Source organism: Dipodomys spectabilis, unplaced genomic scaffold (genome assembly GCF_019054845.1).
Source record: "Dipodomys spectabilis isolate Male_0828 unplaced genomic scaffold, ASM1905484v1 ptg000073l, whole genome shotgun sequence".
Lineage (NCBI taxonomy): Eukaryota > Metazoa > Chordata > Mammalia > Rodentia > Heteromyidae > Dipodomys > Dipodomys spectabilis.
In genome coordinates this window covers 1,408,024-1,552,202 of record NW_024870750.1, presented here as the reverse complement: position 1 = coordinate 1,552,202, position 144,179 = coordinate 1,408,024, and the positions used below count along the sequence as shown (strand labels likewise).

The 144,179-nt window shown below is 38.7% G+C and overlaps 1 protein-coding gene across 10 annotated transcripts; it reads right to left on the bottom strand.

The window, feature by feature from the left end:
- Positions 1-48,502: 48,502 nt before the first annotated feature.
- Positions 48,503-143,434, bottom strand: Ktn1 (kinectin 1). 10 transcript variants are annotated; one of them, XM_042682474.1, is made up of 44 exons: positions 143,309-143,434; positions 127,136-127,685; positions 122,926-123,063; positions 120,602-120,772; positions 119,241-119,371; positions 115,754-115,870; positions 113,763-113,903; positions 109,680-109,786; positions 107,864-107,996; positions 105,961-106,048; positions 102,609-102,775; positions 101,974-102,042; positions 100,192-100,229; positions 99,374-99,464; positions 98,976-99,044; positions 98,333-98,370; positions 98,096-98,177; positions 97,415-97,483; positions 88,384-88,418; positions 87,576-87,666; positions 86,885-86,953; positions 86,113-86,150; positions 85,320-85,410; positions 85,057-85,125; positions 83,933-83,970; positions 82,333-82,423; positions 82,190-82,258; positions 81,683-81,720; positions 79,660-79,750; positions 74,584-74,652; positions 73,666-73,703; positions 71,365-71,455; positions 69,341-69,427; positions 66,092-66,181; positions 61,315-61,395; positions 60,749-60,838; positions 60,534-60,626; positions 58,686-58,757; positions 58,157-58,240; positions 57,911-57,994; positions 54,490-54,573; positions 52,030-52,122; positions 50,682-50,806; positions 48,503-48,985 (listed from the first exon to the last, which is right to left on the bottom strand). In XM_042682474.1, the coding sequence occupies exons 2-43, from the start codon at positions 127,656-127,658 to the stop codon at positions 50,702-50,704; spliced, it is 4,053 nt and encodes a 1,350-aa protein (XP_042538408.1). In that variant the 5' UTR covers positions 127,659-127,685; positions 143,309-143,434; the 3' UTR covers positions 48,503-48,985; positions 50,682-50,701. The 10 variants fall into 10 exon arrangements, with proteins under 10 accessions (XP_042538408.1, XP_042538407.1, XP_042538409.1 ...); XM_042682473.1 differs by having other exon boundaries at positions 127,136-127,688; positions 143,310-143,434; XM_042682475.1 differs by having other exon boundaries at positions 50,689-50,806; positions 127,136-127,688; positions 143,310-143,434.
- Positions 143,435-144,179: the final 745 nt, after the last annotated feature.

Here is a 144,179-nt window from a genome sequence, read left to right as displayed (position 1 = left end):
TGCCTATATCAGAAAGAATGACATTGTCCCATTTGTTAGGAAATGGAAAGACTTGGAAAAAATTATATTAAGTGAAGTAAGCCAGGCCCAAAGAAACATAGGTCCCATGGTTTCCTTTATTTGCAATAACTAGTATATGTCTGAGACAAGCAGAAAAGGTCAGATAAGATGACGTTAAGTGAAATGAACCCCAAGATAAGGACACAAGTGTTTTTTTTTTCTTTCTTGCTATTGTTTCTAGCGTATTTATAAGGTACCACATGATTTTTTTGTTGCTTTGTATGTCCCTCCCTCACAGTATAACCCCTGTTTCACTGTATTTGATGTTGGTATAATTTGGAGAGGGGAACGGAAAAAAACAAATTGTTTAAATAGGGATACAGGTTGACCCATTGCAACAATGAGATGTACAAGACGCTGTGTTGAAAAACAAACTTTACAATTTAGGTGGGGTGGGGAGTGGGGGGGAGTGTAGTTGTGGAGATGGGAGGGAAGGGATGGTAGGGGAAAAACAAAGGAGGAGGCAACAATGTTTGATAAAAAAATGTACTCATTACCTTGCTCATATGATTGTAACCCCTCTGTACAGTATATTTTCACAAGAAAAAACTTATTTAAAGAAGTAAAAGGGGGCTCAGGACATTAGGGGAGGAAATTTTACCCTGTGCAAAAGAGATTTTCTTGGGTAAACTAGGGTCAAGACAGAACATGAGTTGTTCACTCAGTCATGGTACCTACCTTGGTTCAAGGAATGATGTCAGATGATAGAAGAAGTTCACAAGGAAAGCTTCTACAAGCAGAGAATGAAAAGAAAATCTCTACATGTCTTAGCAAGTGTGTGCAATAAATCCAAAGCGTAAACCACCACTTGAAGTCCAATGGGTGAGCAGATGTAGCCTGGGGAAAGAGAAGCATGGCCTTGGGGAAGCTGCCTGCCAGTGTACATGCAAACAGAGGGGCAAAGACAGCACCAAAGACAGCATCAGCACAGGATGACAGACACATACAGGTTCAGGATCTACACAAAGTTTTAGCAAATAATGCAAGGATTGCAAGGATAAACCCAGTTGCTTCGTTTTACTTGATTAGGTAAAAGGAACACTACAGTAGGCTTGCATTCCCAGAATTTCACAAAGCACTCAAGGATAGAAAATGCTAACTACAGAGGGTAATTATCTGTTACAGAATGTGGTTAATGATTATGTTCAGAAGATGTCAACCTTCCTGCTCAGGAAAAGATTACAAGGGCTTCAAAGGGTTCCCTCCAAACCAAATGACTCTAATGTGGTCTGAGGAGCCTGCTCTTAATGCAAATACTTGTTGTCATAGTAACAGGCTAGCACACACACACACACACACACACTTCCTTCTCCAGCATCACACAAAAGTCCCCTGTTCCTGCTTGATCCACTTTTAGTTCAAGATAGGCTTTACATGTAACTAAATATGGCGAATGTATGATCTCAACTACCAATGCTTGGTGAGGACCTGAAGCTCCAAATGTGAATCTAATCATAGAAAAAATTGTAAACAGAAGAAACTGTGGAGCCCCTGAAGAGTCCTTACTTTCCCCAATACACATGTACACGCATGTGTGTATGCACACACGTACACGTGCATGCATGTGCGCGCGCATGCACACACACACACACACACACACACCCCAAACTCCCACTTTCTGAAACTCAATAGTTACTGCCTAGGTTAAACCATACCAGGTTGGCTTCTTTGCTTATTGTTTCAATTTCATTCAAAATAAAGAGCAAAAAAGGGATAGCATTTTAAATATGTTTGAATGTTTGAGAGAGAAATATTCATCCAGGGTGAGTGATGAGTTATGGAGGAAGGGTGTCAAATAATAAAAAAATAGGAATTTTATTTACTTTAATGCCTACTTACCTCCTGGAGGAAGAGCCAGCTGGGAAATCAGTTTGTGAGTTAGTTAATTGGAAGGCCTTTGTTTGTTGGGTCTCCCTGGCCCACTGCCTCCCAAGCAGACCACTTGCAAGGAATATGAGATGAAAACTGTGGATTTTTTTCCTTTTGAAACTACACATGTAAAATTAAAATCAAAACAACTTTGAGCTGGGCCCCAGTGGCTCATGCCTATAATCCTACCAACCCAGGAGGTTGAGATCTGAGAATCACAACTTGAAGCCAGCCCAGGCAAGAATATCAGTGAGTCTCCTATCTCCAATTAATCATGAAAAATACAGGAAGTAGAGCTATGGCTTAAGTGATAGAGCCCCAGCCTTGAGAAGAAGAAGAAGAAAGCTCAGGGATAGTGCCCAGGCCCTAAGTTCAAACACCAGAACTGGCACACTCACACGCACTCATACACACACACACACACACACACACACATACACACACTTTGAGTTTATCTGTATTGTTTTTCTGCCTTTTAACCCTCCAATTGATCATTTTTTCCTCTATTTCACCTAGGTCTCTGCTGCTTTTCTATCTTTATACTTAGTACTTAGCTCAGCTTGTAGCAGGTGCTTAGTAATTGTTTTTGTTAAAAATTCCTCACTCCTCATTTTGGCACACAAGTTAACTGGAAGCAGCACCCCAGTCTGCATTTTGTATCTGTCTTTGCTCTGAGCTGTTCCCTCTACAGTCACCATGCAGTCACCTTAGAATCCAAGAAAGGCAGGACTGACCAAGAGCATCCCAGAACAAGAGTCAAAGCTACCCACTAGGCAACAATGGCTTTCTTATCCTGACTGGACCACAATTGCTAACATCCTCTAATCACCAGACCAAACCTGCACCCAGAACTATAATAATTATGCATATCTGTTACCCACTACCCTGATTCTTATTCTATTTAAACCTACAGCCCACATCAGTCCCTGGAAGATGGAATCAGATGCCTGCTTTGTCTCTTCTTGTAGGGTGCCTACTCCATGTAATAAATGTTCTTTCTTCCCTTCACTACTATTTGTCTCTTTAGTGTATTGTGGAAATTAGCAGGACGTGACATGTTGGAATCTTTAAAGTTAGGCCTCTGGCCTAGAACTCTTTGACAAGATTTCTTTGGGATTTTTGGTCATTCCTAACAGAACCTTCAAGAAACCTCTTTGAACTAGGAAGGAAACCATAAGCCTCAACCAACAGTGGAGAAGACACAAACTTTTGTTTGCATCCTCATAGGAAGTTTACGAGGCACCCTGAAGTTCAGCACTCCAACAATGTGATCTCATCTCTTCTTTGCTGATTAAGTAAGGGTAAAGGTCTATGTTGATTTGACAGAGCTTATTTTGCCCCAGAACATTGGACAGAAACTCATTCTTATTGCCCTTCTTCAACTTGCTCTGTATCAAGGCCCTTAGCTGATGTAAGGAGAACTACTTCTCAGGAAGAGCAGGAATATTTTGCCCACTGATGTGTAAGTGTACCTGTATAATGGGTCAAGATAGTGCTCTGACTTTTTTTTAATTGGTCGCCAACATTTTGTGCCAATGAGTCTAAATTTCAAGTTTTTCTTTAAAACTATGAAGACTTATCAACAATATTATCCATGGCCCCAAATGAAGAGATATTTTATTTAATATCTTTTAATATTTTATGATATTTCAAATTTATATAATATCCTAAAAATTAATCGTTTATGAGACCTTCATTCTCTATTTTTCCCTAGTTCTCAGTCCCTACTGACTTCCCACTCTGCCACTTAACTAACGTTAACTGCCCAGCATCTTTCTTTACAACTACTTTATTCTAGCATGGGATGAACCTTCACACCCAGTTGAAGCCAATCTACCAAATCCAATCCACATTTTTCCATGCTGTAAAATGTGAGTTCTAATTATCATACTGCCGTCCCTTCTCCCACTGGCCCTCAGCAAAGGTACACATTTCACAAGGACCTCCATTAAGAAGAATCAGTGTAAGCCTGGTGCTAGTGGCTCACGCCTGTAATCCTAGCTACTCAGGAGGCTGAGATCTGAGGATCACCATTCAAAGCCAGCCCAAGCAGGAAAGTCCAGGGAGACCCTTATCTCCAATTAACCACCAGAAAACCAGAAGTGGTGCTATAGCTCAAGTGGTAGAGAGCTTGCCTTGAGCTGAAGAGCTCAGGGACAGTACCAAGGCCCAGAGTTCAAGAGGAAGAGTCAGTGTAAAAAGACCTCTTTGAGGCTCTGAGCTGAAAATCCATGTCTCTGAAGGGGAGACAAGACCCAGAGCCGATCACCTTGCCAGCCCTCCCCAATTCTTTTCTCTCTGGGCTTATGGAAGGGCACCCAGCCTTCAGAACTCTAAGAAATTGGATAAATGTTTAAAGAGCAAGGAGAGGAGAGGGCTCCTTCCTGGGATCTTCCAACAACCCAGTAGTCCACAAAGAAATGTACTGATGTGCTAGTACACTCTCATGTGCAGAAGACCAAGAGCAGGCAAGACAGTTTCTTACTACAAGTACTTAATACTTACTGTGTAACATGGCCCAGGCGCCATGACAAGCACCCTGAGATTCATTTCATTTTCTCCTAGAGCAGCTTACACATGGCCATCGATTCTTTGCCACTATGGCTCCAGCATCTAAGCTGGCCCTGTGACTTGCTGGGAATGATGCCGTGTAGTCAGACCCGAGACTCACATGCACTTGGAATATTTTCCCTTGGAAGCTGGCCACCCTGCTAGGCTGTGAAACAGCAAGCCATATGGAGAGGCCACGCAGACAAAGACTGAGGCACTCTGGTGACAGCCCCAGATGAGCGGCTGTCCAACAGCCAGGACCAACTGGCAACCATATGATAGTGACAAAGACAGCCATCTTGGATGTAGCCCAGTCCAGCCTGCAAATGATTGCAACCCCAGATGACATCATTAGAGCAAAAGACCCACCCAGCTGTAGCTAATTTAAACCACTGCACTTGAGGTGATTTGTCACATAGCAATATGTAATCAGAACAACTGCTTATGAGAACACAGTGGGATGCATGCTTTCATGATCTCTACTTTTCAGGTGAGGAAACTGAGGCACAGAGAAGCTGGTATTTTTTATTCATTCATACATCAACTGCTCTAGGCCCCATTCTACCAATTTCATATGGAAATGAATCCTGTTTGCTTCACAGACTCAATGCAAAAATGTGTTGGTACAAGGCTGATACCCAGTAAGCACTTAATAAGTAGGGTTTTTTTTTTAATAAATAAAAGAGATCTTATGCACAGCAATAGATTTCTTGGCTGCAGAAAGATTTTTTTTATTCAGATTTGTGAAGCCCACCTCCCTCTACTGCCTCTCCTTAACTCTGAAACACAAAAGAGCTGGAAAAAAAGACAGGTGTCATTAGAGCAATGAGAGGCCATCCCTGCTTTGTGACTTGGGTCAAAGCACTTAAACTCTCTGGGCTTCAGCTGCTACCCTTGTAAAATGGAACACCTTAGACTTGAGCATCTATATCCTTCCAGAATGGAGCCCCAGTGGTTCTGGGCTTCACAGGGTACTGTGACCTAGTAATTCATTTCAATGGGAGTAGATCTTCAGTGCTGGTTTTTAGAAACATCAAAAAGAAGTGGAAGACCAGAAAGTTCTGGCAAAAATATGCCCTCTTTGGGAGGTTATAATTTTTCCTGCCACAACAGTGGGAGAGCCACAGTGTGAGGGCAGTGAGGAGAAAGCACAGCCAGTCTTCCACTGTGTGAAAAGCCCTGGAACTCTGACTGCTGGGGGTGGGACACCGGGGTTGAAGCAGCTTTAGGAGGGGGAGGGACAGGGCTTAGAGAATAGGAAATAGTGGACTTGGCGCCCTGGGTTCACATTTGCTGAGCAGGTAGTCTACTATCTGAATGACTGCCCTACCTCTTTTTGCTACCATTATGTTTCTAATACCATCTTGCTTTTTGCCTGGGGCAGGCCTGAGCCACAATTCTCCCATTTATGATTCCTGAATTACTAAGATGACAGGAACAAACCATAAAGATGACTAGAGGGGCTGGGAAGGTGGCTCAGTGGTAGAGAGCTTGCCTTGCATGCCTGAGGCCCTGGGTTCAATTCCTCAGCACCACATAAGCAAAACGAAAAAAGCCGGAAGTGGCACTGTGGCTCAAGTGGTAGAGCGCTAGCCTTGAGCTGAAGAGCTGAGGGACAGTGCCCAGGCCCAGAGTTCAGGCCCCATGACCGGACCCAAAAAATAAAAATAAAAAAAAAGATGACTGGAAAGAACAAACAAACATAACCTGCTTTTTCTTGGTGAGGGAGGAGTGGAGGGCAGAAAGGGGCCACTCACAGGCCTTGGGTTAACCTTGAACCAGATCTTCCCATCTCAGCCTCCTGCATAGCTAGGATTACAGACATGAACCACTGCACCTCTTTCCTCTGCCATTCCATTTTGCCTCCTTCAATGGATCTGCCTTGATGGACATCAGAAGGTGGTAGGTGCTCTACACAGCATTCCCCCAGGCAACAATGAATGGGAAAGTCTACCCACAGGCCATCTGATGAAAGAAAGCTTTTCCCAGAGGGCCTTGTGTCTTAGTGGCAGTTGTACCATTGCAATTCTGTACCTCATCCAAATCCCAACAACAAGAATCCAGCCACAGGATTGTATTAGGCAGCAAGCACCAGCAAGCACCACCCCACATTCAGATAGAGAGAAGAACACGAAAGGAGAAGAGCCAATTGGAGAGTGGGGAGGGGGTACACTACAACAATGTTGACCATAGTTTCAGGGTACACAGAAGGGACTGAATAAATGCTATTTTTACTGTGGGGCACTCTAGTTTCTACCATACACCTATTTCTCTGGTTTAAGGCCACATTTCATCAATAGGAAAATTGTCTAGGGATATAAGTAGTCTCATAAAGGGAAAGGACATGGCGGGAGATACTGGGAGAAGAGAAGAAAGAAGGGGGGAAAATGTTCAGAAGCAGAAACAAAGGCCTAGAGGAACTAGAAGCAGACTTCACAGACTTCGCAGCTTTGCCTGGGGCCTGCTCCTTGAGGGGGTTTAAAAAATGGACTTTACACTTTCCCTGTTCCTCAGGAAATTCAAATTCCTACTTGTACCAAGAGACTTTTAAGCAAAGAGCAAGTCCTATTGCAGTCTCATCTAGTCACAGAGGGGTTTTGTTGTCTCATCTGCCCCAAAGCAGTCTTTCCGGATGATCGGAGTGAATACAACCCATCCAGACTTGCTGGGTTCCGTCACAAATGCAAATCCCAACCGTGGCTGACTATTTTCCCCTTGTGCTTGATTTAATCTTGAGTTGTTTTGTTCAATGTGGCTGCAAGAGTAATAGCTGTACTATGCATATACACCTTCTAGCCAAGTGCCTTCTAGATTCATGTAATTACAGTCTGTGAGGCTCACCCACAATGAAATTACCTAACAGCACATTTCTCACATGTTTCTGTGAAGTGATGCATGGTGCTGTGTGGCCTGGCCACCCAATGCGCTGTGAAACCTTTCTATAGCTGCACAGAGGGGACCTGGCCAGAGGGGTCTCACTGGCCAGAGAAGTAGCAGGTGGTTTCCCAGACCGCAGGCAGAAGCAGCCCAGGGGCTTCCTGAGCTTCATCTCCTGGCAGCTGAGGTAAAACGGAACTGAGGTGAAAGGAGCTGCATCATCCAGCTGATGAGGAACATCTGGAGCTATTGTTTTTTAAGTGAAGCTGCTGTTGCCCATTTCCTCAATGGACTTGCAGTTTCAGAAGCTCCAGGGAGCTCCTGCCCTTATATGACTAAGATTACAGTTACTTCTGAAAGGGGGTAAACAGCAACAGATCTGCAGTTACGTCTGCAAGGAGAGCTTGATAACTATTTTTTAAAACTGAATGCAGGCAGAAAGAAAGAGAGAAAGAAAGAGAGAGAGAGAGAGAAAGAGAGGAAGGAAGGAAGGAAGGAAGGAAGGAAGGAAGGAAGGAAGGAAGGAAGGAAGGAAGGAAGGAAGGAAGGAAGGAAGGAAGGAAGGAAGGAAGGAAGGAAGGAAGGGAGGGAGGGAGGGAGGGAGGAAGGGAGGGAGGAAGGGAGGAAGGGAAGAAGAAAATAAGAAAGTAAGGAAGGTTACCTGCAGGTGGAAAGAAGGCCTGTTGGACACAATCTGTCTCAAAGCTAAGTAAAAGAATCCTGACAGTCAGACACTAACTACTTTGCGAAGATGTGGTCCAGATTCTGGAGAGGGCCTGGCACGGAGGCTGCTGTGCTGACAGTTCTCCGTGGCCCTAGCCAAGCAATATCACAGGATTGCTAGGGAATTCATTGAGATAACATCAATCGTGGAGTTCCAGCTAAAGAAATAGCATCCTGACTGCAGCTAGCATCTTAGCACCTTCGCCTGACCCCAGTGTGCGGCACCTGCCCATGACCATCATAAAGCTAAGCAAACTCTCAGCAGAGGAGAACTGGGTTTGGATGGACAGACACCTGAGATTCACACCCAGTGCAGGGCTGGATGTGTCCTCATCTCATTGCAGCACTGTTGGCATTTTGGACTGGGTGTGTCTAGCAATCAGAAGAACCTTCCAATATCAGAAGGAGAAGAAGAGGAAGAAAGAAGAAGCAGAAGCAGAAGAAGAAGAAGAAGAACCATTAAAGAATGTTACATACAGTTTACAAGCACTGCATTCCCAGGGAAGAAAAAAAACAGAAAATAATCTAAATTTGTGCTTATTTATAAGTCCATTCTATGTTCTTTCTGCTTGATAATGTATAGGAGAGACGGGGGAAGGAGGTTAAACTGCGGACATGGGCCAGATGTTCTCAGGGACCCCTGGCCCCTGGTCAGAAGCCCCTAGGAGCAGCAGCAGACTCCTCACAATAGCATTCTTTTCAAAGCTACTTATCACTCCTACTCTGGGCATTGTTCCAGTTCACGGCCTGCATCTGCAGGGGGCACTTTAAAAAGACAAGAACTTCAACAGATAAATAAGTGAAATAATGAAAGGAGCCTTTCCTTTTCCTGTCACCCTCAGCTGACCTGCGTGAGCCTGGCTTGCTCAGAGCCTAAACTCTGCCCAGCTACACCCAATTTCCAGCATGCCTCCTCCCCTGCACCCACCTCCCCCACCCCCCCCCCCCCCCCCCCCCCGGCCTGGGCCATTCTTAAAAAAAAAATAAGTAGCAGGCCTGTGTGATGTGGTCCTAGCCACTTCTGGCACCTCAGGTGCCTTCTTTAAGAACGCATGGTTGCTATAGGGGATGGGGAAGAGGACCCCACTGAAACCCTTTTGTGCCCTAGTGCCTCAAAACATGCAAGATTGACTCTTCCCTGGTTCAGAGACCTAACATGCCCCATCAAGAATGGGGAGAAGCAACATAGAGATTCCCCAAGACCTCCTCGCCAATGTCCCTTCTTGTCACCATAGATTTGGAGGGAGCTGCTATCATCCCAGTCTCATCAAGGAGCAGAGACTAAAGCCACCTGGATCATTTGCCATGTTGGGGGCTCTCTGCCCAGCTGCACAGTGGAATCACCTGAAAAGCTGACACCAGGTGCCCTATATCACTAAACTAAATGGGAATCCTGGCAGCCATGCCAGACACCTGATTTGCATAATCCCACCCACCGCTCAAAGGTGACTTTTCAGTGGACACTTGCAATCCAGACTTACTGCCTTACATAAGGATTAGAGGAGGGAGGTGTAGACAGATGATGCATTGAGCCAGACAGGATCCTTATCCAGCTAGCACCTTCAGAGAGCTCCGCTATGCTGCAGGGGCCTCCCCCACTCCCGTGCTGATAGCCAGGTCAAGAGAGGCTAGGCAATCTTAATGTGCACTAAATACAGTGCTTTGGGAAGAGACGTTCTGCATGCCATATGATAGATTCCAGTATAATGTTTTCTGTATCATCTGACCTGCTGGGCACCTTTACTTCTGTCCACCAGTGGGTCTCAGACAGGGACAATTGTCTCCCTCCCCTCAATGTCTTTGTTGGAGAAGCATCTTTGGACCTCACCACCTGTAGGGGAGGGTGGGGGGCACTAGCTGTCATAGGTCGTGGCCAGGGATGTTGCTTTACATCCTATAATGCACAGGATTGCCCATGTCACAAACAACTATCCAGGCTCCAAATGTCAGTAAGGTTGCAGGTAAGACACCCTGCTGCAGGAAGCAACAGTCACCACCAGATTGACAGGAAGCCTTGGCTACAGACCCCTTCCAGGTCAGAAACCTGTCCCTGATCTACATAGTGCAGACTCAGAATCCTGGAACAGGAAGAGTCTACTTGCTGGAGTCTAGTTAGGTTTTTATGATTGTTAGAATAAGGCTAAACAGTATTTACCAACAGCACATTACAATGCCTTGCTAGCTTGACTTTTCATCTAGGTAGTACTTCATGGTTAATTACTAAAAATAAAATAAAATAAAAAGTGGTATCATTACACTTACTCAGCTTTTTCTAGCTCATGGCTGGCACTCTACCACTTGAGCCACACATCCTCTTCTGACTTTTTGATAATTAACTGGAGACAAGAGTCTCTTGGATTTATCTGCTCAGGCTAACGTTGAGCCACGATCCTCAGATTTTAACCTCCTGAATTGCTAGGATTATAGGCAAAAGCCGCTGTGGTTTGGCTTCTTAGGGCATCTTCTTATCCATTGGTTTAAGGAATATTTGTTAAGTACCAAGTACATTTGGAGAGCAATGCCAAATTTCCCTGCCTACATATTTACCTGCCCTGGGTTAGACTTGTGTTTAAGTCCAAAATAAAATCAGAACCCAGAAATCACTCCCTGCTGGGTTATGGTGAGTTTATTGCTTTCTGGATCATTAAGTAACTTGGCAACCTGGGATGAGATCTGCAAAGAACCAAAGGAGGCCCATCCAAGATAAACTCCCTCCAGGCAGGCTGCGTGGGGACCCAAGGGCAGGTGCTCAGTGTTCCTCTCAGGCTGCCCTCAGTTGCCCTCTCTCCTTGGGCCTGGCTCCTGCTCCCAGTTCCCTCCCACCTGGCCCCTTTACAAGCAGCCAATTCTGGACACCCAGCCAGGCAGCCTCCCTCGCCTCCTCTCCAAGTCGCCACCCTGTTATTGACAAGAAGTACTCTATTGTTAACTTGTTATAGAAATTAAAATTGCTCAGGGGGGAGAAATTGGGAACATTCTGTACTTTAAGATCACAAAAGATTCAAAAGTCATTCTCCCTACTGGAGATTTCATTTATACTGGGCAGAAACAACAACAAAATAAAAACCTGTTGGATGGATGGTATAATCCAAGGTAAGGCTGCAGAGACAAGGAGGAAATGGAAAGAAGCCATACCTGGTCTTCACATGGAAAACACTGAGATTCCAGATGCTGAGACTGCTCAGCCTACAGGAAGCTGTAGGACAAATGAGAAAAGGGCCCTCCCTGCTGCCCATCTCTGGAGATGGGCAGGGTGGGAGGACCACTCCTCTGCATCCCCAGGAACCCAGCTCCCCAGGCCTCTGCCCACAATACTCTTACATTGTCTATCAGATTTCAAATGGACTCACCTGTGTCAGCCTTTCTAAAAGTAACCAAAGCCAAGAAGTTGTAAAGAAACAGTTCCATAAGTTTGATGATCTGATGCTAAAGCCCATGCCTGTCTACCTTCCAACTAGACCAAAACCTGCACCCTAGCCTTTACAACCTGCTACTTCTGTGGCTACAAACAAAACCGAACACAATCCAAAACTAGATGTCCCTTTGCCTTGTTTTACTAACCTTTAACTGGATGAGTTTCTTCTTGCCTCCTGGCTATAAAGTCACAGATGCTGCCCCAGTGGACAGTGTGAGTTCTTTCCTCTACCACAATATGAATCTAGGCCCCAGTCATGTCTTCCCTGTGTGCTTTGTTTCTGGTAACAAAGAAGAAAAATTCAGCTGTGCTATACCAAGAGACAGTATAGTCATTGTGTGTATGACATCCTGAGTCGGACTGCCTGGCTCAAATCTGAATCTACCACTCATCACTGTGTGAGCCATACAACCCTTCTGCCTTGGGTTCCTCTTTTATCAGGTGGGGGTAACAGCAGTATCCACACTGGGGGATTATATTAGGAACAAATGAGTTAAGATTCACAAAACCATCCAAATGATGTCTATTGCTTAGTGACTTTTCAATATTAGCCATTCATAGTTTATTACATGTTTGTGTCACCTACAGTTATGTATACCCAAATGGATTCCAAATGGATTCTACCTCCTGCCCCCCAAAATATAAGGTTATTAGAGTTATAATACAGACAACTGCTGGAACAGAAGAAAAATCAGTTTCACCTGAGAACTGAATTCTGCACATACTTATTCATAGACACTGCAAGATATATCATAACAAGATATATGGTAAAATATATTGTGTGGAATACAAATTGCACAACCTAGTGACAGCATTTGCATGGACGCAGGGATGAATTTTGACACTGCCAATGGTGCATGCTATCAGTTGAAAAAATGTGAGGTTTCTATTTAAATAAACCCTTATACAACTTTGCACAGATTATTTTCATGCATCTCTCTGGCCTGTGACATCCAGTTCCACTCAACAAGGTACACAAATTCTGTTTTTAATCCATCATGTAAAGAAAATGACATCCACATTGGATTCCTCATCTAGGACCAAAGCCAGCTCAGGAAAGCTGAGCACTCAGCAGGTGCTACCCATGGGCTGACATCTCCTGCATCTGACCTCTGTCATCTTGGTCCCTAAGCAGAGGGACCCCACACTAGAAGAGCCTCAGTGGACACAGAATTGCTGATAGGGATAGGTCTTCATCTTCTTGGTTCCAAGGTATTTTCCCAAGTTTGGGTAGCCCTAGTCCTATTCTAAATCCATGCTATTCTGGACTGAAGTCTCAGGGTTATCATACCAGCACAGACCACATATGTTCCCTTGTCTGGTGGATGCAGAGCCCAGAGAGCTCCAGAGGCACCAAAGCAAGGCCTAAAATGGAGTGGCACTGAAGGTGAAATGGTGCATTGAACTTCAACAGGCCTCTTCGTAAAGATAGTTATCAAACATAGCAGAGATCCAACAAAATCCCATGCCCTGGCCTCCTGTAAATGTGAAGTGTGTGTGAAGTGTGCATACACACACACACACACATGCATTCATGCACGGGTATGAATGTGAGGTCAGGGTGACTGACAGCAACATGAAACAGAGTCAGAGCTCCCATCTGCTAAAATGTACTCATCATTTTCCTCTAGTACTTGAGGATGAACATCCATTTACTTGTGAAAAAGATCTCCTAAGGAAGGACACCAAACAAGGCTCTTGGAACCCTCTGCCATTCTTTCACTGAGTTATTGCCTTTCCCTCATTCCCCATGTCTTTGCTACTCAAAATGTGGCCTATATGCCAGGAATATCTTTACCATCAAGAAGCTAGACAGAAATACATGGATCTGCCCAGACCTATGGAATCAGCTAACATTAATGCACAAGACGTCCAGATGGATCGTATATATGTATATATATATATATATATATATATATGAATGTTGGAAAAGTACTAGTGGCTTCTGTAACATTCAAGGGAATGTTTACTAGACAGAATGTCTGAATGTTAGGAGAAATAACCTCTCAAGAGGTCAGTGTCTAGTTTCTGTCATAGATAGATACAGGTCACTAGAGGAGGGAGCTTTAGTCACATGGGACCCAAAAGAACATCTATCTTCTAGAGAAAAAAAGGGCAGTATGTGGATACTGTGTAAGAGGTCTGCCAGGCAAACTGGAAAGTGTCTCTACCCAAATGTCTTCTTAGCCAGAATTCAACCACAAAACCACAGCTGGTTGTAGCACCTGGTCTGGAAGTAGCCCCTGACTGGGGATGGGGGTGGGGTGGGGTGGAGGATCTCAAGACACCAGCAACATGGATGTGTGCTCTCTCTCAGGCTATGATAGCCACCTGTGGCTGGAACTGCCCACATGAAAGCTTCCTTTCTATATAGAGGCACTAGAATTTTTCCAGGGACAGATGGGATTGAACTTTACCGTCACTCCTTGCCATATAAATGTGGCATGCTCTAAGCCTTCTTTCTCCATAGTATATTGTGGGAAATAATGATATCTGTATTGCAGAGCTCTTGGGGAGATTGAACAAAGATAATATATGCATAGTGCCCAATGAACATTATTATAGTGACTATTATCAATTAAAAAAATAAGGTATCAGAAGTGGGACTGTGGCTCAAGTGGTAGAGCACTAGCCTTGAGATGCTATTGCTCAGGGACAGCACTCAGTCCCTGAGTTCAAGCCCCAGGACTGGCACAAAAAAATAAGCAAATAAATAAAAATAAGGCTAAGCAATTAATCAGGAATATAATCAGATTCTTGCATTATGGCTAAAGCCCAAACTCTGCTACCTTGCTGCTTTAAAATTAAGCTGCCCAGATCCCTTAGGCTACTAGACGATTCAGGTGACCTTCAGAGGACATGAACAGCAGACAGCTGTGTCTCTAGACCCTATTACAGACTAGTTGGGAAAAAGGACTATTGCTGAAGCTTCCATTTGGGAGAAGGAAAAAGAATTTTTCATCTCAAAAGAGAGTTTGAGAAGTGGAAAGAGTTGGAAAACAGAGAAGTAAGCCAGACCCAAAGAAGCATAGTTTGCATGGTTTCCCTCATTTGTAATAATTAGAATGTGCCTATAAATCTACAAGCAAACCCAATGGATAGTAAAGACAAAAAATTACACTTGGGCATGATAATTTAGACATAGGCATAGATAATTTAGGAGAGGATCACAAGAGGTTCAATACCTATGTGCATATGATCATATAAAATGATGCTTATTGAAATGATCTCCATGAAATGGAAACAGGTTTTTTATTGTACTGTTTGCAGTTCGTTTTTTCTTCTTCTTTTTTCCTTTGTCACTGCTTTTGATTTCTCTACCCTTTGTCCTGTATGTACGTTTATATGATTTGGGGAGAGGGAGGGAAACCACAGAAACAGTGGGACAAAGGGTGAGCTAATTCAGCAGTGATACTCACTAGACACTATGTTGGAAATGAACCAACTTGGGGTAGGGAGCCAGGAGGGGAAAAACTGGGAGAAAACAAGGGAAGGGGTGATACTGTTCAAAAAGAAATGTACTTAGCCAGGCACTGGTAGCATACCTGTAATCCTAGCTACTCAAGAGAATGAGAGCTGATGATTTCAGTTCAAAGCCAGCCTGAGCAGAAAAGTCCATGATACTCTTATCTCCAATAAACTACTCAGAAAAAGCCAGAGGTGGTGCTATGATTCAAGTGGTAGAGTGCTAGCCTTAAGCACAAAGAGGTTCAGGGATAGCACTCAGGTCTTGAGTTCAAGCCCCAGGACCAAAAAAAAAAAAAAAAAGTATTCATTACCTGACTTATGTAACTGTAACCCTTCTGTACATCACCTTTACAATAAAAATGTTTTTAAGTTTGAAAACCATCACATGGTTTACTTAATGTTTTGGCTTCATCATTTAATGCCTAAAAATATTGTAATATTTTATAACAAAACAAGTCCAAATACAAGATTGGTATTATTAGCTTGCCAAGATGGTTGGCAATTTCCAGTTCATAAAGATAATGCTGACCCTCTACCCAATGTCTGGAACCCATCTTTAAAGTAAGAAACCTCTTTCATCATATATAAAAGTGAAGTTGTTAGGCAGTGGTAGCTCATACCTGTAATCCCAGCTACTCAGGAGGCTGAGCTCTAAGGATGGTGGTTCAAAGCCAACCTGGGAAGGAAAGTCCATGAGACTCTTACTTCCAACTAACCATCAAAAAACTGGAAGTAGAGCTGTGGCTCAAAGTGGTAGAGCACTAACCTTGAGCAAAAGAAATTCAGTGAAAGTCCCCAGGCTCTCAGTTCAAGTCACAGGACTGGCACAAAAAAAAAAAGTAAAAGTAAAGTAATAATACATTCCTTACAGGACTATTACATATTTAGTTGAAATCATATTGCTTGACCTATAGTAGATACTTAATAAATATTTCCTTACGGAACTACAATCTGATACCTAGCTCTTACTGATGTTACCACAATCTCATTTAAGTCTTCTGTGCATGTATGTGTGTGTGCGCGCGCGCACGCACGCACGTGTGTGTGTGTGTGTGTGTGTGTGTGTGTATGTGATATTTTAGATTAGAACTTAAGGCCTCACACTTTCTAGATAAGTACTCTACCACTTGAACCACATCCTTAGTCTTTTTACTTTAATTGCTTTTCAGATAGGGTCTCATACTTTTTCCCTCCTATCTCTGCCTTCTGAATACCTTGGATTATAGATATATAGATATAGATATATCTCACCATGCCTAGGCTTGATTATTGAAAGAAGGTCCTGCTACGTTTTTTATTTTGTTTTTGTTCTTTTCTTTGGCCTAGATTGGCCTCTCAAGTTAGCTGAGATTATAGGTATGTACCACCATATATATGATTATATAAAATAAGTCTAATATATAAAGTCTAATATATAAAAATATACAAATTTTTCTTCCAGCCAAATCCCCCTAAGTTCCTCCAACAAGCCAAGACTCTATTATCTCCAAAGCATAAGGTCTGGGGCAATCTAGTGGGTGCCAAGGAATTGCAGCACCAGCCATATGTCTGTGGCCCCCGAGAACCTCAAATTTGGTCATATGAAATCTGGATAAAATTAACATCGATTAATGCCTTCTTGTTTATGTAAGATTCCCATCCGGTCCCTCCTCCTAGTATTCACAGCAAATACTATCTTGTTTGAAAGCACTTGTTTCCGGATTAACATATCCTTCACAGTTGAAATCCAGTTCTGAACCTTTGAAGTGACATCTATTGTGGTCTTAGGAAAGGTTCGGTGGAGGTGAGAAGTGACAGCCCAGGGAGATAAGTCAAATGCAGCTCAGATTTAATTTAAGACTAAACTATCACCAGGTCAGCAAGGCTCAGTCATCAGCCAGCTCTGGCAGCGTGGGATTTCTCATGGAAACCCAAGCAGGCTGTTGAATGGGGACATCTTCCTCACCTGCTAGGAGGAGCTGCCAGCTTCTGTTCTTTCTTCAAACTTGACATCTTAAGTGGCCGGTAAGAGGAGAGTCATGTTAACAAAAACATTTCAGAACTAATCATACTCAGAGAGCATTGCTTAGAAAGGATGCTACTTGTATAGTGTGTTACACAACACATCTTTTTGCTTTGTCTCCTCAGGCACCGAGTGCACTGCCTGTCCAACACAATAGTTATGAGCCTCATGTGGCCACTGAGTCCTTGAAATCTGACTACTTCAAATTGAGATACAAGTATAAAATAAGACACAGGACGTCCAGCGTTTCATGCAAAAAGTTATAAAACATTATGAATCTTTTCCCTAGCATGTGCAGGGCCCTGGGTGTCAGCCCAGCACCACACACTAAAAGAGGTCTGATAATTTTTTAGGTTGAAAGGATATTTTTGATGCACTGACTTAAATGAAGTTTTATTCGAAGCAGTTTTATTGTGGCTTTTCTTGTTTTTTTTTTTAGTGTGGCGGTTCAAAAATTTTAAATTTTATGTAAGACCTAAGTACATTTGATCATGTAAAATAATATTTATCAAAATGAACTCCAGGAAATGGAAATGAGGCTTTTTTCCCTTTGTTGTTGTTTTTGTTTTCTTATCATTCTGTCTTGTGTGTTCCTTCAGCTGTCTTTGTGAGGGTAAGGAGTTGCACAGAAATGGAGGACAAGGGGTGGACACGAGCATCAGTGGTACTTACTAGACACTAAGTTAAAAATGAAAATATACAACTTGTGGATGGGGATGGGAGGGAAAAACGGAGAGAGTGAGGGAAGGGGTGGCATTGTCCATAAAGAAACGTGCTCTTTACCTGACATATATAACTGTAATCCCTCTGTACATCACCTTTATAAGAACAATAAAAATCCATGGAAAAAATAACATAAGTTCTATGTGATGCACAATGATGGATCCCATTGCACGCCTAGTGGACAGAAGCAGACTGAAGGCAAAGGAAAGAACTGGAAGTCCCACATTGATTTGGGGCAAAGCAACCTTATCATCAAGGCTGCTGCTAGCTTTCCTCTTTCCTTATTGGTTAGAGTAGAGCAGTGTTCCTCAGACTCCAGAAAACTGAAGTTCTAAGGACTGAATTGTGTCCACATCAAATCCCTATGTTGAATTCCTAATTGTGATTCACATATGGCTGTCTTAGAGATAGAGCCTTTGAGAGATGATGAAGGTTAAATGAGGAATTTAGGACAGAGTTCTGATACAATAAAACCAAAGTCCTTGGGAAAGGTAGAACTGGTCCTGTGGCATGCTCTAATCCCACACACCCAAGAGGCTAAGACAAGAGGATCAAGAATTTGAAGCCAACCTGAGCTACATAGTAAATTTAAGGCCAGACTAGGCTATACAAGAAGACTCTGTCTAAAAAAGAAGAAAAAGGAGGAGGAGGAGCTTATAAAAGAGGAGGAGGAAGAGGAGGATAAGGAGGAGGATCAAAGCAAAGAGGAGGACGAAGAGGAGCAGAGGGAGGGAAAGGAGCATTGAAGAGGAGGAGGAAGACACACAGGAACTCCCATTCTTCAATATGTAAGGACACAGCAAGGAAGTTCTTACCATCAACCCATTTTTGACATTAGCAAGCTAGGAGAGGTCTCACTAGGTCCCTTGATCCTGGGCTTCTAGTTCCCATTACCATGAGAAAATAAATGTTGCTTAAAACTGTCTATGGTTTTTTTTGCTATAGCAGCTCAAGAATTCTGGGACAATAAGCATCACATGGGGAGTTTGTTAAACACATAGCTGCATGGATCTACATCCTGAGAGAGGTTAATTCTATAGATCTGGGATTGGCAGGTAGCTTGCTCACTTAAAGCAAGCATTCTAGGCATGTTATATCCATGGACTATATTTTCAGATATCCTGTGCTCAAGGAAATGTAATTATCTGGATTCCTTTTGGCAATGTCATAGCCTAAGCTAGGAGCCATGAAGTGAATGAATTCTACCAGCCCAGCCGTGGTAGCCAAAATGGGTTGACCATGAGAGCCCCTTTGCCTGGCAAAGAATTATAGCATACAGATAGATGTTCTCTGAGCTAGAGCAAGCTCATGTCCTAATAAACCTGAAGTTGAAACTATCCTAAATCAAAACTGCATTTAAGCCAGGTACTGGTGACTCATGCCTTTAATACTAGCTAGTCAGGAAGATGAGACCTGGAGGATCAAAGTTCAAAGCTAGCCAAACAGAAAAGTCTGAAACTCCTCCTCCAATGAATCAACAAAATGTCAGCATGAAGGTGTGGCTTCAGTGGTAGAGCATCAACCAAGCAAGCAAGCCAAGCAATTAAAAGACCTAAAATCAACCCCCACCACTGAAAAAAGGAAGGAAGGAAAGAAGGAAGGAATGAAGGAGTGGGGAAGAGAGGGAGGGAGGGAGGAGGGAGAGTATTGAAAATACTTAATCATAGCTCTGAGCCACATAGTACACTGTGGTATCCAGTTTGCTGTCATGATCAGGGACTGACTAAGGTCTGTTCCCCACGGCCACTGCCCAGCACTGCCACTAAATATGGCATCGTGTATCTCTAGCCTGTAAAGAGATCAGAATTCAATTCAGAGTATCATTTCTACTGAATGTATATTACTATTTTTTATGGTCCTGGGGCTTGAATTCAGAGCCTAGGCACTGTCTCCTAGCCTCTTTGTGCTCAACACCAGTACTCTACTACTTGAGCCACAGAGCCTCTTCTAGCCCTTTCTAAGTAGTTTATTGGACAGAAGAGTCTCACAGATTTTCTTGCCCCAGCTGGCTTCAAACCACAATCCTTAGATCTCAACATCCTAAGTAGCTAGGATTACAGGCATGAGCCACCGCACCCAGGTATGTATTACTTTTGTACAAACAAAAATTCCTAAATCAACCATGTGCAGCCATGGCTGCCTTACTCCTATAATCCTAGATCTCAGGAGACTGAGATCTAAGGATTTCGGTTCAAAACCAGCCTAGAGAAATAAATCAAAGAGTCTAATTTCCATTTAACCAGCAAAATGCTGGAAGGGGAGGTATGGTTCAAGTGGTAGAGCAACAACTTTGAGCAGAAAAAGTTAAACAAGAATGGAAAGGCCTGAGTTCAAGCCCCTGAACCAGCACACACAAACACATAAAACATCCTAAATCAAACCATCATAAATTGGGGGACTTCTTGATAAATGATATGCTCCCAGCTGTAAGTCACATGCCAAATGTTGGAGAAGTTTATTTTTTACATAGAAGTAAAGAATTTTTGCTGTTTTCTTTCTAATGATCTCAATGTATCATCCTTACTGTAGAGACTCTCACTGAACAACAAATTACCCTTGTGTTAGCCCCTCCCATCCTCCCTCTCTACCCTCAGCAAAAGCCTATTTATTCTCAAGATTCAGCTCATAAATCTCTGCACAGCTCTTCCCCCACCCCAAGTCCCATAGGTGGGTAGAACTGATCACTGTGCCCCGCCCCCCTTTCAAAGCACCTCACACTAAGCTACTACTGTTGACTTATCATAATGAATTGCAAACATTTGTTTAACCAGTCAACTCCTAAAGCATCTGGACAGGCCTTGCTTTATTTATCTGCTTCACCTGTGACTTGCAACCATTCCTGGCTACCTAATAGTATGGGTGTTTTTTTCGTTTTGTTTTTTTTTCCTGTTTGCAAAATGAGCAAACCAATGAACAAAAGTGCAATTAATCAACACGTTAAAGCAAAATCATCACCTTTCTCGGAGGAAGCAGTCACCATAAGAAATAACTCCCACAAAAGAGTACAACACACACACACACACACACACACGCACACACACAGAGCCATGAAAAGACAACCTGACTTGTATGCTTGGCTGTATGGAAAACAGATCAAATTCACACCCAAGCTGTGGCTGAATGCCAAGCTAACAGCCTAAACAACCCACAGCATAAAGAGCGGAGGAGGATTTTTCTTCTTTTCCTGCTCTTTTTTTTTTTTTAATTGGTCCATTGTCTTCAGGTCAGGATCCTCCTGGCAAAGTTATAATGGCTGATTGTGAGAGGTCTCAGTGCATCTTTGTGGGGGCAAGACAAAGATGGATGGGGAACAGGAGACCTTTTAAGTGTGTTACAATGTGTTATCTATATCCAGGTGTGCAATGCAGGAGATGACTCACCTAGCCTGAGCGCCAGGAATTTTGTGGCTATAAATCTTAACTTATGGAAGCCTGGCCTGGCTTGGAGTGTTCAGGAGCAAGGGTCCTGCTTGTGTGAAGGCCAAGCTACTGCATTTTCTTAGGACACAATCCACCCTGTTCCTGCATGCATTCTCGTGGTTTCTGTTTGAGCCTCTTCCATGGGTATGTGGTAACAGGCCACCCTGGCTGTAAAATTTCACTGTGTGTGTGGGGGGGGCTTCTTTCCATGTGGTGGGGCCCAGGGAGATGAAATAAATACATCCCCTGCTTCCCTGTCCTCACAAAGGCTTTCCCTCTCTGCAGGAACCTGAAAGTTGCACGTAATCCGTTTATCTTCTCAAGCCCACTTAAAAGGATTGGCTCTGTGATACACTGGAAAGCAAAATACGAGTCTAAGAATTGCCTTGCTGTGTTTTTTTTTTCTTTCAGGTGATTAGTAAGTAATATGAACAAATAGGGAAGCTCCTTTATTGTTCCCCTAAGAGGAAGTTTGCCAGATCTAGCAAGGAACAATAAAGGATGCCCATTAGGTTTTGATTTCAGCCGAACAATGAATCATTGGAGGCATGCAAATATGTTCCACACATTGCAGGCACCCTGCATTTTATCTAGCAACCCTACCTCAGAGGGGACAAAAACGGGATTTGGATAACTTATAGGGAGAATTTCTCTGTGTCGTTTTGGAAATGTTTTCTATTAGCCAGTGGTATTTATTAATAAAACCACAACTCTGATACTTGAGCTGAGTTGTCCTCTAGATCCCTTGTGATTGTTGCTTCAAGGTTGCATTCCAGAAACTGTCTGTGCCAGGTCCTGGGTCAAATCAAAATCCTGGAGACAATCCTGGTCTGTGACATTTGGAGCTAATCATGTGGCAGGGTGACCCTTCACCTCTTTTACCACAGCTTCGCTTCTTAGAATGCCCTGGCTGGTCCCCTGGGACTGGGTTTTGCACAATGTTGACGTCATATCAGAGAGATCTTCTGCGGTTAAAAAAAGAAAAATAGAATACTGGCTAGATGCTGGTGGCTCATGTCTGTAATCAGCTACTTGAGAGGCTGAGATGTAGAGGATTGTAGTTCAAAGCCAGCCCAGGCCGAAAAGTCTGTGAGATTCTGTCTCCAAAATAGCTAGCAAAATGGGCTGGAGGTATGGTTCAGATGGGAGAGCACCAGCAGTGAACAAGAAAATTGAGAGTGAGAGGCCCTGAGTTCAAACTCCTGCTCAAACATAATAAAAATAATAATAATAGTGTACTGAGTTAAAGGTTAAGATTTTACTCTGATTTCTTTAATATTTAATGTACTGACAATAATTGGGATCTCCAAACAGTATCTTAACCCAGAACTGTCTTCCATGGAGTCATTCTGGGACAAATGTTCTATGGACACGCTTTGGGAAATGCTGCCTGAGGTGATGCCAAAATCATTTCTTGTGGCCTTTCTTTACGTAGTCTGTAGGAATTGTGTCAGTACTCATCTTCTTTCCCTCCTCGGCCAAAAATCTCCTTCATCCTAGAACATCCAGTCCAATGCCCTCCTCTTCAGTGAGGCTTTCTCTTCCCACTTCTTTCTTTTCCTGCCCTCAACATTCATACACGGTAGAGAAGCAGGTAGACATGCACTTAGCACCGAGCACTAAGCCTCGTCCAGGCACGAAGTACATCAGTAAATCTACTTTGGATTTGTTTTGCTGGAACTGGGAAGTTGAACTTGGGGCCTGTGCTGGCTAGGCAGGTGCTCTGCCACTTGAGTCATCCTTCCAGCCCAATTCACTCATTTTTTAAATGAATGTGTAAGTTAGCACACACTTACTCTCTGATCTTCCCATTGTACTGGTTTTGTTATGACATGATTATTTCTTCAGTATCTACCTCCTATTTATACTACAACTATATTGAAGGAAGCAAAGAAATATTACTAATTTTTTCATTCCTAAAAGATCAGCACAGTCTGCTACATGATTTGCTTTTTTTATATAAACAATCATTAGTAGATCTGAATGTGGTAGCTTCCCAACAGTGGGAGGCAGAAGTAAGAGGATTGCAAGCTGAGGCCAGCCCAAACAGAGTTAGCAAATCCTTATCTCACAAACTCCAAATGAAAAGACTGGGTTCTGGCTCAAGAAGTAGAGTACTTGCCAAGTAGAAGGCCCTCAGTTCTGTCTCCAGTTCCATCTTCAGGAGAAAAAAAAAATCAATAGTTGTGGTTACATTGTCCTCCATACTAGGAATTCCCATGACTGATTTTTTTTGTCTTTATAACAATCTGATAAACAACAGGAGGGCCTGTGGATTGCTTTGCCCAACCTCTCAGGAAGAAAAGCTGAAAGTTGTGGCTCCCAGGTGTTTGGAGTCTGGGCTTGGCAGATAAGTTGAATTTCACCAGTCAGAAGTAGTTGCATAAGTTTGGGAAGGCAGAGGCCACTTCTTGTTCCTTTTGGCAAGCACAAAGTGGGAGGTGAGATTTTCCTGCAGTGGGACTGTGGTCCTCCAGTTGCTGGGCATTTGAAGCAGAAGCGTGTGTGGCGACTCAACATTCCAGCTATGTGTCCTTGAGCTCTGTAGTTCCCTAGAGCCCAGCTTCAGAGGCAAAGTTCTGCCCTGGCAGGTCAGTTCTGGGAGAGGGACTCATTCCAGGAGTCCACATTCCTCTTTGGTCCTCTAGGCCTTCCACCAACTGTGCGGCGACACCAATCTCTGCATTTGCTTCTTGCACTGAATCTGGCTGAAATGGGAATTACTGTGAATTCCTACCACCATCCTCATTCTCCTGAAAACAAAGGGATAGAGAGACGAGTTCCTTTCCCCGTCCTCCCCCCCCCCCCCCCCACGGTCTCAATATAGTAAGATTTAAATCCAAAAACCAAACCCTTTTTGACGAACTGGACGGGATAGAGTTGGCACTAGGACTCAGCAAAATATCTGGTTTCATCAGCTAATTGAGACTAGTAAAATTTATAGCTGGTTACACAAATCATAGCATGTCCACATAGTACAACACTATACAGACATTAAAGATAATGTATGAAATGATCATGAAAAAATAAGATATATAGCGCTATGTTAACAAATCTGAGAGCCTGGATTGGAGTGAAAAAGTTTCTAGGGAAATATTAGTCAAAACTCAAACAAGTGATAGAGGGAGGGAAACGATCAATACATTGACCAGAAAATATTTTTTAAGTTGGAGATTTTAAAAAAATGATCTGCATGGATCCATGGTTGAATTCTTAAAATATTTCAAGGAACTGAGCATTCCTATGCTCTGGAGCATAGGGAAAGATGATCAACACTCAGAGTATTTACACTCTTGAAAGATAGTTAAGGACTTGAAAGAGCTTTTGAGGAAGTGCATTGCAAGTACTTGCCTTTTTCATATTAGAAATGACATTTTAAAATATGGGTCTGATAACCTTAAATAGCAGGCTAGGAGGTGGCAGAGTACATGGTATTCTCGTTCAGAATATTTGTTGCCTCGCTGACCAGGTTCTTCTGCAGGGATCCTCCATTGGAAGGCCATTCTCTTTGCCACCCACTGTGTCTGCCCCCCTGACTTCATCGTGACCAGTCAAAGTGTTCTGGATTACTTCTATATAGAAGCTTTAAGCCCCTCTGGGTGGTTCCTGCCTCTGTCTTCTCATCTCCCACAAGACCCACAATGTCCCAAGAAGAAGTCTGCTTGTGTTCAGAAACGCAGAGAACACAGCTCAGCATGGCAGTCCCTCCAAGAAGTGTATGTTACAAAGCATAATTCCCTGTGATGTTGTGGTTGTCACCTCTGCATCATTTCACCTATACTGATGTATGTATGCAGGTATGGGGAAGGGGAGGGGATACCTGTAAAAATAAATCACATCGCATCGAAGGAAATATAGTCATCATTACTGCCATGCACTAAAGGATGTAAGGGAAGGAGAATTCTATGCCTGTGTGCTCAGTTTTTCCAGCAAATATTTCATTAGATGAAGAAGCACAGTGGAGGCAGGCCCTGTGCTATTCAGGCGTGAAGAAGCTGTGGTCTCAGCATGGCAGGAGAAGACCTAGCTTCGAAACATGGTTCTGTTGCTCACAACTATTTGGGCTTGGAGATGTTTCTCTGTAAAATGGAATGGTATTCCTACCTCAGATTTAAATGAGATGATTATGTAGACAACAGATAGACCCTCACAGTGTCATGTTCCTCCTCCTCCTGTCTTCATCTCTCAGCTCCTGTGAAGAGTCTTGGCTTACCTCGAGATAATGAGTTCCTTGGTTCACTTTTCTGAAATTTAGCCTTTCTAAAGCTAGAAGGTTGTGTGCACACATGCATAGATACTCAACGGATACTCACTGAACGTTATTATCATCCCTATTTTACAAACATGATAAGCAGTTGTCCAAGGCCTTGTATCAGCACAAAGATATCTACCCCCAAGCCCTGGGAATTGAACTCAGAGTCTTCCACTTGCTAGATAGGCATTCTACCAATTGAACCGTTTCTATTGGTTATTTTCAAGGTAAAGTTTTCCTTCATCCTGAGCCAGCCCAGGATGTGATCTTCCCACTCATTCTGCCTGCTGTCTGGGGAGCTAACAGGAGCATGTGCATCCCACAGTAGCTGGGACTACAGGTAAGAGCCACTGTGCTCAACCATTGGTTAAGATGGAATCTCTTCAGCATCTTTTTTCCCATGGGCTGTTCTAGTACTAAAGGCTTCAGCCACTGTGCCTGGCTTTACCTCATTCTTTTAGTGGTTGATAATAATCAGTAGTACTGATAAATTACAGTTTACTTAACCATTCCCTTTTTGGACAGACATTTTCAAGTTGCATGTATGTATGTGTTAACCATCACAGACATCCTTACCCAGGCATCTTTATATACTACAAACTCTAACTGTATTTGTAAAATGAAGTCTTAGAATTGGATTGCTCAGTCAAAAGGGTCATTTAAATTCTGATAGGTGCTATGATATTTGCCATCCAGACAGTCTGATTTATGCTCCTGACCTTGGGGGTGTGAACATACACTTTCTCCAGAATTTTCTCTGCACCACACCTCCTCAAACTCCATCAGCTTGTACCTCTGGATCATTGTTTACCAAACTAAGTTCCCAAGAATAGTCCCCCTGGGCTATTTTGGCAAGGCTGCTCAGCAGACAGCATGCCTTTGTCGTCCCTAGTGGAGAAATGACTTCTTTCTCTGCTTTTACACACAGTGTGTGTGAGGAGTCTAGCTGGAAGTGGGCTTTGTTCTCAGAACTATACAGAATAATTCATCTCTCTCAAAGGTAACTTGTATATTGATCCAGGAATATTGCAGGAGTGTAGTTTTTTCATTGATTACTTGATAATGGGTCATTTCATTTTTATCTGCTCTGACTTCTCTAACTCAGATGGAGGGGGAAAAAAAAGGTAACCCTGAGCACATAACTCATCTCAGTGAAAAGCATTTTGCCTGCCAATTCACATTAGCTCAAAGAATGACCCTACCAACCTCTGAGTCATTCAGAACAATGTGTTCCAGACATGGCCCTTCCAACCGGCCTTGTTCTTGTTTAATATTAGGGGAAAAGACTAAAGGAGCATGCAGTTTGAAACAAATTGCATCTCATATATTTTTTGTTGTTTTGGAATGAGGCAAAAGGAAAACTAAAATGTCTTTCAATGGAGTGAGCCCACATTGAGGATAGCTCTTATAACCTCTCCCATTGTGTGTAGTTAGCCAGTTTACAACTACAGTCATTGAATTAATAATGATCATCTGGGATTCGCAAAGGCCTAATACTCAAGGCTCCATTCTGGGGCTGCTAGCTTGATATTTAAATATTTATTGATGGTAATTGGGTGACAGATAGGAAGGGGCTCAGTCAGAATAAATTCAATTTGTTTGCACAGGTGCAAACCACATCCTAGACAAGATTCCTTCTCAGGCCACAGAGTTAAGGTACCAAGAGAAAGCAAAGAAGCCTTTGAAGATATGCAAAATCTAAGGAATGGGGTCTTCCCTTAATCATCATTTTTTTGTTTTTCTGTGTCTTGCTTTTGTTTACTAGTTTTTATCAAATTGTCAATGAAAAAAAGGTTGGAAATCTGACATTTTTCTAGATTCTGGATTTTCCTTTCGACTTCAAAAAAATATTTGAGAGCTACTGTGTACCAAGCATTTGTTCTGTCTGTAGATCATGAAGATCCAGGGTCCAAGATCTGTCAGGTTATGTATGCTGCAGTAACAAAGATCTCCAAAGCCTTTGTGACTGAAAACCACAGTTATATTCCATGTCACAGGCTCATCGCAGGCTGTAGGCCACTCTGGCCATTGTCATCCACTGAAGATGACAGCGATGAGTTAGCTGTCACCATTCCAGAGGGGAAGGGAGTGCCAGGGAAAAGCTGCATTACCAATGAAGTATGTTAGCCTGGAAGCAAACAGCACAGCTGCCAGCCACCAAGGCTGTAGACACATGTGGCTTGCGACACCTCTGCCTCTCACCGGCTATGTGAACTTGAACATGTCGCTAAAACGTTTCTTTTTCTTTTCCTTTTTTTTCCTTTATTTTTTTTTTGTCCATTGTGGGCCTTGAACTTAGGATTTGGACACTTTCTCTGAGCTTTTTTGCTCAAGGCTACCGCTCTACCACTTCGAGCCCCAGCACCACTTCTGATTTTTCTGGTGGTTAATTGGAGATCAGAGTGTCATGGACTTTTCCTGCCTTTCAAATCATGATTCTCAGATCTTAGCCTCCTGAGTAGCTAGGATTACAGGCATGAACCACTGACACCTGGCATCATTAAAACTCTGAATGGCTGGCATCATTAAAACTCTGAAAAAAGGGCTGGGAAGATGGTTCAGTGGTAGAGCGCTTGCCTTGCATGCATGAGGCCCTGGGTTCGATTCCTCAGTACCACATAAGCAGAAAAAAATAAAAAACCGGAAGTGGTGCTGTGGCTCAAGTGGTAGAGTGCTAGCCTTGAGCTGAAGAGCTGAGGGAGAGTGCTCAGGCCCAGAGTTCAGGCCCCACAACCGGACCCCAAAAAAAAACTCTGAAAAAAAGTGGGAATAATGGTACTTTCCTCATCAAATTCCCTGAAGAATAAAGAGAGAATCATACAGACCCCAACACAGTTGGACTTTTGTCCATGTCTCTTGCCTACGGTTTTCTATATAGCAAGTGCAGCATCAGAATCCAGACCAGGTTATGCTGAACCCCATTGGCCCTTACACATAGCCATTATTTTGAAATCTTATTTAGCAGGGAAAAAAAGAATGGAAGCAGATGCAACTGAGCAATAGTTTGAAAGAATGAGCTATGGACTACAGATTCCATCACACATGCTGTTCCTCTCTTGTCCATAACTGAACTAAACATCTTCCTCATATCACATAACTGAGCATGTAAGAGAAAGACCAAAGACTATAGTTTCAGAGATCATTTCTGTAGCTCATTATTAGAAAGACCCAAAGAAGGGGCAGATTCGAACACTGGGATTATGTTCTGATAATTATGGAATGGATGCAGGGCAAAGTCACCATCACCAACTGAAACTAATAGTCAACAAACACTCCTTTCACTGTTTCTACATTGTCAGTGCTCAAACATAAGTTGTGACGCCAGATTCTGCATCAAGAAAGACACTTTGGATTAGAGTTTTCTGGAAATGCCCAGGAAACTCACAGCTTGAGCAATGGGCTCTAGCAAGGCCTCGCAGGTGCTATTGCACAATTAAGGGACCAAGAAATTGAGAGAAGTTTTAGTGCTTATTATTTTAATATACACCTAAAGGAAATCTTTAAATCCCATATCTATGGGCATTCAATTAACCTACAAAAAGAACAAAGACAAGCCACGTGTGTGAAGGAGAAAAGAGAATCAAGTTAGGGAGAAAGCAGAATTCTGATACCTGGTAATGTTGTCCTGTTATCGTGATGGTAGAGATTTATCTTGCCTTCTCCATAGGGATGATCTGGCCTAACTATTAAAAGGTTCATGCAGACTGAAGGAGAGCTGGGAGACAGGCTATGAAGAAGCAGTGTCTGCATCCAGACACCTGTGGGAACTATCAACCCACAGTCCTGATGAGCTACAAAGACAGAGAAACTAGACCCTAGGCTGAGTGGTCTATAGTCAAGTCGATGCCATTCCTGACAACACAGAAGTCAGACAACCTGGCACCAAAGATATGACCAAGACAACGCTGAGAACACATCTCTGTTTACAAGTCTGATCTCCAAAGAACCCATTAGCAAAAGTCTTTGACTCCAAGTAGCTTAGTCTGTTTTTACCTTGGTTGACCCTACAACACATACAGCCACTTGAACATCTGGAAATAGATGGCCTTTGCTTTTCTTATGTGTTTCCATTAAGCATGAGGTTGGTACTCAGGATGGAGAAGCAGGAAGCACATCTCAAAAGAACCCACACTCCAGAATCTAAAGGGATTCTGTTGATTCTAAAAGCCTCTGAAGGGAAATTCTATAAGACTCACAATCTTTCCTGCGTCCTGGAGACCAGACAGGGCAAAGCCATCGCATAAACCAGACAGAGGTACCAATAGAGGGAGAAAGAGACCTATTGCTTGGGCAACTGGGTCTAGAACTTGCAGCTTGCTTCTGGCTTCTTGGACAGAGCATCCCTTCCACATAGAAATTAATGTTCTGACTTTGGATATCCTAGAACATTTCTTTGCCTTCCATTTAGCCAAGAGGGCTGCTTCTCATCAGACCTGCTGCTGTCTACTGGTGAGCTTCTTTGGGACTTGCCTGGGTGACCTCTGCTTCTGAAACCATTGTCACAAGATACCATATACCAAAAAGGGGGCTTGGGTGGAGACCACTCAGGCGGAGTTTAAGTGTCTTTTTCTCTTAGCAGTGCCTCAGGGAGACATTCCATTTTCAATTCAAGGGACCCAAGTCCTGCCATGTTTTTTCGTGCCTTGGAGTTGTCTACTGGAGGATTTTAAGGTAGATTTGCACTGTTGAGTTACTTGGTTTGACATTCAGAAAGCTTCCACCTTTCCCCTCCAATCTGACCCAGACTAAGGTCATGGGTTAACCCTCTATTTTCTAAATAAAGCCACCTTTATCATGTAGCTATGACCAAGGAAGGTCCTCAGGGTTAAGCTTGGGCTGCAAGCTCAGCAGACTTGCTACTGATGGCTTTGCTCTGGTGTTTTCTCTGTGGCAGCTACAGAACAATGGAAGAGATATTTTCTAACCTCTAGAGATTTAGATGGGGTTTTAGAGATTTTTGATCTCACAAAGTCTTAGATGATCTCACTGATGCACAAAAGCCAATAGGAATCTAAAGGAATCTGAAGCTTGGGCTTCCAGTGTCTCTGTAGTTGTTCAGGGAGACTTCTCGATAGCCAGGGGCCATCAGATGACCAAGTAACCCGCTAAGGATGTCCCATTGTCATCAGAATCCACATGTCCCATTCTCAACATTTCTTTAATTCAGGGGAGGAAAAGTTCCAGTTCTATTTCTCTGTTTGTTGACAAGATTCTCAGCTGTTGGGAATGCATCTGTGAAGAGTTCCACAGGAATTTGGCAGTCATATCAGAGCAAAGGAACTCATCCAGAGTGATTAAAGTGGAAAGTTATGGCCATAATTTTCTAATACCACCAATACACAACAGGGATTTGCAGTCTCAAGGGAGTGAGTCACTATATAGCTTATTAGGCTCAGCCAGAGGAATGTGGGTAAGCTCAGTACAGGAACATGGGCACACCTCCCAGTGCACAGATGAAAATAGGATGGGCCAAAGAGGGAGGCCTGGCTAAGTAATAAGAAAATCAAAGATGGCAGCCAGTGACATGGCCCTCTGGTACTAGATTCCTCACTTTCCTTGGGAATAATAGTGGTGGTGAGGCCAATGAACTGAGCTCACACTCACAATGTCATCATCTCTGGGCTGCTTCTTGTACAAGCAATGGCATCTTCCTTTCAAACTGAATGGTATGGGACAGTAACCTAGAGGAAAAGCTCAGAAGCAGCTTTCATTTAAATGCTGAAGTCCATGTTTGATAATGACCAGTCTGGATGTCTTGAAAACATGCCCTATGGCAAGGACTTTGGGGACAGGGCAGTGAAAGAAAGAGTTAAAGCAAGTAGGGCAGTAAAGGATGGGGAGCAAAGCAGTTTGATCCTTTATTGTGCTTTCTGTTGCTTCCCAGTAAATTCTAATAAAGCAGAAAGAGTGGCTGGATAATCAGGGCAAAGGCCTTCCCATAGAGGTTCTGCATTCCTCACCATGGCTTTAAGCAGTCTCATGTGCAGGCCCCTAAGACCTCAATCACATCACCATGTGACACATGTGGATACCATATCATGGCCCATGCCCCTAGAACATACACGAACAGTAGACTGACTGACTGGACTCCAGCATCCAGTCAGAGGGGCTAAACAGTGCATGGAGAGCTGGTGCAGATTGTATGAAGCCTCTGATTGGGTCTGAGGATTGAGATGGCCCATATGTTATCCAATAATCTTAAGAATCACGTAGCTCTCTCCTAGAGATGCTTTAATAACCCTTGCACAATGCACCCCAGGCAATACTCTCTCTTGTAACCCCTGTCTAGCAGGGGCTCTGCTTACCCTTTTCTTCAATAAACCTTTGCCAACTTACCTCTTCCTCTATGTCAATGGACTTATTCTTCAACACCAAAGAAACCAAAGAACTGACCTAAGTGCTTTTCAGTTTCACTGAGCAGATGCAGCTATTTCTCAGCGGGTAGAACTGCCTGAATACACAAGTCCTCTCTGGCCAGGGTAAGGAGAGAAAAAAAAAAATGTTTACCACAGACGGTCCATCAAAGAAAAGAATGGAGAGAAATTTACTTTCTCAGCTCCGGTCAATTTCTGAGTAGCATCAAATGGAATCATTGCCCCTGGGAAAGCCAGCCTCCACGTCCTGTGACACAATGCTCATTTAAAGTGCCAGGAAGAGGCAGAGACCTTCCGCATCGGGCTCAGGCATCAGCCCCACCTCAGAGCCCTGCCACAGACAATCATCACTGCTGACATAGAGCAAGCCCTGGGTCTCAGAGGCAGACGAGGCCAGGAGAATAAGGGCACCTGAGATACAGCAAATAATATGACCTGATCCTTGGTTGAAGGAAATCATTTCCCCTGGCTCCTACTTTCCAACATTTGTGTCATCAATTCTGAACCCATCACTGAAATTGGAGAGAAAAAAAAATGGAAGGTTATGAAGCCTGACGTGGAGCTGTCTGCCTCTCTACATGATTCTCCGAAACAGAAAAACTTTTCACACTCTCAGCTCCACATTATGGGAGCTGGGAATGTGGCTCAGCTGTAGAGCCATAGCCTAGCATGCAGAAGGTCCTGGGTTCAATCCCCAGCCTCACAAAAACAACATACATCTATTATGGAGCACGTGAAATCAAATGTGGGTCATTGAGGGACTTTCACTCGATCCATTTTTGATTGATGATAACCCAAGCAGAGTTATTCATCCTGTTTCCATATATTAAGACAATATAGCATTAGATTGTTTCAGACTGGGCTCTGGAGAAAGCACATGTAGTACACTACCTCTTGGTCCTGTTGTTTGCAAACCAGGCATAAATTAGTATCTCTTTCCTTGCTATAATGTGGATCTGCCATGGCCCACCTCCCATGTGTGAATAGCTTCGATGCCAGCCTGTGTAACTCTTGGGTCATGGTGGAACCCTTGGGTAAAGGGGCAGATGGAATGGAGTTCACTTGTTGGAGACATGTCCTTGAAGAGGATATTAAGACCTGGCACTTCCCTTTCTCTCTCTTTACTTCCTGGCCATAATAACATGAGCAGCTTCTCCACCATGAAATTCTATCATGATGTACTATGCTAGCACGGGCCAAAAGTAACAGAACCAAATAACTAAATGACCATCATTTGGGTTCCCCATTCCTGAGCCAGTTCTGGAGAGAGAGGGTTGGAGATGACTTCCACAATCCTTACTCCTTTTTCCAAATAGTGCATTCTGTCTTCTGCAACAAGGACTCTCCTGGGTAATAGACAAGTTATATTTGAGATTTAAACCTCAAAGCCACAGGGCACAAGCTGAATCGGGTTCTCTTGAGGCTCCCAAAGCTCCTCTCTCTTAAGTAACCTTCTTGTGTCCTCTAAGGTCATTCTCCTTGGTGATACTAAAGGGCCCCTCAGGTAAGGGTAGAGACTCTCCAGAGCAGATGGTGGCCTGGCCTCCCAGTGTAGCCTTTTGTGCTGTAAAGAGAGAGTGTGCACAGCGCCAGGGCTAAGGGCGAGGGTAGAGGAGAGAGAAAGCTTGTAGCTGCAACCATGTCATCTCTGGATGCTTCCTGCTGGGACTACCAGGTGCAGGCTGAGGTAGAGTCCTGAGGTCTACACATAGGGAGAACTTAGCACAGCACTCTTTGTCTGCATCAGGAAAACCAGGTGAAATGAAAGGGCCTGTCCCTCAGTCCTGAAAAACCATGCAAGTGGAAACAAAACAAGCCAAGACCATCTGCTATGGGTAGCAGCAGACCATGGCCAGCCATTTATTTAGCAGCCAGCTACAGCCAACAAAACAGGGAGGCTGTGTAACCTCCATAGCCTATCAGACTGTCAAGTTGAATACTCATTCTATTTGGATCAATTTGATCTCTGAAGTTGAGTCCCATTCTGTGGCAGGGTAGTGAGCTTCTTGTCAAACTTAACCAAATATTCATACACATATTTTCCCCCATCTCCATTGAGGGACTCTCTCAGACTTGCCCTGGCCTTCTAGGAGCACAGAACCTTTGAGTATTTTCTGTGAGGTAAGATGAGGGCCAAGATACCATGATGCTGCTCCAGAACCCTCTGGCTGTTCTACCATCACCCATGACTCTGTCTCTTTGGGGCTGGGCTGATTCCAAGGAGCCTGAAGGAGCCAATGGCTTCCGTGGGCCAAAAAGCATAAGTCTGTCTGCTCAAGAGTCACCCTGCTCAAGACCTATCAGGGGTTTCTATCATCCCCTGGACCTGAGGCTGAGTTCTTCTAGTATAGTTTTCCCTAAAGCGTTCATGATGTCCAATTCAATTTATTTCTTCTCCCAGATCAAAAAGCTAGACCAAAAATACGTCTTCAAAGTCAGTTAATAGGTTTGTATTTGACAGGAAAGATAGCACTTATAATCAATCATTCTTTCCAATTCTATCATTTAGGGAATCAACCTTAAGCCCCTTCAGGAAAACTGATAGTTAGAACTCAAATCATCATCATCATAATTTAAAGATCACAGCAACTTTTCTTCTCTGGGCAAGGCTTTACTGCACATAAGTTGCTATGCCATCCATGTAACTATTAGGGCTCCTCCTTAGATCCAGGTTGCTGCCTGCGTAGAGAGCTAAAAAGAGCAAAGAAAGGAAATTCTGGGCTTTTCGAATCAGTAACTTTCAGAATGTAAAGGAAGTTAAAAATAATAACTTAACCCCAATTTGTGCTATACCAGCACTTGTCCAAAAACAACAGAAGTGGCTCCTGCCAAAAGCTGTGGCTCTCCCACAACTGTCCCAAAGGGAAACACCAACTCTACACAGCCCTCCTAACTGCCAGTTGTTGATTTTCCCACCTGTTTTCATGAGTCCACTCTAACAAAAAGAAAACTGAAAAATAAGTAGACAATCAGTGACTAAAGATGGCTGTAGTACTTACCAACCCAACTTTTAGAACAATACAGTGTTTTCAGACACACATGCATAAATAATGAATACTACTTCTCTGTCATTTAAATTTTTCTTTTATTAATAATTTTTTAACATTGGTATAGTATTATTACAGCTCACATACAAATTTTCCCAACAGTCTTAATAATGTCCTTTGGAGGTGGATTTCATCCTAAAACCTAAGATCCAATCCAGGGTCTCTCCCTGTATTTAGATTGTATTTAGTCTTGCTCATCTCTTAATCTGGAGTAACTCTCAGACTTGATATTGACTGTTTAGAGATTTCAGGACAGTTGTTTATAAGAATATTTCCAGATACCATCCTTTTTCCTTTTTTTTTTTTTTTTGGTACCTTCCTTCCTTAATGTCCTCCTTTTTTCCTTCCTTCCTTCCTTCATTTCTTTCTTTCTATCCCTTCCTTAATTTCTTTCTCTGCCTCTCTCTCTTTCATGGTATGGGGGTTTGAACTCAGGGCTTTACACTTGCTAGGCAGGTGCTCTACCACATTAGTCATGCCCCAGCTCTTTTTGCTTTAGTTATTTTTCAAATAAAGTCTGTGTTTTTGTATGGATTGAGCTTCTAATTATAAACCTTCTACCTCCAGCTCCACATGATTTGGGTTCCCAGGTGCACACCACCACACCATCTCATTGACTGAGATGGGGGTCACAGTAACTTTTGCCTTGCCTAGCTTGAACAGAGATGCTCCCCACATCTGTCTCCCAAGTAGCTGGGATTACAGGCATGAGGTCATATTTTTTGGCTAGGGCAGAACTTCTATGCAGGGGATGTGTTACCATGTGTCACACCAGGGGCCTGGATGTTGATTTGTCCATTGCTCACAGTAAGTTTGATCACTTAGATAAGGTGGTATCTACCTTTGTAATTCATGTGAAATCTTTGAGATGACACTTGGAGACTGAATGTACTCTTCCCAAACAACCTTTACCTAATGACTTCAGCATCTACTGAAAATTATTCTTTCTTGAATTATTATTATGGTGGTTGAAAATGGTACTTTTTAATTCTATCATTCCTTCAAATTTATTAATCAGCATTCTTCTACAAAGAAGGCCCTTCCTTACGTCCCTTACTCTTTTATTTGGTATAAATACAAATTGATCCGATCTCCTTAAATGCCTATTACCTATAACTGTTGTGATTAATTTTGATGCTCAGGTCATCCCAAGTTTGATGAAGGAAAACCCCTTTAAGTAAGGCCTATGTCCTCCTGACACAATATTTTGGGATTTAGAATTAAGGAAAGAGATTGAAGGAAGATCAGAGAAAGAAGAACCATAGGACTGGGCTAGAGAAAGATGGTTATGGTGACAAATGTTTAGTGTTTTTTTTTTCAGACTAAACCAAGGTCTCATCTTCAGCAGACCCCCCCAAGGGGGGGGGGGGTCTAGACACATTGAGAAGCCTTGGGGACAGGCCTGACAATAGTCTAATGGATGGAAAGTGCCCTGGAGAGAACTCAAGGTCCTCCCCTCCCCCACCCTGCTGCTATGCCTGGACAATAGTCCTTTTGCAGAGAGCTGTGGAAATGTAGAATACATCTCAAGGGAAGGTAGAATCAAGCACTGCTAATAGGCCCCTTGTCACTAAGAAGAGCTGATGTTCTAAAGACTTAAGTGTAGGACTTTTGTATGAGCCCACCTCCACCTGGCCAGAGGGTAAGAGAGGCAACCAAGAGGCAGGTGCACTCTGTGTTCATGGAGGCTCCAAAAACACTGGGCCAGCTCCATCATGGGTAGCATAGAGGCAAGAGAACCAGTCTTCTCTTTGGCCACAGTGATTGTTGTAGGCTCTGTTGGATGGTTGTCTGTGTCTACCAAGACTCAAATGCTAATGTTCTAACCTCCAATGTGATGCAGTAGGATGTGTGGATTTGGAGAAGTGACTATAATGGGCATGAAAGTTAAAGACTCATGGGATTTGTGCCCTTTGGGGAGGGACCCAGAGAGCTCTCTCAGTGCCCTTTCTCCATATAAAGAGAAGTGGCAGAAGCCTGGCACAAGTGGCTCACACCTGTACCCCTAGCTTCTCAGGAGGATGAGATCTGAGGATTGTGGTTCAAAACCAGCCCAGCCAGGAAAGTCTGTGAGAGTCTTATCTCCAATTAACCAACCCAAAATTGAAAGTAGAGCTGTGGCTCAAGTGGTAGAGTGCTAGCTTTAAGCAAAGAGATAGTGCCCAGGCTCTGAATTCAAGTCCCAGTAATAGCACAAAAGAGGAAAAGAGAGGGAAGGTTGAGATATCTCTATCACAGGACAGTATATGTTGCTGCCACCTGTAATCCAGGACCCAACCTGGAGGACTTCTGTCCTCCAGAACTGTGAGAAATGTATTTCTATTATTATAAGCCACTGGGTCTTCAGGAGTCTATCATAGCTTCCTATCAGACTAAGAGAGAGTTCAGGTACCTCTGGTTTCCAGTAAAGCCACAGGAAAGTCCACTTTGGCTGGAGAAGGGTGGTCAGCGCTGGTGCTTAGTAGCCAGCCACCACAGTGAAGTTTCATCTGCATGACAGTTTTAGGACTGACCTCCAGGAAGACTTGAAGAGAGGGACAAAAGGGACCATGTGGCTAAATGCAGAAACAACTGAGGAAAGAGCTGGATTATTTTGGGCTAACCTGTCCTTTAGCTGGGTGTTAAACAGGGCAGTGTGATTACCCCTGACATGAAAGCCCATAGGACTCTGCTAGGCCTCAGGGCCTAGCCATGGACAGTTGGTATCCCAGGGCTGAAACACCTGACCCAACATTCTTTCCACCTGAAAGGAAGGAAATGAAGGCAGACATGGAATTTTAGAAGATTAGAAAGAGAATAAATCACCACAGGAAGAAAAATGATATAGAAATAGCCACAGAACCAACCTGCATTCAATAGTCAAACAGCCCATCTCTGCCCCCAATGACATAAGAAGAACTTCCCAGGTACACAGGCAGTAAGTATAACTGCCCTGTGGGCACAGGCCCTGCCACTGCTCATCTACAAAACCAGAACTGATCATGAGTAGAAGGTCACACAGGGACCAAAGGCAAGAATAAAGGCGAAAGAGAATGAAGGCAACACCTTGGTTATGTTGTCATTCATGGGTCAATATTCACTGTCGCATATTTGTGATAGACCAGAGAAAGCTTTGTGGGAACACTTCAACAAAAACACAAGTTGAGCCTTTGCTTGAGATGGCAGCCAGTCCCTCACACGGACCTTTGGTTATCCACTTTAATTCCCAAAGCATCATTTTTTAAAGAAAAACATACTTCCCTCCAAGAGCACCTCCAAGGTGCTCCTATGCATTGTCTGTTGCCTCCCCCTACTGACAGGATGGTGGAAATCACCGAAGGATACATGAATAAAGTTGGAAAACTCAAATGACTGCACTTTCCCACAGGGTACCTTGGGGCAACCGGACCACTCTGGGAACCAGGCGGGATGGATTCTACCACCAAATCTTCTCTCTGACATTGTTCTAGAGCCACAATGTCGCAGGAAGGAAACAACCCAGCAGAATCAGAAGCCAGATCTGCATTTGTAGCCTGGTGCTATAATGCACCCTTTGTGATTTCCAGCCATGGGCTTCAACTCCAAGCCTCTGTTACCATCCATGTAAAATGAGGCTGATTCTGCACCACACCATGTGAGTCTTGTAATAGTGAGCACGGTGCTGATGGAGGTAAAAACTCTTCAGGGGCAGGGTTTTACTACTGCTGTTGCTGCTGCGGATGATGAAATGATATTGCTGGGATTGGTGTATCTCTCAATTGCTTAGAATTCTATTTACTGTTTCTGAACCAGTCAGGAGACAATTCTTCCTTGTATCTAACTGGGAAGGAAAACTACTTAAATCTTCTTTCTCTTGGTCAGCTTTCTAGTTAGTTTTCCCTTCTTGATCTGGCATCTGACTTATCTTTTGGCAGTTCATTTCTGCAGCAGAAAATCCAGGTTGTAGCCACAGGATACAACTTACACTTGCTTTTACCAACTTTAGCTTTTATGCTTCACCATGTGATGAGCCCTCAGATCTTGTCAGAAAGGCAGCCTGTTCCAGGGCACACAGAGAGCAGAGCACCAAAGAAGAGTGCCGTCAAACCAGGCTGTACTCAAGGAAATTCCCCCAGCACAGGAGTGATGAGACATGACAAAGGGCAGAAGACCAGGCTAATTATTACTGAATAAGCTTTGGCGCATAACACCTTAAGCAGCACACACACACACACACACACACACACACAGGTTCAAAGTAATTATAGGTTTACATGATCTGCTTGGGGATGCTGGGAAATCATTTCTAAACTCAGCTCCAAAAATAGTGTCAGCACCTGGATTTAGCATATGTCAAGCTTTTCCTTAAGCAAACATCTTTGACACACCAGGAGTCACCCAGAAAGCCCTTGGAGCAGGTGCTGGTTTATCTCTGTTTCCTGGCAGAGTTGAGAGTCTGCCACATCCCTTTGGGCTCTTATGCGATACGGAAGGACAAATCAGGAACCACGAAAGCTTGTCTGTCCTGATAGTTCCCTTTCTACTATGGAGAAAATGCCACCCTCACCCTCAGCAAGTGGCAAAAGCATAGATCCAACTTTTTTTTTTAATGCCTTAAGAAGGTCCTTTTTCCAAATTTCACCCTCTGAGATGTAAGCCAGCAGCCACAGAAGCAAGTCTGCCCCACCACACCCAGCTCTGTGGTGAGGTTAGAGAACTCATACTCCAGCCTATGAAGGGCAAGCAGCCAACTCCATCTACATACCAGCCTGCATTGTGAGCCCAGGCCAAGGACGAATAGAACTGGAGGAATCCCAGGACCTGTCTGCCAACCCAATCCAGGGATTTGGAGTCAGGGACTTGGGTTCCTACGCCTACTTTGCCATGGTTAGTACCATGCTTGCACCACTGCATTGCTCTCCTCTGTTCAATCCCACTGAAGGGTTCTCTGAATGTATACTGAACACACCTTTACATGCCTCCAAGAATTGTACAGAGGGGGATGAAGGAACAGGACCAAGAAGTAATAGGCCTGGCTCAGGAGATGAACATTCACTGAACACCTGTTAAGTGCCAGGCATTGTGCTGGATGTTTGACCTGTGTTAACTGTTTAGCCCTTATGGTGCCCCATGAGAAAGAATCCTGGCTAGACAGATGCAAAGGTCAGGACTCTGAAGGGTTAGGTCATTTTCCCATGGCCACACAAGCTTGAGGGGCAGAATAAGGATTTGGAACCAAGGCCTAGACATGTAGAGGTGCTCTGATTACAGTGCTGATACTGAGAGACAGCAAATGGTACTACTAGTGAAAATTGATCCCCAAAAAGAAAAAAAAAACACACTCAGATAGGGACAAATTTGGCTAATGCAGATTTTCGTAGGCAAGCTGGTCAGTCTGGACTCTCAAATCTTAATTACAATCAACAGTTTGGGAACCACTCCTTCAGAAATTTGAAGTTGTTCTTTAACTCAGTGGAGCCAGCCAAAGAACCAGATGAGAACGACTCCATCCTCCCCAGCAAACAGAACTGAGACCGGCTGTAGGGTCACACTGGCAGTGAGTAGCTGTACAAACTTGGGCAAGTAAATGAACCTCTTTGAGCCTGATTTTTTTTTAAATTTTTACAATGGGGAAGAGAGATTTATTTAATGTGAAGATTAAATGAGTTACTATAAAGCACCCAGCAAGTAGCTGGAAACAGCCATCAGTTCATTAATGCTTGTTATTACTATTAATCACAATTATATGTAATGAGGTCATCTTGAGCAAGGTGGGGTCAGGTAGTAATTTCCAAACTCTCCTTAGTAGGATTAAAGAATAACTTGAATGTCTTCCCATTGTTTGGCTTTGCATTTTATTTGGGTTCTCTTCTATGTGACACGACACACACATCCCCTCTTGCTTAACGCCCTTGTGTTGGGCATCCACAGCATCCAGGCTGGTCAGCAGACAACTGATCAAGGGACATTCACAAGGCCTGTGATGAAAGTCTGGCACTAGTACCCCTGTGGCCTACACAAGTTCACCAGAGACCAGTCACCTTGACTTGTCCTTTCTCTGAATACATATAAATAATATAAAAAGCAAGAAATATTTGTTTCAAGTCCATGTAATTTTAAAAATATGGTCTCCATTCACTGCATTTGAAAGGAGGATATTTTCTTGCTTTACTTCAAATTGCTGTCATGTACACATAAGGTAGTGCAGTGTATTTATTAGGAATCAGCAGAGAGCATCAATGGCATTATATGAATATATGTAAATATACATGTATCAAGTGTATTTTTTTTTTGAGAGGTCTTGCTCTGTAGCCTAGGCTGGCTTTGAATTCATGATATCCTGCATCAGCTTCTTAGTGCTTAGATTACAGGTATGAACCAGTAACCTTGCAAATGGTCCCTGGTTGCAGTATTTGAAAGTTGTCTCTGCTCTGGTATGTCACCTACTGGTCCTGAAGCATTCTTCACTGCCTCAAGACTAATGACCTACTATCTGGAATCTTCTGTCATTTTTGTTGTTGAGCTTCATTAATTCTTATAGAAATCCATTAGGGACAGAGACTGCTACAGTGCCCCCAGAATACAAGTCTTCACATTTAAAATGAGCATCCCAGCTGGGTGCAGGTGGCTCATGCCTAGCAACTCAGGAGGCTTAGATCTAAGGGTTGCAGTTCAAAGCCAGCCTGGGTAGAAAAGTACATGAGATTCTATCTCCAATAAACTATTCAGAAAAAGCTGGAAGTGGCTGTGTGGCTCAAGTTGTAGAGTGCTAGCCTTGATCACAAAGAAGCTCAGGGTCAGAGCCCAGGCCCCAAGTCAAGCTCCAGGGTCAGAGCACAGGCCCCAAGTCAAGCTCCAGGACTGGGGCGGGGGGGGGGGGGGGGGGGGCGGGGAGAACATCCCAACTGTTCTCTTCTTACCCCAAGTTCCCTGGAAAATGTTTAAAATACTAATCAAAAAAGTATTTACCGGTGACATAAATCCTCAGTGAAGTCAGGATCTCTAATCTCACTTCCAGTCCCATTTTAAAGGAAATCTTTCCAGTGACAAACAGCACCTAGCTAGCCAGCTGGCTCTCCCACCTCCTTCCTCCTGGAATCCTTTCTGCTCATTCTCTCCCTTCTCTTTCAATATCCCTGATCTCATCCATCCTGCCCCAATACTAGGGGAAGGCGATTTAAACTGGTAACCCCACCTTGAACTGTGTGCCAGGCTCTGTTAGGAGCAGTTACATGCACTGAGTTTCTAAGTCACACTAAGCCCCTGAGATGTGTCACTACCATTACCTTTGCTTCCCAGGAAGAATGAGTCACTACCATGTTCCAATCTTCCCAAGACCACGAATTGGTAGTGCCCCAACTCATAACACATTAAGTACCTGATAGCTATTTTGAACCCTTTTTCCTCTTCCTTCACCACTCCCTTCTGCCTCCCAACTGTTGAGTCCCTTCAGACAGTCCTGCTGTATGGCTCAGGCTATCACCTCATGCTAGAGTTAGCCTCTTGCTGGCCCCACTACCATCAACATCTTGCCATCCTCTCCAGGGGCCATTCACTTACTATGCAGTGTAACTAAGCAGCTACTACATGCCAGGATAGGGTTGTCCTTGATCGCCAGGAGTTCACAGAATTGGGCATGTCAGACAGGTAAACCAGCGTAATAAATCCTTGGTGACAATGGGCTAGAAAACATGTCAGATGGAAACTTGGAGTAAAGATTAGCTTCTTTCTAGCATGATATAATGGGACTATTCCTTGACTGCAAGTAACTCTAGTTTAAGCAAAATCAGTGGAGTTCATTTCATAGACTCACAACTATGAAGATGGGAGGTTGCAGGGGTGTACAGCTTCAATGGCTGCAAGGTCTCTTCTGTAATTATTTTGGCCCATCTTTCATAGTCACAAGATGGCTGCTTCAGCTCCAGCTACTGTGGCCCACTTCCATCTTAAGATAATCCTGCTTGTAATTCTACCTACAACCTTATTTCTTCCTATCCACATAACAATCAGAGACGAGGACATGGGCATCTTTGGGACATCTTGGAGCCTGCTCCACTAGAAGCAGGAAAACATCCATGAGGCTGATATGGCTAGGCCCCGAAGATCACCAGGGTGCCTATGAGACTCCAGAGAACCTTCCCCAGAGCACAGCTAAAATTCCCCAAGGGTAAGTGTCACTATGCCCCACATGCGCAGTTGGCATCTGCTCCACAGGAGCAAGAAAATGGGTGGGAACAACAAAGAAAAGTTGCTCCCCTGCCATGTCCCTCCATCCATTTTAGTGACACAGCTTAAGCCTGCGCCAGTGTGGAGGGGATGTGTTTAAAGGGCCCAGCTCTTATTTTAGAGCAAAAAAGACAAAAAAACAGTAACAACAAAAAAAGAGAGACATAGGTTTGGAGCTAACCAGCAATAAAACTGACACAGAGGAGCCATCAATTTGTAGTGTTGACTAAGGACAATGGTGTATGAGGCTAGTGAACTTACTGGCCATTTCCAGAAAACTCTGTAGTTACTATGGAGCTGAGGATGTAGATGGTGTCCAGCTGGTGTGGGGCAGAGATTTGGAACGATGAGGGAGCTCATCTTGGTTGTCTTCCTTTTCTCACTTATCAGTCCCATGTCCTGTTGTCCCATCTTAAAACAGTGCTATGTACATGTTTATGTATTAATTAAAACGTATCTACATATACATGTGTGAATATGTACTACAAGATCAAATGATTTGACCAGATATGTAGTTACTTGGAGGAAGGCAATTATATACTCTTCTTCATGACCATTTTTATTTTTCACTCTTTTCTCCCCACTTCTGTTGGTAAATTAATCAAATCTAATTTAGTATTATATTTTATTCCTTTTTTTTTTGTCTTTTTAGCTATGTTTCTTGGTTTTATTTTCAGGTAGTGGTCTGGAAGGGGTAAGGAATCTGGCCAATCATCTGATAAACAACAAAACAGATGTATGCTTTCCACCAGCTGCTGGAGGCTGCCTGCCTGTACTGATAATTGTGTATGACCCTTGATGTTGTATCTAAATGGCCCTTGGCAGAAAAAAGGTTCTCACCTCCTCAAGAGTTTACAATATGCCTCCTTGACCTATCAGTCTATTTGTAGTACCCTATGTCATAAATAATTGCACTCACCCCTTTCATATTTATGCACAGAATTCTCAGTATCTTCCTACTCATTTTCACCCTGTCATTAACTTTCAGCTAGAGGGAATGACCTTTTAAGATTGCTTGTAGTGCAGGTGTGTGGGTGATACTCTTTCTCAACTCACATTCGCTTGAAAATGGTAAATATATGGCCTTTTATAGTTCCTTTACATTTTAGTGGGAACTTAGGAAGGAGGAAAAAACATATCCCAATAGTATTGAATATGCTTTTTTAAATTTCAGGTTGAAAGCTTGGCTTTCAGGGACTGAGTTTCCTCCTGGCCTCCAGCAAGGGCTCCGTAACTTTGGAAAAGATGTTTTGGAAATTGTCAGCTGGCCCAAAGCTTGCAGATCATGACTGCAGACAGTTCTTATCCCCACAGGCTGACTACATTTTATTAACAAATAATGTAAGCTTATGTCCCAGACACTTGTTTACCTGAGTACTTTGACAGCAGCCATATTAGGTAGGGAGAAACTTTATTGGCTTGGTGGACCTGCTGAAAAGATGATACAGGGCAAAGACAGAACACAGGAGCTAGCCTAGACACCTCAACAAATGCTATTAGTAATGCAGCAACAAAAACAAAGGTCTCAGAGAATATCAATGGGAAGATGGCTCAGCTCTAGACCTAGATGAATTGGCAGGAGGGAGCTAGAGCATGAGCCACAGAATGACTTCCAAAAGGCATGATGATGGGCAATGCAAGGAGTCAGTGCCCTTCCTTCCTCCCCCTCCCAATCAGTGTCAAATGATTACCCCAGAATCCTTCAGATCTGTGTCTTAACTGTGGGAGTAGTTCTGTTTAATGGATGATTTGTGAGCTGATGGTCACCTTCTAATATTTAACTATGTTTGATATTTTAGAATTATGCACAAGTCTTGCACACAAATATATCAGCTTTATTTGTAATAGTCAAAAACTGCAAACAACTCAGATATTAATCCACAGTTGAGTGCATAAGCCAATTGTAGTATACAGTATGCATATAATGCAATATATAGTTAAAATAAGTTACTACCAAATGTTCAACTTAGGCACTTTGCTTTATAAAGACTCCAAAAAATGTGTTCAAAGAGTACCTTGGAGATAACTTTCAAAAACCTTGCATTTAATACATTTAGCATGGTACCTGAAGGAGCACTCCATATTTATAATTATGACCACCATTATTTCTGCCATAATGAATAAAATGTTCCCAAATAATTATGTTCTATAGGCCATTTGGTGAAAAGTTGAATGATACATTCTAAGTTTGTATTCTAAGTCCTGCTTGAGTTCTAAGCTGTTCTGAGAGTTGCCAGCAGAGCAGTGATAGAGCCAGTTGTCTAACAAGGTTACTTGTAATATTAAAACCAGGTGTTCATCACATAAAAGCAAGTTTTGTATTCTCTATGAAGGGTAGGTTTAATAAACAAGACACTAGTTTATTCAGAACAAAAAGTTATCAAGATCAGTTTTGCTTCCTCTAAGATATGCTTAGCTGTTCTACAGAAGACCATGTATATATATTGTACCTTAACATTAAGGCCAAGACGTAAGAACCTTTTCTCTGGACTTTATAGTCCTCACACAATGTATACACAATGTACTACATAACTGGTATCAAAAGTGAGGAAGCCAGGCACTGGTGGCTCATACCTGTAATCCTAGCTACTCAGGAAGCTGAGATCTAAGGATCATGGTTCAAAGCCAGCCCAGGCAGGAAAGTCCATGAGACTCATCTTCAATAACCCACTCAGAAAATTGGAAGTGGTGCTGTGGCTCAAGTGGTAGAATGCTAGCCTTGAGCTGAAGAGCTCAGGGATAGTGCCCAGGCCCAGAGTTCAAGCCCCATGACCAACAAAAAAGAAAAAGAAAAAAGTGAGGAAAACTTTTGCTTGTCTCATCTTATTCCAATTAATTTTTCTTCAGTGACATAAAAATTATAACACTAATCAAATGGAAAAGCACATTAATGCATATTTAGACTGATGGGGGATAGGGATGGTAATAAAGAAATTCACCAAAGAGGAAAAAAGCTTGAAATTAACTTTTTGTCTTTGCTTTTGCTAGTACTGGGGCTTGAACTCAGAGCCTTATACTTTTGCTTACTAGCTTTTCCACTCAAGGCTGCCATTCTTACCACAGGACCTCCACTTCTGGCATTTCACTGGTAATTGGATATAGGAGTCTCTGGATTTGTCTGTCTGGACTAGCTTCAAACCTCAGTTCTCAGCTTCCTGGGCAGCTATGATTATAGGCATGAGTTACCAGCACCCAGCTTAACTTGCAAGAGGAAATATCAAGAAGATCACTGACTGACACATTTTCTAGGCTTATTTTGGTAGAATTCAACACTGTAGTAAGCTGAGCACATGCCACAATTTCACTTTCCCCAGAACTTCCTGCTACTTCAGAGGGAAAAGCTCTGTGTGTAGGGCTGGGATGTTTAGGGAGGGTCCCAAACCAACAGGACACTAAACTGTGATCCTAAAGTTCCTTAAATGTTGTGGCTTTCTTTTTAATTAATCATACAGTGGTCAAAGAATTGCACAATTACACAATTCTTCTGTGATCAGATCTAAAATGAGAGAGAGGAGCAAGAAGAGGTTATGATCAAGGGCAGAACTTGTCTCAGGTGGCAGACATGAACTCTTACACAGGGAGAAGACAAAGAATGGAGAAATCCATCTAGCTTACAGTTCAGATGGCTTGCTACAAGCAGCAAGCTAAGGCTGACACAGCCTAAATCTACAAGCCAGTGCATAACTTGACTACAAACATCCTTCAGGTTATCGATGCATACTTTAAAAACAGTATTTAGTATGCACTGCAAGGAGAAAAGGTTAGGAGGTACCACTTAGGTTGGGAAGCAATCAAGTAGAAAGCTGTGTTACAGACAAAATTAAGCAAAATTACAAGAACCAGGGAGATAATATTGTCAGCAAAGATCTCACCAAAAAATGACATTAAGGTAGATGGCAAAATGGTGAAGGAGCAGGCCCAAACTGACATTTAAAAGAGACAGTGCTACAGTCATGTGGGAGAAGCATGACTGCTCTGTTCAAGAAACACTTTAAAAAGAATGTTCTTTGGGCTGGGAAGGTGGCTCAGTGGTAGAGCGCTTGCCTTGCATGCTCGAGGCCCTGGGTTCGATTCCTCAGCACCACATAAGCAAAAAGTAAAAAGCCGGAAGTGGCGCTGTGGCTCAAGTGGTAGAGTGCTAGCCTTGAGCTGAAGAGCTGAGGGACAGCGCCCAGGCCCAGAGTTCAGGCCCCACGACCGGACCAAAAAAAAAAAAAAAAGGAACGTTCTTTTATGGGGGCATGGGTGGGTTGCTGGAGTTTGAAATTAAGGTTTCGTAGTTTACAAGGCAGGCACCCGACCACTTGAGTCCCACCCTTCTTGTTTTGTTTTGACTGCTGTTTGCATAGGGTGTCTCAGTTTTTGCCCAGGCTGTCCTGGGCCACAATCCTCGTACCACCATCCCTTGAAGTTAGGATGACAAACAAGCACAGCAACTTACTGACTGAGATGGGGCCTTGCAACATTTTGCCCTGGCTGGTTCTGAACACTGATCCTCCTGATACTGGCCTCCCAAGGAGCCGCTGTGCTAGGCTCAAAAAGGTAGCTATTAATACTCCATGGTGTAACTGTCAATGGAATTGACACCTAAAGAGAGCAAGGCTTTCAAAACATTTTTTAACCTTTCTGCCCCAATCATTGGTGTTACTATAGATTTTTTTTTTTTTTTGTCAGTCATGAGGCTTGAACTCTGGGCCTGAGTGCTGTCCCTCAGCTCTTCAGCTCAAGGCTAGTGCTCTACCACTTGAGCTAGTGTGCCACTTCCAGTTTTCTGGTGGTTTACTGGAGAGAAGAGTTTCAGAGTTTCCTGCCCAGGCTGGCTTTGAACCGCGATCCTCAGATCTCAGCCTCCTGAGTAGCTAGGATTACAGGCATAAACCACCAGAGCCCCGGCTTACTAGACAAGCATTCTACCACTTGAGCTACATCTTTAGTTGTTTTTGTTTTTGGTTTATTTCAGATAGCCATGGGCTGGCTAGTATTCCAACCTATTAGTCTGGTGGTACCTGGCAACACAAAGGTACCCCACTACACACAGCTTATTGACTGAGATAGGGTTAGTCTAACTTTCTGCCTGAGCTGGCCTCAAACCATAATTATCCTAAATCCATCTCCTGAATTGCTGATTATAGGTATGTGCCAATACTGACTACCCAGCTATTTTTTAAGTTTTTTTTTTAAATAAAAAGGTAGCATATAAACTATTTAATGCAGTATCTGAAAAGAGGAATCTCAAAAATTAATTTTATTATTTTAAAAATCATTAGTAATAGTAAAAATAAAATAGAGCTCCTCTCTCAGAAGTGGAGTGGTAAGTCAGCCCCTAAGTTCCTGCCTTATCCTTTCTGTAATCCACAGCACACTGGGGCAAAACTTAGAAGACAATTAGAGAAGACCCAAAGCTCCAATCAGCAAGGTTTATGTAAGCAACAAGACCTCCTTACCTTGTTCAACGGTTGCAACTAATAATTGTGTTCAGTTGTGCTGATCTGTAGTGCTAATGAAATCTGTTAAACTTCAATGAAAATTAGAAGTCAAGTTTGAATAATAAGTGTCCCTTTATTTGTTGACTGCCATTACAAAAACTGATTTCATTAGCAACAAAAGTGTTTTCCTTGATGTCGGAGGCAGTTACTACCCAAAGTATTAAGTAAAACAGTGTACAATATCAGTATTAAAATGTTAAATTTTATGTTGTTTTGACCACTTTGATCTTCTCAACAATTTCATTGAGTAAAATAATGTAAAGTTTACATGTTTATTTTTCTTTAGGAATGTAAAGGTCTAATTATTCAAACAGTTTTATTATAAAACTAAACTCTGAAGGTGTCTACAGAGTTGACTTTTTTTTAGGTTTTTTTTTCCTCTTTAAATCAGTAGTCTAACAAGGATTAGAAAAGACAAAACCTGTTCAGTGTTTCTGACAAAGTAGAAAGGGTGAAAACATAAATAAGGCTTTAATTTGGCAAAATATAATACAATGCCTTCAGTTATCCTTGAACAGTTTTCAAATAACTTCACTCTGTAAGAAAAAAAATCATAAAATTATTTTTAAAATAAAGCAAGAAAGGCAATCAGAATACTCCATTTGATCTGGCATGACACTTTCAATGAGGCTTAAAACAATTCATACTTTGTTCATCAAAACAAGAACATACCTGCAGGATTCAAAAAGAGGTTTTAGATATATATTTTAACATGTGAAGCCAGGCACCAGGTAGCTCATACCTGTAATCCTAGCTCTACTCAGGAAACTGAGATCTGAGGTGTAGCTTAAAGCCAGCTTTGGCAGGAAAGTCTGTGAGAATCTAATCTCCAATAAAACTACTCAGAAAAAGCTAGAAATAGCACTGAAGCTCAAGTAGTAGAGCACTAGCCTATCCATGAACACAAAGCAAGGACTTTTGCTTTAGGGACAGCTCTCAGACCCTGAGTTCAAGCCTCAAGATGAGAGAGAGAGAGAGAGAGAGAGAGAGAGAGAGAGGAGAGAGAGAGAGGAGAGAGAGAGAGAGAGAGAGAGAGAGAGAGAGCAATTAAAAAAAAACTTTCAGTGCTAAGGAAAAAGATTATCTGAAATACTTAGTCTAAGTCTATATTTGAACATTGTACCATTGGTAGTATGATATAATTCATTCAGAGACCATAAAACCCAGACAACAACAATAAAAATCTGCATTTACCACCTACAATACAGCAAGTCTCTTTATTTATTTTTTTTTGGGGGGGGGGGGGGATTTGCTAGGCAGGTTCTCTACATCTGAGTGATGCCAGCAACATTTAAATTTTTTTAGCTTAAAATGCTAATAAAGCTAGGCTTTTCAAGGTAACATAGACAATCCAAGTTTATAATATACTTTAGTTAATAATGGATTTATTTATCCTCATTTAAAACATTCATTTCAACATCGAAGAATGGAATTCTTAGTCAGGCTCATTCTCGTTAAGAGGCTGAGATCTTAGGATTCTAGTTCAAACTACCCCAGTTAGACAAATCCAGCAAAAAGCTGAAAGAGGAAGGGTGACTCAAGTGGCAGGGTGAAGGCCATGAGCAGCAAAGTCAAGCCAGAGAGTGAGGAATGCTTAGATTATGAAAAACAGAGTTTCCAGTCTTACACCTATGATTCTAGCACTGAGGAGGCTAAGGTAAGATCACCAGCCTGAGCTGCATAGCAGCACCTAGTCTCAAAACCAGACAGAACCACAACAAAATACAGCTTTCTTTAAAGAAATATTAATATTCCCTTGCCTTAGAGATGTAATAAATGCTGTGCATTCTTTATCATACTTTAAAAAACTGTAGTAACTTCATTTTCAGTTCTGCAATCCTGTATCAGTTAAAAATGATATGGTCACTTTATTTATTACCAAGTCCTAAAGAGAGGGCAAGGAGGAAATACCATACAAACACATGCACTGACCTAAGATCAGAATAAAATGACAAAATAATTGTCAGCATAGTAATAATGGACAAACCAAGTAGCCAAATCATAAGAAGGCATGATTTTAAAAAAGTCAAAACAGGCAGAGAAAAGCTTTCCACTTCCACATTAGAAGACCTTCAAATTATAGGCAAGATAGAAAAGTAAAAGCTGTCATCTCAAAGTTCTAAGAATAAAGAATGAGAGATTCCTACACCGTGCCTGTGTACATTACAGGCACATCCTTCCTCCTTCCCTAAGTCAATTAGCCATAAATAGCAATATTCCAGTTGTTCTTACCCAAGACCTGGTAAGTGTTGTTATTCCTCCTTTATGAGCTGTTGGTTTACTTTCTGAAGCAACTGCCGTAACTGTGTTAGAGTTTGATTAAGACTTAAAAACATTGTTTCCTTCTCAGAAGACTCCTGAAAAAAAAAAGGATTAAAACTTAAAACTTTTCTTTAAATACCTCCAAAGAAAAGAAAAAAAGAGTATGCAACCAAAAAACAGGAAATACTTTTGTTTCAAATACAAATATGAAAAATCTGAAATATGACATAACAGAAAAAAACTACACAAAAATGTTTGCTAAATATTGATAAAAAGTAACTAGCACCAAAGAAAATGTACATTGCAGGAAATGCCACTTGGCTACAAAGGAAAAACTAGATTTTATGAATATCAGAAATAAATGGAAACAACATGCATAAACAGTAAGAAGTCACAGTTATCATATATTGAGCTCTATCCTCTATTTAAGGTATTTTAGATATTCACTCATTTTATTTCTTCCAACAACCCTATAAAATATGTCCTATTAGTAGTGCCTTTTATAGATGAGGCAACTAAATTTGGTGACTGAAGGATTTGCTACAAGTCACATGTGACTAAGACAGGGACAACATTTAAACGTTCACCGCCAACAATACTAACACACATTTCATTTGAGTGTTTCACACTATTTCTACTGTAGAGCCAGATGAAAGATGCCTATCAGTGCCATTTCAGCAATTATAAATAACATGGCCTTTCTATACATCTTTTGAGTACTGAGGAACTGTATATGGCCTACACTCTTAAGCATTATACCATAATACCTCTCCAGAAATATCTTAAAATTAACATAGAGGGGGCTGGGAAGGTGGCTCAGTGGTAGAGCGCTTGTCTTGCATGCCTGAGGCCCTGAGTTCGATTCCTCAGCACCACATAAGCAAAAAGAAAAAAGCCGGAAGTGGCGCTGTGGCTCAAGTGGTAGAGCACTAGCCTTGAGCTGAAGAGCTGAGGGACAGCGCCCAGGCCCAGAGTTCAGGCCCCACGACCGGACCCAAAAAAAAAAAAAAAGTTAACACAGAATCTCACAAATTCCATCTAAAAACAGACATAATAAAAATAGTGCACTTAAGACACCGGCTATTTTGAAAAGATGACTTTCAATTAGGGGGCTGGGTGGAATAGCACACAGTGCTTGCCTGACATGTTTTAGACCTGGTTTCCATTCCTAACTGCGAAAAAAGCAAATAACCACAACAAAAAGTGTCACGTAACTGATGGAAGCATATTTTTCTAGTCAGACTCTTTCACTGCTTATTCTTCAAGGAGTTTTACAAGGTAATTAGCACAAATATTTGGAGGTAAAGAAAACACGTACCGAATCTGGGGGAACATCACTATTATTAATAACAGTAGTGTCTCCAGCAGCTTTTTCTATTTTTGACTGGATAAGATCTAGAGACTGTTGAGCCTATAAGAAAAGCAACACAACCACTAATAAGTAAATACATACAGAATGAGTGATTTTGTTATATATTTTGTAAGAAATTAAAGCTCCTCCAAACTTACAATGTGAAATTTTACAAGCAAAATGAAAATACATATACTTTACCACCAGATTTTAAGAAAACATGTTCATTGTTCCACAAGTTGAAACATAAAGCTGGGTGTCATTCACCAGTAAATCCCAGTACTCAAGAGAGCAGAAACAGCATAGGCAATCTGAGGCAGCCAGGACTACATAATGAGTTCAAATCTAGTATGGCATCCCCATGCTACACCAACCACCCCCTTTCTAAGAAAACACAAAACTGTGTTTGTACAGCTCATAACTAAGAGTGGTTATGCATTTTAATTTCAAAACATTGCTTAAAAAGAAATGCAAAAAAAAAGAAATATGAATATTTTAGAGACATCATATGCAACAACAAATCCTAAAATAGCCTATGCATTTGCTGATTTAAAATCTAAATCCTGCCGGGTGCCAGTGGCTCACACCTGTAATCCTAGCTACTCAGGAGGCTGAGATCTGAGGATCGAAGTTCAAAGCCAGCCCAGGCAGGAAAGTCCTTGAGACTCTTATCTCCTATAAATCTCTAATAACACGTATGATTTTACTTCATCTGTCTACGTCCTGTGGACGTCCTGTGGATTAGCTTCATATTCAGAGTGGCCTGAAATGGACAAAAGTAATCTTGGCTACTCAGAGACTGAGATTTGTAGATTGTGGTTCCAAGCCAGCCCTGACAGGAAACTCCATCAAACCACTAGAAAACTGGGAGGGGCGCTGTGGCTCAAGCGGTAAAGTGCTTGCCTTGAGCTGAAGAGCTGAGGGACAGCACCCATGCCCAGAGTTCAAGCCCCACACGACCAACCCAAAAAAAAAAAAAAATCTAAATCCCTCTGTGCTTAAGTGCTCTGAGAAAACTGCTGAAATTTTTATCCATGGCCTCTAAACATACATGTTTTATACTTGTTGCTTTATTAAGTATTTTGTTCATTTGGTCAATACATATTTATTTTCATATCCAACTGACAACTGCACAGTAGTGATATTGCAGAAGCAGGTGACTGATGCCTACCTTACATAACATGACCTATCTATACCCTTCAGCATCTGTTTATTACCTTAAAGTACTTTCATAGTACCTTCATAGTTTCTATTTTAAGCCAGAGGTAAAAAATTAGAATGATATATCAAATGTCTAAGTTAAAATTCTCAGTATATCAGATATCAAAGTTGGTGCTCTAAAACAAATACTTTAAGTTCATGCATCTGTTTTTTGGGTGGTGGAAGGCAGTACCCAGGTTTTGAGGCATGCCCACAGTCCTTCTTTGGTTTTAGCTATTTTTCACACTCAGTCTCAGGTTTTGTTCCTAGGGCCAGGCTCCTGTCATACCCTTATTCTGCCTATTGAGCTGGTATCACAGGTGGTTCTCCCACACTCAGCACCATTAACCTGCACTTAAGTAATGTGAAGCTGTTTGGGAACCCTACGCTTTTGTATATGACAATCACAAAATATGAACAAATAGAATAGAAATTTTTCTCATATTTTAAAGGATACTTTAAAAAATCAAATACTTTAATTAGCTAGAATAATAAATACTTAAAATGTTTTACACTATCCAGTTTTATAGAAGTACAAGAAAACAGGTATTCTCAGACCATGCTAGGAATGACTAATGGATAGTGAGGATTCGTTTATAACTTTCAAGTGTTAAGATGTACATATCTCAAGGCCACGTAATTATTTTAATGAGATTTCATAAACACAAAAGAACTACAAAAAAACCTATTAACCTAATGCAAAGAGGAAATATAATCCTAAAAACAATCCACTAGTATATATTTTAAAAATACATTTGTATAAAAAAGGAAAAAACTTATCAAAACACCAGAAATTTATACTTCAGTTTTACCTGTAAGTATCAATATAGAACATACTTTGTAAATGATTCCATAGTTGAATTCCAATTTTTAAAAATATGAATATATTCAAATTTAAATAACTCTAATTAAATTAAAAAAATTTATACATTTTACACAATAACTGCATAAATGTGATGAAAGGAAGTAAATTAAGAATGGAGAAATAAGTCAAAATGTAACTCCTAAAAAGTTACTGAATCTAAACAAAAAGTAACTGAATCTAAACAAATTTTTATGAATGAAGAGCAAGACAAGAATTTACTCATGTAACTGTAACCCCTTTGTACAGTATCTTTACAATAAAAAATATATATTAAAAAAAGACAAAAATTAACAGGTGTTTGCTTAAGACACAAGTCACAATATTGGCTCAGAATATTGTTTCTCCAGGTAAAAGTGCCTTACCTTATGTAAATCACCAGCTACCCTCTGTCTTTCACTTTGTTCAGTTCTAAGTTTTGAATGTGTTTCATTTAACTGTGTCTTCAGCTGTAAAAATAAAGCAGCAGCACAATTAATTTTCAACTTTCTTTGATTATACTGATATCTCTAGGACTGAAAAGTGAATATGAAAGAATAGAATAATTAACAGTTATTATGCACAGTGGAATTACCTAATGTTACACCAGATGTACAGAAAAGCTATGCAATGGAAGTTCCCATCTGTAGAGCTAAACATAAAAAGAACTAGATATGAACCAGAGCTTAAGAGTAGGAAACTGCAATTGCGAAAACAAAGCCACCAAACTCTAAATTACTTTTTAAGAATCACTATTCATAATGTGCTACCAAAATCCCAAAGTAAGAAAGAAATACAAATTCTAACAAATTGAAGTCTTTCTTAATCTACACAGTTCAATTAAAGTGTCAACTACATAATACTTTAAAAGACAATGAAAAGACAATTATAAATCCAGTAAAAGGAACAACTTAAACGTTTACCAGTCTGTGATGACTTCACTAAAGAGAGCAGTGCATGACCACTGGCCTAAATTACACTAATAAGGGCTTGATATACACTTCTCAAAACAACCAACTAATTATTAAAACAGTTACAAAAACTTAGTGCTGATATATAAGGCCTTTTTCTGACAACTGTTTCAAGGAAATATAAGAAAGATTATGTTGCCCACAAGTCTTTTACTAATTCATCAAGTTTTTGTTGTTTATGTCTCTCACTCAGACATGAGTTCCCAAACACTTTTTGAGCCTTAAAAGGGGAAAAACATGAGACACTGACATTTAAAATCTGACAGAGAACTCATAGAGGCAGGAGGAGAGTGGGGAATCCCATATTTGGAAATTTTATTTGGGAGCTATTCTTTTTTTACTTTTTTTGGCCAGTTCTGGGGCTTTATCTCAGAGCCTAGGTACTGTCCCTGAGCTTCTTTTGCTCAAGGCTAGTACTCTTACCACTTGAACCATAGCACCACTTCCAGCTTTTTCTATTTAGGTGGAATTGAGGAATTGAACACAAGGCTTTAAGCATGCTAGGCAAGCAGTCTACCACTAAGCCACCTTCCTAGCCCTGGGAACTATTCTTAAATAGTTTTTGCTTCTTTAGCTAACTCAAGTTTACCCAAAGAACACACAATGTACAGGCAAACAACATAAAATAACAATCACAAATTCAAGACTAAGGGAGAAAAAGATATATTCATTAAAATGGAGTGGAGGTAGAGGTATATGGCTCAAGTCGTAAAGTGCTGACATTGAGTAGAAAAAAAAAAAAAACAAGGGCACAAGTCCTGAGTTTAGGCTCCAGTACTGGCCCACATGGCACATGTGCACACTCATCTCTGGACAAAAATAAAGGAGCCAGAATTCAAGAACATCTTGAATTTGTGCTAAATGGAGATGTAACTACAATTTTACAGGTTCGGTGAAACTGTTCAGTCTACCTCTGAGCAGCCAAATTAAAAAAAAACAAACAAACTTCCAACAACTAGCTAGAAGTTATTTTTTTTAAAGCTGGGCATGGTGGCACATATCTGTAATCCCAGTATAAGGAAAAAATTGTGAATTGAAGGGCAGCCTGGCATATGATAAGAACTTGTCTCTCAAGAAAAGAAAAGAAAAAAAACCTACAGGGTAAGGACTATAGCATATCACAGTCCCAGTCTACTCATGTTACGGCTGGGCATCAGTGGCTCATGTCTCTAACCCTAGCTATTCAGAAGACTGAGATCTGAGGATGGCGGTTTGAAGCCAGCCCAGGCAGAAAAGTCCCCATGAGAGTCTCATCTCTAATTAACTACTCAAAAACTGAAAAGTGGCACTGTGGTTCAAAGTAGTAAAGCACTGGCCTAGAGCAAAAGAGCTTAAGGACAGTTGCCAGGCCCTGAGTTCAAGCCCCATGACTGACAGAAACAAAAAAAAAAACAAAGAAACTACTCTTATGTTACAATGGGAGTATTTTGAAGCACTGGTAAAGAATTTTTTAAGTGTGTAGAAATACATATGTAGACTGAGTGTTTTTAAAAATTGATTCTTGCAAACAAGTGCTAAAACACAAAAACACCACAAATTAATGTATTTTCTATGGTAAACGTAAGAGTACTAATGAGACAATTTCAATCTATATAGAATTAATGTGGTATAAGGAAAAGCTTGCTGTAATATTCCTAAAATATGTTCAGAAATTTTTGAAAACATCAAAATCCATGCTGTAAAAATTTTGTCAGGAATGAGATGACTATTGCATGAAATGGGAACATTTTAATCCTTAAATTTTTTCAGAAATTTATACTGATTGGAATGTAGAAAACTAAACATCTTTAAACATTTAGTTAACTAGGTTTCTTTGTATACTTTGGGGATTATTATATGCTAAGCAATATGCTGAAAAAGAATTTTACAAAATTTTTGTCATTTACAATATATATAAAGACAGTTAAAAGCCAGGCACTGGTGGCTCATGCCTGTAATCCTAGTCAGGAGGCTGAGATCTGAGGATCGTGGTTCAAAGCCAGCTGGAGCAAGAAAGTCCGTTTATCTCCAATAAACCACCAGAAAACCGGAAGTGGTGCTATAGCTCAATCGGTAGAATGCTCGCCTTGAGCTGAAGAGCTGAGGGACAGCACCCAAGCCTAGTTCAAGCCCCACAACTGACCAAAAATAATAATTTTAAAAATTAAAAATAAAGACAGTTAAAAAGCTGAAGCCAGGTGCTTGTGGCTCACATCTGTAATCATAGTTTCTCAAGAGGCTGACATCTGAGGACTGTAGTTCAAAGCCAGCCCAGGCAGGAAAGTCAGTGAGACTGTATCTCCAATTAACCACCAAAATACCACAAGTGGAGCTGTGGTTCATGATGTAGAGTACTAGCCTTAAGTGGAAAATGCTCAGGACTGGCACATACACAAAAAAAAGAAGCTGGAGGGGCTAATAGCTCTTAAATGAAGAGTATGTTATCTATAACCTTCAGTTATCTTCTCCCAGGTTAGAACAGAATAGGCCTAGTTAACTATCACAAATTTGAAGAGAATCTTTACAAATAGGTCAATCTATTGTTTTGTTTTTTTATTCACTGAAAATAATAATGCTTAAGAAATTAAGACCATATAAAAAGCAGAAAACTCTGAAAAATAGTTGGAAGTCAAACATGCTGTTGTTAAGAGCTAAGAAAAGAAGAATCACCTTAGGAGTCAAGAAAAAAAAGGCCATTTTAGAAGTCATTAGAATATAAAGATTATCTTAAACTTACAAAAATGCCAAGCTAAAGACGGTTAGCAAAGAAAAAAAGTTTGGATGGTTTCTCCACATGTCAACCCCAGTGTTTTCAAAGCCTACTGGATGGATACCCAGTGGAGAACAAGCTTCTTACCAAATTAAGCTCTTCATTCTGTCTTACTGCTTCAGAATATGAATCATCAAGTTTTTTCTGCAATTCAGTCAACAGATCTTTCAGCTGCAATGAAGTTAGAGTTTAAGAATGATCTCCTTATGATATCCCATCTTTTGTATGGTACTTGGAAGCTCTTCCAAAAACAACTTACTTCAAATATTTTATCACTCTACTAAAAACTTAGTTTGAACTGAGGAGCAAGTATGAAAAAATGGTTTTAAGTACCTCTCTGACTTCTGAAACATAGGTAGATCGTTCAATTTCTGCCTTCTCTAGTTCCATTTCCAAATGCTCTCGTTCTCTTCTCAGCTATCAATACAACAAAGGAAATATTAACATGTTAAATATTTTCTTTTTTGGGGGGAGGTCCAGTCGTGGGGCCTGAACTCTGAGCCTGGGCGCTGTCCCTCAGCTCTTCAGCTTAAGGTAGCACTCTACCACTTGAGCCACAGCGACACTTCTGGCTTTTTTCTTTTTGCTTATGTGGTGCTGAGGAATTGAACCCAGGGCCTCATGCATGCAAGGCAAGCGCTCTACCACTGAGTCACCTTCCCAGCCCATGTTAAAGATTTTCTTTCACTGTTTCTCTATAAAAGAAAGTTAAGATACTTAAACACAAAACTATATCAATGCAACATTATTCGACATATTAAAAGTGTAACTAACATTAGATAAACAATCTCTAAACACAGATCTTTAGGGAATCCATTTTACTAAGTTTACAGGTTACAAACTAAATAATCAAATAACATACATTTTCAATATCCTTATTTTCTCTTCTTAATCGCTCTAGCTCTTGCTCTGAAGATGTGAATGATGACTGCATCTGAAATGTGAAACAATGTATGAACAAGTAAACCACCAAAGATGCAGATATTTCTGAGAAATTCTGAATCAATGTAAAACATTTTGATCTTCACCTTTTGAATTCATGTATTTTTAAAGACTTTAAAATTAAATGAGTAACATATAACTTGATCTCCATTGTGGTCAAAACCTATTCCATTTGTATGATACTGTAATAGGTCTAGATAAAAGTTTGTTTTTTGTGCTTGTTTTAAAGGTAGATGCCGGTTGCTCACACCTATAATCCTAGCTACTCAGAAGGCTGAGCTATGAGGAGATCGCAGTTCAAAGCCAGCTTGGGCAGGAAAGTCTGTGAGACTCTTATGTCTAATAAACTACTCAGAAAAAGTTGAAAGTGGCATTGTGACTCAAGCAGTAAGAGTGCTAGCCTTGAGCAATAGAAGCTCAAAGACAGAGCCCAGGCCCAGAGTTCAAGCCCCAAGACCAGCAAATTTTTAAAAAGTTCAATTTTTTCTTTTCCTTTTGGATAGTACTTGAGACTAAACTCAAGAGTTGGCACTTACTAGGCAAGCACTCTATCACTTCAGTCATTCCCCCAGTCCTTTTGTGTTTTAGTTTTCAAACAGTATTGCACTTTTCCACAGGCCACCCATAGACTATGCAATCAGCCCATCTCTGCCTCCTGAGTAGCTGAAGTAACACCTATAAGCCACTAAGACCAGCTTGTTTTTGAGATAAGGTCTAACTTTTGTTCAGACTGGCCTTGAACCTTGGTCCTCCCATTTTTGATTCCCAAGTACCTGAGATTCAGCACGTGCTATCATATCCAACTCTTTATTAACAATTAACTAGGCATCAGCTATATTTATTCCTAAATACACCAACAGAGTATCATGGGCTGGGAAGGTGGCTCAGTGGTTGAGCGCTTGCCTTGCATGCCTGAGGCCCTGGGTTCGATTCCTCAGCACCACATAAGCAAAAAGAAAAAAAGCCAGAAGTAGCGCTGTGGCTCAAGTGGTAGAGCGCTAGCCTTGAGCTTAAGAGCTGAGGGACAGTGCCCAGGCCCAGAGTTTAGGCCCCACAACTGGGCCCCCCCCCCAAAAAAAAACCTAAACTAACAGAGTATCATTAGTGACATATAGCCTATACACAGTAGCCTAGTAAGTAACAGGTAACACTACCTCACCCACATAAATGAGAAGAAAAATCAAAGTGAATGGTAATTTTTCTTGACTACGTATCATGGACCAAATAGCAGTACTTTAAAACTATGACAGAATGTTCCACCTTGCATTATCACACAGCAGTTCTATAATTTTCAAAGTCCTTCAGATTCTCCATCATTGCTTTTTGGATATACTTTAAAAGCTATGATTTCTTTTTGTGTTGATCCTGAGGCTTGAACTCAGGGCCTGGATGCTGTACCTGAGCTTTCTGGCTCAAAGATAGCATTCTACTCCTTGAGCCACAGCACCACTTCTGGCTTTTTAGTGGTTAACTGGAGGTAAGAGTTTCATGGAATTTTCCTGCTATGGCTGGCTTCAAACCTTGATCCTCAGATCTCAGCTTCCTGAGATGCTAGGATTACAGGCATGTGCCATTGGCACCCAGCTCTAAACTAATGATTTTCAAATGTGATGGGCATCAAAATACCTGGAAGGAGCACTGAACCACAGATGGCCGATATGTTTCAAATCAGTAAGTCTGGGGTATACCTCATACATTCCTAGGTGACACTGATTCTGCTGGCCCAGGCCTCACATTTGAGAGGTGCTATAAGCACTTCACAAAATACCTGCTTAATAGTCTCCTGTGATTCATCAACCTTCACCTTCCATTTATTTTCTTCTTGTTCAACACTTCTTTGCAGCTTCTGTAAAATTCCTTCCTACAGATGAAAGAATAGCTGTTTTGAGAAATTCACATTCTAATGCCAAAAAAACTACTTGGGACAAAAAGGAATAAGTTGCTAATTTAAAAATAAAGATGTAGATTAAAAATATTTCCTACTGTTTCTGCAAGGACGGATTTATATTTTTCACATTCTAGCTGTAACAATGTATGCATTTCGTCTGCTTCTTTCAATTTGTGCTCTAGAACCTGAAAATGAAATAAAGAAAAATTCTCTAATTTTTACGAGTTTTTTTGTGCTTTAAATGTTTCATCACTTAATGATGCATTATAACTTCAAATTATTTATAACAAAACATTAAATTTCAACCTTTCCAAGTAATAATGAAGTCAATTTTGATCATTTATTGTTTACTGACAGTACTATTTAAATGAGTGAGATTCTATCTACAATTGATTTTTACTTTAAACTTAGGTTAAAAGCAGGATAATTAAAATATTAAATGATTAAAAGACACAAATTTAGAGAAAGGGAAATATTAGCTTTATACACATATCACATGTCAGAAGACCTATAGCATTATTGCTAAAATCTACGTAAAATGAAACAAGCTTCGTATACTTTCTTCAAAACATCATTAGCCTACTAATAATATATCCATTACCATTCCAAAGCTCACAATTCAAATTGGTTAAAATATAGACAGTTGACTTCTTGAACTAACCTTAAACTCCTCTGAACCTGAAGTTCCAGCTATACATTCTTTTGCCTTCTTTTCAAATCCATGTAACCATTCACTGTAACTCTGTGGGGCAGAAAAAAACTCAAAATCACCAATTTCTAAAAAACAAAAGTCTAAAACAAATCAACATTCAAATAACCATATTAAAAAATTAGAAAAGAAACTTACATGAACAACACTATCGCACTTAAAAACTTGAAGAATATAACTTTCATAAACTGAATGCAATCCAGCCTAAAAACTAAATACTAGACTGACAGGCAGATGGTGGTTCACACCTGTAATCCTAGCTACTAAGGAGGAAGGAAAGGCTGTGAAACTCTTATCTCCAATAAACTACTCAGAAAAAGCTGGAAGAGGAGCTATAGTTCAAGTGGTAGAGTGGTAGCCTTGAGCACCCAGAGGCTTAGGTACAGTGCCCAGGTCCTGAGTGCAAGCCCTAGGACTGGCAAAAAAAAAAAAAAAAAAAAAGGGGGGGGGGGGGGGGGAGGAGGAATACTTGAGCAAGGGAAGGAGTGAAATTGTCCAGAAAGAAATGTAGTCATGATCTGACTTATGTAACTATAATCCCTCTGTATATCACCTTGCAATAATAAAAATAAAAAATAAATACTAAAAACATGCTTATGTGACACCATCAAAATAAAGTCTTACTTATCTAGACAAAGAATATTTACAAATGAATTCTGAACTCAAGGGTAGGGGCCCTGGGCTCAAACCTAGTTTTGAACACTTACATTAGCCAAATTTAAAAGACAAAAAAGCCAAAATAAATACTTTTTCAAAATTGTTTTTAAAAGTAAAACTTCTCCTTAAAACTAAGTTTTTCAAATTCAAAAAATGAAAATCCAACTGAAGACATTCTGTTCAGAGAATTTCAAATTCTTTGAAAATGCTCCAAGAATTCCTGAAAATGCTTCAGTCAGTAAAGGAATATAGCTTGAGGCTCATGTGTATAATCCATGATATTCCAGAGACAGAGATTGTGAGGACCAAGGCATACCTATCACCTAAGCTACAAGGGAGAAGAGAAACACAATCCAACACTGGCCCCGGGCAAAAGGCTGGAAACCCTTATCTGAAAAATAACTGAAGCAAAAAAGTGTGTGGCTGAAGGGGTAAAACACTTGTATATAAGCAAGTTCAAACTACAGTACCACCAATTCTTTAAAAAGTATGATGCAAGTATTTAAAATCATAATAAACAGGCATCGGTGGCTCATTCCTATAATCCTAACTACTCAGGAAGCTAAGACCCCAGGATCTCTGTCCCAAGCCAGCCCAGGCTCTGTAAGACTCTTAGCTACAATTAACTACCAAAAAGCTGGAAGCAGAACTGTGGCTTAAGTGGTAAAGCACCAGCCTTGAGTGAAAAAAGTTTAGTGCCAGTGTCCAGGCTCTGAGGGGTTCAAGGCCCAGTACTAGCACCACCACCAGGACCAACAACAACAAAACCCCACACAATAATAAGGCAAATGAATACAATTATTTGCCTAAATCAACAAATATTTGTGCTGACAGGTTAACTGACATGAATAATGTATATATTATAGTTATTATTTGCTTCTGGGCAACAGAGATCAAGACTGTGGTTTAGGTCAGCTTAGGCAAGATTAAGACCACATCTCACATCTCAACAAAAAAGGTGAGTATGGCCATGTGTGTCTCAGCTATGGTGGGAGGTGTTAAGTCAGAGAAAGAAGGTACAAGCCAGCCGAGGAAAAAAGCAAGTTTCTACATGAAAAATAACCTAAATGCAGAAAAGGATAGCAGTATGGCTAGTGTGATAGAGTGCTTGCCTAACAAGCATACTATCAACCTCCTCCCCACAAAGAAAGAAAAAAAATAGATTTGGCCTGGACACAAGTGATAGTGATACACACTTGTAATCTTAGCACTCAAGAGGCTGAGGAAAGAGAGGCTGAGGAGTTCAAAAAAGGGTCAGGGGAGATTTGTATTATTAAAAGAAATATTTTATTGTTCATAACCTGCACAATTTTTTGGGGGGAGGGTCGGTGGTGGGGCTTGAACTCTGGGCTGGGCTTAGGCGCTGTCCCTGCACTCTTCAGCTCAAGGCGAGTGCTCTACTGCTTGAGCCATAGCACCACTTCCGGTTTTCTAGTGGTTTTATTTGAGATGAGAGTCTCACAGACTTTCCTGCCCAGGCTGGTTTGAACCGTGATCCTCACATCTCCAACTCCTGAGTAGCTAGGATTATAGGCGTGAGCCACAGGCGCCTGGCTCTGCACAATTTTTGAAAACCAGAAACTACCAATGGCTAATTCAGCTGGCTCATAAGATACAGCTAACCAGTTGCTCATGCCTATAATCCTTAGCTTCTCAGGAGGTTGAGATCTGAGGATCATGATTCGAAGCCAGCCCAAGCAGGAAAAGCCTTGAGACTCTTATCTCCCAATTAATCAGAAAAAGCTGCAAGTGGTGCTGTGGCTCAACTGGTAGTGCATTAGCCTTGAGCAAAAAGGAGCTAAAGGGCAGTGCCCAAGCCCAGAATTTAAGCTCCAGGCACAGAGGGAAAAATAAATAAATAAATAAACCCATTAATAATATACACAGTAGAAGCTAAAACGGATCACACCATATAAGAAAAAAATATAAAATATTTTTACAGCAGCCTGTTTTCCGGGCTACTCAAAACAAGACATTTCATCAGTTCAACTATAGAAATTTTCAAAACTGGTCAAGCCTGATTGTATCTTCAACAGTTACAATGAAGAGAAGAATTTGTGTTCCATACTTGAATTAAAAGTAGACTGTATGCAAATGTAATCCAAGACAGAAAGAACCTAAACTCAGACTACACAGAGAACAAGCTTAAGGTGACTTACACTACCTCTAGCTTTCACACCTATAGAAGCTAGGGCTCCTTTAAGAAAAAGGTAAGTCCATACTTGGGGAGGAAATGAATAAATCAAGAGCATCATGTTACACCATAAAGCACAGAAGTTATAAAAGGTTAGTAGTTTTATGTTAAAAGGACTCAACAACCAGTCTAAATAAGCTACAACAGGCCAAAGATAGACAAAGCAACATTACAGACCTCATGTTGGAGGTGACAACACTGCCCATGAAGTAGTCATGTCCCATCTCATCTCAAAATACCCTGTACCAGACAGTCTCTCCTATCGATTTATGAGATAAACAAAGAACAGAGGAACATGCTGCCATCTGGGATGGGATATAGTCAGCTAAGTCTAAACTTAGGGAACTGAGAATCCACTAGATTTAAAAATTTTAAAGAGAGAGACAGAGTCAAAGACAGAGGGGAACTAGTGGAGTAAAAAAAAAAAGACATCGGGGCTGAGAAGGTGGCTCAGTGGTAGAGTGCTTGCTTTGCATGCATGAAGCTCTCGGTTCGATTCCTCAGCACCACATAAGCAAAAAGAAAAAAAACGGAAGTGGCGCTGTGGCTTAAGTGGTAGAGTGCTAGCCTTGAGCTGAAGAGCTGAAGGACAGGGCCCAGAGTTCAGGCCCCATGACCGGACCCCCTCCCCCCCAAAAAAAGACATCTTACATAAGTTACATGTTGAACATATCCTGGTCTTGAGGGAAATAAAACATAACAAGTCAGGTGCAAGTGGCTCACACAAGTAATCTTAGCTACTCAGGAGGCTGAGATCTGAACATTTTGGTTCAAAGCCAGATCAAATCCACAAGACTCTGTCTCCAATTAACTAATTACCAAAATCCCAGATGTAGAGCAGTGGCTTAAGTGGCAGAATGCAAGTTAATGAAAAAGTTAATGGACAGCACACCCAGGCCCTGAGTTCAAGCCTCAGTACCCAGGTTGTGTGAGTGGGTGGGTGGGTAGGTGGGTAGATAACTATGAATTATTATTTAATTACAAAAGAAATTTTTATGGTAACTAGAGGAATACATTGACTAAATATATGAAATGTAGGATGTCTTTAGCAATATTTTAAGAAAGGAATTATTATTTTTAGGAACATACTGAAATATTTACAAATGAAATGTTCTGAGGCTTGAATTTCTTCAAAGTAATATAGAGCAGTGTGGTATGGGAGACAAAATAGATTATGTACAGATTATGGTATTAATTCAAGGCATGTAGTTATCATTGCTGGAATGGAGAACTAGACTCAGTATTCTAGTCTCAATACCTTTGAAAACATACAACTTTCTATTCAAATAGAAAAAGACCTACCCCACCTTTTTGGGAAACTCACATGCACACTCACTGGCCTTCTCTGCTCTCAAATACTTACTGTATTAATTTTCTGAACCAAAGCCACTTTTCTTTCCCACTTAAAACATGTTCAACCTTAAGTAAAGAAAGTTGTTCTCTATTATCTTCAAGACTTTTGCTTGAAGAATTTAATAGATGACCAAAATCTTGAGTTCTGAAATGTAAAGAGCCTGGTTCATAGTATCAAATACATAAGAAATAAATTGTTGCTAAAACTGAGACGTAATCACTTAAAATTAAGTTCTACATTGAACAAAGCTATTGAGAATATGACTGACTTCACTGACAATTCAGAATTGCTTTCCCAACTATAGTGTTAATAAAGCTCAGAAATCTTACTCAACAGAATAAAAGTTTCATGTAAATAAATACAAATGAGCTGTGAACTAAGTTTTTATTTCTAACTACCCTGGATTAATAATGGGATAGATTAAGGAATCAATATATAATCAAAACCAAGTGCAGACTAAGTGCAAATGCTGTGCATTCACAACTTTTTTGAACAATGTCAGGTTAATAATAAATTAGTCTTACCAAATTAGAAGGCACAGATACTTTTGGAAATAATTTTCTGAGAACTTCTTTAGCCTCCAATTCAACAGACTGTATATGTTGTTGACTTTCCTAAAGCAGAAGACATACCAAATAAAAATTAGAAGATTACAGAATTGATAAAAGAAAAAACTACGATATTTTAACCTCTAGAGGAAGAAAATGTCAGTGAAAAATTATTTCAATACTAACAAATGACAATTTTCCCATTTTAAACTACTAAAAATATTTCCATAAAAAAAATCTGCAAAGTCTCTAAAGCATCCTAAAAAATAATACTATTAATTAAGCCAAAACAATGTCTAACAATATGGACATTTTCCTTGGCATCAGAAATCAAGTAATTTGTCACTAGAGGAACAATTCATTCATTTATATTCTCTCTCCCCCCCAGCATCCTCCTACACACACACTCTCCACCTCCTACAATATCAATAAAACAATATCAACTGTCTAACAAAGAAATATATATCTGGGCAACATAACTGAGGCTTACTGGCTAGTAAATCTCTAATTTAAAAAAGAATCAAATGAGTAAAAGTATTACAATGAAAACTCTAATGTATGTTAAGTCCTCTTAACTAATGTATGGTAATTTTCTAAAAATCTGCATCAAAAAATACATCATCAATAGACTATAATGTCATAAGAATAGTAAACCACATATTTCCATATTCAAGGTTAGATGAATCTATACTACACAAAAGTACCATCAAAGTTTGATGGGTGGTAGAAATGGAAGAAAACAAGGAAAAACTAATGTCATATTATTTTACTAACATCAAGCATCAAAAAGATTAATTCTGACACCTGTATATGGTTTAAGTCTAAATTTGCTGATTATGAATTCAACTGTAATGGCTATCAATTATACACTCAAAATAATGGTTTGTCAAAATAGGGTAATAATTTCATCACATTGCCACTGTCATCTGCCACCCAAATTATGTTTAAATTTCTCTACAAATGGTTTTTAGTATAAAAAAAGACAATTTTTAAAAATGCACATCTAAACCAAGCCAATAAAACCATCTCGTAACAATGTCCAGGGACTTCAACAAGTGACAAGGCAAGCAAGCTAGCAACATCTCAGCCATGTCTTTCCCATACCATTCAGATGTTTTTGAAATGTATTACTGACTTCAGATAGACACAATTCAATTTCAGAAAATTTAATCACATGGAAATCTAAAGCTAAACACAGCAGAGCTAGAGATTTTTACCATGTCCTATACACACAGAAAGCGGTTACTTTATTAAGGATTAGTGGCAATATTTCAGAATAGGTGTTTTACTTAGGTATTTTCAATGATTCAGTAAAGTTTGCTCAACTTTAGGAATATACATAAACTACATAATAAAAGTAGATTATTTTCATTCAAAGAAAATAGCTGCTTTTTCAGAAACAAGAGATAACTTTGATCACTGCTAAAGCAATAAAAAAAGACAGCGAACAGATATGTTCTTAAAACTTACAAAGAAAAAAAAATTACATCTCTAACTTATAATCCAGAGCCACAAAGATGACAAGTTACTTTTACTCTTTATTAACAATATTGGCTGAAAATTTTTCATTTGACAAGAATAGTTTGATTGTAGACAGCAATTTCTGTTCCACTTAAATATCTGGAAAAAAAGTTTAATATTGGAATGGCATAATTTCCCTTTAACAATCTTCATTTAAGTGACAGCTGTATTTTATCCTGTCTCAAAAAGAAAAAAATTAATAAAAATAAATAACCCTGGAAAGGCAGTAAGTATTCCAGTCTCCGTCATACTTCAGTCTATTGACCTGTATTTCTAGCAACTAAAACACTAAAATTTTCTAATTAGTTCTTACAACACAACTTGTGGCACTGGGACAATCAATATCACTTTATTCCCTATGCTATGTAAAACCTGTCTACATTCTGTTCCAACAGAAAATGCCATTCTCTGTAGATAATCAGCTATGCAAGAAGCCATCATGAACATAAATTGTAGCTTTCTTTAGGAATAATATGCAAAAATGCCTTTGGTGGATGGCATTATCACTTCTGTATTAATGATATGATCAGTAGTTCCTAGCTATCCAGTCTAACAAAACAAAAGCAAAAGGTAACTTAAGATAAAACAAAGGTAGAGGCAAGCAAAAATCATAGTAGAGCCCTCTTTTCTGATAGAAATCACTATTACTATCATAATCCCTCATAATGAAGCAAACATCTTACCTGAACTAGATTCTTCTATTCTCTGACTAAATTTCTCTATTATATACCAGCTATCTCATTTAAGTTTTAGTGGAAATTAAACAGATGAATAAGATTTTAGGTAAATATAAATCCACTAAAGAAAATAAAACCGCAAATATAAATGTAACAAAGTTTACAAAGCTACATTCTACCAAGCAATCTTCCAAATATCCTTAAGACTTGTATTTAAAATTGCAACAGATTATCTTGCCACACAAAATACTTTCATAATGCTGAAGTAAATAATACAGGTCCCTTCATTAGCCCATCTACAATACTTAGATTTGTATTATATAATTCTTACAGTTGATTTCTCCATTGTAATTCTTTATATACAATAGACAACTTAAGCTCAAGGAGAATGTCCTTCATTGTTTTGAAGACAAAGGAATAGTTCAGGAGTACTGAAGTACTCTTTCTAAAGAATATTACTTCACACTAATATCCCGTACCAAATATGATACTAGCATCATACTTAAAAATCCAAGTTAACTCCCCTTCTTCTAAGGAACTATCCCCAGTAACACACTAAGAACTAATCCCTTTCTTGTGCTACTTAAGACTTTTATCATTTTCCACCTTGCCTAAGTCTTCTTGGTGTGTCACAGAAAACCTAGTTCATTACACATCACAAATCATGACAGGTTTGTAAATATGTTTGCTAATTCAGTCAGGTTTTAGGGTTTTCATCAAAGTTCTCTTAACTACTCCAATCGGCACACTGCCTAACAAAGCTTGCATTTATAGCCTCAGTCTTCTGAGACTCTCCAGTTTACCGAATATCTAATGATGAGGTCATTCCCAACAAAAAAATAGCATGCTGAAAATTAAAGCCTCAAGGAATAGATGAAAAAAGCATAGAGGACAGAGATGATAAATGTGGATGATAAGGAGATTTTATATTTAAATTGCAGTAAAATTCAATGCTTTAGTCTGATTTTAAGAGAAGCTGCAGATTTTCTCTGTTCAGTGGATTGCTTCTAGGAGTTAGCATTACAACCTTGGAAGTCTTGTTCACTTTGTCCTGCAGCAATTTTTCAGTTGATGCCAATGCTTCCATTGCTTCCCAGTTTTTCTCCCGAAGGTCCTAATCATTTTTAGAAAGAATGATTTCAGTTTATCTATTATTGAAAGATTTTTGCTTTTTATTTCATCAGTATTTTTGCACTGCATTTAAATGCTGGTTACTGCAAAATTACTTCAATGGGAAAATATGTATATTAGCAAAAAATAAAAAAATGTTTAGAAATTTGAATGAGAAAAGAGGCCTACTTTTCATTTTTTTAGTATACACACCTAATACGCCAGCTTTTGAAATATTACTATGCACATGTGACAAAGAAAAAAGCATACAAAATAAAGACACAAATCAAGACTACAAGTATACCAAACAGTAGAGGGTAAGAACAGAAGAACATGTAAGTACTACAAAAAACTTCCATGTGATTTTAAAACAAGGCTCAACATCTTTTAGGAGATAGTACACTACCATATTTTTTTCCTCTAACTCTTTTAACAAAATTAACATATTTCCAATCTATCTAGGAATGATATAGTAACTCACTGTGTTCTTTCTTTCTTGGCATGGTGTGTATACTACAAAATAACCTGACATGAACAATATAAGCTAGTTGACTGAGGCAAAAGAGAAAGCTGGGAAACCATAAAAAACAGTCTCTTTACAAAAAGCAAACATCTGTAAAAACAGCTCTGAAAGATCTAAATTTTAACAGCAATTCATTAGCAAATGTACACAAAAACAGTTTACTACAGTTCAGTCTTATGTCAGAAGTAGGAATCTAAACAAAGCCATTAATCACTTTATTAAATATTTAGGTGCCAAATACAGTACTTGGCATTCATAAATCCTCATTAATCCCTGCAATTTATGAGTTATTTACTCATTTTATAGATAAGGAAACCACTGCTGAAGATTAAAAAAATCTGGCCAACTGTGAAGAGCAAATGAGTGGCAGAACTAGAATGTACTGACACTGCACCCTGCTGGCTCTTTCCACATGCTTCAAGGCCATCAGTGCTGCTGCTGCTGCTGCTGCTAGTGTATCATGTACTCTTTATCTCAGAATCCCAACAATAAAATACAAATATTAGTAGTATATTGGCAAGTTCACCTCAGTTTTTTGATCAAGCAATGCTGTTAATATTACACAACACACTAAGGTCAATTCACATGCCTAATTTTTACAAACTCAGGGGTACAGGAAATTCCAATTTGTTAAATTAACAATTTAACACAAACACAGAAAAATCTAACTTACCTTACAAACCATATATCCATTTAGTATCAATATCCCCTTAGATTTCAACAATGTTTAGTCTTGCTTATGACTTAATAATCACTGTGTACAAAAATTTCTTCTCTAGCAAGAATGGCTAGTCTCTACCTATAGGTTATCATCTAGCAAAGTGAATTTGTCAAATTTATCTATATTTACTATTATCTATTCAATAAAAGCACTAGAGAATGTTCCTATTTTAGTATAAATGTAAGAATAAACAATCTAAGGTCTCCAGCAGACTTAATCTCAGTTTTAAAAGGCAAGTTTCAGAAGGCTTGAGAATTTGATTAGGGAGCATGTTAAGTTTGAATATTGGCATTATTTTTAGTCTACAGAAAGGCTACCTTATTAAATAAGAAAGACCTCTAATTTTAAAAGGCTAAGTTTGAAGAATTATTCTTCCAAGTATGAGCTGAACAAAGTCAACTGCACTTTTAATTTAAAAGAATTTTTAAAATGCAATAATTACAACTACAATATGATATTTCAAAATATAAAATACATCCAAAATTAAATGATATTCCAAATTAATAATGAATATCATGATATTCTAAGCATAAAATGTGAACTTCTCATCAATTAAACAGTTAATAGTACTCCCCAACATAATAAATCAATAGTAATTTCTTATAAAGATTTAAACCATCTAAAGTACAAATAGATTCATTAGCATCTCATCTTTCACCACTTATGCAAAGTTTCATTCCAATAAAGATTTCCTTACATTGTTTTTCTTTCTCTGGTGTTCAACAGCATTCTTCAAGGACGCTAACTCATTCTGGAGCCCAATTATTTCATTTTCTCTCTCTGAAATCCTAAATGAGAACGTAAATTTTTTTTTAGGCAATCAACAATTTTAGATAAACCATTATACAATTTAGACATTGGGTAAATAACTTAAATATCTATATATCAATATTTGTTACTACAAAATAAAAACAGTAAGCTGACAATAAAAGCAGTAAGTAAATGAGGTTTGAAAAATGTACTAACTTGAGAGCTTAGCTATAGGATGTCATGGGAACCTTATCCTATGAATTCTTAATTTTAGAAATTGTTTTTAAATAAATCTGTGCTAATATATACAGCATGCTTAGGTTTGTGCTAAAGGAAAATCTCAACCCATATGAACCAATTCATGAACTGGTTATTATAACTGAATAGTTATAGCTATAACAGCTAAAGTTAGAGCTGTTGCTTTTTTTTTAACCTGGATTCCTAAAGTAGTTATTTTCCAAGTGAAACTGATAAGGCAATACCAAATAGATAGATAAATAGATAGATAGATAGATAGACAGACGACAGACAGACAGACAGATAGATATTTTTCTTTTTCTTAAAAGCAAGAAAATCAGTTAAGTGGCTCACCTATAATAAAAATATATTAAAGTGATTTTGGTGTTCTCTTGCCATTTTTACCCAATCTTAGAATTCATGTTTTTGCCAATAATATAGTTATTTTTCAGAAACAAAGAAACCATGGTAGATTTGGAATTCATTTTCCATTATGTTAAGAATAGCTTATACACAAAGTTAAATCACAAATACAGATCTTTCTTAAGAATAAGACTGGTCTGGGAAGGTAGCTCACTGGTAGAGTGCTTGCCTCAAATGCATGAGGCCCTGGGGTTTGATTCCTCAGCACTACATAAGTAGAAAAGGCCGGAAGTGGTGCTGTGGCTCAAGTGGTAGAACGTTAGCCTTGAGCTGAAGAGCTGAGGGACAGTGCCCACTGCCAGAATTCAAGCCCCACAACCGACAAAAAAAAAAAAAAAGAATAAGACTATATATAAGGAACTAACAACTAGAGATAAATCAGGCAGCTATTTCTTAAGAGCTATTTGGAGATCTTAGCAAGAGAGCACAGTTGCTCATATACCACTAACCGAAGAATAGTCCTTCTAAGATGGGGAAGGTTATCCTCTTTAGCAGAGTGTGCAGCTTCAAGAGGGACATAAATGAACTAGTGAAATGGGGAAAGTGATAAATGCCTAGTCAGCCTTATCAAGTGAATCAACTCTGGTGATCAATAAGGCATTAAAGTAACAGATGTTACAGCTAGCTGACCCTCACATCCACAAATAGGTATAGGATTGACCAGCTCATCATCTGGTCTGAACCAACAGCTGTTGATAACTTTTTTTGAGACAAGGTCTCATGATCTCATCCAGCATTCCAAGTAGCTGGTACTACATATGTGAAATGCTATGCCCAACTTGTGTTGATGTTCTTAAAAGTATCCCTTACTAAAAAAAAAAAAAAAAAAAAAAAAACAGAATGAAACAAAAAGGCTCCTTTGGCCCATGAAGCCTAAAACACTCATTACCAGGCCCTTTATCAAAAATGTTTCAAAGCTGGACTTAGAGGTAGATGGCAAATCATGCTTTCTACAGTCAACCACAGGACTCAGTTTAAAATAGTAAAGAACCTACTTTATAAACAAGCCAAATTAGAAAACATTTAGAATACCTGCATTATATATTAAAATATTTCATGTGGTTGGCTTTTGGCATGTTGAAACGTAACTTATTAGAAATGATTTAAATTACTAGCCTTTTAGGAGTTTTATTGGTGCTCTCTTTGAAGGTGACTTTTTTTTCTGAACCATTTTTCTTGTCAGCAGTAGTTTTTTCTAAGTTTTCTTAAAAATGGAAGAGGTAAGCCAAAATCTAAACCATTCAATTACACAAGATCCAGAATAAAGGACACACAGTAGGGTATCTGAGGCAATCTGAAGATAAAGCCTTTCAACTACAGCTTAATTTGATTCAGTATTTTCTGAATGCCTAAAAAGAAAACAAAACAAAAAACCCAAGCATCTCTCATAACAAGACAGAAGAAATTCATGATGCAACAGGCACATCAGCCAAAGGCAAGGCTGCAAGACACTGATAGTAGGTCAGAGTTCAACCACTAAAGTTAGTGATGTTTGTAACAGTTACACTAAATCACTTCCTTAAGAACTATAATTTAGCATATAAAAAGTTTACTACTTCCCAAACTGTCAATCAAACGTATTACTTACACTTTTAGTAATTCTTCGTGAGGGGGAAAAGAAGGAGCCTATTAAAAAAATTAAGTGTTATTTCAAATTAAAGCATTCCTTACAACAAAATTAAATTCTCACACATAAATTAAGACAACACTGAAGATAAAAAAGTATTCCACATGCTAGAACTTTGACTTTAACCATGTGGTCTTAATAAAAAATTATTTATAAAATGAATTAAGTGCTAATTCCAACCTTCACTGTGGCTACAAATAATCTTCATTTAATAAGAATTTATTTCTTATGTATACAGCAGTTTAATTTATATTTCACTATTTTAAAAAATTTAAGCTTTGGAAAGTCAAAAACTAGTTACCGAGCACATAACAGAAAAGTTAATTTTACATAATATGCACAAGTACACTACTGTCATATATGGTATTTATTCCTTGGTTACAAACTCCTTAACTATAGAAACTATATGTCAATAGGCATTCTAATTCTTTATCTTTCAAAATACATATGGCCTAATCTGGTTTACCAAGTAAAGAAAACTGGATATACGTTTTTCTAAAAATCATTATTTTAATTTTATTTTTTACCAAGTAGAATTACATATTGAAACAGTTTTAAGTAGTAACAGGCTGTTGCTTCTAACTTACATATTTGTTAGATTCCCTCCAGTTACTGATGTTTATTTAAGGAGAAGATCCACTTATTTTAAATAGACCAGCTAGAAGCATTCTAGAAGATTTAAAGCTGGAATACACACGGTATATTTTCATAAGTTGTATTTTATCTTAAATATTGCATAGCAAATTGCTTTCTTTTATAGAAAAGCAGTAAGAGAACCTTTTATTCTCAATGAAATTTTAAAATGGCAAGAATGTTATAGACAGTCATGAGTTACATTTTTTTTGCTATACAAATCAAAGACAAGATAATAGTACCAACCTGTTGGTAGTTCTCCTGCTTAATCTGTTCAATTTGAGATTTAAGCAGTTGATTTTCATCTTGTATCTCCTATTTAAACAAAAATTAAACATGAATACCTAGAGATTTTTATTTCCTTTATAAGCTGTTGAAACATATATAATCTACAAAATTTGCAAAACTATTTTAAAAGGATATGATAAGCAATATACTAAAATATATTATGTAATTATCATGTATATTTAGTAGCAGCTTAGGAGTCAGTATGTCTCAGTAGAACGAAATAGTTTTGGAAAGTAGACCCAAGTACGGGTAGATGTATATTCTAGGACATGTGAACTGAGTAGGACACAGTATCTCAAACTCAACACTAGTAATATTTTAGACTTGATATACCTTTGTTTTAGGGTACTGTCTTAGGCACTGTGGGACATTTAGCAATTTTCATGACCTCCATCTAGTGGTTGCACTAGCATTTCTCTTCTACCAAGAAGTCTCCAGGTATTGCTAAATGTCTCCTGGGAAAAACTGCGGAAATTATAATGGATTGGGTTTTTGGGGTTTTTTGTATGCTCCAAACATTTTAATGATTATTGTTGAGCATACATTTTGGAAATTTACTTCAAACTGCAACAAGTTTCAATGTTTATAATATACAAAGAAAATACAACCAAACGTAAAACTTGCTTCAAGTGGCCTTGTACCTAGATCAGTATTTAAACACTATGTTGAGATTTTTTTTTTTTTTCAGTCATGGGGCCTGAACTCTGGGCCTGGGCACTGTCCCTCAGCTCTTCAGCTCAAGGCTAGTGCTCTACCACTTGAGCCACAGTGCCATTTCCGGAGCAGAGTTTTTTGAAGTTTTAAACTCAGAGCCTCATGTCTTGAGACTTCATCCCAACCTAATATGGATCATGTAATGATGTAGCTAACCTTTTAAAAAAATTAATAGAAAGCTATTCCATAAAACAACCTGAAATAAATTATATATATTTGAAAATCTAAATAAAATGGAAATTGTAAATTTAGTAAAACAGGTGAGAATATTTTAATAATTACAAGTGAAAGATTCCATTCTCCCTAAGACTTAAAAGAAACTTATATTTGAGTATAAAAAAGTTTTAAACGGGGCTGGGAAGGTGGCACAGTGGTAGAGCGCTCACCTTGTATGCCTGAGGCCCTGGGTTCAATTCCTCAGTACCACATAAACAAAAAGAAAAAAAGCCGGAAGTGGCGCTGTGGCTCAAGTGGTATAGCGCTAACCTTGAGCTGAAGAGGTGAGGTACAGCGCCCAGGCCCAGAGTTCAGGCCCCACGACTGGACCAAAAAAAAAAGTTTTAAACCAGCTGGGTGCCAGTGACTCATACCTGCAATCCTAGCTACTCCAAAGGCTAAGATCTGAGGATGGCCTTAGAGCCAGTCCAGGAAAACCTTAAGACTCTTATCTCTTATTAACCAGGAAAAACTTCCAAGTAGAGCTCTGGCTCAAGTAGCAGAATAGTAACCTTGGAATAAAAAAGCTCAAGGACAGTATCTAGGCCCTGAGGTTCAAGTATAAAAACCAGTACCAGAAAAAAAAAATTAAACTAATCAAAGAACTGGTGGCCCATACCTATAATCCTAGCGACTCAAAACTCTGAGTTCTGAGGATTTCAGTACAGGCAGACAAATCTGAGAGACTTTTATTTTTATATTCAGTTAATCAACACAGCTGGAACTGGTAGAGCAACAGCTGTGAGTAAAAAAAAAAACAAAAACCAACCAAGAACATCAGAGAACATCAGGCTCTGAGTACAAGCCCCCCGTACCAGAAGGGGGCGGGGGGGTGGGGAGGATTCTAACCTTCAAAAGAGAAGGGAAAATATAAATAAATTCAAAAGAAAGTTGGGCATAGTAGGGCACACGTTGTAACCTTAGCACTCAGGGGGCTGAAGCAGCAGTGTCATTCAAGGCGTGAGCTACATAGTGATACTATCACAAAAAAAGAAAACTCAAAACAAGTAGGAAAAAACAAATTCCCTCATATAATAAAAACTTAGTTTATTATATAAAAAAATCATAACTTGCTAAGAAAAAGTTATCCTGGAAGAAAAAAATGTTGGAAAAATTAAAAACTAATTCATACATGTATGGCTTAAACTTTTGAAGAATGGTTAACTTTTCTCACAATCAAATACAACTTACAATACACCTTTCAAGTGTAATATTGAATGTTTTCATCATTTTTCAGCATTGAAAAAGGGGAACAATTCTTCACTGGCAATATTATAAATTATTAAAATATACTTTGGATGACAATTTAGCATTATTTAACAAAACTAAAACTGAGCATAATTGGCAGGCAGAGGAAATATGACAATCCTTGGAGTACCGAGTGGGAGCAAGACAGGTTTAAGACACTGAAAGCATCTACAAATTTGCTAGCACTTCAAATCTCCAAGAAGTACTTTTAATTACTAATGTAGGTGAGGAGACAATGTCTTTCTATTTAAATTACCTCTAAAAACCAAGCAAAGCCTGAATAAATTTTTGACCCAGAATTTTACTTTCAGTAATCTGTAACAGATTTACCAACAAAACTATTCAAACTGTATGCAAGAATGATCAGTGTAGTATTATTTATGACTTTAAAAAAACACACTAAATACTGCAGGAACTATCAACCTCAATTATATAAACAGTGATACAACCATAAAACATTTTGAAGGTATTAAGAGTTAAATGCTTATTATTGGGAATGCTTATTATTATTTCAAAACTGGAGAGACAAAGACAGGAAGAGCTCCAGGAGAACAAGCCTAGGCTATATACCAAGTTCAAGAATACTGTGGGCTACATACCAAGACATTATTTAAGAAAAACAAGATAAAATAAAACAGTTCCAAGGGACATAGATCAATAATAGAAACACTGGTTTGGTTTACAGAAAAGATTTTACACACAGCTTAAGTGGGATGCCTGCTCAAGAAGCATGAGAGGCCAAGATTCCAACCACTAGTACCACCAAGAGGAGGAAAAATTCAGAGGTTAAGGATATAGCTCAGTGGTAAAGCACTTGCCTAAGCCAGTGTGCAAGACCCTGAGTTCAATTACTAGCACAGCAAAAACTGGAAATAAAAACAACAAAAGTTAAAGGTAGATAAATATTTATATAAGGTTCTCAAAAATAGTAGTAATAGGCACTTTTTCAGAAGATATAACCAGCATAGACAGTAGTTTTCTTTAAGGAATAAGAACCATTATCTTGATGAGAATATTGATCTGTTTTCTATTTCTCTTAAAGCAATTTAGTCTACTTTTTTTTTTTTTTTGGTCAGTTGTGGGGCCTGAACTCTGGGTTTGGGGCACTGTCCCTCAGCTCTTCAGCTCAAGGTTAGCACTTTACCACTTGAGCCACAGCACCACTTCCAGCTTTTTCTGCTTAGGTGATGCTGAGGAAATCAAACACAGGGCCTCATGCATGCTAGGCAAGTACTTTAGCACTGAGCCATCTTCCCAGTCCTACTTTTAAAAACTACATATAAAAACAGCAAGACTCATGATGATTATCTTAGATATTCAGGAGACTCAGATCTGAGGATCACATATGAATCAAAGGTTGTCTAAGCAGGAAAATCTGTAAGATTTCTGTCTTTAACCACCAAAAAGCCAAAATGGAGCAGTATCACAGTGGTAGAGAGTTAGACTTCAGCAAAAAGCTTGGAGACGGCACCCAGGCCCTGAGTTCAAGCCCCAGAACCAGCAAGTACACTTGTACAGCACGTGTGTGCACATGCATATATATGCATGCATACATATGCGCGCACACACACACACAAATATATATATAAATAGGCTGGGGGCTGGGAATATGGCTTAGTGACAAAGTGTTTGCCTAGCATGCATGAAGCCCTAGGTTCAATTCCTCAGTACCACATAAACAGGAAAAAGTGAGAAGTGGCTCTGTGGCTCAAATGGTAGAGTGCTAGTCTTAAGCAAAAGAAGCTCGGGGACAACAGTGTCCAAGTCCTGAGTTCAAACCCCAGGACTGGCCCCCCCAAAAAACAAGAAACAAACCACAAAAAAAAAAAAAAAAAAAAAAAACAGGCTGAAGGCATGGCTCAAATGGCAGAATGGCTTGAGTCTTTAAATTCCATTTCCTACAATCAAAAAGCAAAAAATGTTTCTTCTCAATTTCTTCCTACTCTAACTTTATTATACTAAACCCTTACTAAAATTTTCAAAGAGTAGTTGCATAGTAAATGCAAGGCCCTGAATTCAAACCCCTGTACTACAATAATAACAGCAGCAGCACATATGAAAATAGAACAATGAAACCTGTTGAAATTGTTTTAAGAAGGTGAGGGTTCTTGGGGTACATTGTATACATGTACAAAAATACTATGATGAAAGCCCACTTGCTGGGGCCAAGGAAAGAGGGAATAGAGGAATGAAGGGGGGGAGGGGACAAAATGCAGGCAAGAATTCATTGTATATACCACAGGGCTGAAGGGCGATGAAGATGTTGAAGTGATGACACCAATCAAGATGAATTGTACATATAAACTGCTTTGTTAAATGGCAAAAAAAACTCAATACATAACATAAAATTAAGGGAAGAGGTGGGTGGGAAGAGATGGATAAGAATGTTAAAAAGTGTGACACTGATGCAACTGTACAGTATTCATGAACTGTTTTGGTGAATAGCAACTCCTTTGAATTACTACTTAAAGATAGTAAAAACTTTTTTAAAAGAAAGCCCACTTGCACAACTTATGTATAATAATAAAAAATCTTAATAAAAACACAAAATCAGCCAAGTGCCAGTAGCTCATGCCTGTAATCCTAGGTACTCAGAAGGCTGAGATCTGAGTATCATGGTTCAAAGCCAACCTAGGCAGGAAAGTCTGTGAGACTCTTATCTCCAATACACCATCAGAAAACCAGAAGTGGCGCCGTGGCTCAAGTGGTAAGAGTGAGTGCAAGCCTTGGGCTGAAGAGCTCAGGGACAGTGCCCAGAACCAGAGTCAAGACCCACAACCGACCCAAAAAAAAAAAAAAAAAAATCACACAGAAAATAAATCCACCCAAAAATTAATTTCAAGTAATCATACTTACCTGCAACAGCTGTGTTTTGCTAGAAAGATCACTCTCCTTCTCATTTAACATAGCTTCTATTCTCTTCATTTCATTTTCCTTTTCTTTCAACCTAAATTTTTTAAAGACCTTATTTTACTAATATACATAAACAAAAACCAGACTCTAATATCACTCCTAAGGAAGATAGTTCATTGCCTACCAGCCATTTCTTTCTATATTTTAGCAACAAGAGTATTATCTAGCACAAGGCCCCAAGATGAAAGAAAGAAAGAAAGGAAAGAGAGAAAGAAAGAAAGAAAGAGAGAGAGAGAGAGAGAGAGAGAGGGAAGGAGGGAGGGAGGGAGGGAGGGAAAGAGAAAGAGAGAGAGAGAGAGAAAGAGGGAGGGAGGGAGGGAAGGGAGGGAAGGGAGAGAAGGAAGGGAAGGAAGGGAAAGAAGGGAAGAAGGAAGGGAAGGAGGGGAAGAGGGGAGGGAGGGAGGGAAAAGAGAGAGGAAAGAAGGGAGATGGAGGGAGGAGAGGACTAACGGTACATTTGTTAATTTTTTTTAACTATCTGAAAAGGCTATATACTGTATAGTTTCAATATGACATTTTAGAAAACGCAAAATTATCTCAATAGTTGGCGTGTGTGTGTGTGTGTGTGTGTGTGTGTGTGAGAGAGAGACCAGTAGAGAGAGAGCGAGAGAGGGAGAGGGGGAGAGGAAGAGAGGGAGAGAGAGAGGGAGAGGGAGAGGGAGAGGGAGAGGGGGAGAGGGAGAGAAGGAGAGAGAGAGAGAGAGAGAGAGAGAGAGAGAGAGAGAGAGAGAGAGAGAGAGTGTGTGTGTGTGTGTGTGTGTGTGTGTGTGTGTGTGTGTGTGTGTGTGTGTGTGTGTGTGTGTGTGTGTGTGTGTGTGTGTGTGTGTGTGTGTGTGTGTGTGTGTGTGTGTGTGTGTGTGTGTGTGTGTGTGTGTGTGTGTGTGTGTGTACCAGTAGTTGATAGGAATTCAAGGGGCCCAGGGGAGTAATTTAAGGGACAGTAGTATTAAAATGTAGGTAAGAGAGGTTTTTAGGACAATGAAACTATTCTGTGTAATACGTAATACTGTAATGGTGGAAATATTGTCATTTTACACTGGTTAAATCCTACCAAGTAAGCGCTAATAGAAAATGTGGCCTTTAGTTAATGCTTTACTAACAGGGGAAATGCAGAGAGCAACAGGAACTCGCTGTACTTCTCTCTTGTTTCTATAAACCTAAACTGCTATAATTTATAAAGTAAAGCAAAAATAAGCCCACTATTATATATAACTTAGTAATATATATATATCTATTATATATAACTTAGTAATATATATATATATCAACTATATAAGGGCCACAATTTTGTCTAGAGGCTATTAGCAGATAAAAGAACTTTGAGAGTTATATGATGCCCAAGGGAAAAACAATTCGTTTTATGAATGTACAATCTTGGATCCAGGAGTCATCTACCTTGCTTTCATTACAAGTGATCTAATAAATACTTTCAATATCTTACTCAAAAAGTTGAGGTCTTGATTCCCTTCTTCACCAGTAATGACTGATTTCGTGTACAGAACACAGATATTTTATAGGATTAAATGAATATTTGAAAGAATGACATCTCATGCTGAGTCAGTTTATTATTCAGCACTTAACAAACACAGCAAGTCCTATTTTCCCCTTTAATAATGGATATGATATCCATTACCAGTATTATAGCTATAACCTTCTGATTTGAAATTAATTACCTTTTACAATAATTACCTTGATTTTTTAAAACAACTTAAAAAGTCTATCTTTACAGAAAGAATATTTGAGAAACCACATTAGATGGGTTTGAAAAGGACAAAACCTTCAGATATCCCAAACCATTTAAAGAGCCTCTGTAATATTACTACAGAGACTTGCCTTATTTGCTTCTGAACTGTACCACTTTAAACACTGAACACTTAACATGATTCCTAAGAGGAATCATGGACTTTCAGCACATTCTGGAAAATAAAGAGAAGTTCTTCAAAATACTAGCTAAAAGTATACTTACACAACTTCAAGTTCTTCAAATCGTGATGCAGAACATGCCTAAGAAACAGATTCACATTTATAATACTAACATCAAAACAAACCAGGTACTACACTATAAATGCAGAATCACTCACCAGTAAGGTAAAAATGTAATTATGTGGTAAAGTTTAGATTAGAACATTTGTAACACACAAGGACAGAAAAGTTTTCTCTATAAAACTTAAATTTTAATTATTTATTTCATGAAGTATTACAGATTAGTACACCAACTCAACACAGTTCAAAGTACTTGGAGTGCAATTGAAAAAAGAAAAAGGAAATGCTTGTAAGCTTACATTTTACAAATCAGACAAATAGATTTTGACAGGAATTAAAAACTAACTTATTTTAACAACAATAACAAAATTATGATACAACATGGTTTTTCTGGCAAACAGAAAATATATTAACTTCTTTACTTTCCAGGACCTTATATAAAGGTTTCTCATTCCTTATGTAGCATGTTGGAGATACGTTTATACTATACCTCTTGCAAGTTATATTGTGCTGCTTCCTGAATATGAGCCTTTAAAGATTCATTTTCTTCTTGAAGATCCTTAAAAATAATAAGTGTGAATTGATATTCAATTATTTTGAAGTTGTTTTTTACTTTTGTTTTTAACTTCTCACCTGCAGCCATTTCCCCCTACTCGCCAGATCTTTCTCCTTCTCTTCTAAAATAGTCTTCATAGTATTCATCTGTTCCTCCTTTCCTCTTAATCTGAAAATAAATTGGTAATTACTACAAATGAAAATATCAGATGACCATAAAAAGCAAAAGTACTCAAGCCTAGAAAAGTATGTTTCAGGTAGTTCTGAGTCCAAACTGATTAAAATAAACTAAAAAGTACTTAAAGTAGAAGAGATTTTGGAGAAATAATCAAATTAGGGACTATATGATGATTTTAAAACTGCTTTGCACCAGAAGCCGGTGGCATTACAGGAACACTTATAATCCTAGAAACTCAGGATGCTGGATTCTGGACAACTAAGGTTCAAAGTCAGCCCAGGTTGAAAACACCTTGAGACTCTATCCCCAATTAACTAACAAAAGGCTGGGCTGGGGCATGACTCAAGTGGTAGAGCTGAGAATGTGAGGCACTGCATGGTCAAGCCCTGGAACTAGTTTAAAAAAGAACAAAACTATCATGAAATATCCAGATATCGAATGATTCAGCTATCTTAAACTATTATCAGCAAAGTTGGACATCTCATTAAAACTGATTTGAGTATACCAGGCACTGGTGGCTCATATCTATAATACTAGCGCTACTCAGGAGGCTGAGATCTAAGGATTGTGATTCAAAGCCAGCCTAGATAAGAAAGCCCATTTTTGTTTGTTATTTTATTGTCAAGGTGATGTGCAGAGAGGTTACAGTTACTTAAGTAAGGTAGTCTAACTTGTTACTCCTTCCTTCATTTTTCTCCGTCTTTCCCTCTCCCTGCAAGTTCTACAGATCATTTCCAACATCTTGTCTTGTAAGTATTGCTGTTGCATAGGTTCCCCCTTTGTCTCACCATTTTGTTGTTCCCCTTCCCTAGCTCATATAAATATATATACAATATCTAAGGTACCAAAATCAAACACCATAGGGAAAAAAAACACAAAAGAAAAAAGAAATCACATACTACACTGAGAACAACAACAACAAAGAAAAACTTCTTGTGTTCATGACCAATGGTCAGAACCAAAGACCCAGAAATAAATTTGCAGACTTATAGCCACCCAATCTTCAATAAGGGAGCCAAAAAATTAGGGTGGAAGAAAGCCTCTTCAGTAAATCATGAGACTCTTATCTCCAATTAAACACCAGAAAACTAGAAGTGCTGCTGTGGCTCAAGTGGTAGAGCACTTGCCTTGAGCTGAAGAGCTCAGGGACAGCGCCCAGGCCCAGGCCAAGTCTCAGAGTTCAAGCCCCACGACTGACCAAAAAAAACAAAAAACAAAAAAAAAAAAACACACAACTAGTTTGAGCATGAAATGCCAGTTCTACATGGCCATTAAAATGAATGCAACAACTCAAGCTTAAGGCCATATTCAAATTATAGTCAAAGAAAAATGAAACTTTGATCCCACCAAAAACTAATAGGTTGAAGAATAATGAAAAATTTAAAAGAACTTTGTCCTTTTAAACTAATTTGGCACTTTCTAAAACACTGAGATCAAACTAACTGATTTTCGGTATGTCTTACTGGTGGAAAATAGGATAATTAGAAAAATGGTACTTACAAATTCTGAAGCTCCTGAACTTGAGAAGTGATAGATAACTAAAATAAAAAGGACAGGAAAAGTAACTTATAATCTTTTAATTTACCTTATTAAGCTTCATAAATATTTATAATATGCACACTTCAAATTAAAAGATGTCAAACTGCAAAGATGTCAATTTCATACCACCATGTGTTCTATTTTCAGACACATAGTTTGTGTTTTATTTGTATTCGTGCTTTGTGTTTTACTATCAAACTAAAACTTTAACAGTGAAAGGATAAGATGATTATAATTAATAAGTCTAAATAATGTGGTATTTCTATACTTGTGAAGATTAAGCATATTATCTAACTGTTCTCACATCTCCCTTCTCTACAGTATCAGAACTTTTGTCAGCCTCATTTTTTAATACCCACTACTCAATGGTACTTTGACTGTCCTTCCTTATCACCTTTTTAAAAGGTCATACAATCTAATAGCACCTTTCACCCCCCCCCATTCTCTTCCCATAATCCATTTAGATCTTGGCTTACAGTCAGTGCTTCAGCAAGAGCCTCTCCTGAACTCTCAACTACTTAACATATTATCTTTAATCATTAGCACAAGACTATAAGTAGAAGGAATTCCATAAATATTGTTGAATGAATCTGCTGGATGAATGAATTCTCTTTTCCATGCAATCTCATTATTTTTTCAATGAATATTTATCAAATTAATTGTAATAAAATGCATATGTTTCTAGTAATCATGTCTACCTCTGGAATCCTCTATAGAAACTTCGTATTTTGTTCTAGAGGCAAAGGTTTAACAATACACATTATATAAGCAAATCCAAATCTGGTCCATGCAGTTTATCTTTTTTTATAATGAGGGGTTTAAAAAAGAGTTTATGAGTATTTTGGCAAACTAAAGTATTAATACAGAAAACTTCCTAGAAAAGGGCCTTGTTAAAAGCTTTTAAAGATAATAGATTAAAATATTAAGGACTCTTGGTCAACTCGGGCAAAAAAGTAAAGCACTTAAACTCAGTATACATAAAGCACACTATTACAAATTGTTTTCTGAGTAAAAAGAACAACAAATAGCTCATAAATAATACATACACTAATAAATCTGTCATGCTACGGCTCTGGGATTTTTACCTGTTGAGCCTTTTCAAGCTGGACATTTCCTATTTCTTCTTTTAGAGCCTCTATTTCCTGTTTCAAATCCTTGACAATGACAAAATAGACGAGATTGGACTATGGAAACACAGAAGTTGACCAAAAAAATGCAATGCACAGACAAACATAAAATTAAATGATATTAACTAAACTTGATAAACAGAAAAGTCAAACACTGTTCTCTCGCTCGCTCTCTCTATATATATACATATACATACATACATATATGTATGTATACATACCTGAATAGTTTTCTCTTTATTAGCAACTTTGAGAAGTTCAACTTCCAGAAGCTCTTCTACAGTCTTGATCTTTCCATCCTTCTCATGGATCCTTAATTGAACAAATGATACATTAATTTGGATGGAAATCATTAAGATTTACCAAATAAGTTTTTTGGAGTTTTTTGATAGTAACAAAAAAAATCATGAAAGTTTTCTAAATCAACTCCTAGTTTTAAATAAAATATCAACTTATGTTTGCAGGCAAAAGAAGGGAAACAAGCACTTAAAAGCTCCTCCTAAATGAGAATTCTACAGCAACTACTAGATGATTAAAATCTAGGAGGCATACATAAGGCTGGTGGTGTGCTTTACATAAATTTAAGATTTGTCCCATGAAGAACATAAGAGAAAATCATGTTTCATTAATAAGATTCTAGGCCTTCGAAAGCTATGGCACACATATAACTATGACATCAAATTTCAACAACAACATACATGCAAAGATTTATCTCTATATAAAAAATCATCTGTTCTTTAATAGCTACTCCTGCAACATACAAAACAAGTAACAATCTGATATCACATGAAAATAAATGCAATCAATTATGGAAACTGATGTTTTTGTTAAAGTTACATTAGATTTGAGACAACATGGCTAATTTCCTTAACCATTAATGAAAAATTCTACAGTGAAAGTTAAAACTAGCATACATTAGGTATCCCAACTAAACGTAAAAAATAGATTTATGATTATTTTTGAAAAAAAGACTCCAAAAGAAAAAGACTAGTTTATTATAATGGTATCACTTACACTTTCTTAAGTTCTTCAACTACAGATGCAAAAGAAACCTGAAATACAAAGGAATCTTAGCAATTTTGTCCAAACTAGGCCAGAAAAAGCATACAACTTGTAAATTTGCCTCTACACCAGAATCCAAATGAGAAAACCCAAGAATTCTTTATAGTTTTTTAAATGTCATGATGATAAAAACAACTAGCATTTTAAAAGTATACACTTAACTTTTATTTTAAAATATAGGCCATAAGAAGCACTAAATATTTAAATTATTAAGAAATTTCACCTAATGAGAAAATATAACTAGGAAACTGCTTTATATTTAAAGCCTTAATTACCATTTGTATATGCAAAAACTTCTATCAATATAATAAAAAAAAATCCTATTGGGCTGGGAAGCTGACTCAGTGGTAGAGCACTTGCCTTGCATGCCTGAGGCCCTGGGTTCGATTCCTCAGCACCACATAAGCAAAAAGAAAAAAGCCGGAAGTGGTGCTGTGGCTCAAGTGGTAGAGAGCTAGCCTTGAGCTGAAGAGCTAAGGGACAGCGCCCAAACCCAGAGTTTAGGCCCCACAACCGGACCCCAAAAAAAAAAAATCCTATTAAGCGTAATCTACACAATGCCTGGCATACAGTTATCAATAAACTTCAGCATGATTACCAATCATGTCACTAATTAAATTTCCCCTTGGAGGAGAAAGAGACAAACAACAGACTTGTGTTTTTATATAGCAATTTTGCTGAATGTTTGAAAGAGAACAGTTGTAGAATCTACAATCTACATTACCTGATCATTTTGCTTAGCCTTTAAAGCTTGAACTTCTTCCATCAGGGTTGAATTTTCTGTTCTTAGAGCCTTTTCAAAGACATGTAAGCACAACATAATTTTATTTCCTAAAAAATTAGCAAGTTTCAAAACACATTAGCTTTTCCTTATCTTTAGCTGATTTTTTACTCTTTGGAAGGCCCCAAATTTCATGTCTACAGTTTTTTAACTTCTACAGCTAGCCAACTAGTATTCTGATGCAATTACCACCTATGTATTTCTACTTATATTTCCAAAAAATACATAGTACACCAACTTATTTTCCTAAGAACCTTATTTCTACCCAGTTAGTTAAATCTAAAGAGAATAATAAAACAGAACTGAACTTTTCTTTCTCTAACGTCTCTAACCTCTAACCTCCATGGAATTAGGAAGTCTGCTAGTAATCATCTGTTTATAATTTGCCAGTGAGGAAACATTTATTATCAAACCCAACAACAGTTATCTACCTCATTAAGGCAGTGAAAGCTAAATCAACTATGTATGTGTGTGTGTATTTCTAAAGAAATCTTAAACTTAATGAAAAAGGACATTTTATAAACCTATATAACTAGTAAGGTAAGAGATATAGGGAAATCTCATACAATTAGAACCAAACCCCTTGATATTCATTAAATAAGCACAAGAAAAACAAATCTACAAAATGTTTTACATTCAGTTCCTCCTCTTTAGTGGCCACCTGAATAAGTCCAGCTTCAAGTAATTCTTCTACAGTCTTTAACTTCTCATCTTTCTCTTGAATGCTGAAATTACAAATTTAGAACATTTGTAAATAACAAGAACATCAAAGTTAGAACATCAAAGTAATTAATATTCCTAAATATTTTACACAGGTCAACACCCTCTTATCATTTCTTATACAATTTTTAATTCTAGAAATCTTTCTTCAGTCAGGATCTCAAGATACTTCTTAACCTGGGCTGGAACGTGGCTCAGCGATAGAGTGCTTGCCTTGCATGCATGAGGCCCTGGGTTTGAGTCCTCAACACCACATAAGCAGAAAAAGCCAGAAGTGGCACTGTGGCTCAAGTGGTAGAATGCTAATCTTGAGCTGAAGAGCTGAGGGACAGCACCGGGGCCCAGAGTTTAGGCCTCACAACTGACGGAGGGAGGGAGGGAGGGAGGGAGGGAGGGAGGGAGGGAGGGAGGGAGGGAGGAAGGAAGGAAGGAAGGAAGGAAGGAAGGGTGAATTTTAAAAAAATGAGGAAGATACTTCTTCCTTACTAAAATGTGCTGAGGTACTATATACTATATGCTAGCCTAGACAAGACAATCAACTTCTACACAGGACATCCATTAATTATAAATAACCTACTCTATCCAACAGTATACCACACTCTATTTTATCCACATAGTAGAAAGAACTTAAGAACCTAGCTTAATGTAGTTTCAATAATGTTATTACTTCAAACTGGCAGATATGAGTTATCAAAATATAAAAAGAAAAAGCTAAAACTTACCATTTCTCCATTTGTTCCACAACATCTTGATTAGGCTAAAAATTTTAAAAAAATCATCAAAAGTAGTTTAATGCTACTGAGTCTACTTGAGTTAAAACTATTTTAGAAATAAAAAGTCTGCAAATTGTTTAGGATTATAAATATTTCCAGAATTCAAGCAAGTGCTCTTCTTTGAAGACTAATAGTCACTACAAAATTAATTCAAAGACATAAGAGATATCTACATAGAGAACACAAAAAAATGAAGTACATAGGACACAATGAATTAGTAACATGAATAATTTTATCACTATCAAAGATAATTTTGAAAAGATATTTTTCTTCAATCCCCTATATGTCTCATATCTTTAAAGTCAGAAGAGAATTTTTTTTTTTTTCGTCAGTTGTGGGGCTTTAATTCTGGGCCTGGGTGATGTCCATCAGCTCTTCAGCTCAAGGCTAGTGCTCTACCACTCAAGCCACAGTACTACTTCTGGTTTCCTGGTGGTTAACTGAAGATAAGAGTCGGTGGCTCATGCCTGTAATCCTAGCTACTCAGCAGGCTGAGATCTGAGGATCGAGGTTCAAAGCCAGCCTGGGCAGGAAAGTCCAATAAAAACCACTAGAAAACCAGAAATGATGCTGTGGCTCAAGCGGTAGATTGCTCGCCTTGAGCTGAAGAGCACAGGGACAGCACTCAAGCCCAGAGTTCAAGGCCCAAGACCAACCCCCCCCCACCCCCCCAAAAAAAAATTGTCTCATGGAGTTTCCTGCCTGGGCTGACTTTGAACGGCAATTCTCAAATCTCAGCCTCCTGAGTAGCTAGGATTACAAACATGAGCCACCAGCACCCAGCTTTCTTTTTAAAATTTATTTTTTCCAATACTACATAATATATAATTTATATAGGCAAATGTACAATACACAAATACACAAATTCTGTTTACAGCTCAATACATTTTCTTTTTTCTTTTTTGGTGGAACTAGGGAGTTGAATTTAGGGCACTGCACTTGTTAGGCAGATGCTCTACCCCCAGTCACTCCTTCCCCCAAGCCCTTTTGCCTATGTATTCTTAGAATAAAGTCTTCCTGATATGACTGAACTATGATCTACCTGCCTATTTAATCTAATACTGAAGACAAATGAAAGAATGAGTATAGTGTTAATGTTTTAGAAGAATCACTCTGTAACACAATGAGGTGTTTGAATTTATAAGAGAGAGAATCAGGTAGACTTGTTAAATGTGCCAGATTACTAACGAAGGTTCAGATAATTTAGGCTTAATAATTGTTTTGTGAGATGGCATTCATCTTCATGAATGATTTGTAAACATACTACATAGTTTTTACAGCATAAATTTTATTTAATGAACTGTGGACATCTATCTTCTTTCTCCTTTTTGATGACCACATAGGGAGTAAGATGTTCTTCCTGTGCCCCTCACTAAGCAGTCTTTTTTTTTTTTTTTGGGGGGGGGGGGGTCCGGTCATGGGACCTGAACTCTGGCCTGGGCGCTGTCCCTCAGCTCTTCAGCTCAAGGCTAGCTCTCTACCACTTGAGCCACAGCACCACTTCCGGCTTTTTTCTTTTTGCTTATGTGGTGCTGAGGAATCGAACCCAGGGCCTCATGCATGCAAGGCAAGCGCTCTACTACTAAGCCACCTTTCCAGCCCCTAAGCAGTCTTTTTGAACTGCAAGCATTGTGATATTTTTAGATGTTGAAAGCAAACCAACGAGCTTCAGGCACTTAATGATAAGGGGTGGTTAACATTAGAAATATGTTTGTTTTTTTTAAGCAGAATCATATGATGTGAATTTAGCAATATAAAAGAAGTAGTTCTGTTTGTGAAAAATGGTGGTACTGAGATGGGTAAGAATTAAGAAAACAGTAAGATTAGGAGAGTATGGGAGAAGTAGTGTATAAAAGAGAATATTTGAGGAGAAAGATCCTAAACCCATTTGGTCAATCTGCTTAGCTGTTCAGAGTTCTACTAGAGAAGAAGCTCATATTTAGCATAGCAATGGGGACTTGTGTGTACGAGAGAATGTTAGGAAAAGGGCCAAAGGGGAAAGGTCAGCTTATGCATCATGTTTTAATGCTTTATAAGCAGATGGGTTTGTGTTGCTACACACAGTTTACAAACATTTTAAAAAATAATTTTATATTTTGGTCTTAATGGGTTACAAAATATGTACATATTAGAAGACCATTGAAGTTTATTGCTGGTAGTTCAGGCCTGCTAAAATACTAGCTACTCAGGTAGTGGAGGTTAGGATTGGAAGAATAGAGGTTTCAGGCCAGTCCAGGCATAAATGAGAAATGTAATGAATATCTAGACTTGATGACTCACACCTGTAATCCTAGCTTAGGATAGGTTAGATTAGGTTCATGATCCTTACAAAGTGCTTCAGAATTACTGGCGTAGTCCTCTACTCAACCAGACATAGTACTTTGCACTTCCTGCACTATCTCAGCATGTACTAAATATATCAGTTTTGCCAAAAACGGTCATGACTTTTAATACTGTTTTCCCTCAGTCAGGATTGCCCTTAGCTTTTTGGAAAATTCATGGCCATTGTTCACAATCAGGCTAGTTGTCCCGTGTTGCATCTCCCCTTCTCCTTCAACTAGAATATATTATCTTATCCCCTAAATCTGGATGTATAATTTAGGAATTTGACTTACAACTTCTCTGCTTTACACATGTATCTCCACTCAACTCATTCATCTCCACAGCCTTAGCATATAGACAAATATCTAACATGTATTCAACTAGCAAATACACATTTGATGAACTAGATTACCTTTGATAAACTTACAGTCTAATTAAAGTTTTGTCTTCAACTCATCAAATAACGGAATTGCACAAAACTGACTCAGCAGATCTATCCAACATTTTTACTTTATTAGTCCAAACCCAAATATTTCCTTCCTAGATGATTTCAAGCCTTCATTTTATATAATATAAAGAATTCTTCCATAATTCAATTTAACCAAGCAGTAAGGCAAAGAGAGGAAACTGCCTAGCTTTTACTTAATAATCTTGACCATTGAATTTTAAAATTCACTAGAATAAATCATGCCACCCCTTCACTGAAAAATGCTGGCCGACCAGCATTACTCAATATGAGTTTTCACAATTATCAAATAATTCCTTTACATAAATAAAAAAAATGTGGCTATGAAATTTTTTCCTGGGAACATTAAAAAAAAAAAAAAAAAACTATCTCAGAAAGTAGAGATTCCAGCCTTGAGCCAAAAAGCCAACCTAGAACATGAGGCCCTGGGTTTAAGCCCCAATACCAGCTTCAAACCAAACAAATAACGACAAACCTCTTATGAGATACTAAAAAGTTGTCCTTTTAACAGAGTATTTAAGAGTGTGTAGAACTGCTATACTAGATAACATTTACAAGAAAGTTAACTCAGTAACACATAAGAACTGTAAGTTCTTAGTAACATGGAATTATATATGTATATGCCCCTGTGTATATGCTGGACCTGAAGCTTGAACTTAAGAGCCTGGATGCTGTTTCTTGAGCATTTTGTTACTTGTTTGGGGGGGGGGGGGGGGTCGTTTTTGTTTTATTTGCTGAAGGCTAGTGCTCTACATCTTTAACCACAGTTCTACTTGAAGATTTTGGTGGTTAATTGGGTATGAGGCTCACAGACATTCCTGCCCAGGTTAGCCTTGAACACAATACCCAGCCTGCTGAATAACTAGGATTGTAGGCATGAACCACAGGTGCTAGCTAAGAAAAAAAAGTTAATATTGAAAACATGATACCCACAATGTTATTTAAGATATTATAATGGCAACTCTCGAGGTATCATACAATTTTTCAGTAAAAGAAAGACTTAAACCTGATGGTTTCAAATCTTGTCTAATGATGGAATATTGCCAGCTAAAAGTGCTAAAAGTTTTGTAAAGAGTCAGGATTTATGTTTAAATGGACACTATTAAAGTTGAAATTCTAAGAAAGATTTAGAAGTTTCTAAATATTTGTTTTGCCTCTACTGATGCTGGTTTTAGAAAGAAAAACACAGAGAAACTACATTCTGCTTTCCTGGGTAAGAATTAACACACACCAATATGTATATTGTATTTTATCAATCAAAGCTATCCCTGTTACATGATTTCAACAATAAAAATTTAAAATGCATATGCATATGGCCATCATTTACTTTCAGTTTTCAAAGATGGTAATTGGGATGAGGGTTCTTATTTTTATCCCTGGTGGTACTAGAATTAAACACAGGGTCTTTATTGTGCTTATTAGACTGAAGTGCTCTGGAGCTATTCCCCCATTTGTTTTTGACTTTAGTATTTATCAAGTAGGGTACCATCTTTGTGCCCTGACCAGTCTAAGAATAAGATCCTTCTACCCTGTTGGCTCAGGCCATGGATATGTGCCATCAGGCTAACCTATTTGGTAAAGGGGAGCTTGCTCACTAACTTTGTGCCTGAAATGGCCTCAAACCATGAACCTAATCTCTTCAGCCCAAATATCTGTGTTAAGACAAAGACAATCGCACCTGGTCAGAGATTCTTATAATTGATAAAATGTTATATCTTTCATAAGCTTTACTCTTAACAAAGAATTAAGATTTAAGAATAAAACTTACATGTCACTTAAACTAAGTGTCCCTTCAACATTTTCTCCTGTTACTTTTTGCTTGCACAATGAGAAGGGGAATAAGTAAATTATTTCTTAACAAGTAAACAGATGTTAGAAAAAACTACTTCTAGTAGCAAACCTACTTATATCAGTTCTATACTTGCATAAAACACATTTCAAAAATTTATTATTTATGGAAACATGCACCCTTTCTAATGTGTCATCTTATAGCAAGGGTATCTAGAGGGCTGGGAATGTGGCTTAGTGGCAGAAAAATAAAAGGTTTTGATAATTATTCAGTTCTTTACATAGAGGCTTCATTAACGCTAGCAATGCGTAATAAATTGATTTTGTGGGCTGGGAAGATGGCTTAGTGGTAGAGTGCTTGAACTGTATGCATGAAGCCCTGGGTTCAATTCCTCAGTAGTACATACACAAAAAAAAGGTGGAAATGGCACTGTGGCTCAAGTGGTAGAGTGCTAGCTTTGAGCAAAAGAATCTCAGGGACAGTGCCCAGGCCCAGAGTTCAAGCCCCACAACCAGCAAAAAAAAATAATATATATATATATTTTTGGCCAGTCCTGGGGCTTGAACTCAGGACCTAGGTGCTGTCCCTGAGATTCTTTTGCTCAAAGCTAGCACTCTACCATTGAGCCACAGTGCCACTCCCAACTCTTTCTGCTTATGAAGTGCTGAGGAATCGAACCCAGGGCCTCATGCACGCAAGGCAAGCACTCTACCATTGAATCACCTTCCCAGCCCCTCTAGAAAAAACTTAATGATTTGGAATTTGTTTGGGTTTTGTTGTTTTGTTTTTCCCAGTTCTGGGCACTACCCCTAAGCTTTTTTCTCAAGAGTAACATTCTACCACTTGAGCTATAGCACTACTTCTGGCTTTTTCTGAGCAGTTTATTGAAGATAAGAGTCTCATAGTCTCTGCCCATAAAAGAAATGCAAATAGAAGCAACATGGAGATTCCACCTCATCCCAGTTAGAATGGTGATTATCAAGGAAACTAATAATACAAATGTTGGCCATATGGTCATTATCAAGAAAACAAATAATAACAGATGCTGGTGGGATATGGCCAAAAGGGAACGCTACTACAATGTTGGTAAGAATGTAAACTTGTTCAACCACTGTTTCCTTTTTTTTTTTCTTCAGCTGTGGGGCTTTAACTCTAAGTGTAGGAACTATCCCCGAGCTCTTGAGCTCAAGGTGAGCACTCTACCACTTGGGCCACAGCACTACTTCCTATTCAACCACTCTAGAAAACAATATGGCTAAACATAGAATTCCCCTATGACCCAGCAATCCCACTTCTGGGTATTTACCAAAATGGCTGCAAACAAGGCCACAGCAAAGCTACCAGCACAACAATGTTCAATGCAGCATTATTTACCATAGCTAAGAAATGAAATCAACCCAGGTGCCCCTCAGTAGATGAATGGATCAAAATGAATGGATCACGATCACAGTCACACATATACACACATAAACACACATACACACACACACACACAGAGGAATTCTATGCTTCCATCAGAAAGAATAGCATTACCCCATTCATAAGGAAATGGAAAAACTTGGAAAAAATTAAGCAAGTAAGCGAGACCCAAAGAAACATAAGCTGCATGGTTTCCCTCATTTGTAATAACTAGAATATGTCTAGGATATTCTTAGCAGAGAATCACAATGGCTCAATAGCATGTAGATATATGACTATATAAAACAATACTTTTCGAAATGAACCCCAAGAAATGGAAGTAAGAGGTTTGTTGTTGTCGTTTTTTTAATTACACTGTTTGCAGTTCTTTTTTTGTTTGTTTCCTTTGGTTTATTCCCTGTTGTCACTGTTTTTTATTTCTGTACCCTTTGTCTTGTATGTAAGTTTACCTGATTTGAGCAAGGGAAGGGGAAATCACAAAAACAGTGGGACAAAGGATGAACCAATGCAGTGATAATCATGAGACACTATGTTGGAAATGAACTTAAAGAAATATACTCATTACCTTACTTCTGTAACTGTAACCCGCCTGTATATCACCTTTATGATATATATATATATATATATATATATTTTTTTTTTTTTTAAAGTCTCATGGACTTTCCTACCAAGGCTGGCTTCGAACTGCATTCCTCAGATCTCAGTCCCCTGAGCAGTTAGGATTACAGGTGTGAGCCACTGATGCCCAGCTCAAACTTAATGACTTGTGTAGGTGAAAAGTATGGCAGTCAACACTTAGGAAAAGCCAAACAACAGACAGCACTGGGTGCTAGTTTATGGAGCCGTGCTTATTCAAAGCTTACTTCAATCATACTAGTTACTTAGGAGACTGATATCAAGAGGATCATAGTCCTAGGCCAGTGTGGCCTAGGCAAAAAAACTCAACAAATAAAAAGCTAAGCATAATGGTGTTCCCCAGTCATCCCAATAATTAGGGAAACAGAAACAGAATAATCCTGGCAGAAGCTAGCTCTGGGCAGAAAAAGACACTCAAAAATAACAAAAGCAAAATGTCCTCGGAGCATGGTTCAAATGGTGGAGCATCTGCTCAACAAGCTTTAAGAACTTAAGTTTAAACCTAAGCACCACCAAAAAAAAGTGCTACAGTTTAAACTTCTTGCTATAAACATAGACGAGTATATAAGTGGATAGGAATGATAGGAAAAAATTATAAAAGGTGGAGGACTAGAAGCATTCTGCATGCAAAGCACTAAACTAAGCAATCTTCCCTTCTTTAAATCTAAGAAACTTAGGATAAAAGCTTGATATCAGACCTGGAATGCCAAACAATTTGATCAACATTATTCTGCTTTTAAGCATTGGTACTAAGTTTCAAACCCAATTTCTTTTTTTTTTTTTTTCCAATTTCTTTTTAAGAAACCATGCTGGCACCAACAGCTCATGTCTGTAATCCTAGCTACTCAGAGGCTAAGATCTGAGGATAGTGGTTCAAAGCCAGCATGGGCATGAGATTCTCATCTTCAATTAACCACCAGAAAACTGGAAATGGCACTGTGGCTCAAAGTGGTAGAGCCCTATCCTTGAGTAGAAAAGCCCAGGAATAGCATTTAGGCACTGAGTTCAAGCCCCACAACTGACAAATAAATGCTGGATGCCTGAATGAAAAAAATTGAGGCTCCAAAAATATAAGACTTCCATACCTATAAATTGTTGTTATATTTTTTAATACTTCTGACATTTTTAATTTAGAAGCGTGATAAGCACAAGATGAATAAAAATGCAATTAAAAGACATTTAAGCTGGGTGCTGATGGCTCATGCCTATAGTCATAGCTACTCAAAAGGCTGAGTTTGTAGTTTGAACCAAGCCCAGGCAAGAAAATTCATAAGACTCTTATCTCAAATTAACCATCAAAGAAAAGCTGGAAGTGGAGCTGTGGCGAGCTGGTAGAACACTAGCCTTAAGCAAAAAAACTCAGAGACAGCACCCAAGCCCTGAGTTCAAGGCCCAAGATTGCCAAGGAGGAAGAAGGGGAAAGGAGAAAGGGACAGGGGGAAAAGGAACAGGAGAATAAGGAAAGGGAAAAGAGAAAAGGGAAAGGGGAAAAAAAGAAGGGAGGGGGAAAAAAAAACATTTAAGCTGAAGGAGTACTTCTCAATTATTTAATTGGTTGTCAATTTAGAGGCACCAGCCAGTCATAGTGACACACATCTTTAATTCTAGCTACCTGGGAGGCTGAAGGAGAATAGAGCTCCAAGGTCAAGATTCAAGAGGCAACTTTTCAACCAATTCCAGGGTATGGTGGTATATTACTATCATCCCAGCTACATGGGAGACTGAGACTGAAGAATTCTGATTAATCAAGAAAAAAAACAGTTCATCACAAGCATCCATTTCGCAATGGAATAAGCTGGGCATGGTGGCATGCACCTGTTACCCTAGCTTCACTGCAAGTATAAAACAAGAAGGTCATGGTCTAGTTGCAGGCCCAGGCAAAAATTGTAAAGTGATGGGGCTGGGAAGGTGGCTCAGTGGTAGAGCGTTTGCCTTGCATGCATGAGGCCCTGGGTTCGATTCCTCAGCACCACATAAGCAAAAAGAAAAAAAGCCGGAAGTGGCGCTGTGGCTCAAGTGGTAGGGCACTAGCCTTGAGCAGAAGAGCTGAGGGACAGTGCACAGGCCCAGAGTTCAGGCTCCACAACTGGACCAAAAAATAAAAAAAATAAGAAATTAAAAAAAAAAAAAAAAAAATTGTAAAGTGAGCCCTTTCAAAATAAACAGTGCAAAAATGCCTGGAGGTAAGGCTCAGTGGGTGAGTCTCCTTAAAAAGTCCCTGAATTCAGACCTCAGAGAAAGAGACAGAGACAGACTGACAGAAACACAGAGATATAGAAAGAGACAGAGCATACCAGGTATTAGTGTATAATGGATATTTGTACCTTATAATTCATGAAAAGCCTTACCTGCTCAGAAACAAGAGTCTGTAGCTTCTGTACTTCTAATTTTAATGTTTTGTTTTGGTCATTTAGAATCTAAGGGGGAAAAATCCATTTTTATTAAGGAAAGAGAGATAATAGATTTACATACTTATAATGTGACAGGCCAATAACACATTGACACCAAACTTTAATCCCACTGGACACTGGGACACTGGGATGTTCCCTGTTGCAGCAACAGATGCTCAATAGTGGAGACAAAAAAGTCGCCAAAGAAAAATCTGTCAAAAATGGTTCGAGGCTGGGAAGTTGGCTCAGTGGTAGAGTGCTTGCCTTGCATGCCTGAGGCCCTGGGTTCGATTCCTCAGCACCACATAAGCAAAAAGAAAAAAGCCGGAAGTGGTGCTGTGGCTCAAGTGGTGGAGTGCTAGCCTTGAGCTGAAGAGCTGAGGGACAGCGCCCAGGCCCAGAGTTCAGGCCCCACGACCGGACCCAAAACAAACAAACAAACAAACAAAAATGGTTCGAGTAAACTAAATTATGAAAGTCTATTACAGAACAGGCAAGAAGGCTATGATAAAATTTACTATTTATCTAAGACTCCCATATTCACCTTGGAAACATGTTACAAAATATTTCTAGATTCAGTACAAATGAAAGTTTATAGTATTGCTTAGAAACACTAAGCAGACAAGTTCAGTTACACACCTTAAATTCTTCCATTTTGTTTGAAATCTCACATTGTAGCTGTTCTTCAAGCAATCTTATTTTATCATCTTTAATGTGAATACTATGAGAAAAAAATACCAATTAAAACTACTTTAGACACTCAGAAGTTTACATGGAAGCTAAGTATACAACTATCAGTTATAGGATAGTACTTTCTACCAAAATTACACTAGAACATCAATATATGAGTGCCTGTATATATCATAGTTTAGTTACCTTTTTTGAATCTTCTCCAACTCATGTGCAGTTGCAGCCTGTGTTTGGAATAAAATAAGAATTTTATTTCAGGTGGGTTGAGAGGGATGGGAGAATACTGAAAGGGGTAATACTGATTAAGATGCATTGTATTTATAAACTGCTTTATAAAATAGCAACTCCTCTTTGTACAAGGACTTAATGATAATAAAATTTTAAAAATTCAAAAAAGAAACATCAAAAAAAATTAGCTCAAAGTAAGTGCTCAAAACTATGCTCTCACTTATTTTTATATATTACATTTCCATGCATTTTCAAGTTATAGCAATATCATACATTCTGTATTTTGCTGCCAAATATTTTAGTCACTTTTTATCCTAATAAAAGGTTTGTCCTTCTTAGAAAACTTGGCAGAAAGCTAAAGAAGCTAGTTCACTAGACTCTTTTTTAAAATGGATTCATGGTATTTCACATTAATTCATTGAACCAAACATTACATGAAACAGAAACAGAAGTTACTTTCAGAAACATATCCCACAGAAAGAAAAACAGAAGTAACCATTGTCATTATTAATTTCACAAACAAAACTAGGGCTCAAGCATCAATCAAAATAATAACAAATTAAAAGTCTGAGGTAAATGCTCTAAAGCAGTAAAAATCTACCTGTTCATTTGTCAGGGCCTGTAATTTCTGCACTTCGGCTTTTAATAAAAAATTCATATTTTGTATATTCTAGAGTAAGAAAAAAACAGAAAATTTTAATAGACTTGAAAATTTAGAAAACATCTTGTTCTATGTAAGAATTAAGCAAACATCTCAAATTACAAATTTCCTAAGTCAGAAAGAGGAACATCAATTTCCTAAATTATATGAATCATACCATGTGATTAAAGCTCTTTGAATTTTTCCTTAGCACTAAAGATTTTATAATTTGGAAGAGATATGGACACTTTTCAAATGAGTTCCAGAATTCTTCATATAAACTCATACTGACTAGAAATCAGAATAATTCAATTCTGAGTTCTATAAAATATTGTAGTTATTTACAAGAATTACTGTACCTTAAGCTCCTCCTCTTTACTTGTTAAGTGATCATGTTCATTTGCTAAAGAATCTTCAGTCTGTTTTATCTGCTTATCCTTTTCTGCAATCCTTTAAGAGGAAACATATTGATGCTTTCTATAAACATTTTACAAACTTATGAACCAACTAATATCATATCATAAATCAAAGATCAAAGAATTAAAAGCCTTAAAGTCATCCTTACTTAAGTAGTTCTAATATAGACTATTTCTATAGTCCCTTTTCATGTTATTAATAATTACCATAAGCATTACCATAACTCCTTAAGTATATACACCTCATTTTAAAACTGAAGGTGAAAGAAGTGACTTTTTTAATTTTTAATTTTTTTTTTTACAAAGAAGTGAATTAACATAAGCTCACAAGTCTAGAAATTTCAAATCTTCTCAACTAAAATGATTCAAATCTATGTAAAATTAATATTAGCACAATGAACAAACAATTTTAAGTATACATAGCTAGAAAGAGTAGATATACCTCCCATCAGAAACAGAAACTAATTTTTCTACTACTCTCAAAACACAATTACCTTTTCCACATAATTGCCAACACTCCAAATAAAGCAAAATTTCCCCAATTTTTTTTAATGAGAAAGCTATCAAAACATAGACATAATGTTTACAGACCCAACATACTACAGAAGAGAAATTTTAAAAAGCAAAAGTTCTACAAATCTAATTCAGAGTATTTATCAAATAGGTTAAAGTACAAAGCTAATCTTAAGTGTTGTATCTAACAAGTATCTGTTAGTGATGACTAAACAATTATTAAGAGAAGTGTGAAAAGGCAGGCTTACACTTTATGCAATTCTTCTGCTAGAACTGAAGCAGAGGTCTAAGAAATAAAAACATTAACATAAAAGGATGAGAGAAAGCTTAAACACTGTACATAATCATCACAATAGAGCTTTAAAAACTAAGAAAAAGTAATACATATAAAGTTGTTAAGGAAGTATCTAGCCAATGATGAGTGTTTAATACAGAATAACTATCACTCTGAAATTAAGTTTGATCACCAACAACCAGTGTTAGGGAATTATATACCACAAGACTTTTAGAACAAATCGCCAGGCCTAGAACAGCTGATAAGCAACAAATATATAGGAAAAAGTAGCCACAACAGTCATTTTGCATTCCTGTGCTTCTTTTCCTTATAATCCACTTCATAATTAAGCTAATTAAGTATGGTGATACTCAGACTCATCTTTCCTTTTCCTTTGTGAAAGCTATTTATAGCATTCTCTAAGTAACTTCTGATATATTTTCTACAGCTCCCTCTCAAATAACTAAATATCTTGATCCAATTTGAGTTGGTAATTTACATGTATATACAACTTGCTCCTTTTCCTAAATGTTCTTTTCAACTCATTTTAGGCCACTGTCTCTACAAATAAAGCAATTAGAAAAATATGTTTACATGTTCAAAGCTTTTGAGTTTGAACTTGTGTGAATCCCAATAATAAGTTTTTAATGTTAAAACCACTTTCACACAGAAAAGTCAACCTTTTAATCTAGTATTTTTGCTATAAGCAACATTTACAATTTAGAAGTTAAATTAAAGTTTATGGTATGTATATTATGGAATCAAGAACTTGGAAGTTCTCATTCTTTTTTTTTTTTTTTGGGTCCGGTCGTGGGGCCTGAACTCTGGACCTGGACGCTGTCCCTCAGCTCTTCAGCTCAGGGCTAGCGCTCTACCACTTGAGCCACAGCACCACTTCCGGCTTTTTTTTTTTTTTGCTTATGTGGTGCTGAGGGATTGAACCCAGGGCCTTAGGCATGCAAGGCAAGCGCTCTACCACTGAGCCACCTTCCCAGCCCTCATTCTTTTTTTCTTAATGTTAGATCATTTGCATTGTAAAGTCTTTCTATCAATAAATAATGTTGCTGAAGAACAATGTCTTAATAATACCATTTTTTAACTTTGGAGCGCTTACCACTAATTTGAAACAGATTCTTTTGCAAATATAATGAAAACTATAGTTAACTCACTACTAGCTCTGTAGTACATGAGCTTGTTTTTTCCCATGTTAGTCAGTATTTTATGAATACCTTTAACACATAAGCCATTGTTCTAGATACCACTTGATTAATTCTTCTTATTTTATTTTATTTTTTATTTTTTTTGGGTCCGGTCGTGGGGCCTGAACTCTGGGCCTGGGCGCTGTCCCTCAGCTCTTCAGCTCAAGGCTAGCGCTCTACCACTTCAGCCACAGCGCCACTTCCGGTTTTTTCTGCTTATGTGGTGCTGAGGAATCGAACCCAGGGCCTCATGCATGCAAGGCAAGCGCTCTACCACTGAGCTACCTTCCCAGCCCCAATTCCTCTTATTTTATAAAAGGCTTGTGGACATAGTTTCCTCACATCATAAGAGCTCTATAATACTCTTCCCTTTCCAATTAATTAAAGTTGAGTTTCTCTGAGTTTTCCCATAGCATTATGCTTTTAATACTCAATGTTTGGAACTCAGGATCATCTTTCATTGACTCAATAACTAGCCTAGTCCAGTGCCAGTTAAATGACTGTTTAAATGGCTGAGAAGCCATCATTAACAATAAGCAATTTTAAAAAGGCATTACCTGAGCTGCTATCTGGGAATGGAATTGCTGAATTTGAGCTTTCAAAGCTTCATTCTGCTCCAAAATATCCTATAAATAACAGCCAAAGAGAAGGGAAAGAGTGTGCTATTAATAAATATCCCAATGACTATAAGAAAAATTACTTACCAGCTTATTTAAGGCATCTTTAGATTTTTTTTATTTAACATAATGATTAAAGTTGGGTATCGATGGCTTACACTTCACAGTTTAAAGTCAGCCAGGACAAAAAAAGTTCCTAGGGCCCCTTTCTCCAGAAGCATAAATAGGCAGACTGTTGTCTAGACATGTATCCAGGCAGAACACAAGACCCTATATCTCAAAAATAACCAGGGCAATAAAAGGTCTGAAGATGTAGCTCAGCAGCAGAGCAAGTATTAGGCCCTGAGTTCAAGCGGAAAAAAAGACAATGGTTAAGCATTTACTCTAAGTTAATTTATAAGGTACATTTTTGCTGTTCTTACAAAGAGTCTGAAATTGTGGATAACCACATCTTTAAAAACAACATACTGGGTAAGATTAAGTGTTACCATCAATCCAGAATTGGGAATAAAGTATATCTTATTCTCGCTTCTAGATACCTAACATTTAATCTTTACTTTCATAAAAAATGATACCTGAACTTGCATTTGTAGAGACTCTTCTTTGTTCACTCTTTTTTGCTCTGATTCCATTAGCTGCATTAGTCTTTGCTCCAACTGTTGCTTTGATACCAAGGTATCTGTAAGCTTGCTATGCAGACTCTGCACTTCATTTTCTTTGGCCACAAATTTACTCTGCAAATCTGCAGCAAAATATGACATCTTACAAAGGACTCTTCACTCCTTTTCTAGGAATCATCTCCTCTAGAAAACTTTATCATGTCTACCCCACTTCCTTTTGCTTTTATCATATCATATTGTATTAATTCATGTATTTTGCTAGCATAAGCTTCTTAAGCCCAGAGATCACTTTTATGTATATCCACAACTATACTCAAAAGTGGGCATACACCATATAGTGAATGGTGCACAAACTTTTTTAACCTATTATAGCATATCCTAGTCCTATTTTTTATTTCCCCAATGTTACTTTTTTAAAATTTTTTTGTAAGGATGCTGTACAGAGGGGTTATAGTTATATCAATAAGGTAATGAGTACATTTCTTGTGGAGCACTGTTACCCTCTCTTTTGTTTTTCTCCTATTATCCCTTCCCTCCCCCGTTTCTTCCCCCAGCCCCCTCACCCCAGCCAGTATAAAGTTCATTTCCAACATAGTGTCTTGTGAATATCATTGTTGCAATGGGTCATCCTGTGTCCTTGTTTCAGCATTTTATTATTCCCCTTCCCTCCCCACTCAATGTTACTTTAATAAAACTATTCCAATGAGTGCCTTCTAAATTCTGTGAACTCGGATACCTTAAAATGCCTTGTATTTTGCTACAAAGAAAAATCCTGAAGAAATCTATTGTCTGAAGGCTGGCAAATGTCCTGATTTAAAATGATAGATAACTTTTCTGTCATTTCACAGAGAGAACTATAAAAGAACTAGGAAAATGAGAAATATGAACTACTTTTATTTCATTTCACAAAAGACAAAGTAAATGTTAAAACAATCTCTAACTTGGTAGAGTAGAGGAACAACTACCAAAAAAAAATTTATAAAGCTCTAAAACCAAGAAAGGCTAATGACAGGAGATACCAGATATTAGGAGAGCTGCTTCCCTGGCCCATACCATCAACAAGTTAAAAAGCAGAGTGTTAGGGAAACCACTACTACAACCATGGATAAAAAGATATATGTATGCAATTCTATGTCTATTTTTGAAGAAAAACAAAAGGAACAAAACTAAACTTAAATGTAACTTAAAACTTAAACACATAGTGGTCATATTTAGGATAGAAGGCAGAACACAGAACTGAGAACATAATTTCAAACTACTAAGAATAAAAGTTAAAAAATGGAAGTAATGCCTTCAAAATTTTGTAGAGAAAATTATTTTCAACTTAAGACTTAACATCCAGTCAATATACCAGCTACATCTTGAAAGGAGAATAAAAATGTTTTTAGTTATGTGGGGCCTCTACAAAAAAAAAAAAAAAAAGTACTTTACTAAATGAAGGAGAAAAACAAGAAAGACAAGTATAACAAAAGATCCAGAAAAAAAGATAGAAAGACAAAAGTAATCTCAAGAGAAGACAACTATGGAGCCAACCTAAGTACTAAATAGAACAAGAAAACTAAAGACTGAACAAAGAATATAAGCCAGGAAAAAAATTGTGAGTTTCTAAAAGTTAATATGTTGAACAACATAAGGATGAGAGATGGGCTGAGTTGGGTGGGTTAGACTGGGTGTAAAGGTTAAGAGAAGTTTAATCATAGATAAAAGTAACTTTTAAGTAGGCAATAAAGCAATAATTAGGTCCAGAAAATAAACAGCTGGTAAAGGAAAGAATCAGTTTTACATATAGCTTGGCTCAGCATTCTACTATACATAATGTATAATCAATATTGTCAATCAAAAAACATACATTAACAATTCAGGCCAATGACAAACAGGCAGGTAGGAGAAATGATGTGGGAAGTAAGTCCTCATTTTCTCCAATAGATAATCAGACTTCTATTAAGAAAGGCCAGCGTAGGTACTGACATGTATGCTTAGAAACAAGGAAGATAAAACACTAAAACCAAAAGGGAAAATTTTGAAATGTTACAGCTAGTAAGTGACTTTATTTTCTACAGTTATATCACTTATAGTTTTAATCCTTTTAGTGAGATTTCTGTGCTTCACTGGTGGGACATAAAATATGAAATATTAGCCTAAAAAAAAAGAAAAAAGGCATGGTACAGGTGGCTCAAACCACCTAGCTACTCAAGAGGCTAAGATCTGAAGATCACTATTCAAAGCCAGCCTGGGCAGAAATCTGTGAGATGAGAGTCTCATCTCCAATTAACCAGGAAAAGCTGCAAGTGGAACTGTGCCAAGTGGTAGGGCATTAGCCTTGAGCAAAGAGCTCAAGAACAGTGCATAATCCCTGAGTTCAAGCCCCGGGACTAGAACAAAAAAAGAGAAATGGGCCTTTACAAATCTTCTGTACACTTAAACATTAAGAAGATAGTTATTCTAGAGAGAGAGGATTCAGACAAAATCAAAAGTCTAATGAGACAAAAATTCTATCTAATTATTTGGAACTCCCTCTTTTATGGAAGAAAGAGAATAGTGGAGACATAAATAACATATAGAACACAAGCTCCATTATCTCCAAGATGGGTCCTTCAAATTATGAATAGTAAAGAGTAGAAGTTAAGGTTTTTTAAATAGCTCAATAAAACTGCTTGAGGTAATCTTCTCATTACTATTCTCCTCATAACTCAAGACCTAGGCACTGTCCTTGAGCTCTTTTACTCAAAGCCACCACTCTACCACTTTGAGCCATAGCACCACTTCCAGTTTTCTGGTGGTTACTGGAGATTAGAATCTCATGACATTTCCTGCTCAGGCTGGCTTTGAACCATGATGCTCAGGATCTAAGCCTCCTGAGTAGCTAGAATTGCAGGTGTGAGCCACCAATGCCCAGCTTATGAATCTTTTCTTAGAAACAAAAAGTGAAAAGAAGAGTTAAATCAAGGAAGCCAAAGGAGGAAACTACAGGAAAAAAAAAAAAACTTTTTCTGTCAGTCATGGGGCTTGAACTCTGGGCCAATGCATTGTTCCTCAGCTCTTCAGCTTGAGGCAAGCACGCTACCACTTGAGTCACAGTGCCACTTCCAAAAAAATTTTTTAATAGGTTTTAATAGCTTTTAAACAGTCTTCTATTTCCCTAATGTGTTCTGAAATTTTGCCTACAACTTGATGTTTTAGGCTAAACTAGTAGATTTTAAAAGCTATTTTTTACTGAGCTAGAAGAAACCAAAATGCCAAATATACTCTTCCTCACAGATGGATAAAACATTGCATGCATAGTTGACATTAATGTCTTGTACCTTACCTTGCTGTGCTGCCTCATGCTCTGCTGTTCGTTTCCTAATGTAGCTTTGAACTTCATCCCATCTCCTCTCAGCTTCTTGTAATTGAACCTTGATATTTAAAATGAGAGAAGGATAAATCCTCACCAATACAAGACTTCAACAAGGCATTTTCTACTTGTATCATTTACAACAATTTATCTTCTACATTTTAATAAAACATAATGTTCATAATCTGCCAGCCAGAAGTGCAGCTGTGGCTCAAGTTGCCTTGAGCAATAAAGATCACAGACAGTGCCCCAGTCCCTGAGTTCAAGCCCTAGAACCAGCACCAAAGAGAAGAGAGGAGAGGGAGGGGGAAAAAAAATGGGGGGAGAAGAGGAGGGAGGAGGAGAGGGAGAGGTGGGAGGGGGAGGGAGGGACAAAGAAAGGAAAGAAGGAAGGGAAGGAGGGAAGGAGGGAGGGAGGGAGGGAGGAAGGAAGGAAGGAAGGAAGGAAGGAAGGAAGGAAGGAAGGAAGGAAGGAAGGAAGGAAGGAAGGAAGGAAGGAAGGAAGGAAGGAAGGAAGGAAAGAAGGAAGGGAAAAGAAAAGAAAATGCATAAGGCTCTCAAGTACATATAAGAGAAATCAATCTGCTCCTCTTTCAATAAGCCTGAGAAAGTTCCTGCATGCATGCATCTCTTCACAGTATGAACATCTCATTCTATCAAGTACCATTCTAGTGTCTGAAAATACAGTATGTAATATTTTTGTTTATTGTGGCTCAAATGCAAGCCACTGCAGCAGTATTTGTTCTTATTTTCAATTAAAGGGAAAACTAATCCAATGTGCTAAGAAAAATATTGAGATTTTCAAGTTGCAAATGAAGAAAAGGATGTTTAAAAGGTAATTTTAGTTCTAGGCATCTACCCTGAACAACAGGAACCAATATACAAGGACACATGCACCTCCATGTTTATTGCAGCACTGTTCACAATAGCTAGGATATGGAAACAACCCAGATGCCCCACCACAGATGAATGGATCCAAAAATTGTGGTATCTATACACAATGGAATATTATGCAGCCATTAGAAATGACAAAATAATGGCATTTGCAGGGAAATGGATGGAGCTAGAAGAAATCATGTTGAGTGAGGTAAGCCAAGATCAAAAAGACAAACAGTACATGGTCTCCCTGAAGAGTAGATGTTAAATCCAAAATGTTAGGTGATACGACAAAATTAATAGGACTTAAGAAGCAAAGAACTTCCACTCATATGGTCGAACCACTACTAAATATCCCCATGCTGCTGATCACATGTATGGTGTATATGTGGTACACCGTTATATGTTATAGACCATGATAGACAATTTGCACCAGCAAAGTTAGAATGAGCTTATGACTTTAAATGAGCATCATTGTTCCACAATACTGTGGAATTTGGGAAATTATGTAATCACTTAATCACAATTAAAAAAAAAAAAAGAACCTCAGGGAAGGTAGGGAGGGAAGGGATAGTAGGGGGGAAACAATGGAGGGGGGTAACAATGCTCAATAGGAAGTATACTTATTACCTTACTCATTTATTTCATGTAACTGTAACCCTCTGTATAGTATCTTTACAATAAAAAAAAGGTAATTTTAGCCACATGACATTTCCTAAACATGTAGGCCTTATATACCCTCAAAAGTGAAATTAAATTCCACTACTTACTTATGCTAGTCAATCAGCTAACTATATTTTCCCTATCTTCAGTCTTTAGTTTCAAATTCAAGTTTATATTCATTCAATTCTTTCATCAAGACATTTCTGTATAGCCAGAGCACTTAAATTATGTGTCTTATTCAACCTCAAATTGTGTTTCTCAAATTTAAACACACATTTAGGTTACCAAGTAAAATATCTCTATTACTCAAAAAGTAATAAAAATGGAAATATATTACCTTCAACTGGGTGACCGCTTGCTCAGCATTCTTCTTTTGAACTTCCTCTTGCTGTAGCTTTCCTGTTTTCTCAGTCAGCTCATTTACCAACCTAGCATAATCCTGGCGTAGTTTATTTAGTTCTGCAGACTGCCTGAAAACAATAACTACATTAGGAACCTTTCATTATTACACATATACATAATAATAAATACAATATATTTTATGTTAGTTTTGCTGAACTGGTAATCCTGATGGCAAAATGAAAAGGAACACAACTGATCATTAATAATCAAGTTGGGGTAGGTGAAATTCTTAAATAATTTTTTTTTTTTTTTTGGGTCCGGTCGTGGGGCCTGAACTCTGGGCCTGGGCGCTGTCCCTCAGCTCTTCAGCTCAAGGCTAGCGCTCTACCACTTGAGCCACAGCGCCACTTCCGGCTTTTTTCTTTTTGCTTATGTGGGGCTGAGGAATCGAACCCAGGGTCTCAGGCATGCAAGGCAAGTGCTCTACCACTGAGCCACCTTCCCAGCCCCTTAAATAATTTTAATGATAATTATATCATTTCTAAAAATATAAAATATCAAGTAAAATAGATGATTAAAAACTCATAAGGATAACTAGACAATGTCATTCTTAAAGTTCTCTTCTAGATACTTATTAAACTCAACCAATTCATTGCAACTGGACTATTCTGGTTACCCAGAGAAAGAACATTTTTTAACTCTAATAAAATAAATGTTCATGTTATTAAAAAATAAAAAATATTAAGTAAGGTGGAGTACTTATTTCTCTGTATTATTAGACTATGAGTTTCTACAAATTATTATTTCTTGGTGGGGCTGGGAGAGATTAGGGACATCAAAGGAAGGGGTGAAAGATAAAAGAAATGACACTGATCAAAATGTATTGTACTCATAAACTGACGTGTGTGCCGTGTGTGTGTGTGTGTCTGTGTGTGTGTACATACACCAGTTCTCAGAACCTGAAGGCTACCACTTTACCACCTGAACCGCAACTCCACTTTCAGCTTTTTGGGTGGCTTAATTAAAGATAAAAATCTCATGGACTTTTCCACCTTAGATGGCTTCAAACCAAGATCCTCAGATCTCAGCATCCTGAGTAAGCTAGGGCAGTGGCATGGGCCACTGGCACTCAGCTTTAAATATAATTTTTCTCAAGTGGCTCAAGAATCATCTATATCCTCCAAAGGAGGAGGCTGCAATGCTTGGTAAGAAATGTATGCATTATCCTGCCCATGTAATTGTAACCCCTCTGTACAGTATGTTCACAAATAAAATTAAATTAAATTAAAAAAAAAAAAGAATCATCTATATCCTATCTAATCTATAGGAATGTATCTTTACTTGTAGACTCCTAAGCATCACCTGAGAGCCACAGAGCTTTTTAAATTAGTCAGGTGCTATTCAGAATAATGAAGTTAGAGAATTCTGTCATAGGGGACACATGGTTTAAAACTTTAAATTCAGCCTGATAAATTTTAAGAGTGCTCCACTAATAGAAATATATATGTATATAACATACATAAAAAGATACACATTCATTATATACACATATATGATATGTAGTTGATATGTAGCTAAAGTCCTTCACACAGTGAAAAAGAATTGTTTATAAAAGTAACTCAATTTTACAAGCAAATGTAAGAAACAGAAGTCTAAACAATTACTATCAAATATAATTTAAGAAAATACTCTAAAAAGAAATGTATTCATCACCTGACTTATGTAACTATATCCCCTCTATACATCACCTTTACAATTAAAAGAAAAAGTACTTTATATTTAACTTAAAATGTAACATTTTAGAAACATACTTGCTTTCCAGCTGGTTTGTAGTATTGCTGACTGCATCTCTCAATATACCATTTTCCTGCTTCAAGTGAGCTATCTCTGCTTCCATCTGCTCTCGAACTTGTTGAAACTATTTTACACAAAAAAGATTTAGAAAAGAAAAACTGACAAAGCTACTTTTCCCCCAACACCCAGTATTGAGTACTGAACTCAGTGCTTCTTGAAACATGTCCCTAGTCTTTATGCTTTTAGTGCATTTTTCAGGTAAGGTCTCATGTTTGTTTGTTTTTGCCAAAGCTGGCCTCAGGCAATGATTTCCACCTCCTGAGCAGCTAGAAATACAGGTGTGCTAGCTTTCCTGCCAGCTTATTTAAGATATGATCATTAATCTACTCCTACATTCAGCCTCTTATCTTCCCCACAACTCCCACAGCCTCCAACAGAGATCTGTCCCTGTTTGATGAGGAGCTGGGAAAAAGGATATGTACCATTATACCTGGCCCAAAAGTTACCTATTTAGAAGAAATTTTACTATCATGAGAATGTAAAAAAAAATGTAGAATAAAATCAGAATTATTCTTTTCAAGTAAATATAAACACATTTAAAGAACTTTATTAATAGTATAAACTGATAAATGTAAATAGAAGCTGCAACAGAATCAAAAATAAGGCTAGCCATTGCTTTATTTGAAATATAAAACACCTAATTTCAGAATTAAAAGATTGTTTAGGTCTTGCTTACTCAATATAGGGTTACACCTGCCTGTCAGTTTGATATTAGCAATATTTTTAAATGAAAGAGTTCAGTTACCTAAAGTTTAAAAACTGAAAATATACTCAAATGCACTTATATTAAGTCACAAATTGAAACAAATTGAAACATAATTAGATAATACAAAAACCTACCTGAAAAATATCCTGACTACTAGTAAATATAAACATACTATGGACTAACTCATGACTGTAACCCTACCTACATAGGAGGCTGAGATGTGAGGATCCCAGTTCAAAACCAGCCCAAGCAGAAAAGTCCATGAGACTCTTAGCTCCACCAGAAAACTGGAAGTGGCGCTGTGGCTCAAGTGGTAGAGCACTTGCCTTGAGCTGAAGAGCTCAGGGACAGCACCCAGCGTTCAAGCCCCATGACCAACAAAAACAACAAAAAAAAAAGACTAACATATTAATCTTTTCTTTTCCTGGTCCTGAGGCTTGAACTCTGAGCCTGGGTGCTATCCCTGTGTTCCTTTTTTTGCTCAAGGCTAGCTAGCACTCTACAATTTGGGCACAGTGCCACTTCTGGCTTTTTCTGTGATTTAATTGGAGATCAGAGTCTCACATAGTTTCCTGCCAGGGCTGGCTTTGAACCTCATCTCAGTCTTCTGAGATTACAGTCATGAACCACTGGAACCCAGCATATTAGTCTTTTTTATGGTGGGACTGCTTGAAATCTGACTCAGACCCTTGAACATCCTAGGCCAACACTACTGATAAGCTACATCACTGCCATCATAACAGATAAAAGGTCTAACAGGTTTAAACATATCTTTACTATTTTACAGTCATCACTACCATTTGCTTCTCTAATTCTTTTAAAACTATAATCTATGTCTATTAACCAATAATCTTCATTCAACCTTCTCTCTAGCCCCTGCAACTACCAATGTAACTTTCTTCTAGATTTTAATTTTTTTAATTTCAGAATAACAGATCAGAAGTGAAGAATACTGTATCTTACATTGACAAAGACATATTACTTTATTATGCAAAATTATTTGGTGGCTCACGCCTGTAATCCTAGCTACTCAGGAGGCTGAGATCTGAGGATCACAGTTCAAAGCCGGGCCCGGGCAGGAAAGTCCATGAGACTCTTATCTCCAATAAACCACTAGAAAACCAGAAGTGGCGCTGTGGCTCAAGCAGTAGAGCACTCGCCTTGAGCTGAAGAGCGCAGGGACAGCACTCAGCCCAGAGTTCAAGCCCCATGACCAACCAAAAAAAAAAAAATTACTTTTTAGGGAAATTAAGTGTTGATAACTTTATTAGTAATTCAAATTAATTGAAAATGATATGTTTTTTTTCTTACCCCCATCCCCCATCTTGGGGCTTGAACTCAGGGCCTAGGAACTGTCTCTGAGCTTTTGCTCAAGGCTAGCATTCTAACACTTGAGCCACAGCACCACTTCCAGATTTTACTGTGTGTGTGGTACTGAGGAATCAAACCCAGGACTTCATGCATACTAAGTAAAGCACTCTACCACTAAGCTACATTCCCAGCCCTTATTTTTCAGAGAATTTATATGGAATCTATATCCTGATCTCCATAAGTAATTAGGTAAAAGAATGTTGGATCATTTCGGTATCATCACCTTCAAAAAGAGATGCTGCTACAAGTACTTGATTGTATTTCAAATAAACAATAAATAGGAATTAAGAAAAGATCACTTTAAATCAGTTATTCAATAACCTGATTGATAAAAGAATATAGCAAATGGCTGGAGAATGACAAGATTGCAGAGTGGGCCAAATGAAAGCTAGAACCTATGGACAGAGTAACAACCTGACAACAGTTTCATTCACTTCTTTTTTGTTATCAGTAACATTTCCATGAAAAATACTCGAACTCAGCAGTAAGGAATAATTTTATAAAGTTTGGCAGACTGGCAATATAATCAAAGTAATGTCATAAAAAATTATCTAGTATCAGTTACAGTTAGAATGGAAAAGAGCAAAGTATTAATAAGGGGCTATAATTATCCTACTATGAAATAAAGATACTTAACAACCAAGTGCAATCTGAATCTTTAAGATTCAGACCAATTTTCAGACTGAGAAAGAAAAAGCAAAAGATTCAAGCATAAGGAAAATAATGTTGATCAACAGGCAAGAATTTAGCTTTAGACATGTTAAATCTGACATAATGACAGACCTTCCAAATTGAAGTATTAGCCAGCAAATGAAAGTAACAATTTCAAAGTGTCACTGACCCAGAGAATTCAACTAAGGGTAGTATTATTAGCTCACTTGGCAAGGAGACTGAATCCATGTTCTTCAGAACATGGAACCAGGCAGAGCAGGAGAGAAAGAGAGGCAGAATTCACTAGTCTAGACCTAAGCAGAATCATGAAAACTCATGACACATGGAAAAGACAAACAGTAAGAACTGACTCTCTAGAAATGTTAACAGAAGATAGGTATAACAAGAGTATAACAAGAGACAAAAGGTAAGTCAAAACTCAAGAATCATTATACACTATTATCCCCTCTCTGCTCCAATTTTTCCCCTCCGTTCTTAACACCAAGCCCCATCTACTCAACTCTATTATTTTTACTCAAACGTATTCCTTCATTTTCAACATCTGATTTTTGTTCCTTATGTGTTCTTTTTTTGTCAGTCATGGGACTTGAACTTGGGACCTAAGATTACAGGCATGAGCCACAGGCACCTGGCCTCCTTGTTTTCTCTGACTTGAATTCCTCCAAAACCCTTCAAACTACCCCTTGTTTGACTCTACACATTGTTACCAGAGTGAAAATTAAATATAATAATAATTACTGCTGGCTTGCTTTAACTCTTTTATTGTCTGCCAAGTCTTCAGACAAGGTCCTTAGATAGGACCCTACATGCTTCTCTACATCTTTCTCTTCTTCATTTCTATCCTGGCTCCCAATTCCCAGAACTCTTATTCATTTTTGCACAGTGGAAACATAATCCTGGGTCATATAAGAGACATATAAGTCATTATCTCTAGGTATAGAACTAAAGAATCACACCAAGTAGCACTTATATACATACCCTTTTCTCATTCACACTTTACAATGCCTGATTTAAAAAAAAAAATCAACACATTCTATCTACTTCCTAATATCTCCACTGCTCCTTGGTACATAATGCTGGATCTATTTTCATAGTCTATTTCTTTATCTACTTCCAGCCTCCCTACCTCTAATCCCTAACCAGAAAATTTACCTAAGAATGAGGAGTGAATTTGACTAGCTATTCTATGCCAATGGTCCAGCATAATGCCTTGTATGTATAAGATACTTTGAAGTCTGCTAATTAGCTAAATGCATTCATTTTATCACATATCTAAAGAACAAAAATATACCTTCATCTGTATCTGTTGAGTCTCTTGATAACTGACATGCATCTTGTTTTGAAATACATTATGTTCCTTTTCTAATGTTCCAATCCGATCTTTCATCCTTGCCATAACCACATTGCTTCTTTCTTTCTCTGTCATCAGCTCCTGAAAGAGTAAAACATGAGGAGGAGGGGAAGATTCAAAAAAAAAACTATAAAGAACTTACTTGAAATGTACTATAGGCCTGTAACCTACCCCCCCCCCAAAAAAAATGAGTAAAATTATCCTGAATGCTAAAAAGATGTTCAAAAAGCAAAATCAAAAAATTCAAAGGAAAAAAAGACAAAAAAAAACTAACTCTACCTCTTACCTAAGTTCAGACCATTTTATAAGCATTTTGCCACCAAGTGCTTTAGAAAATGAACTTTTTGGTTTAAAAATTAAAACACTGAGAGCCTAGGATAAATCCTGTAGTGTAACTTGATTACTAAAAACATACTTCAAAAGTTAGTTATTATTTTCAAGGACCTGTTATTTCTGAGGATACTAAAAAAGGCCTAGAAAAAAAAGAAAAAAACAGGTCTTAGTACAGAGGGAAAAAAGCTTAATCTCTTCCCTTAGACGAGATTAGATTATATCTGTATTAAAACAAAAGTTTGGGTAAAAGTCAGAAGTCAAATCTTTGTCATCTTCCCAACTCAAATACTAAAAGGGTTTTCACTTTCTTTTTCAAGTGTTATCAACTCCTAGAATATTACCACAGTACATCAAAGCCAACCAATTTGTCATCTGTAGATATGACTAATTAGTCCATGTCCCTGCTCTAAGAAACTAATTGACAAAACAATTTTGTCATTTATGATTGCTTCTAAGTTAGTTTATACCCTTAAATTTTTTATTTGTATTTGCAAGTTGTTACACTGATACACAATGTAACTAAGAAATATACACATCTTAAGTACAAGTTATCAAAAAATAGCTAACTTATTTTTAAACAGTCTACAAGCAATTGTCACATAAAACTAAGTAACCGTAAGGAAGCAGACTTATCATATCTAAAAGGGTACTTGCATTGATTTCACATTCACTTGAAAATAACATAAAGGGTTTATATTTAAGCAAAGCCTATTCATTCTCTAGATACATCAAGTAACTAGGTAGGTGGATAAATCAAACTCATTTCCCCACTATATTTAATTCTTAAATGGAGAAATAATAAACACTTGAGGAAGAAAATCAAATTATTTTTAGTTTGAATTATTTTCTTTTATTCTACATAATTTTTTAAGTTTGTTTTGCTTTTTGTTGCTGTTTTGTAGTTTCTTCCCCTTCTAAACTAAAATTAATGGGGTTTGAAGTTGATAAAAATTGTAAACATACTGTTTATAAATAAGTGACTTCTATGAATGCTTTTCATTTACCCCATAAATTGAACTTAAGATTACAATCAAGTTTTGTTCTTATACAGAGAATAGATGTAGGTCTAACTATTTTCAAATAAACTTCCGCTGGGCGCAGTAGCTCACGCCTGTAATCCTAGCTACTCAGGAGGCTGAGATCTGAGGAGCACAGTTCAAAGCCAGCCCAGGCAGGAAAGTCCATGAGACTCTTATCTACAATAAACCACTAGAAAACCAGATGTGGCGCTGTGGCTCAAGTAGTAGAGCACTCACCTTGAGCTGAAGAGCTCAGAGATAAGTGCCCAGGCCCAGAGTTCAAGCCCCACGACCGACAAAATAAATAAATAAATGAATAAAATAAATTCCCAGGCCTCTCAACAGAATGATAGCATAAGATTAAGATATCTAGTTAAGTACTGTTATTTTAAATTAATAATTCAGCTATAACATAGGTTATGTCTTGAGTAAGAAACTTTACTATAAAAATTCTGAAAAAAGTTATTTTTTGGTATAAATTTATTATACAAATAATGAAATCAGGGAAAAGGGGCAATGTTTATCCTTTCATTGTTTTGATTTAGGAACTATATCCATTGAACCTAAGAATGTCTTCACCTGGGTTAACTGTTTACAGCGATCCTTTGCTGCAGCACCATCTTCCTTTAGAGCAGCAAGCAATTTGTCCTTTTCCTGAAGCTGATGCAGAAGTGCAGTCAATTCTCCTTTACTTGACTACAATGAGACATCAATTCAGATCAGTATTAGTTGATATGGCTAATGAAAACTATAAATGAAATAATCTAATATCAAGTTTTTGGGTCCATGTAGAGGTCAATGTACAGCATACAAAGTAAAGTGACTGCCTAAACTGCAAAATTTAGGAAAATCATTATAATGTTTATCTAACATAACCAATCAATTAGAATTACATATCAAGAAACACGTTTTATAGGGTTGGGAAGGTGGCTCAGTGGTATAGCTTGCTTTGCATGCATGAGGCCCTGGGTTCCATTCCTCAGCACCTCATAAGCAGGAAAAAAAAAAAAGCCGAAGTAGTGCTGTTGCTCAAAGTGGTAGAACACTAGCCTTGAGCTGAAGAGCTGAGGGAAAGTGCCCAGGCCCAGAGTTCAGGCTCCACAACAGACAAAAGAAAAATTAAAAAAAAAAAAAACATACACACACATTTTACAAAGAATTATAGGACTTCTCGTTTTAAGCATAAAGTCAAAATTAGCAATATCCCTTCTTTTCCTTCTAGAAGACTAAAAGAAATATGAAACCAAAACATAACCTACCTCCAATGAAACAATCATGTATTTATAATCACAACACAATACTAACATAGAAGTAAAGACCAAACCCTCCCAGGTGCTTAACAATGCTGTCAGAGCATGCCTATTGCTGCAGAGATGCCATGGGTATGTAGTTCTCTAAAGTTAACAAGCATTTCACAGAAGAAAAAAATCAATGAAAGCCTCAAGGAGGAAGAATGAAGGAAGAAAAAAAAAACACATAAACTTTGCTCAGAGAGCACTAACGATGAAGCAGAATGAATGAAAAGAGACTTTTCTCTACTAAGGCCACAAGTCTTTATCTGGAAGACTTTAACTTGGCCAAAGGATTATTTCAGAATATCAGCCTGCCTTAGTCCTTCACTATTATCACCTTTAAGCATAGAGATGACCTAAGAGAATGCTCTTCTTAGGGGAGAAGTATTTGTGAAATAAATTTAAAATAAGTAAAATAAAATGAAAAAGTAAAGTAAGCAAGGCACTAGTTGCTCATGGTGTCTGTAATGCTGGTACTCAGGAGGTTGAGATTTGAGGATCACAGTTCAAAGCCAGCCTGACAGGTAAAGTCCATAAAATTATTTCCAATTAACCACCAAAAAGCTAGCAGTTAAGGTGTAGTTCAAGTGGTAAGATACTAGCAAAAAATCTCAGAGACAGACTCAGACTCTGACTTCAAGCCCCAGGACCAAGATGGATAGACAGGATAGACAAGATAGGCAAAATAGGAAGGCAGGCAGGCAGGCAGGCAGGCAAGATGGATGGATGATGGATGGATGGATGGATGGATGGATGGATGGATGGATGGATGGATGGATGGATGGATGGGTGGGTGGGTGGGTGGGTGGGTGGGTGGGTGGGTGGACAAATGGACAGACAAACATTCAAGAGAGAGAGAGACTGACAATTAGACAGAGCAATATAACAATGTGTCTACACAGCCTACTTTAAAAAGGAAAGTTGTAGGAAAAATACAAATGGTAAGTGAAAAAAATTAGCAGAAAAAAAGTTGTTAAAGAACAAAAACTGTAATAAAAATGTCATCACAATCTTTACAGATCTAATATAGTAGTTATTTCTAGAAAAGAGAAAAAAATCACAAACAAAACTTCAGAGAGTAAGACCACATAATGAGGTTAAACGTAAGCTAATAAATCTCAAAGTAAAAGTAACAGCATCCCAGTATTTGCCTTCTTACAGGTAGCAAACAGAAAAGAACACACTGCTATAAAAAGGAAGGGCTAGGGTCTTTTTCTCTCAAGGGTAGATAGTAGATAAAAAATAAAATATTAAGGTTTTTTTGGTTATTTTGTTCAATTTTTTTTAAAGGACTAAGACAGGAAAGCTAAGAGAGACAAAGAAAAGACAAGTGCTTAATAAAGATTATTCCCGTTATTTCAATGACATAGAAAAGTTCTCAGTAGGGGCTGGGAAGGTGGCTCAGTGGTAGAGCGCTTGCCTTGCATGCATGAGGCCCTAAGTTCGATTCCTCAGCACCACATAAACAAAAAGAAAAAAAAGCCGGAAGTGGCGCTGTGACTCATGCCCAGGCCCAGAGTTCAGGCCCCACAACCGGACCCAAAAAAAAAAGAAAAGTTCTCAATAAAAAATATTGGCTTGAAACTAAAGACTAGAAAGACATGCTACATCTAAGAGAAAACTGATAAAGGGATCAGAAAATTACATTGTATAAGAATTATATTACAGAAAATTATAGCTGAACATCAAAAGAAATGGCTCCTTTTATGTTTATACAGTGAGAAAATATAATAAGTAATAAACACTTTATTAACCAAAGAAATGTTCTTACTGTTGAGAGTAGTTAGATAAGTGAAAAGGTAGAATGGTTTTCATTTGAAGAAAAAATTAAACCACTCTAAAAATTTTGGGGTGTTAATGTCAGAGCTTGAAATCCAGGCTTTGCACTCACTAGGCTACTGCACTACCACTGAGTCACAGCTCCAGCCTGGCATTCTGCTGGTTATTTTGGTTATTTCTGCCCAGACTGTCTTCAAACCCCAAAGCTCTGGATCTCAGCCTCCTTAGCAGCTGAAATTACAAGCAAGACCTACATTGATGCTTAACTACGTAAGATTCTATTTAAAGCAGATAAGGATGCAGGTAGGGTGTGCATATACACACACCAAGCTTTAGAATAAGAAGTTAAGTCAACCACCTAATATTGAATACCAGCACCATGTTAGCTTACATAAGTAACCTTTCCACCATGACAAAGTATACCTGATGATATAGTGAACTCCATAAGAACAATGTTAAATCCATGAAGTTTTCTTGTTTTAGAGTTTATTTTATATATTTTTTTAAATCTACCACAGCAATGCTTCTGCCATGCAAATCACTTACTTTTGAAGGGAAATATAGACATTTTAAACATATACACACTCTGAACAAAGAGCTCAAGATTTCTGAATGTGCTATCTTCAATCATAAAAGTATTCCATATATACTATACAGCAATTACTTGATCTTGACTTTAACAATTCTAGTCAAAGCATAGTACAGTTTAGCCAAGTGCCAAATAACTTCAAGACCACAAAAATCGTATTTATTTTTAAGCAATTGGCTCTTGTCAAAACATTACATGACTCGATACATGACAAAAGATACTTAGCTAAATTAAAGCACAAAAATTAGTATAACTACATAAAACCATTTCTGAAAGCACTCCAGAACTTTTAGGCATGACTATGGTTCAGGATATTAAAGACAGGAATAGACAATAACAAAGTTCCTCTGGCTGAAGTCTTATTTGAAGGACTTCTAAACTGTTCACCAAAATCAAATAAGCTTACCTTCTTTAAAGCATCTTGTATCACACCTGACTTCTCTTTCAGCAAGTCTACAACACAAAGAGCCTCATCTTCGGAAAACATCATAGTCTTCAAGGACAGAAGAAAATCTTTAAATTTTACTTCAGCATTTTCTTAATTAAAGAAAAAAATTGGTATTTAGAGGCATAAGAAATAACTTCCGTAAAAATAAAAATCAAGAATTCCTGAACCAGAAGTTAACAACCAAGAAAAAATGGACTTACATTTCAGGTCAAATAACAATGAATGCTCTAGTCAAGAAGGAGGAAAATGTGTTTATCATCTGTACTACAGAATAATTACACCAAGTAAAAGTTTGCACAAACTGCAGAATGCTAAAATGCCAGTATGTGCTACTCTATGTATCAAATGTACTCACAATATCCTCATTTAAATTTAATAATCCCAAGAGATAAACTAAATCCCACAGATATAAACTAAATCCCACAGTTGAATAAATTAATCTCTAAGATAATGAAATCTGATCCTATGAAGAGCAAGTATTTACAAGCAATCCTAACACTAAAAGTCTGTATTCATGAAAAACATTCAGAAGTCACCCATTCCTATTTCTCAGGGCTCTCTCTAACAGGCACTAACCTCACCTTCTTGATGTAGAACTGCAACCTATCCAACCCAAAGGAGCCTACTTCTCTTATCACTTCAGTTATATAAATTTTAAAAGGCAGCTGTGTGTATTCATGAGGTTAAGAAGGCACATGGGAAAACTCTGTACTTTCCATACAACTTTACTGTAAACCTAAAACTGCTCTTAAAATTTTCCTATTTTAAAAGTTCAAGGGTAAAAGCCAAGCACCAGTGGTTCAGGGCTGTAAAGCTATTCAGGAGGCTGAAATCTGAGGATCCTGATTCAAAGCCAGCCCTGGCAGGAAAATCATTGACTCTTATTTCCAATTAACCACCAGAAAACCAGAAGTAGCACTGTGGCTCAAAGTGTTGGGGCACTAATCTTGAGCAAAAAGAGCTCAGGGACAGTGCCCAGGCAGTGAGTTCAAGTCCCACAACTGACAAAAAAAAAAAATGGGGGGGGGGGGGGGGGGGAGGGGAAGAGTTTGTATCACACAGGAGATAATGGCAGGAAGTAAAAGATAACCAGAAAGCAAAACAGTTGTAGGACCTAAAGCAAATCAAATTCCAATGTCCAGGTCTACAAATTGAGAAGAGTAGACTGTAAGACTACCTATAAGTCTTTTGGCAAGATTCTGTAAGGATTCTATTAAGTCTTTTCCAATTCACTGATACAATAAGAAAACATTCTGAACCCCATGAAACTCAAAAATGGCATTTTATAATTTAACAGAATATGACATTGTATATATTACCTTTGTCAGTTTCAATCTTCAGTTTTTTAGCCCCAGATTTCTGGATCCCTTCCACTTGGTCAGGTTTAATCAGATCAGTAACTTCTCTCTTATCCATCACAAGATTTGAGTTAGTATTATCCATCAAAGGAATATAAGTAGTTGCATGAATAAGGGGTTCATCTACCAACACTGCAATTTAGGTTCAAAAAAATCATAATCACTGGAGGTTTTATAAAGCAAAAGAAATTAAACATGCAAAGCACGCTTGAAATTTAATGGTAAGTGCAGTTTTCAAAGCTCTAATTTGCTCAATTTAGCTTTAAATTCTTATGTCAAAAGTCCAAGAACCAAGTGCAAGTGGTTTACACCTGCAATCCTAACTACTCAGGAGGCTGAGACTTAAAGGATCAAGAACTAAGCTAGCCAGGAGAGAAAAGTCTGTGGGATTTCACCTCCAAGCTGAGAACATAAGGCCCTCTCAGTTCAAGTTATGGTACTGCCACCAAAAAAGAAGTCAAAACACTCACCTAATTCAAAAGTACCAAATAGAGATACAGTTGGACCCATTGCAAAAACGAGATGTACAAGTCGTTATGTCGAAAAACAAACTTCACAACTTTGGGGGGAGATGGGAAGGGATGGGAAGGGGAAACAAAGGAGGAGGTAACAATGCTTGATAAGAAATGTACTCATGGGCTGGGAAGGTGGCTCAGTGGTAGAGCGCTTGCCTTGCATGCCAGAGGCCCTGGGTTTGATTCCTCAGTACCACATAAGAAAAAAGAAAAAAGCCGGAAGTGGCGCTGTGGCTCAAGTGGTAGAGTGCAAGCCTTGAGCTGAAGAGCTGAGGGACAGCGCCCAGGCCCAGAGTTCAGGCCCCACGATCGGACCCAAAAAATCAAAAAAAGAAATGTACTCATTACCTTGCCCATATAATTGTAACCCCTCTGTATGGTATTTTCACAATTTAAAAAGTACCAATATACTTATTTTCTAGTAAATCATTTCAGTCATCTAAAGAATGAGTACATCCTCTAATAGTATCTGAAAACTTCTTACATTTCCTTTAGGTAGTTTATAATGTTTCTGGGGTTCTGTCTTTGGGTTTTGGGTTGTTTGTTTTTTAATGGTACTAGGCCTCATGATTGCTTAGAAAAGCACTTGAGCCATTCATTCCCTTTTGGCTTTAGTTATTTCTAAACATTAGTTGATATCACTACCCAATACTATTTGGAAATCACTGTTTAATCTCCATGAAGTTTATAATCAAGCTTTCTCTGTGAAACTTCTGAAAATGTAACAATGCTTTGTCCCTTTTAACAGGATGTCAGCCATATATAAGATGAAGGATAATGCTATATCCACCTAATGTCTCCAAGTATAATCTTAAGTGATATAAAGTTTAAGTATTACATTGTTTTTTCATATACAGAAAACCATAAGGAAAAAAAATAACCTGAAAGTAGAAGAGAGACCTTAAGAGAAAAGGAAAGAGAACAGGATACTAGAGGAGAAGAAAAGGCACAAAAGGATTATAGGGAAGGTAGATATGATGAATGTACGATATTTGCATGTATGGAAATGTCACAGTGAAATTCACTAATATGTACAATTAATGTGTTAATAAGTATGATAAAAAATTAAATGGAGAAAAAATTAATTATTTCAGAACTATTTTTCTTCTGTAAGTTTATATGCTAGAGGCTAGGAATGTAGCTTAGTGGTAAAGTGCTTGCCTAGACTGCATGAAGCCCTAGGTTCGATTCCTCAGAACCACTGTAACAGAAAAAGCCAGAAGTGGTACTGTGGCTCAAGTGGTAGAGTGATGCCTTGAGCAAAAGAAGCTCAGGGACAGCACCCAGGCCCTGAGTTCAAGTCCCAGGGCAGGCAAAAAAAAAGTTTATATGCTATTTTTCCCCAAAAACTAAGAATGAGAATATTTACAATGTATAAATTTCTTATCGCAAATTTATACTCATTCAGCCTTATCTGTTAAAGCAAGACAAAGCCAAAAAAGCTAAAGAGAATTTGACTCAATTAGAATTTCAATTATAACACATATTAAAACTGGGAATTCCAACTTTACAACCTTGGGTGGAGTGAAGGAGGTAGGAGAGGGAAGGGATATATCGTGGGAGAACAAGGGAAAGGATAACAATGCTTGACAAGATATGTACCCATTCCTTTACTCAGGTAACTATAACCCCTCTGTACAGCATCTTTACAGTAAATAAAATTTAAAACAACAAACTGGGAATTCAAAGTCCTGTAAAATCTCCAGGGTTCCTCTCCTAATGTACTTCTCCACAATTAGCCTTTATTATATGTACATATGCGTATTTTACCATTTTCTGCCTTCTGTTTCTTTGATGAAAGTTTCTTCTTTCCTGATCCACCTTCTTGCTTAATCTCTTGATGGAAGGGTAATACTTCTTGCTTTTTTGAAGGTGCCATGAGCGTGTCTACCTTTTTCTCCAGGTCATCTTTATTAACCATAAACACAAAAAAAAAAAATCATAGAAAAAAATAAATACATCAAAAAGGTTGTAGTTATTAATCAATGCTTCTTATGAATGTTTTACCACTAAAATCTTAATGTCTGATATTTATCTCTCAGCAAGACTTTTTCATTACAGCTTTCTTAGTCTGCTATACTAGCTCTTCAATGTACTTGCCTCTTCTTTTATATCCCACTCCTAATCCTACTATTCCATTACTAATCCTACTCAGCCTATAGTATAGTCAGGTCTCTATAATTAAAAATATATATAACAGAAAACCCTCCCTACCACTGTAATTTCCAGCCTCTTACACCCATTTCTTTATATAGACAAAAGTTTATACTCCCTTTTCTATCAATCACTTTTCAACTAATTTTGAAACCTAATTTTTATCTCTCACTCCATAAAAGAATTAAATCAGGTCTCCAGTGTCCCAAATGCTACATACTATAAATAATATTCAATCCTTATTTCACTATTCTTCACCATTTCATTGTGTTAGTCTTCATCCCTTTCTTAAATTTCCTCTCCATTATGCTTGTGAAATAAGCTTGTACAAAAGGCCAAATATTGTAAATTCTACTTATATGAAGTTCCAAAGGTAGCTGGATTCATAAAGACTGAAAGTAGAATGGTGGTTGCCTGGAGCTAGGGGACAAGGAAATTAGTGTTTAATGGGTCTAGAGATTCAGCTGGAGAAGACCAGAATTTTGCAGAGGCTACAAAATATGAATGTACTTATTAACACCACAGAACTTAACATTGTTCAAATGTTAAGTTTTATGTTTTATGTATTTTACAACATATATATATATATATGCATACACACAAAAAAATCCAGATATGGTAGCTCACTCTTATAACCCTAGCTACTCAGGAGATAAAGATAGAACAAAAAGTTAGGAGGGACCACCATCTGATTAAGAAGTCTGGATGTAGAAATGTGATGTATGTATATGTATAGAAGGAATGGAGAAGTCAAAGCAGCTATTATTTACAGGAATAAGTAACTGGCTTAGGTATCTTTCTTCCTCACTTTACTCCTACTTCTCTAGAGTCAGAGATCTACACAATAAAGGTACATTCTCTAGATTTTGTGTGTCATCCCAGCTACTCAAGAAGGAGGATTATAGTATAAGGCAAGCCTCAGGCAAAAACATAAAACTCTGACAAAAATTAGTACAGGAAAAAAAGGGGGTGGGGGTGGAGCCCTGGAGTACAGCACGTACATAGCAACTACAATACTCTTGAGTGAAAACCCCAGTACCACAAGAAAAAATTCCTTTTAAAAAAATTGTTTTATATCAGCTCCTAGAATCGTCCTTACGCTCATAATATTCTTCATAGTTCTCCTTGTGAACTGCTTCAATGCTGATATTCTTCGGTTATATCTTCAATTTAAATAGATCCTTTGGATGTCCTTACCTATACCAGTGGACTTCAGTTACTATCTTCATCCTTTAAAGCTTCTGAATTATTGTGTACACACATAAAAACCTTATTCCTCCACAATCACATATCTTACCACATCCTGGGCTGCTACAAGCACCTGGACCACAAGCTGAAAGCATTCTCCTTTCCAATCACTCTAATTTGTCCATTCTCTTATACTAACAACCACATTTCAATCAGGAATTACAAAACTTTTTGTCAAGGCCCAGACAGAAAATTCTTTAGGCTTTGCAAGCCACTACAGATTTTATCATAAGTACTCAAATCTGCCTCTGCACAGGGAAAACTAAGATGTATATAAATGAAGAAAAGACTGGACCAAAACTAAAACCTTTAAAGACACTGAGGTTTGATTCATAATTTCTACATCTTTAAGTATCATCTGTCTATTTATTTCCCTCCAATCATTTAAAATGTAAAATCTATTCTTGGCTCACAGGCCATAAAACATGGTGGGCAACAAATAAAGCTCACAGCTTATAGATTGCCAAGCCTGTCTACACCTTTAACTACCTATCCCTATTTAAATGAGCTTGGTCATGTCATTTTTTATTTTGTAAACTGTAACTGCCTCCTAAGTATTATCTCAAAACTGCCACATAAAATCTGCTGTCACAAATCTCCCAAAGATCTCTAAACTATAAATCTGACCATGTAACTAACCTGCTTGAAAATCTTCACTAACCGTTAACCTAAGAAGTCCCAGCTCCTGGAATGAATGATACATAAAAGATCAAGATCTAGATACTGGGATCTTTTAGGCTGCAATAAAAACATTCTACATATACTTCCCTCTGTTTCCTCACACATTCTATTCTGTCAATGTGGAATGAACTCCATTATTTGCTTGAAGTGATTCAGTCTTCAAGATGCAACTCAGGCACTTGTGCCTCCTCTTTGACTTTTATCCTTCTCCTTAGCCCTCTACCCCTCTACCCCCAGGCAGTACCTGTAATAGCTGCTTTGACTTCTGCATTTCTTCTCTACATATATATACCATCACATTTTGTGACTGGCTTAGGTATCTTTCTTCCTCACTTTACTCTTATTTCTGTAGAACGATTCTTGGTCATAACTGTAAACAACTTGACACTCTTTAAGATAAACAAATGACTTTTTAAGTCCTTTCATACAAAGTGAACTGTTCTCAGTTCTACATATCACTTGCCATTTTTAAGGTCCTTTCCATTGTACAGTTATCCTTTAATATCCCTTTGGAAATTGGTTCCAAAACTTCCCTGCAACACCAAAATCTACAGATGTTAAGGTCCCTTACACAAAAGAGCCTAAGATTTACATATAACCTATGTATTCTTCCCATACACTTTAGGGATTATAAAATACCTAATACAATGTACATACTACAAAAAATGGTCTCTGTATTATTCAAAGAATAACAAGAAAAAGCCTGTAACTGCTCAATAAAAGATACAATTCTAAATGGAATATTTTAAACTGATGATTAAATCTGACAAAACAGAATTTGTGGATATATAGAACTGACTACACCTATACCTCCCTTGGGTCCCTATCACAGCCATTCCTGACAGCCAAAAAAGCCTAGCTTGCACTTACTCAAATTTGAAAATTCCCAGAACTTTATACTTTAAGTGGCCTACTTTAGAACTCTTACAATGGTTTAGACATACCTAAAGTATCACACTAAAAATTTTATGTATTTTTGTGCATTGTATGACAGTCCCGGGCTCAAACTCAGGACCTAGGCACTGTTCCTGAGCTTCTTTTGTTCAAGGTAGCACTCTACTACTTGAGCCACAGCTCCTTCCAGCTTTTCTGGCAGTTTGAGATAAGAGTTTCACAGACTTCCCTGCCTGAGCTAGCTTCAAATGGCAATCCTCAGATCTCAGCCTCTTGAGTAGATAGAATGACAGGTGTAAGCCATCAGTACCCAACAAAGTTTTTGTATTTTAATGACCTAGTAGTTCTGTGTCTCCAGCTAACATGTAACTACCTTGAAACGAACTATTCATCTTTGTAGTCCCAGTACCTGGTATAATGTCTCACATAATACAGATGTCCCAATAAGTGTTTGCAAACTGAATCAAAGGAAGTAATATCTTTTCATCTATAATTCCTATCACAAACTAGAAAGCATTGGTTCAAAATTAATGTAGTAATTTCTGACTGATGATAACTACAGATCCTTAGTGGCTTTAGTAAGACCACCAGTTGTTTCGTAAATGTCCATTAAAGTCTTTCCTAGTTATATATTTTATTTCCTTTTTTTGGTGCTGCTACTGGGAGTTTGAACTCAGGGCATTGTGTTTTCTCTGGCATGGCTTTGGAGTTCTACCACTTGAGCCATACCTCCACTTCTGGCTTTTTTCTGATTAACTGGGAATAAGTAAGTGTCTCATGGACTTTCCTGCCCAGACTGGCTGTGAACTTGAATCCTCAGATCTCAGCCTCTTGAGTAGATAGCATTACAAATTGTGAGCACACAGCTTTTTCTATAGTTCTAAGATGTTTAAAATACTGCTTTTTGACATTACTTTTTATCAACAATATTGATGAAAGTAAACACATAGTAACTTAAGCTTTCAGACTTAATATAATCATGCAATAAAGTTAAATAGATTACCGCTTCCATTTTTAGACTTCTTCTGCCCTGGTTTCTTCTTTGAGACAGATGCTTCAGAGGGCGGGGTAGGCTGTTTTATAACTGGGACAGGTTCTATTTTTTTGCCAGGAATCTTTGATGCATCAATATCTTTGATGGCCTGCTCCTCAAGCAAAGGTTTTTGTTTCTTTTCCTTCTTCTTTCTTTCCCTAACACCACTTGAAGTTTCAACCACATTCAATGGAACAGGTACAACTTGTTCATCATCTACAGCCAAAGCATCAGATAATTTAAAGTCTCGAGGTACATTCTCAGAATCAGATTCGTGCAGGGTGCCATTCTGAATTTCTTTCTTTTTATTTTTTTTCTTCTCTGCCTTCTTTTTATCAGTTTTTGTAGGAATAAGCTTCTGTTCTCTTTTCTGTTTTGCAAGAACTTCATCATATAACGTTTCTTTCATGAAAAGCCAGAAGAAGAGGAAAATTACTGTAATAACTACTGAAGGAATAAGGGCAATAAAATATGTTGATTCATAAAACTCCATGGTGCTTTTGTTAACATGAACCTATAAAACCTAGATGGGAGGCAAGGGAGAAAAAGAAAATCAGTCAAATCTTATAAAAATTAAATCTTACAAAATCCCCATTCTTTTAAGTGCCTTTTTTCCTTTTATTGTATGGTACTGTTGTATACTACTTACCATATGTGAAAATAAAAAGGTATGAAATATTACCACACACACACAGGACAGTCATTAAAACTCCTGAACTTTAGGGGAAAAAACTGAAGTGGATCATTCAAGGCACCACTTACTGCATAAAACAATGTATATGCAAAAGTGACCACCACAGCCCTAGTTAAATGTTGAAAAGCACCAATAGCATATCAGCCCCACTTGCAGATTAACTCAATTGTTACAAGAAGTGGGGGGGAAAAAAAAAAAAGACCTGTGATCTGAATACTTAGCTAGATCTGCCTTGACTATAGATACATCCCTTACCTCGGGGGATAGTTTCTGATAAAATTAACTCAAAGCAAAAAAGTGATTCTGGTGTTAGGTTCTTCATATAAATTGTCAATATGTATAGACTACAGAAAAGTGATCTGTATTCTAATATTCACATAAATTGTCAATATGTATAGACTACAGAAAAGTGATCTGTATTCTAATATTACCTCAGATACATTGTAGAAAAGGATATATAATACAGATGCACTTAAAACCTTAGGATAAAGCCAACTGACTTTTGCATTTTTAATGTACAAAAAAAAAAAAACCCTGAGAATTTTAACGTACAAAAAAAAAAAATCTGAACTTCTGAAACTGATGAAGAAAAACACATAAAGACACAGGCAGTAACTTTCTTACTAGAACTCAAATAGCTTAGAAAATAAAAGCAAAAATTGAGAAATAGGATAGCATAAAATTAAAAAGTCAGCCTGAGCTACATAGTGAGACCCTGACTCCAAAAAAAATAATAAGTTCAAGAATACCAATTAAAATTACTTCAATAGTTCCAATATATCAAAGAAGATTATATCAAGTCAATGCAAGCAGAAATACTTGAGTGGAACAACTAAGGTAAGATAATTATGTAAAATTGAGTGAGGAGTCTTAAGACCACACCTATCTTTCTAGTTTAGAGGATTCTATAAATGATGAAATCACTTTCTAAAATCAAGAGCATAGGCTAAGATAATTGAACATGGGGTATGAAATTGAGCAAAAGATTAAAGAACAGACAATAGAATTCAAAACCCCAAATACAATTAGATACAAAAATTAATATTTTGTTTCAAGTAAGTAGGAAAAAGGCTGGGTCATTCAGATCAAATAAAAACATCCAGATTTATATTAAAAATTATATACATATAAAAAAAGCACAAAGTATTTGAAGAAAACATGACAAAATAGGTAAATCCCTTATTAAAGGGATGTTTTAAAGTTTACAAGTATAAAGCTGGGCACCAATGGTTCACAGCTGTAGTCTTTTTTTTTTAAATAAGTTTTTTTATTGTGAAAATACTGTACAGAGGGGTTACAGTTACGTGAGCAAGGTCAAGTACATTCTTATCCAGTATTGTTGCCTCCCTCCTTTGTTTTTCCTCCCTTTGTTTTTCCCCTACCATCAGGTCACACCTGCAATCTTAACTACTAAGAAAGCCAATCTCTGAGGACTGAGGCTCAGAAGCCAAGCCCAGGCAGGCAAGTCCATGGGCTTTTTTGGGGGGGGGAGGGGGAGGGGTCCAGTCGTGGGGCCTGAATTCAGGGCCTGGGCACTGTCCCTCAGCTCTTCAGCTAAAGGCTAGCACTCTACCACTTGAGCCACAGCGCCACTTCCGGCTTTTTTTCTTTTTGCTTATGTGGTGCTAAGGAATGAACCCAGGGCCTCAGGCATGCAAGGCAAGCGCTCTACTACTGAGCCACCTTCCCAGCCCCTCCATGGGCTTTTATCTCCAGGTAACCACCAGAACTCCAGGAGTAGAGATGTGACTCAAATAGTAGAATGCCAACCTTGAGTGAAAAAAGAAACAGTGCCTAGGCCCTGAGTTCAAGCCCCAGTGCCAACACAAAAAAAGTATTTTTACAAATATATTACATCTACAATAAGAATTTTTTTAAACTGCTGTTTTTATATCTAAAATAAAGAACAGGATTTGAGACATTACTCAAGTGGTAGAATACCAGCCATGAGCACATAAGTAAACACATAAAAAAAAGCCATAAGAGAGCTACAGAGTCTTTGTATTTAAGACAATATGAGAAAAATAAAAACTAAAAAGTCTAATCCTACAAATCAGTAAGAAAATCTGTAATAACAAAGCATTACCCATTTCAAGAAACAGTCATCAAAATACAAATTTAATCTAAATTCCTGCTTCAGTCACAATTCCAAAGTATACTGGCCCAGATTGCACAATAAAAAAATCTTTAAAATAAAAAGGAAAAGATTCAAAGGAACCACAATACATAATAATCCAGAAAAATCAAGTTCTTCGTTACTTCTATGACTCACATCTTATTAAACACTTCTTAAATTACTTCAGCAATATTCATTCTAAACTGCTACCACAATCTGAAGCTAAAATTAAATTTCTCTATTAGCATAGTGTCACTTGAAATGTGTGCACACACATGCATGTTAAAGTTTATGTTTCATAGCTAGTGCTCTACCACTTGAGCCACCCTACCCTTCCAGTCTTTTTGTTGGTTAATCGGAGAAAGAATCTCTCAGACCATTCTGCCCAGGCAGGATTTGAACCAATTTCACATTTTAACCTTCTAAGTAGCTAGGATTACAGACATAAACGACTAAAGCTTCTGTTTAATCAAATTTACTTTTTTTCCTTCAAGAGACTAGAAAAATCAGTTTAAACAGCTATCTTTCATACTTTTGTTAAACTACCAACTACAAACTAGCTCATTTTCTCAAGACATATCATTACTGATTTACAGATACTTCCAAAGGAGATAAACTGGTTAAAAGTTTAATCTGTAAGGAAACCTAAGTTATGATGACATAGTTAAGACAAATTGAAAAGTTTGAAGTTTTAACACCCAAGCTATTACTTTTATTTTCCTTTTGCAGTACTGGGAGTGGAACCCAGGGTCTCAAAGCATGCCTGCCAAGCACTACACCACTGAACTAACAACACCCACAAGCTTCTAATAACTCCCTTGTAAAAAGTCAATGCACATCAATACACAAAATCAGTTTCTAAAGACTAAACAAAATGTCTTCAAGACTTCAAAATAAGACATAAAATTCCTACCAAAAATGTAAATCAGCTATCCTACAAAAACAGCTTTTCTTCCCCTAATATACATTGTGACTTATCATTACTGAGTTAGGAAGGGCCATCTAATCCAACCATATTTTCAGAGATTGGATCCAGCTGAATGGTCAGCCAGCCTATTCCTCAAAACCAAGGATGAATACAGATGTGCACGTGTGACACACCACACCACACCACCACCACCACCAACACCACCAATACCACCACCACCACCAACACCACCAATACCACCACCACCACCACCACCACCACCACCACCAACACCACCAACAACACCACCAACACCACCACCACCACCACCGCTGCCGCCGTAATTCCCTTTTATTTATTTAGAAAGATGCTAGACAAGTTTTTCCTAGGTCTGATTTTAAAAAAAAAATCTTATCTCCTAGAGCCTTTCCCTATGGTCCTCTCCATCCTAATTTTAACCAAATGTGTCCAATCATACTACCACAAGGTAATCCTAATAACTGATGCTTATTCTCAAGTTTATCAGTGAACAGAAAATTTGCTTCAAAAATCTGAAAAGGTTTATCCCTTACGAATTTTAGCCAGCGTATTAAAGTCAAGCATAACAGTTTGATACAATATATCCAATGAACCAGCAAAACTATTTGACTATAGGTAGGTCTCAAATGGTAGAGTGCCAGCCATGAGAAAGAAGGCCAAATGAGTATACCATGTTCTGAATTTAAGCCTTAATACAAGCAAAAAGGAAATTAAAATAACACATAAATCCAGTACTCAAATCTGAACTCAGGGCCTCTTGCTCTAGCTCGGCTTTCTTATAGCTGGTGCCCTACCACCAGTCCGGCATTTTGTTGGTTAACTGGAGATAATAAAGTCTTATAGATTTTTCTGCCCAGGCTGGCTCTGACCCATGATCCTCTAGGTTTCAGCCTCCTAGGAGTTATGATTACAAATATCAGCCACCAGCACCTAAATTAGGAGAGAAATAATCTTACAAAGGTTATACTTTATGGAGCTAATCCAAAAAAAAAAAAATCTCTGAATTTCATTAACTGAATTTCTACAACCTTAAAACTGGTATAACTTACTTCAAACTACAGCTAGGACTTTCAAGGTTGTTGCAAAGATCTACCTTACAGACAACAGAACCTGAAAGCTGATGAGTATCAGAAACCTAAAAGATGGGCACACAAGTAGAGGCTTCTTTGGCATTCCTACTCAAGACTGCCTTTAGAAATCATCCTTATACAATTGCTTGTTCAACACTACCTTGAGCAGACGGTACACAGCTGTCATGATCCTATACATCAAGTTTCTTGAAAGGCTTCTGCTTTCTTCACTATTAGAAAATGCTTAAATTGTAAAGTGGGGAAAGAGTAAAAGTTGGCAAGTTCTTAAGGTAGCTGAAAGGATCCAAATAATATTGGTGAATTCCACTAACTAAAAAATGAAGGTGAAACAAAAACTCTCCACTATAATCAGTTACTATCAAAAAGTCATTTCAATATATTTCTTTATTAGAAGGGTTTGGCTTGTTTTCTGTTTGTCTGGCTGGAGTTTTTTGTGCTGGCCTGGAACTTGAAATCAGGGAATAGTGCAGTCTCTGAGCTTTTGAGTTAGAGGCTAGAGTTTTATCACTTGGGCCACAGCTCAACTTCTGACTTTATGGTGGTTAACTGGAGATAAAAGTCCCAGAGTTCCCTAACCTAATTAGCTTTGAACTGTGAACCTCAGATCTCAGCCTCCTGAATATCTATGGTTACAGGAGTGAGCCACTGGTCCCCGGCTAATAAAAGGGCTTTTAAGTCTGGAAAACCCAATGCATGTTACAGAATTCTGGTTTTGACAGAACACTTGATCAAGTAACTAAGATATCCCTAGAGACAATTATTAAATCTTGAACAGAGCTGCAAAGTAGCATAATTGAGAAATATTTTTAAATTTTAAGCAACCATGTCCCAGAGTTGCCAATTAACAATGTAGAAAGTACCTTAATCATGTATTAAAAGACTGTTCTTAGCCTGACCTTACTATAATATTTTAATCAATTACTTAAATATGAGCTCACCAGTTTATAAAAGTGTTGAACACAAGGATGAGAACAAAAGGCAAATGTTTCATAAAATTGAAACTAATTAATTTTTTCTTTGTTAGCCTAAACTACTCTTTAGTTATCTAGGTGAAATAGCAGATTCCAACAGCTTATCTAGTATACTTTATTAAGTTCTACAGAATTGCTCATTTAATTGCTTTTGGTCAAAATATCTCTCAAGAATTACGTCTCAAGCAATGGCTTCAGTGTGTGTGTTCGTGCACCAGTAACAGGGCTTGAACTTAGGGGCTCTCATTGGTGCTCAACTCTGCCAGTTTCAATGTTTTGCTAGTCTTTCAAATTTGTCTCTTGAACTAAAATACTCAGCTCTCAATATCCTAAGTAGCTAGATTACACATGTGAGCTACAGGTACATAGCTGACTTCTTTTTTAAAATATATTAGTGAATGCCTAAACACGTCCAAGATATTCTTTAAAAAAGGAGAGGGGGCTGAGGTGCCAGTGGTCCACACCTGTAAACCTAACTACTCAGGAGGCTGAGATCTGAAGTTCAGTTTCAAGCCAGCTTAGGCAGAAAAGTCCATGAGATTCTAATCTCCAATTAACTAATAAAACACCACAAGTGGAACTACATTCAGTTATAAAGCAAAAAAAGTGGTTAGGGAAACAGCCCAGATGCCCTACAACAAATGAGAAGATCAAAGAAAAAAAGCGGAAGGAGGGGGGGGTAACCTATGCACAATGGAATTTTACACAGCCATTAGAAAGAATATTTGCAGGAAAATAGATGGACCTAGAACAAACCGTGTTAAGTGAGGTAAGCCAAGCTCAAGAGAGACAAACTGCATGTTTTCTCTCATATGCAGAAGCTAGACAGAAAATACACCAGGACATGTTGAATTAGATACTCACACACAGCATGATCAAAGGATTTTTTTTTTTTGGTTGGTCATGGGGCTTGAACTTTGGGCCTGGGTGCTGTCCCTCAGCTCTTCAGCTCAAGGCTACCACTCTACCACTTGAGCCACAGCATCACTTCCAGTTTTCTGGTAGTTTATTGACCATAAGAGTCTCAGCAGGCTGAGATCTGGAAGATCACAGATTTAAGTCAGCCTCTATTTCCAATTAATTAGCAAAAAAAGGCCTGCCCGTCTGGAGGGGTCGCTCAAATGGTAGAACACCATTTGAACATCATGAGTAAGCAAGCCCAGGGAGAATACAGGGCACTGAGTTCAAGCCCCAAAACTGGCTAATAAAATTCCAACTTGATGGACAAGAAAAAAAAAAAAAGCAAAAGAACTAAATCCTCCTTACAGAGATTCAACTTCACCTATTATATACATCTAAGTTAAACTGGAAGTTATTATGAAATAATTCCCCATTCATCAGTGAATATAAACTACAAATATGATACACATAAACACTAAAAAATTACAAATGAGAAATCTACATAATTGAAATCTGAACATTCAGGCAACCTCAGACATCTAAGGATATGAAAAACATGTAAAATATTATAGAACACATTTCATACATGATTTCCAAATAGCCTAGATAAATACAGGTCAAGAGTATAAATAAATTCATACTTTGTATATTAAAAGATTTAAGGAAACATCTTAGTGTTCAATAATGCAGTATTTAGAACCCTAGAGAACTTTCGGTTTACAGTTTAGTTTGTTCAAGTTTATTTCAGTTAACTAGATCACAACACTTGCGATCACTAGATACAAAGTAACTGATGATTAACAAGATTTACAGGTAGAAATATAGATTGAAATTAATATTTTAAGTCATTTCTGTTCAAATCATTCCCCGAAAGAACTTCGCCTTTACATTGCATTCCAAATTCCACTTAATTACCCAAGCTAATGGAAAGAAGCACATCAGGAAGAACAAGTAAAGCAAAGACTCAACAAGTTCCAATCCTTTTCAAACCTCAGGCCATACTTTCAAATCAAGTTATGCATTGTCACAGTTCGGTGATAAGACAGGAGTTCTCACCTGATAGTGTTATATTCATGTAGGTGAGACAGACAGTAAGTATATAATGCCAGATAGTGACTGGTATACAATGAAAAATGAAACACTAGAACAAAGAAATAGAGAAGGTATGCTTTTTAGGTAGTGTGATTAGATTGCCTTCTCTAAGATAATAGCTGATAAATGTCTACAAAACCACAAGTAATTCATAATGCACTGTGAGAGTCCCCAAAGCAGAGCTGTGAGACCAGAAAGGATTGGGAATTTGGAAGGCCTTCTCCCAACATACTCTCAAAATGCTGAGTTTCCAGAAAAAGTCAATCAGTCCTTGGCATGATAAGAATTCAGCCTTTTATCCTGGGTGAAGGATAATTTGACCCTAAACTTTCTGTGAGCTTGGGGATAGACAAAAGCTTATGCAAACTGTTAAGTCATTTACTGCTCACCTCCACTTCCTAAGATAAGGAAGTCATTAATCACTTGAATGAGATTGTGTCACTTGATTGATGCCTGTGATTTCTTTTTTTTTTTTTTTTTTTTTTTAAATTTAATTTAATTTTATTTGTGAACATACTGTACAGAGGAGTTACAGTTACATGGGCAGGATAATGCGTACATTTCTTACCAAGCATTGCAGCCTCCTCCTTTGTTTATCCTTCACATCCCTTCCCAGCCTCCCCCCTCCCCCCCTAATCCCAATCCTTCTCCTTCCGCCCCCCCCCCCCCCCCCACCAACGTTGTAAAGCTCGTTTTGGACATGACAACTTGTACTTCTCATTGTTGCAACAGGTCCACCTGTATCCTTAAACAACTGGTTTTTCCCCATCTCCTCCACAAGTTATACTGACATCAATATAGTGAAAGCAGGGGTTATACTGTGGAGGAGGGACATACAAAGCAACAAAGAGATAATCTTATAAATGTGTTAGAAACACATGCATGAAAGAAAAAAAACATTAAAATACACATCTAAGGGTTCATTTTCCTGACATCACATTATCTGACCTTTTCCGCTTGACTCATACATATACTAGATATTACAAATAAGGGAAACCATGGGACCTACGTTTCTTTGGGCCTGGCTTACTTCACTTAATATAATTTTTTCCAAGTTTTTCCATTTCCTAACAAATGGGGCAATGTTATTCTTTCTGATGGAGGCATAGAATTCCATTGTGTATATATACCACATTTTCTTGATCCATTCATCTACTGAGGGGCATCTGGGTTGGTTCCATATCTTAGCTATGGTAAATAATGCTGCAATAAACATAGTTGTGCTGGTAGCTTTAGTGTGGTCTTGTTTGTAAACATTAGGGTAAATGCCCAAAAGTGGGATTGCTGGGTCATAGGGGAGCTCTATGTGAAGTCTTTTGAGGAACCTCCATACTGCTTTCCAAATGGTTGAACAAGTTTACATTCCCACCAACAATGAAGTAAGGTTCCTTTCTGTCCACATCCCCTCCAGCATCTGTTGTTGTTAGAGTTCTTGATTTTTGCCGTTCTAACTGGAGTGAGGTGATATCTCAATGTTGTTTTGATTTGCATTTCTTTTATGGCTAGGGATGTTGAACATTTCTTCAGATGCCTGTGATTTCAAGGATATTGATACCGCACTTTCTGCTTGCATTCATGCCCCTATACTCTACTCAATAAATACCTTGTGAAAAGGACCTTGGGCACCTGAAGCTAGAGGAAGGCTACAGGTCTCCTGGTACTCCATACCTCCAATGTCCAGTCTCTGTTACTGCCTTGTCCTTGGTCACGGTGGGTTGTGACAATGCACATAAACACAAACTGACAATAAAAAAGTTACTTGGAATCTCAAAGAACCACAGACCATTCACTGCTTTCTTTGTAACTAAAACATTCTATAGCAGATTTTAAGTAGCTTTAAGGATTCTGTCCACGTGGAAAGCTTCTAATCTTCAAATTTAAGTCACTAAAAGTTAATTCTCACTCTGAAAAGAAAAAAATAATCTTTACAACCTTAACCTTAGCTTTCTTACACACCCATTAGACAGACAACTGCTCATGGCCAAGGCTCACTTCCCACCCTAACAGTATTTTTTTTAACAGCTCAATGGATAAAAATGAGCTCTAAAATCAAAATGCTAAGTTCAGGTTCCTCCTTTTATTCTCTGTATCTTTAGGAAGACAGTTCAACTTGTCTCCCTAGGCTCTAGCAGAGACTACTTCATAAGATTGTTGAGAGGACTAATATGATACTGCACATAAAATATTTACAGAAGCTGACAGCAAGTAAGCACTCTAAAGTTAGCTATCACTTAAGTAGTAACTACAAATTCAATAAGTCCTTACTTAATGAGCCTCAGGCAGATTAAGATAGATAAACTCACACAAGCAACTAACAGAACTAGCCAAAGCCAAATTCAAACCCAAGCTCTTCAGACTCCCTCACACTCATTCATTTCTCCAAAATATCAGTTATTTGAAAGAATTTACATAAAACCTTAATGTCTAAGATCTATAGATCTTCTAATTACTGACTGCTAGCTTATTACATCAGACAATTTCCTTGATAATTTAAATGATTCATGTATATGAACACCTCCCATATTTTCCAGTGGATTTAGCATAGTATCATACTTTTTGATAAACAATGTACTCACTGAAACTGATATAAATTCAGGTAACTATAAATTTATTTAGAACCTAAAATAAAGAAATATGAGTATATAATATTCTCCCCAATAGTTTATTCAAAATAGATGTCCTGACTTCTCATTGATGTAAGTGACATTTTCCCCTTCATGAAAATGCATGAAGTGGCCGGGTGCTGGTGGCTCCCACTTGTAATCCTAGCTACTTAAGAGGTTGAGATATGAGGATCTCAGTTCAAAGCTATGAGACTCTTATCTCCAATTAAACACCAGAAGTGGCGCTGTGGCTCAAGTGGTAGAGCACTAGCCTTGAGCTAAAGAGCTCAGGGACAGCACCCAGGCCCACAGTTCAAGTCCCATAACAAACATACATACATGCATGAAGTGGTATTTACTGAAAGCCAAATGCTTCTTGTATACACTTAAACTTGCCTACCTGCTTAAAACTACTAAATATGAGAATAAAGTCAAAAGATTTCATGAAAAAGCTGTTAAATTCTTTGGAAGGTTTAACCAAAGATTGAAAATATATAGAATTTTGTAATTGGGAGTTTCCCCATATATATATTTTTATTCCACTTTAAAAAAAATACCAGAAATGACAGATAATGTTTTTTAGGGTTTGACTTATGAAAGGAAACATCAAAGCACCTTGACTGTAAAAAGGCTAACTGGTCCAAATAAAAGATCCCCAACTTTTTTTAAAGCTTTAAGTACATTTAAAGTACACATAGATTGTGAGCCCCTGGTTGTAACCTAACTTTTTTAATTAATTAATCATGATCTAAATTATATAGTTTGGGCAAGAGGGTCTACAACACACCCTAATGTTTACTCCGTCCACCAAAGGTTTCCTTCCCAAAAGGTTCCCTGACACTCGATTCTGCTCTCCAATGATTCCTAGGAAAATAAGTATGAAAACTACGTGTATAAAAGAATGCAGTTGCCATCAAAGGAAATAGAGGATAATGATTTAATCCATTCATTTATAAGTCCTTACCAAGCACATGTATGATATCCAAAACTTTTAGAACATATTAATAAACCTTTTTAAAAATAAATAAAGGTGGACACCAGGGGCTCAATCCTGTAATCCTAGCTACTCAGAAGGCTGAGATCTCAGGATCTCGGTTCAAAGCCAGTCAGGGGAAGGAAAGTCCATGAGACTCTTATCTCTAATTAACCACCAAAGGTGGAGCCTGTGGCTCAAAGGGTAGAGCACAAGCCTTGAGGGAAAAAAAAAAAAAGAAAAAAACAAGCACAGGGAAAGTAGCTGGGCCCTGAGTTCAAGTTCCAGGACAGGTACAAAAAGAAAAAGACAAAAAGTCCTGCTCTCATACAGGTTGTATTATAGTGTATGTTTAGGGGGGAGGGAAAGTGACAATAACAATTAACAAAGAAATTATCTTTTTTCTGAAAAACAGGTGATACACACAAAATTAGAAATCAGTTTTGAAAAAGTGGCATTTGATGAGCAAAGGAGACAAGGGAGCTAGCATACAAATATCCTAAGAAAAAGTGATCCAATTCAGAGAGACTGGAAGAAAAAAAGAGGAGGTTGGTGGGGGAAGTAGCTAAACTTAAGAAGTATGAGAGACAGAGCATCCAAATTCAGTAAGGCCTTACAGATTTATTTATGGACTAGTTACAAGTTTCTGCAGGGTTTTAAAAAAATGATATAATCAGACTGTAGGGAGCTAGTATAAAATCAAGACGTAAGAGAGAAACTACAAAAATCTAGGCAAGAGATAGCAATGGCTTGGACTAGGCTAGTGAGCAGCAGAAGTGGTAAGAGGTGATTTGATTCCAAATATATTAAAGAGCACAGCAGGACAAGTGTGAACAAGATTGTTAGAGGTAATGCCCAATGTTTTTCTGCCACAACATTAGAGTTGCTGTTAAGCTGAACCTGAGGTAGGTTAAGGAGAAATATGGAAGTTTACTTAGTTTGAATTCACTATTACACATAAAAAAGGACAGTCCCCGAGCAGACTAGAATGCAGAGAAAAGTTGGATGTAAGTATGAGTATTTAAAACTATGAGGATGTAAATGTGGTTGTTAATAGCTACAATACAAGATAAGATAGCCAAAGAAATATTAAAAGAAAAATGAGGTAGGAGTCGGTGGCTCACACCTGTAATCCTAGCTGTTCAGAAGGCTGAGCTCTGAAGATAGTGGTTCCAGCCCAGGCAGGAAAGTCCATGAGCCTCTTGTCTCCAATTAAATCACAGAAAAAGCCAGAAGTGGGGCTGTGGCTCAAGTGGCTCAAGTCTTGAGCAAAAGCAGCTCAGGGACAGCACCCAGGCACAGACCCAGCAATTTAAAAAAGGGAACAAAGACCTAGAAAGAAATGTGAAAAGCAATTAGTAAGAAGGAAAGACACCAAAAGCAGAGTATTCTGGAACAACAACAAAAAAGGAGTATAAACAATTTACTTGCTGTATTTTTAAAACAAACCAGATTTAACCTGTGTTTAAAAAGTTCTAATTAGCCTGTAGTAAAGAACATATGTACAGGACTAGGGATGTAGCTCAGTGGTAGAACACTTGGTTGGCATGCATTTGTACTGAGTTCAATCCTCAGTAAAAAAGGAAGGAAAAAAGGTATGTAAAATACAAAAACAACCTTTTAAAGTTACTCCCTAGGAAGATGATACTTTTCACTAGAGTATCTACTAAAACCAACCTTCCTTCATATTAAAAATGTACCAGTCAACACTAATGGGCTGGCTGTAATCCTAGTTACGCAGGAGGCTGAGATCTGAGGATCATGATTTGAAGCCAGCCTGGGGAAGAAAGTCTGTGAGATTATCTCCAGTTAACCACTAAAAAAGCCAAAAGTGAAGCTTGGTTTAAGTAGTAGAACACTAAAAGACAAAAGTGAAGTTATGGCGCAAGTGGTAGAGCACTAGCCTTGAGCCAAAAAAGAAGCTCAGTGACAATGTCCAGGCCAAATTCAAGTCCCAAAACGACCACCACATAAAAATAATTCATGGTCTACACCATTTTTCAAAGGAAAAAAGAAATAGCTTATACAACATCACCTTCTCAAAAACCAAAAATCCATGCAAGCAACATTCAGCTATCTGACACACAAACTACTTTTCTTCTTCTGGACCTCAGATATAGAAGTTTATCAAACCTCTTAGTTCAGGGCACTTAAAACTTCTTTCTCCTAGTGTTTGATTTTCTATTTATAGAAATAAAGTTACATACTCTTCTTCAAACCAATGGTTTCTCAGTGATTTACATATAAATTGCATTTTTCACATCAGAACATTCAGTTCATAAAAACTGCAAAGAGAACTAATTCAAGGCCATTTGTTCACAACTGTTTAGTATCATTTCCTGCCTCTTCATATACCCTGAATTTTACTTTCCAAGGAACTAAAACTACAAACAGTACACAGAACAAGCAGATCAGATGTTACCTCAAATATTTCAAATATATTTTTAAGACCTTATTCATTCTATATCATCAAACATATTCTTGAAAAGCATACTGTCTCTGCATTTCCTTATTAACTGTTAGGTCAGATACCAAAGCCAAACTCTCCACTAAATTTATTAACATTTTTAAGCACTATAAACTATGGGAAATCTTTTTAACTCAAGTGTTCTTTGCAATAGAAAACTACTGAAAGCACACAAATGAAATATTCCAGGGCTGTGACTAACAGTACTTTTAAAGAAAACAACAACAAAAAGTGTGTGTGTGTTTGTGTGTGTGTGTGTGTGTGTATCAAGTAAAAGAACTTTCAAGCAATCACAATCTTTCCTGTGTCCTTCAAAATTAAGCCTTACAATAAACCTTCACGTTTTAGGCCATTTTTAGAAAGAAGGTGCAACTGATTTTTAGTATTTAATTCTTAAAATGCCTCTCCCTAACAAAAGCAAATTAAAGCCTGTAAACTAGTAGGTTTATAAACTGGCTTGGGGTGGTTTTTTTTTTAAGAGAAAAACACTACATCAAAGAGAAGAGACATACTAAAGGAGAACACAGAAATATCTTAATATTTATAAACTATCTCGATATTTAATAAAACAAAAATGAATGGCTTTTCATAATGCTGACCCTGAAAAAGTTCAATATGGGATTGCCTTAATAATTCTGAGACATTTTCAACAGGTCTTGCTACATTTGTCTCAGTGTGCCTCAGTAAATTAAGTAGAACATCTTATTCTCTAAACGCACCTGATAATTGAGACAGTCTGCTGAGAGCTACAAAATTAGAAGAGACATTTCTAACTCAAGGTTGGAGATGGAACCTACAAACAATAGGCCCAGCTATTTTGTATCTCTGAAAGGAGGGAACTAAAATTTAAAAAAAAAATTAAAGTAAACACATCAACTATTAAAAGTCTACTGCAAGGAATACACAAAATACAGATCGGATCATGAGTTGCTGTTCCTGAGATTTTTTTTTTTTTTTTTTAATATTAACTCTCATTGGCAAGGGCTTTTAGCCAAACTTGGGAAACTGGCAGTTACCATTTGCCTAATAGGTGAGGTACAGAGAACACCAGCAAGGAGTTAAGGGAAACTGAAATGAACTCAGTGTACTACACAATTCAACGTAGCTAGCTCATTCCAGGAAGGTTTATCTTTAGCTGGCTATATAGGTGTCTAGCAATGATCTCTCAAGGCTTTCCACCAAGCATCTCCAATAGCCCAACTTGTAACAGTTAACTTCAACTGTAGCTTCTTAAGCACTGCTTATTTCAAAAGGTCTGCTGGGGAAGGGGGGGGGGGGGGGGAGAGGGTGGAGAACGTTTCAGGTAAAGGCCCAGCACAGTTACGAATCCGGTTTCCTTTCACCTCCCTGCAGGATTGGCTCACATTCAAAAGAGCTCACTCTGAACCTGCTCGGAGGTACCAGCGGGGACCGGGCTGCAGGGCGCCGCTCCTCGCCTCCGCCTCCGCCCCGCACACTCACGCTCCCTCACCAACGTGCGGGGCTGCACTTCCCACGCTGGGTGCCGGGTCCATCTCGCCCTAGGTCTGCATCTCCACAGCCACTGGGGTTTTCCGCGAGGTCCTCGTTGTAAAGTGATGGGGGGGAGGGGGCGGAGGACCCACTGAGGAAGACACACCCCTCGGAGACGGGAAGGGACAACTTCGCTCGATTGATTCCCCGCCCGATCCGCGGGGTTCCCCCCCACACACACACACACCACCCAACTCTCCCTCCAAGCTGCTTTCCCGTCTCCAACCGCCCCACCCACCCCGACCCCGGCGCGCACAGGGCGAGGGGACGGCGTGCGCCCCTCGGGCCGGTGGCCCGGAGGATGGGGGGGATGGGGGGGAGGATGGAATTCCAGCATGGCGTTAGCGTGGCCCAGCTCCGGCCCGGGGCGGGCGCCGCCGGGGGACGCACCCTCTCTCCGTCCCCGCGCCCGGCGGCGGTAATCCGCCTGGCCTCCCGGGGGCCCTCGGGCCCGGCTAAAAATAGTCCCCTCGGTCACCCCGAGGCCTCCCGGGCCGCCCTCGCCCTCGGGAGACGTCCCCGAGCAGCCCCCGGGCGCCGCGGAGCCGGCAGCAGTCGGGCCTAAGCCGCCCGGCGAGGCCGCGGCGGCCGCCCCGGAGCCCGCCCGCCCGCCCGTCCGCGGCGAGGGGACGCGGCCCGCGCCGGACCCCTCAGGCGCCGGCCGGGCGCCCGAGGCCTACCCGGCCGGCCCCCTCAGCCGCGCCCCCCGCCCGACGCGGCCCTGCCCGGCGACCCCGCGGCCGGCGCCCGACCCAGCGCGGCGGCCTGTGGGCCCTCACCCTGCGCGGCCGGGAGAGGACACCGGGAAGACGCGGCGGCGCCCACACCGCAGCCCGGGCTGCCCACTCGGAGGCGCCGCCGCCGCCGCCGCCGCCGCCGCAGACGCTCAGGTGCCGCCGCGCCGCCCCGCAGGAAACGGGAGGCTTCGGGGCGGGGCGGCCTCCCGCACGTCCCGGCGTCCGGGCCGGCCGGGCCCAGGGACACGCCCCTTAAAGGGACAGGCGCCCGCCCCGCCGCCAGCGCGCACCCGAGGGGTGGACGGTGGGGGCTGGGGGCTCTGCGGGACGCGGGTCACCCCGAAGCTCAGCTCTCCCTCCAACCGCCCCCCACCCCCAAAAGCTGGTTTTCGTCTCCGGCGGCCCTGCCCACCCCCTAAATACCACCACCTGGCCTGCCCCACGTGGGCGAGGTCTCTTCGCGCTGCCCACGGCCCGACCCGCGGGGCTCTTCCGAAATCACGGCCGAACGGAGTCTCCGCGCTTCTGCCGCGGGAGTGCTCGGGCTCGGTCTCCCCCCCCCCCCCTCACCCCCCTCCCCCTTCCCTCTTTCCCTCTCTTCTTCCCTCCCCCTCCTCTTTCCCCTCTCCCTTCTCTTTCCTCTCTCTCTTCTCTCTCCTCTCCCCTTTTCTCTTTCCTCTCCCTCCCTCCTTCGGTCCCTCCCTCTTCTGTCTTCTCTCTCCTCTATCCCCTTCTTTCTCTCCTTTTCTCTTTGCTCTCTCCTTCTCCCCTTTTATCTCTCTTCCCCTTCTCCCTACCTTCCTCCTTCTCTCCCTCTCCCGTTTCTCCCCCCTCTCTCTGTCCTGTCTCTTTCTCTCTGTCTCTCTGTCTCTGTCTGTCTGTCTCTCTCTCTCCCTCTCTCTCCCTCTCCCT

Coding starts and splice junctions, on each gene's coding strand:
- Ktn1 (XM_042682474.1), bottom strand. CDS start 127,658: ATGGAGTTTTATGAATCAACATATTTTATTGCCCTTATTCCTTCAGTA. Junction 81,721..82,189: donor CACAATATAACTTGCAAGAG/GTATAGTATAAA, acceptor TCTGTTTCTTAG/GCATGTTCTGCATCACGATT. Junction 58,241..58,685: donor AAAATAAGGATATTGAAAAT/GTATGTTATTTG, acceptor TTGTATTGATAG/CTGAGAAGAGAACGAGAGCA.